The following is a 144179-nucleotide window of genomic DNA, read 5'->3' as shown; positions in this document are numbered from 1 at the left end:
GGGGAGTAGATCACTGTATGGTTGAGTGGTACCACATTCTGTGTAATTCAGATATGATTCACGGTAGAAAAAGGTGTTGATATTTCCAAAGTCATGTGGAAAAATAACCCTTTTGGATTTATAAATTGGTGCTACCCCTGGATCATATGGAGGATTATCTTCACAGGACCACTTACGGAGATCATTCCAGCTATCATCAAGGTAGCGCTGTATGAGGTGGGGAGGAACACTTTCAAAATAGCATGTGAATTGATTAGGATAATCTTTATATGAGACCTTGACATAGCAGTCTCCTTAAATAATTTCAATGCCCATAACTCTTTCTATTTTATGATCTACTCTTTGTAGGCGTTTGGGAAAAAACGGATATGGTTTGACATCTAATTCTATGCATGGTTTGGTGTTGTCTTGCTCGACATTTCCTGACATTGTATTTCCTGACAGAACATTGACTGATTTATTGTCTTGTGCTGATTCCTTTTGGTCGAAAAACTTATGATTCTTCAGTGGACGTTTTCGTCTTTTTCCTGACATACTTCTTTTGAGGTGAAATTCTCTCCGAATGGAGTCTGGAATGCTGCTGCCATACTCCCATGTGTTTCCCCTTTCTGGATCCTTCCATTTTACTCTGTAGTAGATTTTGCCGTTTGCTCTCTTGGAACTTACAATTGAGTAGATGTCTTCCGGATTGAAAACCTGAGGGATATCCTTGGTTTGATTACCTGATGTTGGACTTGGAGGTTGTACCTGGCCGTCGTCAAGTTGTTTTCTGGATTTTGGCTGGTGATGCTTACTATTCACTCCTCTTTTCCCTTTGTTTTTACCTTTTCATTTTCCTTGGTTGGTGCACTAGGACCTGGTGTGGCATGATTTTCCTCCATTGTTGTCGTTCTGGAACCTGCAGGTTTTGCTGTTGTATTTGGAGTAGGGTTTCTCTTCTTTGTTGGGGTCTTTTGCTTCGAACTCTTGTTGCTGGAAGTGCCTGCCTTTGTTTTAGAATTGACCTTCTTACCTTTCTGTTGTGGAGGTGATTGATCAGCGGTTTGGTAAGTTGAACTTGTTGATGGGGAATTGTTGCTGTCAGGCTGTGAATCACTGACTGGTTCCTCATTGTCATCCATGACTCCTGACTCTATGTTACTGGAGTCATTGAGGTATGGTTCTGGAGGATACTGTGGACGATCAGCAGGATCAAATTATGGCTTCAGACGGTTGGCATGGACCAGTGGTTTGTGTATTTTGTCGTCAGAACTTCGGCGTAGGTTGTAGGTATAATTTGGACCTGTATGGATGATATAATAGCTACCATACCACTTTTTGGTTAATTTGTTGGAAAGGCCTTTTTCAACTTTTTGACAATAAAGCCAAACTCTTTGACCTGGGGCGAATTCTGGTTCTTTAGCCTTTCTATTATATTGTTCTGAATACACCTCCTTAGCCCGAGCAGTGTTTTCAGCTGCAATTGTTCTAGTGATTTCCAGCTCCTCAAGTAAATTTAAAAGATGACTTTTGTTATTGTGGCCTAAATTTTCTTTTGGAATAAGTGCTACATCTTGTGGAGCTCTCATTTCTCGGCCAAAAAGCATAACGTATGGGGATTTTTGTGTTGATGAATTTGGGGCCATCCGATAGGCCATCATGATGCCAGGAATAAAACGGGGCCAATCATTTTGAGACTTGTTACAATAGGCTCTTAGTGACTGATTGATATAGGAATTGAGCCTTTCTACACAGCTGTTTGTTTGAGGATGGTATGGGCTGGTATGGGTAAATTTAATTGCCGAAAGCTCACAAATTGCTTTGATGAGTTTGGACATGAAGTTCTGACCTCTGTCTGAAATTAAGGTCCTTGGAGCGCCATACCGACAAAATATTTCTCTAACGAGAACATCTGCTACTTCTTTGGCTTCTTGGGTCCGAAGTGGAAAGGCTTCACACCATCTGGATGATGCATCTGTGATGACCAAAATGTACTTGTACTTGTCTGGTGTTGTTGGCAGGGGACCGAGAATGTCAACGTGCCATCGAGTGAAGACCTCTTCTACAGGTAGTGGACGAAGTGGTGCCTTCTTGCCATGGTAGTGCCTCTTGGTCTGTTGACATACCTCACATGTCTGGACATAAGTAGCAGTATCGCTGTACATTTTGGGCCAGTAGTACTTAGGTCTCATGGTGTTGTGCATCCTTTCTTTCCCATGGTGGCAACCGCCAAACTCTGAGTCATGATAGGATTGCAGGACTTGATTCCTGAGGGTTCTTGGGACTGCCAGCTGTTTGATGAACTTGTCTGCATGGCCTTTCTGTCTTTGTGGAACGAATCTGTATAGGATGCCTTCATCAATTTCAAAAGTATTGGCTTCGATAAGAATCTTTTGATGATCCTTTTCATTTTGTGGAAGGACATCATCCTCTTTGTAGTCAAAGATTTGGATGAAATCTGGACAAATCCTTTGTAGGTGACGTAAATTTGGATGTTCTTTTATACTTACTTCAACTAATGTGTCTTGGGTAACATCAGCATTTGTAGCATGTAATGCTGCGACAACATTAACTGGTACTGACTGATAATCCTCTTCATATTCAAAGGTGACTGACCAATGTGTTGTCTGTGTGTCTGATTCCAAGTGATTGACAATAGGTGTGCAAATATCCTCAGTCTGAGTTGTCTGTGTGACCTGTGTGGATGAATGGGTGTTTGGCAAGATTGTGGTACTGCTAGTTGATTTGATTTGATGAGTTGAAGTTACTGAAAGACTGTTTTCTCAGCATCTTCTTCTGTCTGATCATTACAGTTAATATTTCCTCATATTCCCTACGTGAGAGAGCATCAGCATTCCCATTGGCTTTGCCGCTGCGGTGAACAATGTCAAAAGTGTAGGTAGAAAGTTCCAAAGACCATCGCCCTAACCTACCTGTGGCATCCTTGATGGATTTCAGCCACTTCAATGCTATATGATCAGTGTAGACTGTGAATTTGGAATTTGCAAGGTATGGACGAAAGGATCTAATTGCTTCAACAAGGGCTAAGCCTTCCTTTTCTGTAATGCTCCAGTTCTTTTCGCTGCCATGAAGAGCTCTACCACCAAAAGCTATTGGATGTTCATTATTTTTCTCATCTTTTTGACTCAAAACAAAACCTATGCTCATATCACTGGCATCAGTTGCGAGAAGAAATTCTTTGTCAAAATTTGGATAAGCCAGAACACGTGTATTACTCATAGCATGTTTGAGTGTGTTGAATGCCTGATCACACTCAAGTGACCATTGGAACTTTGGTTTCTTTCCTACTTCTGCCTCTGAATGCTTCTTTAGCAAGGCATTCAGTGGAAGCGCTATGTGAGCATAATTTTTCACATACTTCCTGTAGAAGTTTGTGAGACCTAAGAAGGAGGGAATCTGCTTTTGTGACTTGGGCACTAGAAAGTTTCTAATTGCTTCAATCTTTTTGTCATCAACTTGAACACCTCCACATGAGTGAGTGAGTGAGTATGGTTTTACGCCGCTTTTAGCAATATTCCAGCAGTATCATGGCAGGGGATACCAGAAATGGGCTTCACACATTGTACCCATGTCGGGAATCGAACCCGGGTCTTCGGCGTGACGAGCGAAGGCTTTAACCACTAGGCTACCCGACTGCCCCACCTCCACATGATAAAACATGACCCAGAAAAGAAACTTTGTCCATTGCAAAATTGCATTTGGATGGCTTTAGTGTTAAGTTTGCCTGTTTCAGATAGTAAAATACTTGCACCAAATGTTGGAGATGCTCTTCAAAGTTTTTGTTGTAAATTATCAAGTCATCAATGTAAATCAGCGCAACCTTAAAAAGCAATTTTCTTAGCACTTTGCTCATGAGCTGTTGAAAACAAAGTGGAGAATTTGTCAAACCTTGGGGTAATCATTTGAATTGAAAAAGGCCTTGATGGGTGACGAAAGCAGTTTTATGCTTTGAATCTTCATGTAATGGCACTTGGAAGAAGCCATTAGCAAGGTCTAAAGTTGAGAAGATCTTAGCTTGGGCATTGGCGATGTGATCAACAACATCATCAAAAACAGGAAGAGGCCAAGACATTGGTAAAGTGACAGAATTCAACTTTCTGTAGTCACAAACAAATCTATATGAGCCATCACGTTTCTTGACTAGGATAATGGGAGCTGAATACATAGAAGTAGACTCCTCGATCAAATCATACTTCAGAAAATCATCCATAAGTTCTTCGGTGACTTTTTGGAGATGAGGAGATTGGCGATATGGTCTACTCTTAACGGGTGGGTGGTTGCCAGTGTCAATGATATGTTGGTGCATGTCAGTCTTTCCTAAATCTGCAAGCCTCGTTGAAAACATGTTTCTATTTTGTCCCAAAAATCTAAGTAGTCTGTGTCGTTGGTCTGGAGTCAGTTGTGTATTGGTCAAATCAAATCCTAACTCTTGTGCAATTTTAACATAATCCCTGGTGTCATTGTCTCTCTTCTCATTGTTTGTGTTAACGGTACTGATGAATGGTTGGTCAGAGTCGATTTCAAAAACAGAAGAGTTTTTGTCAATGTAACTAAATTTGCCTACAACTGTACCCTTGTCAAGAACCTTTTCTTCTTGGGAGGGATTCATAAGCCTAAATGTAGCAGTTTTGCTTTTCACTTTGGAAAGAGTTCTACCACCTGCTACTTCAGAATGAGCAGTGAGGGAAGCAATGGGTTCAATGAGGATGAGGGAATCCTCTTTGGTCTCTGATAGTCTAACCTTGAAATGAATTTCACTCTGAGGGGGGATGTAAATCTGATCTATTGTTTTTGCTAATCCACTAATCTCTTGCACTGAATTGGCTATGAAATTGATATATTGCCTATCTGATGTGCTGTTGTTAAGTATCAAGGAATGACAGCTATAATCTAAGACTGCATCATTGTCATTAAGGAAGTTATCACCTAGTATCACTGCCTCTGGAAGTGTAGGCAGAATATGGAATTTTTGAGAAAATTCCTGATCCTCAATGACAAAATCTAACACAACTGAACCTAACACTTTATGCAATTCGCCGCCAACACCTTTAACCTGTGGAAAGGGTGAGTTTCCAAGAGTAAGGTTTTCAAAAGCTGTGCTCAGAAAAGCAGACGAAATACAACAAATGGATGCCCCTGTGTCTACTAAACAATTTGTTGTTGTTGTGCCAAATTTTGCCTGAATTACACTTTTAGCAAGGGGCGTAACTAAAGACACTGTTGGAATTTCACTTTCAAAGTTACTTTCCATTCCAGACTCCATATTTGCCATGACACCTATAAGTATGTACCGTACTAAATTAAAGAAAGACAAATAATCAACAATGTAGTACTTACAATATTTGAAGACTTTTTCTTCCTTTGTTGGTGTCTTTGGAGGAGTTGGTTGTCTTTAATAATCCAGTGTTGAGGTCAGAGGTGGATGCAGATTACTTGTTATTCCATCAGATGATCACGGTTGGACATGTCCTCCAATGGGTTCTTGTAGCTGGTCGTAGTTAGTTCCTGGGCTCCGTGGTTCAGAAAACGATGATTCTCCGCCAAATTATCATGGAACTGTTCTGGGTGAACAATATCTTCCAAATGACGTGCTGGTTTTCTTGGGGAATTAGTCAGCAAAGAGCCGGAGTCACAGGAGACTAATCACAATTTTATTTACAAGAACAATTAACAATTTACAATATACTTAGAAAATAACTGAGGGTGCCACAGAGAGTCGGTACAACACTCTGGGCTGTGGGAGAAAGGCCTGCTTGGTAAGAGGGTCAAACCCCTTCTCTGCTAAAACTTTACTTACTTACTTACTTTGGAGATTTAACGTGCACTTTCCGACTGATGCGTATTTCGCACACGGGCCCGGCCAGGCCATTTAATGTGTTTCCGAAAGGGGCGAAAGTGGTGTGTGCAACCCAAGAGGGGGCTTTAGGGGTTGCTTATATAGAATTTGGGAATTTTGAGATTTGGAATAGATGCCGATGGGGTAGGGGAGGAGAACTAAGGGAGCTGGGTATGGTGGATTTTTGTGTGTTTATGTAATTTTGATTTGGTGGATTATAGTGTTTTTAGATGCGTTTTATTAGTTCCGTTTTGATTAAGAATACGCCTTAGGCCTTGAAGTTTTCTAGTTTATTTTGTGGGTTTAGTATTGCTTCTAGAGTGAGAGCCTGGTTTAGATTGAGGGTGGTTTGTAATGCGGTTCGATGTGTTAGGTAGTGTGTGCAGTAGATGAGTGCGTGTTCTGGGGTTTCTAGTTGTTTGCAGTGTGGGCAGTTACCTGTAGTATGTTTTTTTATTTTTTTTAGGTGGTTATTTAGGTTGGTGTGTCCTGTTTGGAGTTTAGTGATTACTCTGTCGATTTTTTTTGATGGATGGTGAATTTTTGGTTTGGTTAGTGGTTTGCTGAGTACTTTTTTGATTTGGCTATTTGAGTTTAGATATAGGTTATGCCATTTTTTGGTGATTTTTTGCTTATTTACACTTTTAATTTCTGATTTTGAGATGGGTAAGTTTAAGCTTATTTCTGGGATTTTGAGGGATAGTTTAGCTGCTTTATCGGCGTTTTCATTGCCGTATATTCCTACGTGGGCGGGTATCCACAAGAAAGTTATTTGTTTGCCTGCGTTAGTTAGGTCGTTGGAGCTTTTAAGTATTAGATTTATTAATTTAGGTCGGTTTTTGGTATTTTTGTTTTGGAGGGCTTGCAGTCCACTTAGGGAGTCGGTAAGTATTAGGATTTTATTGTGGTTTTTGGATTCTTGACTATGGAGGGCTGAGGCCATGCCCATTAGTTCTGCCGTGAATATTGATTGGTTGTTTGGGAGTCGGAAGGATTGTGTAGTTTTAGTTGGTTGTGTGGTATGGACCCCGAAACCTGTGTGTTTGGGGGTCGGATCTGAAGATCCGTCCGTGTAAATGTGACACCAATTTGGCCAATTTTCGTGTATGTATGTTAGTGTGGTGGTTTTAGCTATGTTTGGGTCGGTTTGTTTATTTATTTGGCTAGCTAGTGTTGTGTCTATTTTGGGTATTTTAAGTTTAGGGGTGAAGATATTTGATTGTTTGCAGTTTTGTTTAAGATTTTTAATTTGGTGTTCATTTAGGTAGTTTGTTATTCTTTGGGATATTGGGGTAAGTAAGGGGTGTTTACGAGCTAGAGCTTGGTTTTTGGGGCTGATATTTTGGTTTATTAGGTTTTGGATCAGAGGGTTTGATTGGGATGCGGCCCAGAAATTTAAGCTTAGCTGTTCCCTGCGTAGACTTAGTGGCATTTCTCCTGTTAAGGCCTGAAGTGAAGTGTAGGAGGTGCCATGTTGGGTGCGTGTAATTAGTTTGAGAGCCTGATATTGTATTGAGTCAAGTTTTTTAGATAGAGAGTTGTTTAGGGTGTTGTATATGGCGCAGCCGTAGTCTAGTTTTGATCTAATTAGTGATATGTAGAGTGAGAGGAGGGTATCTTTGGAGGCTCCCCAGTTTGAGCCAGTGAGGCATCTTAGGGTGTTTAGGTCTTTACTGCATTTAGTTGTTAGGTTTTGGATGTGAGCATCCCAGGTGAGATGTTGATCGAAAATAAGTCCTAAGAATTTGGTTTGTTTTTGAAATTTGATTGTTTGGTTGTTTAGCTGGAGGATTGGGGAGGCGGGTTTCATGTTTTTATGTTTGAATACTATTCCTGTTGTTTTTTCTGAGAAGCCCCATTTGTCAGCCCATTGTTGTATTTTATTAAGAGATTTTTGGAGTAAATTTTGGGCCATATTAATACTTTTTGTGCGGATCCAGAGGGCTCCATCATCCGCGAATTTGGATGTGTTTACTTTAGGGGATAGGCCCTCGAAGAGATCGTTTATCATTATATTAAAGACTGTGGGGCTGAAACTTAGCTACAGTATGTATTTAACAAAAATTTGAACAATAAAAAGGAATAGGATTGGTTGATACAAGATTGGTTGTGCCCTATGCTAAATGGATGGCTAGACAGAGAGGAATACTTAATCCTGTTAATCCTGTTGGACTGGCACTAATCTTGTTGACATATTTACTGGATGCTTTGGAAAGAGATTATGGTGTCACTATAGACGGGGCAGTGTTGGGGCTAATCCTTGATGCACTATAAACAAGCTTGTATGGGGGCTAATCCTTAATGCACTATAGACGAGCTTGTATGGGGGCTAATCCTTAATGCACTATAGACGAGCTTGTATGGGGGCTAATCCTTAATGAGTCTAAATTGCTGAATGTTATTCTAATATAGGTGATGACAGATTTACTTAAATAAAATAGTTCAAGGTAATCTATAAGATTATGTAGACATATCTTTTGTCTGGGAGATGGGATCTTGATACCTTAGGCTAGCATTTATCTAAAAGCTTCAAATCTATTAAACTATGAAGACGTAACTCTTGTCTTATTGAATAGTATGTCTAGATGCGCTCCCATTACCTTAGGCTAGCATCTATCTAAAAAGCTATAACTGAAACTACTGATATTTTATATATACATTTTACCTGATGATAAATATTACTTGCTTAACTATAATTATATGAAATGATGTTTAAATATTACACCATGATAACTCATAAAAGCACTTGATGTGGATCTAATTATTATAGGATAACTTAGTATAAATGTTATACCATGATACAACCAAAAAACAACACATTATAACCTTCTTTAAAGTAAGGGTATACTTTGACTAGTAGCTCAGATACTCAACAGTTTTTATGGGTTTAGGTTCCTGAAGCACATGGCCCAGTCTAGACTAACACCTAGTCTCTTAAATGAACATATTTTACAGATCAAAACAGTTGTTATATTATAGTTATAAAAATATAATAAAATGGAGAGACTCTTTTGGATATAATTGTTATAGGGTCTGTAATCCAAGGCATGCAATTAGCTGTGCAGAGTCAGTTCCCTTATACATGCCAGAATACTATGTTTGTGGGTTCAAGTCACAGAATTGTGCAGGTTATGTTTCTTGGTTTGGCAGCAGAATACCTGTCTTCTTGATTTTCACCAGAGTGGTAAACGCCTTCGACTTGCATCATGTTCGGCATTCATCTCCCATTAATCTGACATGCCATGATATGCCTGAAATACTGTAATGTGTCACTAAACGAAGCAGATTATTTGTTTCTTGTTCGACACTGCACTTGTCAATATTCCAGCTGCATGATTGTGGCCTGTTAATAATGGAGTTTTGACCAGACAATCCAGCGATTCATACATCTGACATATGGTTATAATACAGCTAAGTAAGATATATGAAAACAACAGTGTAACATATTTTTTACCACCTTTTTTTAAAATACTATCATGGGATAACATTTATACTAAGTTATCTTATAATAATTAGATCTACATCAAGTGCTTTTATGAGTTATCATGGCGTAATATTTATACATCCTTTCATATAATTATAGTTTAGCAAGTAATAATTATCATTAGGTAAAATGCATATATAAAATATCAGTAGTTTCAGTTAAAGCTTTTTAGATGGTTGCTAGCCTAAGGTAATGGGAGCGCGTCTTCTAGACATACTATTCAATAAGACAAGAGTTACGTCTACATAGTTTAATTGATTTGAAGCTTTTAGATAAATGCTAGCCAAAGGTATCAAGATCCCATCTCCCAGACAAAGGATATTTATTTAAGTATATCTGTCATCACCTACCGGGGTATATTAGAATAACATTACTTCAATTAAGACTCATTAAGGATTAGCCCCCATACAAGCTCGTCTATAGTGCATTAAGGATTAGCCCCCATACAAGCTCATCTATAGTGACACCCTAATTTCTTTCAAAGCATCCAGTAAATATGTCAACAAGATTAGTGCCAGTCCAACAGGATAAACAGGATTTAGTATTCCCCTCTGTCTAGCCATCCATTTAGCTTAGGACACAACCAATCGTGTATCATCCAATCACATTCCATTTTATTGTTTAAATTTTTGTTAAATACATACTGTAGGCAGGTTTTAGGCAGAGAAGGGGTTTGACTCTCTTACCAAGCAGACCTCTCTCCCACAGCCCAGAGTGTGTACCGACTCTCTGTGGCACCCTCAGTTATTTTCTAAGATATTGTAAATTGTTAATTGTTCTTGTAAATAAAATTGTGATCAGTCTCCTGTGACTCTGGCTCTTTGCTGACTAATTCCCCAAGAAAACCAGCACGTCATTTGGAAGGTATTGTTCACCCAGAACAGTTCCATGATAATTTGGCGGAGAATCATCGTTTTCGGAACCACAGAGTCCAGGAACTAACTACGACCAGCTACAAGAACCCATTGGAGGACATGTCCAACTGTGATCATCTGATGGAATAACAAGCAAGCTGCATCAACCTCTGACCTCAACACTGGATTAAAGACAACCAACTCCTCCAAAGACACCAACAAAGGAAGAAAAAGTCTTCAAATATTGTAAGTAATACATTGTTGATTTCTTGTCATCCTTTAATTTAGTACGGTACATACTAATAGGTGTCATGGCAAATATGGAGTCTGGTATGGAAAGTAACTTTGAAAGTGAAATTCCAACAGTGTCTTTAGTTACGCCCCTTGCCAAAAGTGTAATTCAGGCAAAATTTGGCACAACAACAACAAATTGTTTAGTAGACACAGGGGCATCCATTTGTTGTATTTCGTCTGCTTTTCTGAGCACAGCTTTTGAAAACCTTACTCTTGAAAACTCACCCTTTCCACAGGTAAAAGGTGTTGGCGGCGAATTGCATAAAGTGTTAGGTTCAGTTGTGTTAGATTTTGTCATTGAGGATCAGGAATTTTCTCAAAGATTCTATGTACTGCCTACACTGCCGAAGGCAGTGATACTAGGTGAGAACTTCCTTGATGACAATGATGCAGTCTTAGATTATAGCTGTCATTCCTTGATACTCAACAACAGCACCTCAGATAGGCAATATATCAATTTCATAGCCAATTCAGTGCATGAGATTAGTGGATTAGCAAAAACAATAGATCAGATTTACATCCCCCCTCAGAGTGAAATTCATTTCAAGGTCAGACTATCAGAGACCAAAGAGGATTCCCTCATCCTCATTGAACCCATTGCTTCCCTCACTGCTCATTCTGAAGTAGCAGGCGGTAGAACTCTTTCTAAATCAAAAAGCAAGACTGCTACATTTAGGCTTATGAATCCCTCCCAAGAAGAAAAGGTTCTTGACAAGGGTACAGTTGTAGGCAAATTTAGTTACATTGACAAAGACTCTGTTTTTGAAATCGGCTCTGACCAACCATTCATCAGTACCGTTAACACCGACAATGAGAAGAGAGACAATGACACCAGGGATTATGTCAAAATTGCACAGGAGTTAGGATTTGATTTGACCAATACACAACTGACTCCAGACCAACGACACAGACTACTTAGATTTTTGGGACAAAATAGAAACATGTTTTCAACAAGTCTTGCAGATTTAGGTAAAACTGACCTGCACCAACATATCATTGACACTGGCAACCACCCACCCGTTAAGAGTAGACCATATCGTCAATCTCCTCATCTCCAAAAAGTCACTGAAGAACTTATAGATGATTTTCTGAAGTATGATTTGATCGAGGAATCTACTTCTATGTATTCAGCTCCAATTATCCTAGTCAAGAAACGCGATGGCTCATATAGATTTGTTTGTGACTACAGAAAGTTGAATTCTGTCACATTACCAATGTCTTGGCCTCTTCCTGTTTTTGATGATGTTGTTGATAACATCGCCAATGCACATGCTAAGATCTTCTCAACTTTAGACCTTGCTAATGGCTTCTTCCAAGTGCCATTACATGAAGATTCAAAGCATAAAACTGCTTTCGTCACGCATCAAGGCCTTTATCAATTCAAACGATTGCCCCAAGGTTTGACAAATTCTCCACTTTGTTTTCAACAGCTCATGAGCAAAGTGTTACGAAAATTGCTTTTTAAGGTTGCGCTGATCTACATTGATGATTTGATAATTTACAGCAAAAACTTTGAAGAGCATCTCCAACATTTGGAGCAAGTATTTTACTATCTGAAACAGGCAAAATTAACACTAAAGCCATCCAAATGCAATTTTGCAACGGACAAAGTTTCTTTTCTGGGTCATGTTTTATCATGTGGAGGTGTTCAAGTTGATGACAAAAAGATTGAAGCAATTAGAACCTTTCCAGTGCCCAAGTCACAAAAGCAGATTCGCTCCTTCTTAGGTCTCACAAACTTCTACAGGAAGTATGTGAAAAATTACGCTCACATAGCGCTTCCACTGAATGCCTTGCTAAAGAAGCATTCGGAGGCAGAACTAGGAAAGAAACCAAAGTTCCAATGGTCACTTGAGTGTGATCAGGCATTCAACACACTAAAACATGCTATGAGTAATACACCTGTTCTGGCGTATCCAAATTTTGACAAAGAATTTCTTCTTGCAACTGATGCCAGTGATATGAGCATAGGTTTTGTTTTGAGTCAAAAAGACGAGAAAAATAATGAACATCCAATAGCTTTTGGTGGTAGAGCTCTTCATGGCAGCGAAAAGAACTGGAGCATTACAGAAAAGGAAGGCTTAGCTCTAGTTGAAGCCATTAGATCCTTTCGTCCATACCTTGCAAATTCCAAATTCACAGTCTACACTGATCATATAGCATTGAAGTGGCTGAAATCCATCAAGGATGCCACAGGTAGGTTAGGACGATGGTCTTTGGAACTTTCTACCTACACTTTTGACATTGTTCACCGCAGCGGCAAAGCCAATGGGAATGCCGATGCTCTCTCACGTAGGGAATATGAGGAAAATATTAACTGTAATGATCAGACAGAAGAAGATGCTGAGAAAACAGTCTTCTCAGTAACTTCAACTCAGCTAAGCAAATCAACTAGCAATACAATCTTGCCAAACACCCATTCATCCACACAGGTCACACAGACAACTCAGACTGAGGATATTTGCACACCTATTGTCAATCACTTAGGATCAGACACACAGACAACACATTGGTCAGTCACCTTTGAATATGAAGAGGATTATCAGTCAGTACCAGTTAATGTTGTCGCAGCATTACATGCTACAAATGCTGATGTTACCCAAGACACATTGGTTGAAGTAAGTATAAAAGAACATCCAAATTTACGTCACCTACAAAGGATTTGTCCAGATTTCATCCAAATCTTTGACTACAAAGAGGATGAAGTCCTTCCACAAAATGAAAAGGATCGTCAAAAGATTCTTATTGAAGCCAATACTTTTGAAATTGATGAAGGCATCCTATACCGATTCGTTCCACAAAGACAGAAAGGACACGCAGACAAGTTCATTAAACAGCTGGCAGTCCCAAGAACCCTCAGAAATCAAGTCCTGCAATCCTATCATGACTCAGAGTTTGGCGGTTGCCACCATGGGAAAGAAAGGATGCACAACACCATGAGACCTAAGTACTACTGGCCCAAAATGTACAGCGATATTGCTACTTATGTCCAGACATGTGAGGTATGTCAACAGACCAAGAGGCACTACCATGGCAAGAAGGCACCACTTCGTCCACTACCTGTAGAAGAGGTCTTCACCCGATGGCACGTTGACATTCTCGGTCCCCTGCCAACAACACCAGATAAGTACAAATACATTTTGGTCATCACAGATGCATCATCTAGATGGTGTGAAGCCTTTCCACTTCGGACCCAAGAAGCCAAAGAAGTAGCAGATGTTCTCGTCAGAGAAATATTTTGTCGGTATGGTGCTCCAAGGACCTTAATTTCAGACAGAGGTCAGAACTTCATGTCCAAACTTATCAAAGCAATTTGTGAACTTTTGGCAATTAAATTTACCCATACCAGCCCATACCATCCTCAAACTAACAGCTGTGTAGAAAGGCTCAACTCTTATATCAATCAATCACTAAGAGCCTACTGTAACAAGTCTCAAAATGATTGGCCCCGTTTTATTCCTGGCATCATGATGGCCTATCGGATGGCTCCAAATTCATCAACTCAAAAATCCCCATATGTTATGCTTTTCGGCCGGGAAATGAGAGCTCCACAAGATGTAGCATTAATTCCAAAAGAAAATTTAGGCCACAATAACAAAAGTTATCTTTCCAATTTGCTTGAGGAGCTTGATATCACTAGAACAATCGCAGCTGAAAACACTGCTCGGGCTAAGGAGGTGTATTCAGAACAATATAACAGAAAGGCTAAAGAACCAGAATTCGTCCCAGGTCAAAGAGTTTGGCTTTACTGTCAAAAAGTTGAAAAAGGCCTTTCCAACAAATTAACCAAAAAGTGGTATGGTAGCTATTATATCATCCATACAGGTCCAAATTATACCTACAAACTGCGCCGAAGTTCTGACGACAAAATACACAAACCACTGGTCCATGCCAACCGTCTGAAGCCATATTTTGATCCTGCTGATCGTCCACAGTATCCTCCAGAACCATACCTCAATAACCCCAGTGACATAGATTCAGGAGTCATGGATGACAACGAGGAACCAGTCAATGATACTCAGTTTGACAGCAACAATTCCCCATCAACAAGTTCAACTTACCAGGCTACTGATCAATCACCTCCACAACAGAAAGGTAAGAAGGTCAATTCCAAAACAAAGGCAGGTACTTCCAGCAACAAGAGTCAGAAGCAAAAGACCCCAACAAAGAAGAAAAACCCTGCTTCAAGTACAACAGAAAAACCTACCAGTCCCACGGCAACCATGAAGGAAAATCATACCACACCAGGTCCTAGTGCTCCAACCAAGGTAAATGAAAAGGTAAATAAAGGGAAAAGAGGAGTGAATAGTAAGCATCACCAGCCCAAATCCAGAAAACAACCCGACGACAGCCAGGTACAACCTCCAAGTCCAACATCAGGTTATCAAACCAAGGACATCCCTCAGGTCTTCAATCCAGAGGACATCCACTCAATTGTTAGTTCCAAGAGAGCTAATGGCAAAATCTACTACAGAGTAAAATGGAAGGATCCAGAAAGAGGAAACACATGGGAGTATGGCAGCAGCATTCCAGACTCCATTCGGAGAGAATTTCACCTCAAAAGAAGTATGTCAGGAAAACGACGAAAACGTCCACTGAAGAATCATAAGTTTTTCGACCAAAAGGAATCAGCACTAGACAATAAATCAGTCAATGTTCTGTCAGGGAATACAATGTCAGGAAATGTCAAGCAAGACAACACCAAACCATGCATAGAATTAAATGTCAAACCACATCCGTTTTTTCCCAAACACCTACGAAGAGTAGAACATAAAATAGAAAGAGTTCTGGGCATTGAAATTATTCAAGGAGACTGCTATGTCAAGGTCTCATATAAAGAACATCCTGATACTGTCCACACATGCTATTTTGAAAGTGTTCCTCCCCACCTCATACAGCGCTACCTTGATGATAGCTGGCAGGATCTCCGAAATTGGTCCTGTCTAGAAGATAATCCTCCATACGATCCAGAGGAAGCACCAATTTATAAATCCAAAAGGGGTATTTTTCCACATAAAGACTTTGGAAATATCAACACCTTTTTCTACCGTGAATCATATCTGAATTACACAGAATGTGGTACCACTCAACCATACGGTGATCTACTCCCCATATATTCTGATATCTGCCAATTGCACATATTCTTGATCAAAATACAAAATCTCCTGAATAAACGGTGCAAATCACGAAACAGCTATTAGCTGTATCTTGTTATGTTTTCTTGTGTCCAGTCTTTTCACTATGGGTCGCCAGTTGAGAACAAATGGCATCAGCCTTATCATCTGAGTTATTTGTATCACAACAAATTTTGAGCATTGACCTGATCAACCAATCTCAAAAGCGAAGTGAAATGACACAAACCAAACCATACTGGGAATCGAACCCAAACCGTACCTAAGCGAACCCAAACCGTACCGAAGTGAAATGACACAAACCAAACCATACTGGGAATCGAACCCAAACCGTACCTAAGCGAACCCAAACCGTACCGAAGTGAAATGACACAAACCAAACCATACTGGGAATCGAACCCAAACCGTACCGAAGCGAACCCAAACCGTACCGAAGTGAAATGACACAAACCAAACCATACTGGGAATCGAACCCAAACCGTACCGAAGCGAACCCAAACCGTACCGAAGTGAAATGACACGAACCCAAACCGTACCGAAGCGAACCATACCGAAGCGAACCAAACCATACTGGGAATCGAACCCAAACCGTACCGAAGCGAACCAAACCATACTGGGAATCGAACCCAAACCATACCGAACCAAAATAAACCAAACCCTATCGCATTGAACCGAAGGAAAATCAAAGCGAAACAAACCAAATTCAAATAAAGCAAACTTAACAACCGAAATGAACCAAAACAAAGAAAAGGCAAACCAAATAGTTACGAAAACTAACAATGATATACACCTTTTGTATACCGTATTAATGTAACAAATCAATGCACTTGTTATATGCACATGCACATATAATGTGTCTAATGATTGTATCCAAAAGTAGAAGGATATTACTATTTTTTTCATGATAAACCTTTGTAATTTGCCGCCAATACATTCTTCCTGGTCATGACACCGTTTAGTAATAATTATGCACTGATCTTTTACATCATAATTATCATATTTGTTTTATTTTCTAGTTATTACAGACAAACTGAGGAAGTATTTATATATGACATATTATTTGAACATGCTAACTCTCTTTTCTTTGTTTCCATGTAAAACCTCCATGGACACAGCCTACTACCTTACAACCCCAATCCAGGATGTGGAACTCAAGGCCTCCTACATCACCCATAAAACCACCAGTACAGAGTGCCAAGACAAGCCAGCTCCACATCCAGAACCCCTTATGACAGCATTTTTATATTATGTTTCCTTATATCAAAGAGACTCTATAATAATTATTATTCACTACTACCAGTTTAACTTTATACATTGTCCATCTAAGCCTTAATTATTTTTATTTTTACACGTTTGGGGTCCAAACTTTTTCAGACGGAGGGGAAGTTATCATGGGATAACATTTATACTAAGTTATCTTATAATAATTAGATCTACATCAAGTGCTTTTATGAGTTATCATGGCGTAATATTTATACATCCTTTCATATAATTATAGTTTAGCAAGTAATAATTATCATTAGGTAAAATGCATATATAAAATATCAGTAGTTTCAGTTAAAGCTTTTTAGATGGTTGCTAGCCTAAGGTAATGGGAGCGCGTCTTCTAGACATACTATTCAATAAGACAAGAGTTACGTCTACATAGTTTAATTGATTTGAAGCTTTTAGATAAATGCTAGCCAAAGGTATCAAGATCCCATCTCCCAGACAAAGGATATTTATTTAAGTATATCTGTCATCACCTACCGGGGTATATTAGAATAACATTACTTCAATTAAGACTCATTAAGGATTAGCCCCCATACAAGCTCGTCTATAGTGCATTAAGGATTAGCCCCCATACAAGCTCATCTATAGTGACACCCTAATTTCTTTCAAAGCATCCAGTAAATATGTCAACAAGATTAGTGCCAGTCCAACAGGATAAACAGGATTTAGTATTCCCCTCTGTCTAGCCATCCATTTAGCTTAGGACACAACCAATCGTGTATCATCCAATCACATTCCATTTTATTGTTTAAATTTTTGTTAAATACATACTGTAGGCAGGTTTTAGGCAGAGAAGGGGTTTGACTCTCTTACCAAGCAGACCTCTCTCCCACAGCCCAGAGTGTGTACCGACTCTCTGTGGCACCCTCAGTTATTTTCTAAGATATTGTAAATTGTTAATTGTTCTTGTAAATAAAATTGTGATTAGTCTCCTGTGACTCTGGCTCTTTGCTGACTAATTCCCCAAGAAAACCAGCACGTCATTTGGAAGGTATTGTTCACCCAGAACAGTTCCATGATAATTCCATCCCATCCATAAAGCTTTAATATTATCAAATATATCATTCTGTCAAGAAGTGGCATAACCTTTTTAAAATGTATCAACTGTTGAATTTACTTTTGTTTGAGGATGGTCAGTTCCATTACAATCTTGCTTTCAAGGCAAAAGGACAAGAATTTTTATTTGAGAAGAAATTGACTTCCAGTATATTATTTGCTCACCAAAGGGTCCATGTAAGATGATGGTAGCAATTTGGTATTCTTTCAAAGATAGCAAAAGGGTAAATATGAAATAAGAAATTTCATAATAAGTAGATTGACTTCTATTTGAATTTCCTCCTAAATCTGTTGTGATTGGCTTAACAATTGTTTTTACTGGTTTCAGGATTAGAACTGATAGAGAAACCGGTTATGGGCCGGAAACGCCACATTTGAACAGCAGATAGCCCTGCGAATGCTGAACAGAGTTTTACTGTTGGTACCGCGAGTGCCACATCCATGGATTAGCCATGAATACGTACAGAAAGCGCTTAAGAAGATAAAAACTACTGAAGAGTTCTTGACTGTGTTTACAGATACAATGAGTCTACTCACGAAGCAGATATAGTTTTACAGATAAAGCACTTGTTTTAGAACACATAAAATATTGAAAAGCTTTCATAAGCTGAATCATAATATCGTCAATATGACAGTGAGTAAAAATGCATGCTTAAGAAGTCTTTTCATCCAAAATAATACAACCAAGATGTCAAATGTGCAACTGAGAGTGACTTTTAAAGAGAGTGTGAGAGGCAGACAGCAGGCTGTATGAGACTTTTATGAGTATTTAAAAAAGATATGTATCAAATATAATGAAAGGGTAGACATTGACCAAGAAGTGTTAGTTATAGGCCTTGGACGAGTCCAAATTACTTACCTGGGTACCTTAACCCACTATTACCCGACCCTACTCGGGTACCTGCTGTTGGTCCCAAGAGATAGGTACAAATGTGGAACGGGAATAGTTTGACTGTAGCCCTGGCAAAATGTATGTAGATACTCATAGAAAACGATCTGGTCATGCATACACTGAAGTTGACTGAAGTTTTACCTCTATTCAAACATATAAAATCAGAAGGAATGTGTGCATAGTCAGAAAGAAATGCGAACATTAGACACTTATAGACTAACCATGGAAGTTCTAGATACTTTTTGTCATCAAACAATATATCACGTGACTAACCACGGGTCTAGGTTGTCCTGTGGGTATCCAGTCCTACTCAGTACCCGAGTTCCCTGTCCCAGCCCAAGTTAGCTAGTACAAGTTTACAATCCACCAATTATGTTCTTGATTGTTATATAACCAAAGACGACATACACATACACAGGTCATACACAATCTTAAGACACATAAAGTTACTGGAGTTGATTGCAAATGAGTATTTAAAATTTGCTGAGGGAAAGTTACTACCTGGTATGGAAAAGTTATTAATTTTCAACAGCGGAATAATACTTCAATATTGGCTGAATGGTATTATCTAATCTAATTATGAAAATATTTACAGACAAATGCAGTCAAAAACCATCCTCGGAGTGGCAGGCCACGCGTAACCAATAATCGACAAGACAACTGGATTCGAACAACACACCTACGAAATCGATTCCAGCCAGCAACAGTGACTGCAAGAAGCATCCCTGGCCTTTGACGAATATCTTCACAAACCGCACGTCACCATCTCAGATGTGCAGGGATTGTCGCCAGAAGACCAGCCAGCCGTCCCATTTTGACAGGAAACCACCGTCAAGCATGTCTACACTGGTGTATGCAGCATCTACGCTGGACGGCCATGCAGTGGGGACAAGTTCTATTCACTGACGAGTCTCGTTTTCACCTCAGCCACAGCGATGGACGGATTCGAGTGTACCGACTTAGAGGTGAACGTTACGTCAATCGTTGTGTCATGGAAGAAGATTGGTTCGGGGGCGGCAGCATTATGGCATGGGGTGGGATTACAGCAAGACAAAGGACCTGTTTGATAGTGGTAGAGGGAAATCTCAATGGACAGCGTTACGCGACGAGATCATTGGCCCTGTTGTTCTACCGTTTTTGCATTGTCATGGCCCAGGCATTACCTTTCAACATGACAACACGCGGCCTCATATTGCTGGACTTGTTCAGGATTCTCTTCAACAAAACAATGTGAATGTCATCCCCTGGCCGGCTCGCTCCCCTGATCTCTCACCAATCTCACCAATGGGATGCCAGAATACTATGTTTGTGGGTTCAAGCCTTCGACGTCAACCACGTGTTCCTCAGACACAGCAGGAACTTCAAACATGCTCCAGCAGATGTGGACAGATATCCCAAAGGACTTTGTGCGACGCCTGGTCCATTTCATGAGACGAAGATGTGTTGCTTGCATTGCAGCCAGAGGTGGACACACATACGATTGATTTGTAAATTGACATTTTGGCATGTTCATGTTTTTTATGAAATCACACATTTTCTGAAGTCAGTATGGCAAATTAAACCATTTGAACACTTACAGGAGTCTTTTATCTGTTGCAAACCGAAATTGTTTCAGATTTGGTAAAAAACATAACTTTGCATTAAATCTTATTCAATGTCACAGGAACCTTTGTTGTTCAGTATATATTATTACTTCTATGGCCTCGACCAGAAAAAGGGAGAACACCTGTAAAATCTACACTTAATGGAATCTTAAGATTTTCTTTCAGCTGATAATAGTAAATAACATTTCAAACTTGTGGACAGAATCTGAATGTAATCGGTCAATATTTCTAATTTTATGAGATTCTATACTGTATTATCATATAATGGGTAGGTTCCTCAGCAGAATAAAGCCAATGGATAAAAACGATATCCAGTGGGGTCATATGCGGATAGAGATGCAAATATCAAAGGTCAAGTTGGACTACTTTCACTGTTAATAAACAAACATGGCATCGCCCTTGTCATTCAGCGATCAAGTCAGAATTAACCATCGGGAATCTGGTGAAATATCAATTACTATGTATTCAACAAGCCAAGGCTCTCAAAATACAATGTTTATTCCTAATACAGGATATTTACCATCCCCAAACACACTCGCCTGATAACCTCTATTTATCACTCATATCACCTCAACCATAAATGGGGGCGGCCGGGTAGCCTAGTGGTTAAAGCATTCGCTCGTGACGCCGAAGACCCGGGTTCGATTCCCAATATGGGTTCAATGTGTGAAGCCCATTTCTGGTGTCCCCCAGTGATATTGCTGGAATATTGCTAAAAGCAGCATAAAACCATAGTCACTTACTCACTCAACCATAAATGGAATAACACCTTTAAAATCAGTTAATGGAATCTTAAGATTTGTTCTCGGTTGATGATGATAAATAACATTTCGCACTTGTGAGCAGAATGTGAATGCAATGGGTTAATACTGTTAATTTTACAAGATTTTTGACTATATTATGACTCATATCACCTTGACCAGAAGTGGGATAATGCTTTTAAAATCTACAATAAATGGAATCTAAAGATTTCTTCTTGGCTGCAGATAATAAATAACATTTCGCACTTGTGGACAGAATCCTACTGTAATGGGTCAATGTTTCTAATTTTAAGAGATTTTTGACTATATTGTCATAGCGACTGATTTACGACACCCATTGTCTGAAGAACATTTAATTGCAAAGGCTCATTACCCTGGAGCCATGACATCTTTATGCCTTGAAACACTTAATTGCTGTTATTTATAAGATGCTAATCCTATTTGTTAATCCCCATTTTTGTGTACATCGACCGTCTGCCATCCTGAACGAGATGTGCAAGTATGTCACTGATGATTTACTGTTTACATTTTATATTTATCACTTACTAAATGTCAGGTGACCTTGGCTATATAAGCCTTGGTCCAGAGAGGAGAGAAAGAAAGGTCTTACCCTTAGCCTAGCTAGGGTAAGGCTGGGTGCTCCAGGGTACCAAGACAACAACCACAACCACTATGTGCTGACCTGGCACAAAGTGTCTTTTGTATGTATATATCTACATGTATAAAGTAAAACTGTATATACCGCAAGCCATCGTCTCCGACTTGTCACTTCCTACTGAGAACCATACGTCGCCTCTTGCATATACGAGTATGCAAATTATTCATTAATCAACGTCGGACTGACACGCGTTGTTAATTTGGTGGAGCTATCGGGTATGACAGACTTCTTAGTCTGTCCTTTCCTGTACCTCTTTGGAGCATGGCATATGGTTCACAAAACTGTAGGAAGTGACAGTCTCTTATTAAAAGGATATACTACCTTCCTGAAGGCCAATCACCAAGAACAAAGAAACGGCCTGTAACAAGATTGAAGAAAGAACAAGAACCTCTCCAATCAAGAATAAGCTCTCCGATCCCAAACCTTCCCTGCTCGAATATCTTAGCAACACTGCTAAGTCTTCCCCTTCAAGATGTCGTTCCTGCACATGACCTAAGAAAAGAAGTATACACGCGTATCCCACAGAGACCCGACCACAGCCATCTTCCTGCAGACCCTGCACAATACAGAAACCGCCTTACAGGCACCTACAAGATGGACACTGTGTACAAGATATCTCATTGGGACTTACTAATTTGTGTTTACTTACATGGACTCAATCAAGCATATATATTGTGTGACTGTTGAATAGTGCAAGCTGGTATGTTTAATCAAAGCCAGTATATTAATGCCAAAATGTGTCTTTACAATATTCAGTTTTGTTTATGTGCAATATACTCCAAATTACATCTTTAGTCAAGCTAGATCTTTGAAGTTATTGTGTAGGGAATCTTTGAAATGTCTCCAGGCCACGCCAGACATATAGTTGCAGTTAGGGCCCAGACAAACTTAAGCTGTAGGGTTATCGAGTCACACCTTAAAGCTCGACTCGTAATTTCAAAAATCTAAACGACAAAATTTGTCATTTGTTACAAGTTATTAATGTGCACAGTTTGGTACAAAATTGAATGTATTGTCTAGGACTTTGAATTCAGATTAGGGATATTCTTGGGTGAGCCACCCCCACACATATGTTTATTGTATGTCAGTATTAAGTAATTAACAGCACAGCAGTATTCAGCATTTCAGAGTTTTGATGTCGGAATTAAGGATTTGTTTTCTTGGGCATCGCACCCACAATATCTGGGCAAGCTCCGTCAAAGACACGGGAAGAGCACCCATTGTACTTAAAAGGGCAATAGTACCAACAAGTACCGTTTGAGTCACGCGGTAAAGCTAGACTCCTGGTTTCAAATTTCTTTATGCGAAATATTTGCTGAGATGTTTAATTTGTACTTTTTATGACATTACTCATTATCATTATTCGGTACTGAGTCGCACTGCCAAACTAGACTCCTGAATTCAAAGATACTTCAGTGATATATTTATTGAATCTGTGAAAAGCAGTAATTACCTTGTAGTGAAATTTCACATTACAAAGATCACCTCGTTAGTTTTCAAAATGGCACTAAATAAAAATGGCCAGATGATCACTTTCATACTGTCATTGCATAGATATATTTGTTGCATAAGGATTTCATGTAACTGATTTTGTTCACATTTGCAAGGTTGTTTTCGTTGGTGAAAAAGTTCACACATATCAATTTGGACTCATGTAAGCTTGGGGTCCAAGCTTCACGTAAAGGAGGGAAGTTGTCATAGCGACTGATTTACGACACCCATTGTCTGAAGAACATTTAATTGCAAAGGCTCATTACCCTGGAGCCATGACATCTTTATGCCTTGAAACACTTAATTGCTGTTATTTATAAGATGCTAATCCTATTTGTTAATCCCCATTTTTGTGTACATCGACCGTCTGCCATCCTGAACGAGATGTGCAAGTATGTCACTGATGATTTACTGTTTACATTTTATATGTATCACTTACTAAATGTCAGGTGACCTTGGCTATATAAGCCTCGGTCCAGAGAGGAGAGAAAGAAAGGTCTTACCCTTAGCCTAGCTAGGGTTAGGCTGGGTGCTCCGGTGCACCAAGACAACAACCACAACCACTATGTGCTGACCTGGCACAAAGTGTCTTTTGTATGTATATATCTACATGTATAAAGTAAAACTGTATATACCGCAAGCCATCGTCTCCGACTTGTCACTTCCTACTGAGAACCATACGTCGCCTCTTGCATATACGAGTATGCAAATTATTCATATCAACACGCGTTGTTAATTTGGTGGAGCTATCGGGTATGACAGACTTCTTAGTCTGTCCTTTCCTGTACCTCTTTGCAGCATGGCATATGGTTCACAGAACTGTAGGAAGTTACAGACATTGAATTCCGAACTCAATTAAGTTAAAAGGGGGGACGTGGCAGAGGGTGAAGATCGTTAGTTTCTGGCCAAACTCGATGATCGACGGTACCATACGTTGCCGGATGCAAGTTAGAGGCACTTTCTTTTTGACCGGTAAAATGCATCTGCTCCTCAACTTTTGGGAGAGTGGGATGACCTTGTTAGAACGTGACGGGTAGGAGGTACCGGTCAGTTGATTCTAAAATTCCTTACCCTTCCCTGTTCGTCACATATTGATGACGTCATCAAGAATCGATTATTCATTAAATGCTACATTCGGCACTTAATGTTAGACTGGGTATGCCTGCCATTAATAAGAGTGATTACACGACACAAGTTGCCCCTGCGCACAACAGCCGAGCATCGTTGAACTTTTCTACTATCTGGTTAAGAAACTAACTCTAAAATGCACGTTGACATGGCCATAATCAGGGACTTAGATTATGTCAACAAACAGATGATTAATTTCAGTTCATACATTAACTGGATTGCAGCTGCAATTCTCCACGTCATACCCCGAACAATCAGAACGTAGGCCTACACTTAGACACCCCACGGAGATGACACTACAGCAGACCGGATTCATCCACAGCTCACTGGAACATACTGAAGATTCAGGAAGATCTTCAATGAGCACAAGACTGGATATCAGCACAGTTCCTGCTAAAGATGATCATCCCACTTCGCAGAGGAGGAAGCCGAAGCAGTCCCCGAAGGGGATACCACCGGAAATGCCTTCAGACCCTACCGACATCGCTTGCCCAATGGACAACGATTTAGAACTTCAGAAGATCAAAGATACGACCACATCGAATCCAGTCGAACTAGCCGGTCTCACAGACATCGACCCAAGATTACACAAGTTCAGCAAGGGGCTATCAGCATCTTAAAGGAGTCAGAGACCACTCACGGGTTCTACTCCCCAGTATTCCAGGTACCTACGCTTTGCAGTCAACGGTCAGAGATACCAGTTCAGAGTACTACCATTCGGCATATCCTTAGCCCCATGGTTATTCACCAGGATCACCAATCCCATCATCGGTTATCGCCCATATAAGCTCATAAGGCTTCTCGGATATATAGACGATTTCCTATTGGCCAATCAGGACAATCGCAATTAGTTTAAACACAGTGTGCCTCACTACTAACACTCTTAGATTTCCTGGTTCACCCTCTAAAACAGAGCTAGTACCCACATAGGCGCAAGATTCTTCTCAACAAGGGCATAGCAGCACCCCCAGAGTACAGATATGCAAGAGTAGAGCACATGATAACAAGCCCACTCGATCAGGCCGTCAAGTCGAGACGCTGGTGGATGTCTCGCCTATGCCCGCTCACATCTATCCAAGATTTAACCTACAGAGGCACAAGGTCTCAGCCTTTACTGAAGGAGGTTACATGTTTATATGCCTTGGTAGACTCAGTTAGTTGCAAGATCGAAGCAAGACACATACCGGGCAAGCTATATATCCTAGCAGATTACCTATCCCGGAAGAACAAGATAGTACCCACAGAATGGTCACTACATCCCGAGGTGTTCAAGTGGATAACCCAGCTATGGGACACTCCAAACCTAGATCTATTCGCCACATGTCTCAACAACAAACTACCAGTCTACGTCAGCCCGGTACCAGACCCACTAGCACTCCAAGTCGATGCGCTCGCCATGGAATGGGAGGGAATGTTTGCATACACTTTTCCCTCATGGGCTCTCGTAGACAGAGTACTGAAGAAAATAGAGGAAACAGACTGTGTCATAATCCTCATAGCCCCGGCATGGCCGAAAAGGGCTTGGTTTCCGAGACTTCTACAACTTCTGGTAGAAGTACCTCTGAAACTCCCAGTATGTCTAGACCTATTGAGACAACCAAAGACGGACATATTTTACGGCCGCCTCGACAACCTCCATCTTCACGCTTAGAAGTTATCTCGAATAAGATGCAAGCCGCCGGTTATTCTAAATCAGCTGAACGAAGAGTGGCAAGCTCATGGAGACCAGCATCGTCTGCCCTATACAATAACAGATGGGGCAGGTTTGTCGAGTGGAGAACGAAAAAAGCAAATAACGGGAAATAACGATACCTATAGTGGCTGAATTCTTGTTCTATCTAAAAAACGACAAGAAATTACGACATCAGTATTATAACACGTTGGTCTATATATAGGTACCCACCCAGTACTGAATCGACTCATAAAGTCCTTTGCCCTGGAAAAGACATTAAAGTACCACGTACTTCCCAAATGAGATCTAATTATAGTATTGTCAGCATTGATGAAAACACCATACGAACCCATGAGTAGTGCGACATTGCTATTATCCCCAGGGAAACTGTTGGGTTTTGTTGTTGTTGTTTTTTCTACTAGCCATGGCTACGGCGGCTCGTGTCAGAATTACACGCTATTGACACCTCCACTGTAACTCATACCCAAGAATGAAATCAGAGTCGTTTAGATCGCTCCCAGAATTTATTGCCAAAAACCAGTCGTCAACCCTTGGACACACTCGGACAGGCAATATACAATACCAGCCTTAAGTAAAAGTGTGGACTTCCCGGATAGATTGATCTGTCCCATAAGAGCCTTGAGATACTTCATTACAGCAACTCAACCCCACAGAAAGCAGAGAAAATGCCTCTTTATCTCTTGCAAGCCCTCGTCAGAAAAGGACATCACAGAGAGCACTGTAGCGGGATGGCAAATCAGTTATCATAGATAGCTATAAACTGGCACAAATCTCCACGCCGAGTTTGGGAAACTGCAGGCCTCACGAGATCAGAGCCCTTACAACAAGTCTAGCCACATGGAATACAGTATCCATACATACATACAGACCGATCTAAAGACTATACACTCTGGGGCCCTTGGGGCTGACCCAGGTGATAGTCGCCAAGTAACCTTGTTCCCCTTCCTCTTTCAGAAGTACCTCATGAACTCAGGGTAAGTTGTCTTTGTCACTGGACTGCGCAACTGAGTTAGTAAAGCAGGGCAAATGGCAACACTGAAATCAGAGATCGAAGGATTAAGTGATATACGGTAATCTACATGATAGGAAACATCAATGTACTACCACCGGAAGTGACGTCATAGGAGTCATCACACCGGACTAACGTCAAGATACGTTAAATATCACTACCCAGAAGGGCATAACGGTAAACCACGTCACAGTGATACGAGAATATAGTAGACATATACCACAAGAGGCATGGTATGACACCGGAAGTGACGTCAAAGATGACGTCATCACCGGAAGTGACGTCACATGTGACGTTATCACAGGAAGTGACGTCATACTATGTCTAAATATCACAAGGGAATATACATATACCCCTCATATGACGTTTTGAAAATTCTATACGTCTCAGTCTTGGAAGTAGACTATTAGACACATCCGTTTTAGATCCCCTTTTGGCATATAATCCTTGGTTTTACCACTCCACTAGCCAAATATCTAAGGGATGCTAGATACCAGAACCCGCCGGTCCCTCTGGTGTATACTGGCACTGATGTGATAGAGGTGAGGTATTCACAAGAATTATCAAACAATAGTTATCATTGTGAATAATTCTAAGAATACCACCTCTATCACATCAGGAATTAATCCCTCCCACCTCCCCAAATGTCTGCATCTAGTTGATGAGAGTAATGGGTTGAAAGAAGTGACTAGATTCCCGCCTTGCGCATGCGTGGTGGCGCCCCTGGCAAGGGATAGGGTTTCCCTCACAACTATGGATATGTTGGCAGTGTGGTGGACGTCTGTTGAAAATTTATAAAAAAAATTATAGTGTGGTTCTCAGCATAAACAGGAATTTATATTACATATAACATTTCGCACTTGTGGACAGAATCCTACTGTAATTTTCTAATTTTAAGAGATTTTTGACTATATTATGACTCATATCACCTTGACCAGAAGTGGGATAATGCCTTTAAAATCTACAATAAATGGAATCTTAAGATTTCTTCTTGGCTGCAGATAGTAAAAAACATTTTGCACTTGTGGACAGAATCTTAATGTAATGGGTCAATATTTCTAATTTAAAGAGATTTTTGACTATATTATGACTCATATCACCTTTACCAGAAGTGGAATAATGCCTTTAAAATCTACAATGAATGGAATCTTAAGATTTTCTCTTGGCTGCAGATAGCAATTAACATTTCGCACTTGTGGACAGAATCTTTATGTAATGGGTCAATATTTCTAATTTTAAGAGATTTTTGACTATATTATGACTTATGTCCCTTTGACCAGAAGTGGGATAACGCCTTTAAAATCTACAATAAATGGAATCTTAAGATTTCTTCTTGGCTACAGATAGTAAATAACATTTCGCACTTTCTTGACAGAATCTTAATGTAATGGGTCAATATTTCCAATTTTTAAGAGATCTTTTACTCTATTATCACTTATGTCCCATTGACCAGAAATGGGATAGCCCTTTCACATGTACAATTAATTGTATTGGCTGTTGACAATATAACTTATATGCACATATTGAGGGGGCATAGTCCACGATTGGTATTGATTTTTATTAATTATTGATTAGATATTTACCATTGTATTACCGTAATCAAACCGTGCAGAAGCGGCATAACACCTTGAAAATCTATCAACTTTTGAATATTTATAATTAATTTTAGCTTTTGAAAGTGATTAGGACCACAAACTTAGCAAATATTGAGAGAGGTCATGATTGGTACTTTTATAGCAATTGTGTGTGTGTCACACAAGGAGTGTCAGAATTCAGAAATTCTTGTATTTACCGAGGGAGGGTGAGGGTAAAACATGGATTCGTATATGAGTTTTGTAAAACAGAATATGTACTGTGTACAGTTCTTTTATCCACGTAATGCCAATCTCCAAGCACAGGTACTATCTTATTCCGTTTATTTTACCTTCCGCTGTCAGGGGTGCGATTGGTCAAATCGTTCGCCCGTCTCGTCGATTCCCATCATGTGTTCAATGAGTAAACCCTATTTCTGGTGTCCTGTGCCATGATACTCCAGGAATGCTGCTAAAAGCAGTGTTAATACATATTCACCCACTTACTCACTCCTTCTGCAGACGTCTATCCACTAGACCACTCAGGCAGTTGATTTCGTGTAGAAGTGGTCCCCAGCAACACATTTAATTTTAATTGTCTTACTAGGTGACTTCATGGATCGGAGGTTCAACGTCCTCCGACGTGCTGGATGTTTGCTTATAATATCAATCACTATTTTACTCTCTGCCCACGTGGACCAACATTTTACTGCAAGAACCAGTAACAGCAAAGATGAGCATGCAGGTAATATTCCCTTGATCGGATGGGGATTCCGGCTTAGAATCGTATAATGAGAGGCGACTAAAGAGCCTCGGGGAGTCAGGTTCGTTATTTGGTTGATTGCCAGACATCGTACATGTCGGCGTGGGACGTTGTTCATACTTAAACCAATCGTTTATTTACATGTATTTATATCGGGGTACATGACACACAATTAACGAAGTCACTGTACAAGCATGCCCACCCGGTCCATCGATTGTGGTGCCCGTGAAGATCCGGGGTAGAATAGGTCTTTTCAGCAATCCATGCTTGCCCTAAAAGGCGACTATGCTTGTCGTAAGAGGCGACTAACGGGATCAGGTGGTCAGACTCGCTGACTTGGTTGATGCATGTCATCGTATCCCAATAGCATGGATCGATGCTCGTGGTGTCTATCACTCGATTATTTACAAACCGCCGTCATATAGCTGGAATACTGCTGAGTGCGGCGTTAAACAACAACCAACCAACCAACCAACCAACCAACCATCGATTGTCGCCTCACATGACAAGCGAAGCGGTGGGTATATTTTAAGCAATGCCCAACATAGACATACACAATGCACTGTCCATGGATCATCGTGATTTTAGGCTAAATATATCATTTCGACTTGCTTCAATATATCTTTCTTGTCATTTGGAGATCTTCCTAACGAGACAAACTGCAATTTCAAATTGAAGCTGTCTGGTTCCTTAAACACTATGAAGTAACTATATACTCTTTTCTGTTAGGTCTGGTTTACTGGTGCATGCATGCATGAGCAGTCATATCCGTCTTACCGCTTCTATCTGTTCGTCTTAAATTTGCACACCCAACTTCTGAGCTTGCATTACCTGAATCATGTATATGTGATAGGGTTAAGTTAAGGAGGTATTTGAGGTTACCACTAACTTGTATATGTGGGTAGATTGCCACTCTGAAACAATCGTCAACATCCAGCTTGGATACTTCTTAGCATGTTTCAAAGCTTACATTTGTCTGCATCTACAGCATTCTGAAGTATGTATAATATAATACATCCGATACAAACCCTCTATCGTTATCTATCGTTCTGAGTGATGTATAGTTTATATCCGATATACATACTCCCCTGCGTCTTTCATTTATAATGATGTATATAATATGTCTAATATACAACACCCCGCGTTTCATTCTGAGTAATGTATATGTCCGATGTACCTGTGCACTTACCCGTAACTTTGTAAAAAGAATTATAAAACACTTTCATCTTGCGTAATTTTCGCCTCAATCTTGTGGCAAACCATATACAATTAACCCATCGAACTAAATAAAAGAAGTAGAAAGAGCTTGTCTAAATGCAGAGGCAAGTGAAATAATTGTTTTGAAAAACTATATAAATATGATTTCTCACATCTACTCATGTGTGAATTACAAGGATTCCTTTCTGCACAGTTTACATTAAATAAATTAATGAGGATACATTTTTTGCATTTATATTCACATCGTGGGATTGGAGGAGACCAACGAACAACAGAATACGGAAAACTGTTTACAGTTACAAACAAAACAAAAACTAAATGGAATGCATATTGAGTCGAGGCTCTTTTATTCTACGGCCACAATCCGAAATATTTCAGAAATCTCTCAAGTTACCGCCTTTTCTATTGTAATATGGACGATTGTAAAGGACCATTTTGACTAGCCGGACCAATTTTTCTAATCAATATTAAAAAATCTCGCAACGTTTTCATAAATATTCTATTACATATGCTTTTGTGACCACAGTGTGATATAGAGGATTAACCACTGTGTTCGGTTGTTACCGAAAAATCGACACACTCGTGATTAATCTGCCACGATTAGAACGAGAGTGATTAATCTGTCACGATTAGAACGAGGCTTAACCACTGTGTTCGGTTGTTACCGAAAAATCTACACACGAGTGATTAATCTGTCACGAGTCCTAATTGTGGCAGATTAATCACGAGTGTGTAGATATTTCGGTAACAACCGAACACTGGTTAATCCTTTTTCTCCCATAACAATACGCCATAAAAAGTCGAGCTCGTAGTTGAAGATTTCCCGTGTTTAGTAACCACTCGGGATTCCCCCCAGACTCGTTTTCGAATATGCTCACTAAGACAACTGCACCATAAACAGGTAAAAAGGATCTAGCTAAGACAACTCACACGAGTTTTCGGTGACAGGCAAGCCACTTGTTAGCATTCATGTTATGTTTTTTGTTAACTATTAAAAGCTGATGGGAGTAACGTTTTGAGAATTAGTAATGTGATTTGATATTTGTTAATGGTTTTGGATTACTCGGCCCATATCTTTATTTGCATTCGTCTCGCCGTGACTATATCATTCTCAATGCGCAACACTAAATAGGCCCACTTTTTAGTGTAAGTAAATACGTTATTCATTTATTTGTTCGCTAGAAAAAAAAATTATAAACCCAATTAAGAGGAAATTAAATATTGTCTTATATATTGTGAAATATTGTTAACGAACAACAAGGGCCCAAAGGAACTGTCAGCAGGATTGATCAGGCAAGATTCTATAAATACCAACTCAGGCAACTAATCAGCTGATTACATCTTCTCAAATCCATCAATGGATTGTAATATTATTGGACGAATTTTCCTCTTTAAAACTAATTTTACAGTGAATAATTTAATATGTAAAATGATGATTATTTCATGTAATCTTTTTCTCTTCTTTTTTCTTGTTCCTGAACATGGTGAACACATGTGTTTTTATTATTTAAAAAAAACTTATTCAGTGGACAATTTTTCTTTTGAACATAATATTTAACATCATGACACCAAAAATGTTACTAGATGAGTCATCTAATTTCCACATATTTGTGAATGACAAGAAACAATGTGAATTTGACAAGCACAATACTTTATTGTGTGTGAAACATAAATACATAGGATATATGTAAACAATAAATTACCATTTCAGTAGTTCTACAAATATTTGCAATTTAATACCCTTGTAATGTTACATTGTTATTTTACTGCAACAGTTACCTCCAAACTTTATTCTTTTGTTATTTTATCAGATTAGAAGTTAAGACTTACTGATAATAGGTAATTCAAAATTAACATTTTCTTCTTTTTATCTTCATGAAAACAAGACATAATAATAAATATGTATTTTAGTGACCTGTTCATATGAGATTTTTTTTGTAAAAAGTATTAAAATTAAAATTAGACATTGCTATTGTAAAGAAATGAGGTTTATGGTAAAATGTTATAAGAGGACCTCTTGTTGGTCACTTCATCACCCATAAATTTGAGTTTTTCTTTATTTACCATGTTCTGAAAATTTACACATTAGAATAATTAAGGCCTCTGGTTAAAATAGCGACACAGCTTTCAACTCCAAGGCAGCCAATTAGATTATGTGAACAAAAATAAACCATGGGTTAATAATAAATCAAAATATTTTTTTTTATTTTGTCATATGTCCAGTTTATCATCCCAAGAAATGCTAAATACTTATCATTAAAATTAAGCTAGCTATGCATATTGGGGCTCTTTATCTGCTATGATAATATAACAATTGCATTATTAAAGAAGTGTTTTTTTCAGTAATCATGGTAAATAATACATCTTTGGTTTAAAGAATATACTTGAGACAATCCTAATTCTACATGTCTTAATACCCTGTATTGTCTGTTAATTCTGAAAATGATTAACTGTAATATTGAGTTTCTACCTAAAACTAATAATATGAAATTAATTTTGAGATTATTTTATCCTGTCTAAAATACAAAATATATTTTAAGATGCATACATGTACATCATTGTTGCAACAACAACAACAAAATTTGAAAAAAATACATAATAAGGTTGATTGGTGCCCACCATCTTTATCTTCATCATTTTGTCTGCTCCTATAATAAATCAAAATAGTTACGAAAAAATATAAATACATACTGTATTCGACTTATTAAGCGCCCAGGGAGCTCTCAAAATTAGAAATAGGGGGCTCTAATTAGAATATTATTTTAGTGAAAAAAAAACAGAGTTAAAAGATAAATTTCGTGGTTCATACTGACAGCCTGAAATATTTAGGTACGACAGATATATTTTTCCAGAATTAAATTGCCCATAATTAAGTGTGCATATAATACACGAGTGCGTATTATACGCGAAAATATAAGTCTTGTGTACATTGATCAATCGGAAGGGGTGCTAATTAGGATTGTTCACTGTCCAATATATTAGCAAATATTGCCGTGGGCGCCTATTAGAGCGGGGCGCTTATTACGTCGAATACGGTATATTATCTGCTGGAGTTTATTTTGATTTAGGTATGACTTAATACATTCAAGTTTAAACGGGGTAATGTTGTTTTTTCATAATTTCCTGAGATAGTATGTTTTAATAATTGAAGTCTTCATGTTTAAAAAATACCAAATAATTATAGGCCAAAATACATTAATGGGCGATCTTTTTCAATTTATCTTCCCTTCACTAACCCGCTAGGTGCGCTGACCCGGACGGTCCAACCTTAAACTGACGGCGCATGTGGTATGCGCGATACGAGCACTACATGTTACTATGACGCCTATATACAGTTAACTAGTATAACCTTCACCTCTGTCGGCAACGGTCACGCTTGTGTGTGGACAGCACATCTTTTCGCCTAAACAATGATTTATCTATTGCCATGTCCGGAAATAAATGTTCCTTGATTTAATGATACATCAGGGATGACCACGACTGATTATATTGTATAGTTATCCACTAGATAGGCGTTCGAAGCGATGCGGTGAGATCAGCTGATCGTTCATCCCAGGTCGCTTTGTTGACGTTTTGCAATCGGTACTGAAAGTGTTGCCCTTGATGTATGAATATGAAAATTAAGTAGATTTTGTATACGTTCCTATATCTATGTTGTAGCATCGCCGAGCAGGCTACATCATATACATGCATTTCAGTATGTACAACGGTGAGGCGATACGGTACGCGAAATGTGAAGGTCTTATGCAACGTTGCCCGTAGCCTCAATGTTGTGAATATTGACAGCAACACGTGTAAGTATTTGTCAGATATATAACAGAGAGCAATGAGAAATGTTCTCAAGAAATTGTAAGAGTAACAGGCACTGTACAATTACGTCATCAACTAGATATCATGATACAATGTTCAAAATAAAAGAAATGGAAATCACTGAAATCTGTTTTGATATTTAAGGGTTAATTGGTGCATGTTGTATACAAGGATTTTATGTATATGAATTGTAGCTGTTTGTTGCCAAATACTACCATGATTATTTTTCAATATGATCAATGAAAGATATATATTCTTTTGGCCTTTTTTTAATTTTAGAAAGTAGAAAAAAAATTCAGACACAGAGGACCCTATATATTAGTTAAAATACATATTCAAGAGTATTTGTACCAACTACAATTTATATAAAATAAAACAATATATTCATACTAATTGCCAATCTCTAAAATGTTGATGGTATTAACAATGCAGTGTCTACATCCAGTTTGCATTGACAATAATCATATGATTGTGACACAGATAAAGCTGATTCTTAACTTCATTAGGCCTTGCTTTTTATGTTTCCTTGTTCTAAACTGATGTTTCAAATTCCAACATAAACAAATTATTAATGTTATTCTTTTTTCTCTTCACACCAAAAGATATCTGCCTTGCACAATGACCTGTTGACAATTATTTTATTTAATAACTTGGCGCACTTGTGCATGTGTACTAGTATTTGATTACAGGTGCATGACTTTTTAGCTGTCATCTGTTTCTGAACTGAATATTATGCTAATAATGATAAGTAACATAAAAAAGCGACTCTGGTATTGTTCCAGGTTTGGAGAATCAATCAATTCATTGTGAAAACATATTTAATTTCTTACAAAAGTTACTTTGATCTTGATAAGATCAAAATAGATTCAAATTAAATTGAGGAGATTAAATTATGCAGTCTTATTCATTTCAGCCAGTCTGTCTAAAATCCGGTCCATTTTTTCAGGCAATAATAAATGAATAAAAATTTAAGAAAATATATACCTTACCTGAGTGAATCAGTCAATATGCATATTGACTGAAATTTTCAGTCAAAATACATATGTGGCCTGATTATAGACACTGACTGTAACATATGTAAGTATAATCTGTTATATGCAAAAACAAATAACATAAATAAATCCATTTATCTACATGGAATGAATGGTGTTTAATTTGCATTTATTTAATTAACCATCAGAAGATTTGATGATAAACTTTCATATTCATATTTACATATAAAATTCATATTTGCTATATGATAATAATATCTACAAAATATACTTTATACTACAGGTGTCTTGAAGCACTCTCGAATGAAAATCAGGATACTTAGATACAGCAGGATAGTGTGTGGGTTTGTATGGGAAATAATTTGTCAACATTAAAATAAATATAATGTTACTAAAACAAGAAGATAAAACTATGATTTACATCTATTTATGCATCATGCACATTTTGTGGGCTAGTCAGTATGATTTGTTGTTTGTTCGGACACATCTCGGTAATTAACTACTTTTTTAGGAGCATGAGTATCAGAATTCTGTAAGAAATGATGGATCAATGAATTAACACCTGTGATGACTCAGAGCACTTAATGATGGGACACATGTTATAAGGGGCAGAATAATAAAATCTCTTATTTCAATGTATGATGACTGGTATGTATATTGCAACTGAGTAAGTGAGTGCTTAATAGATGCATGGTAGATGTTCATTTGGCCTATTTCTAAAATAATAATTTAAATTTAAATATCCAGATGCAACTTTAATTTTGATATAAAAAGTAACATTTAAAATCAGTTGTTTTATTATTTTGAACGTTATTTCTTCTTAAACTATTTGTAAAGGCACGGATGTATACTTACTATATAGATCATTGGTAAAGGCCTGTCAAAGATGTCTGTGTGCTGCAAATGTTGGCGTATCACTAATTTTATTAAATTGAAGTCCATGGTAGTATTTGTTGAGATTTGAATGCTTGAATTGTTGTGGGAAATAACACAAAGGCTGATAAATAAAATGAGTTATTATTTCATCGATGCAATATGTTAGCCCAGACTGACAGAATGCCTCGCTGTTTTCTGACGTAGAAAATACCGTGGCAATATACCATTTTTCATGACGTTTTTCCCGCTATATTTCAAAGTGACAATTCGTCTTGCAGTTGAAGAATCAACAAATGTTGATATTATAAACTAATAATCACTACAAAATATGTGCTAGTTAAAAATATTCAGTTGTAAACGACCGTTTTTGAACGAAGGTGCAACAGGATAACTCTTTAGCTTGGCTCCGTCTCTACATGTCAGAAGTTGTCGCAGCGCGCATTGATCCGGGAACCAGACCGGAAGCGACAGTTTGGACCGTCGCTTATATCATTTCAAAAGGAGAGTTATTGCCCTTTGGAACAAAAAGATCGCCCATTATATTGAACTCTATAAACTCCACCCGTTAACGTTGAAAGGGGAAACAACTGCTGTGGTTGCAAAACATCTTGTTCGTGAGGTGTACGGTCCGTCCGGCAAAGGTTGATCGTTTCCTGCATTAAAATTGAGTATTGCTTTAGATCCAAATTATCTGAGTGTTTATTTTCTTAAAATATGAAAGTTAAGTCTCGATTATTTTAATATAACTATGAAATATGTTTTTGATCGATCGGCTCTAGATCAACACTTCGTTATAACGTGACATTTCTTATGTGGTTGACAGTTATTTTTAGAAAAAATACCAAACAATATGGTTTTGTTTCACTATTTCATCGGTATTTTTACATGAATTAATTAACTGTTTCATTAGCTTTGTTATTAGCCTTCAAAACGCCCAGTAAAGAATGTACCGGAGTTGCTCACCTGGTCCCGTAATATCGATGCGGTATCTCGCTTCGGTTACCGTCTTCTCATTCTGCAACTGAATCTGGTATATTGGGAAGCCGAAATTCTCTGATATATCTCCACATATCAAACCCCTTCTTCCCCCACATATTTTCTCTCATTCACCAACTTTCGGCAATGGAAACATTGTCACTACGGTAATGTTTTGCCAGCTGGGGATTTCCTGTACTGGACGACCTCGGGTATCCCCGATCCGAAAATAGTGCCGTCAATTATTTTTAGCCAGCCAATCAAAACGCGATGACACACTCTCCACTCTCGGCCAGCCAATCAGATTGGGTGAAAAAAAATAAACCACTGCGAATAAACCACTGCTGGCGATTGAAGATCAAGCCCTGTTATGGGAGAAGTAGAAACACATCCTTTATTTCAGTTATAGATCTAAATAATTGTGAAAAGCAATACCGTACAGACACAGTGTCATTTGTGCATAAATGTGAATTGCCGCACAGAAAGGCGTGTGAATATTTGACAAGTACAAAATAATAATAATAACTGAAGATGTTTCCAATTTATAGTGAAGAATTGAATGTGGGTTATTTATTTGGAATTAGAACATGGAAATATACAGAAGATCATATTCAATATGGTTCCCCAAAATAATATCATATTCCGCAAATATATCGCCATGCGTTTTAGAGCTAACCGAAAACATTACCGCAGTAAATGGGGTTTTACGAAATTGTGGACTGTTTATCCCAGTTCTGGTCGCTACACATGTCCTCCTTGCTAAGCTCCTTGCACGTATCTTGTTATGGAGCTTAGTCATTGCCCGGCCCACACTCCGTCGCAGTGGTGACTCAGCATAACACCACTGCCACAGGCTAATTTGCATATCACGTGACCGGACTTTTCTCTTGTTTGTAAACAAACGCGCTTTTTCAGAAATCAGTATAGAACGGACTAATGCAAGTATTGGGGGGCGCTTTACATATTGTTTTGCATAACTATATAGATATGCTACTACAACTGCGACAGTGAGTTGCATGACAATATATATTTATGCATCAAAGTGACCGTGTCGCTAGCTCTCCGTTGCGCTTCGATGACAGCACGTGGAGCCGTACAACCAATGTAAACATAGGATAACTACGCAAAAACAAGTAGATTTTTACGTATTTGCATACTTTCTCAATGAAAGTTAACCATTCTATGACATTTGCTTATGAAAATGTGTAGACTTGTCAAACATGAAACGGATGAAAAGCATATGCAATATCTTGAATGGACTGTGAAAGATGTGACGAATCGTCACATGGCGCTGGCCTGTGGCAGAGGTACTATGCTAGCTGGCTGCCGGCCGCATGGAACTCTGGGTAGGAGAGTGTGCCCGGCCTTTCAAGCTCCTCACAGCGATATCCCTTGTCACGCGCAGGGAAGGAGCTTGCTCCTTCAAGCTCCTTCCCAGCGCGTGACACCTTCGTTACACTTTCGGTAACATCACTGCCACCAGTGTGGGCGCGGCCATTACAAGAATCTTGAAATTTGCCCTCTAACCCCATATGTAGTAACGTTTATACTTTTGTTTATGTCTTTGGGAATGCCATCATATTTCATTTTGCCTACCTTTAGAATACAGTACCACAAACTTTTCAAACTCGTGACAATACCCTATGACGTAATTTGTGGTGTTTTGTTGCCATTCGTGACCAACTCGTGTTATTCCGGGACAAGCCGAATAGCGACTCGTGCCCCTCATTCGTCACCACTCGCCCCTTTCCGTAACCTGCAAGAAGATCGCTATTCGGCTTGTCCCGGAATAACACGAGTTGGTCACGAATGTCGTGCCCCTCTCGTGGCCATTTTTGCGACTGGGTTCCGTCTAAGCGCAAACGGGCATAACTAAATAAATTGTCAACTCGTTGCGTAATGATTCACGCAAATTTCCAATATGTCATATATATTCCAGATGCTATTTAAGACACATCAGGACTTAAGGTATTATACGGTATGATTGAACACATTTAACTGTGTCTTGGGTATAATTTTAGATGCAAGACATATGTAAAATCAAAAATCATATCTGAGGGATTCTTTGAAGAAGAACCTGAAATCATACGCGCATTCTGATTGGTTTGTCTTATTTTCGCACATAACATTCGTCCATGTGGGGACGAGTCTTCTTGCAGGTTACGGAAAGGGGCGAGTGGTGACGAATGGTTTTGTTGCCAGTCACACAATGCCCTGAGACGCCAGGGGTCATCGAGTGTGCATATAAGCTCCCCCCAGTGATCGATCATCTCTACACGCAATGTTGTTGAATACGCCCACCGGTGTTGAGAGTTTTGAATATTTGTTTACTAAATATAGTCGTCGGCGGCGCATTTTAGAGCAAGCGCTAGTTTACGAAAGCACTTTTAGTTTTTATCTATTTTTCGTTTTTCTCGTAATTCAAATGGCTAAAATGGTTATAAATGGGAACTAATATACATATATATTTTCGGTTCATTATGTTTTAATATTATGCACAAGAATGCAGTTTATTAGGGATAATTATATTGGCGCTGAACACATCGAAATGTCGCCAGTTTTAGGGTAGGCTACCCCAAACTCTATCCTTATCCCTTGGATCCCCTTTACGATCAATCACTCCTTTACGATCATTAGGGTTAGGTACCCGTTTCGTGGCTTTTATAGATTCTTTTGCGGCTCCTATTATTCTTCACACAAAAACGTCGTGTAAAAAGAATGAAATGGTTTTGTGTCAAATATTTTGGCTACTGGAAACTGTCATGGGACATTCAAACAAGCCACTTTCACCGGCTACATTTTTTCACTACTGATTTTCAGATCTGTTTTCAGTTCGCGCCATATCGGCTCACTCCCACCACTCGTTTTTTTTGTAGATTACGGAATGGGACGAGTGTGCCAAATGGCATCGGGATCATTCGTAAGTGTCCGTAGACTAAAGTCACGAGACACCATGCCTACCCGTAACCTTCGTAAGTGTCCGTCACCTATTCGACCCTTTTCGTTCAGTTCCGTAACGTCATAGGCATGACTAGGTAAATTTGCACTTTCTTTCACAGTATGGACGTAGCTCAGTCGGTTAGCTGTCGGGCTAACAATCTGAAGGTCTCGAGTTAGCGTCCGACGGATTCTCACAAAAACTGGTTGCTTGTCTTTGAGACGTGACCTACGGCAGAGATCATCCTCAAGAGAAATTGTGGTACTGTATTTAGAAGGTGCTCCGTTTTAATGAAATTGAAATTTAAATTGACAAACAAAGAAAGTAATTAATCAGCGGTAAGTGTATTCGGTGTCACGACAGTCGTCACTCGTTTGTAAACAACGGTCATTCGGTTGCGAGTTCAACTCCAAGCATGGTTGAGGCCACCTATCACAGTGGGGAGTTTTGACTGGTGGCAGCGAAGAAAGCTCCGCGAACGGACTATAGCTGTGAGGAGCTTGCCGGCCTTTCAGGCAAGGGAGACTATCCGACTGTTCTGAGAAGCTCCCCACAGAGCCTGCTTCATTTCCATAAGAACGGAGCTCCAATAGTCTACTTGAAGGTCCACCAGCAGCGGAGTGTACATTTCGTTTCGGACGTGAAAGAAGCTGAAACGATACGTTCTGTAGGCCGATGGGATATGGCGATGTACCGTTCAATTTCACATGCGATGTGCTCGCGACATATGAAAGATATTAGCAGTATGTGTGTGTTATGTTTTATTCTTGCTACACTTTTATATAAGCGGCAATATATAACATGTGTTAATATGTCTACGATTTCCAACAAGGTTTGTTTCTACTCACATAGACCACATAATCTGTCCCCCTGGACCATTGACGTGAGTGCAGTTCATGTAGGTTAGATCTCGTCTGCCATCTCGGTAATGAGTCTGAAATAGGCTCAGTATTATCAGTAAGATCACCTCATTTGTAAACTTGACAAGACTGTGCAACGACTTAGGCCCAAATTGCCTAGGTAAACATTCCTACCTTAATGATCATAAATACAAATTCAAGTTGTTTTTCTTTGTGCATTATTATTAGACCTACCTTCAGAATTCAGTAGATCTACCACAAATATTTCAAACAGGTCACCCGCTGTGATATTGCTGGAATATTGCTAAAAGCCGCTCACCCACTCAAACAGGTCACAATTGCACATGAAATAATTATTTAGATTTTGTTGCCAGATACTCAGGTCTGTGACATTAGCCTAGCAACAGGGTTCTTTGTAAACACACAATCTCTTTGAATAAGCCTAGTGATGTAGAGAGTTTTCCATATTTATTTACCAAAATGTAACCTGCAGCGGCACATACCATAACAAGTGCCATTTTATGAGAGAATTTTTATTTTCAATGTAGATTTATTTCTTTTATCTGCCTCACTTACATTAGATGGGGATATACATAATTATTTTTTTTAATTCTTTAGGTTTCATTCTTATGTACATGGATGCGGTTTATTAGGTGTTTATTTATTGATGATTCACACATCCAAACGTCTTGTTCCTCCTTATCATGCAATTTCAAGCATTTTCTTGTTCTGCATATATTCTTCTCATAAAAGCGTTCTCATGGCAAAAATAGTTAGGCCTGATCCTTCATTGTTCCATGCTCGCGACGCCGTGATATAACTGGAATAATGTTAAAAGCGGCGTTAAACCCAACTCACTCACTCACTCACTCCATGCTCGCGAAGTATTCCTTGCTTGGGGACCGCCTCCGTAGCCTAGTGGTAGAGCATCCTCATGGAGAGCGGAAGGTCCGGGCTTCGATCTCCGGCCGTGTCATACCAAAAGATGTTAAAAGATGGTACTTGTTGTTACCCTGTTTGGTGCTCAGCATAAAGGGGCAAAAACAAGGACTGGTCAGCTCGGAATCAGTATACTGTGTCTGAGTGGGATATTCATGTTAAACTGCGGCATAAATAATATGATTTATAGTGAGCTAGAACTATAATCGGCATCAGTCCGGACTAGTAAAAACACACACAAACTAAATGCACGTCGCTATATAAGTGCTATAATCTTGGACACAACGTTAAACCCCATTTCACCTCACCTCACCGCTTTACTTGGTACCTTGTAGATTATGTAACGGAACGAGTGTGCAACATGGCACCATGACCACTTGTAAATGTCTGTCGAAGAAAAGTCATACGATACCATGGCTGACCTAACCTTCATTAGTGTCCATCACCACTGTCATTTTCGTTCATTTTCCTAACATCTTAGGCATAACTTGATAAATATGCACTTAGTTTAACAGTACAGAGTCTGTGGACATAGCTCAGTAGGTTATCTTGTCAAGCTAATGATCCGAAGGTCACAAATTTGAGTCTGACAGATTCTTCCAAAAACTGGTTGCTTGTCTTTTGTCCTCTGTCTGATCAGGGTTCAATTTAACTACTGGCCCGTTGACTCATGGCCAGTTAAGATTACAAAGGGCTTGCTAAAATGAAAAGTATTTGGCCTGTCTGGCTAGTCCATATTTCATTACTTCTCCATGTATGTTTAATTTTTTTAATTGGGCGCTACTCATGAATCATGTTATTTTGATGAGAAAATATTTAAGGGGAATGAGGTCTTGTGAATGGTTAATTCAGTATAAGAAAATGGCGTGGGACACATGGTTACCACATGCACATGTGTTTTTCATAATGGTTTGATTAATGAAATATTTCAATTCTACTAGTGTATACTTTCCTCTTTGGTTGAGTATTTAATTGATGTACATTTACTGATTTATGCTTTATTATCAGTTTATTGTTACGTAAATAATACATACTTCTTGAGTGTACATACACATTTACACACACAGATGAATTTGCAAAGGTGAAGGGTTGTAGTAAGCATCAACCACTCAAATGTAAGGATTCAAGAGTATTATCCCTCGCTGTCAGTGAGGTTTTCCAGTTGGCACCTTGCTGGTCAGAAGCCCAGTTTGTTGGGTCGCTGGCGCTAATTGGCTTCTGATGGTTATACGGGCTAATTAAAGTGGCGCCGGCTAGATGACTGAAAGTTGGAGTGTTCTTTCCCATTAGTAAACTATCTGTTTGTTTGTACACTAATTGGGGGGTGACAAGATGTAGCATTTTTGATTTGATGAAATATTCTAAAGTAGGAAATTATTTTTTATTGTATATTCATATGGAAACAAAATGCTGTTTCTGTTTCTCCCCATTTTGACCTGGTTGAGGGTTATGTCCTACCACACCATATGAAGGAACTGCTGCATATATCTTGTATACTGATGGAACTTTTGTTGTGTATTTAACACATGATGCTGTCCAGGAAACCAACACAGCTGTTACACATACATCTGATAGAACAGCAAACATGTTTTATATATTGATATTAGAAAGAAATCATATATCATTAATCTTATTGATAATGATAGTTTTAAGTTTGTCAATAGATATTAATTGATTTATTAACAATGATGTCTGGTGTAAAATCAGAATCCTAATATGGATGCAGTCACAACATAACATCTTCCTGAGGATAGGGCAAGTCCAATATGCTCCTTCTTTCAGGAGTGTGTGCTTCACACTTGCGGTGTCTCAGCACTTTGGTAGATCTTCCAGAAACTCATGCTCTGTTACGCAAGACCTGTCGAGACTTTGCAGAAAATGAACTTGCACCTATTGCAGGAAAGATTGACAAAGAACACACCTACCCAAAAACACAGGTAAGTTATGAGATGTGTAACTGGTATTTGATGCATTGGTGGATTTAATTAATCCCCTATTTAAGAAAGAGAAAAATTGTTTGGGAGTTGTTCCACAATTGTTTGACTGTTGTTTAGCTGACTCAAGAATCATGAGTTTATGTATTCCATATACATGTATGATACGATATCATTGAACAGAGGATCAAATAAAATCCAATTAAAATTGTAAAAAAAATGCAGTTGGCATCTGTAATGTTTATCTAAGTAATTTGTTATTGAAGTATACAACATGACTAAACATGTCCATGTAAATGTACTACAGGTACTATCTTATTCCAGTGAATACATGCTGAGGGCACTCTTAGAATAAGTGAAGAGGAAAAGATAAGAACAGAACACCTGTCCATGATTTGACCCTAATAATGTCAATCCTCCACAAGCCCTACTATGTGAAGTGGAGTTATCCCATGTATATTACAGTGTATTCAGATTGCCTCATGCATGTTGGCCTTAAACCATATACCCCGTATCAGTTCTAGACTACTGCCTCTGAGTGGACAAACAATACATAATAATGTGCGACATTTTACACAGCAATAATTAATATACTTCATGCACATTGTTATCACAGACTTGTTCCAATCAATGGTAAACACTTGAAGGGTACACATTGTCTAGTTGAGTACTGCAACAGCATGTTGATTAGCACAAGTATGACCGGTGTCTCCACAAATACAAGTGTTTTTAAACTAAAGTGATGGGAAATATTAAGCATGTTAAGAGTAAGATTGCAACATGCAAACGGAGAACTACTATAGGTTAGTTATCAGATGTAAAATTGAAAGTAACATTCAGAATAAGTATGAGATGGTTAAATGTAAAAGGATTTCATGTTCACCTGGCAAGGTATGACTTGAGGACACTTTCAGTTCATTTATTGCTTTGTTTTCTTATTTTCCCTTGGTTACCGCTTCAATATGAGGATTAGTACTTTTCTATAATTATTAGCCTCCACTCTGTTGCTGCAGTTGAATCAGCTGTTTAAATCAGTTGGCTATTATCCTCCTCCACAAAGTGGGGCAGGGGAAATAGGAATGGTGTTCGTCCGTCTGTCTTTCCTTCTTTCCATCCATCTGCTTCTCAGAGGGGCCAAATTTTCTAAAAACTATTTAAGTCAGAGAAATGAAATTTTACACACTGATTTTACTGGTGATGATCACAAATGAATTCGAAAATTGGTGTTGTAACTTCGTCTTTTGCAGAGTTATGGCGCTTGCTCCATGCTTTCAACCTCTTGCATACTATGTGAAATGGGGACCAGTTTTCTAAGGGACTACTGAAGTTCCATGAATGAAAGTTTGCATGCTTATCTAAGAGATACTTGTCAAGACTGAGTTCGAATATTGATCTGTTTTCAGAGTTACAGTCCTTGATCCATGTTATTTTACTTGGTGCATAGTGTCTGCAATGGGGACAAATTTTCAAAGAAACTACTGAAGTTAGCTTATCTAAGAGATACTTAATGAGACTGAGTTATTTTTTTCCAGAGAAGGGGCCTTTTATGTGTACCGGTATTAATTTCACATTTAATCAGTTTTTCTGATGACATAATGTGGCCCAAGTGACTATCTCTTCTTGGGGCTTTAGAGGTCTCTATTTTAAGATTTATAATCACAACTATATGAACAAACAAATTTTTAAACTTATCCTATCTCACATTGTGCATTTCTTCTTATTCTTCGATCTTGGTGTGGAAACGTCCTAGAACAGTTTCCAGCTTCAGAAAACACCACTTACCCAAACACATCCCATACATCACCAAATCACCACTGTGATCATGGTTCACGCACCACTAAAATCCTGTGCGACACGACCCCAGCGACCTGATCACCTGACATATCCAGCACCCTGATTCCCTATTCTATCGCTATGGTGTTCAGACGTTATTCTTGAACATGTTGAACAGAGAATTTTTTAAATTTTGTTTTGTTTATATATATATAAAATTTAAATACACGACATCACGGCTAAGTTTACCATTAACACAAAGAGACAGCGGTATTAAAAACGATGTCTACTGTGTACCACCATGCCAGAATTGGATCTCAACTTACTTAGCTTACTTACTCTCCGGCTTTCTAATGGCGACAGCCCTTCTGCCTGAAAACACTACAATCGTCGGCGAGGAAGTGATAGCCAACTGACGACGGATGTTCACTCACAGGATCGTCATCCTTCGCTGGATCGTAACGCCCGAGTGATCAAGGGATCATAGACGACCGAGGGATCGACCGATCGACAGATCACCTTACTTCACCGTTATCGGCATACTTCACCATTATTGACAAGATGCTGATGTTGGATGGACAGCCCATCAGATCGTACCTGGGAGGATCGACAGTTTCGTCTCATCTACAGATCGATACCGAGGGATCTCCACTCTACGATACACATCGATGCATCAACACATCGATATGTCGACACATGGATAAATTGATACGTCAACACATGGATAAATCGATATGTCGACACATGGATAAATCAATATTTCGACACATGGATAAATCGATATGTCAACACATGGATAAATTGATACATGGATAAATTGATACATCAATACGTCGACACATGGATAAATCGATACGTCGACACATCGTCCGATCAAGAACTCGTCCGCTGGTACGACTTTACCTGCAGGAAGCCTCGGTGGCTGAGTGGGTTAGATTGCTGACTTTGTGTGATGGCGATTAGTTCCTTACTCAGGCAGTGTGGGTTCGAATCCCGGATGGTACTCAACCCCATAAAGTACGAGCGTGTACTTTACTGAGAAGATGTTATGCCAGATATAACTTTGTTATATAATACAGAGGAACGACAGATCGTCCTCAGTCATAAGATCGTCATTCTTCCACGGAATCAATAGACCTCACTCTCATCGTGCATCGGACTTCTATACACGAATTTGGACAAGGCCTTCATTGCATTCCGTTGTCTAGATCGGACAATCCAGTGATTGTTATCACGAGCATCCATCTACGTCTTGGAAACGATGACCTGCACCAACCATATCAGCGAACTTGACCAACCGGTCTCGTTGATCTCTTAATGGCAAGCTTGAGATACTGACGTCTCTTCTCTACCGGGATCTTCATGGATCCGGTCCACGTGCCTGCCAGTCATGAATTGTCTTACGATACTCTCCTATGAGAAAGCACAATTACAAGGTTATGACAGAATTGAATCGTCTCACAATCAACATCATCCTGAAGCTCGATATCATCGCAGCCGACCTTTATCATCAACGCCGTCGCTTTAAGCCTGATATTCCATTACAGATCATGATGCTCAAGGCTACGTGCTCCCCCTATTCAGATTGGAATCGTCAAACAGGCGCCATCATCCTGAGGTTTGATATCATCGCAGCCGATCTTTATCATCGACGCCCTCGTTTCAGCCTGATATTCCATATGAGTTGGCACGCCTTATCCATGGTCAACCTACACCATTCTAACAGACGATTCGACGGGGGAGTTCGTCGGTCTTTCATCGATACAAACGGCAGATGTTCGATGTCTGAAGATGGTTTCAAGCGTCATACAAGGTACTACACCGGTTCATCCCATATTCTACAAGGAACTGACTGCCTATACACTGGAGTTTTTCGTTACTCGGGACACCGCTCGTGTGTTGGGAGCTTTTGACCACGTGATCAGAAAGACTGCTGTATTTCCTGTTTCTGCGCAAGGGTGAATTACACATCATGCCCAGATTGCTGTTTGTAAAAAAGACTACCATGCTGATTTTGGTACAGGCTGATCTCATGCAAGTCGTGCGAAGTATTTACAGTAGTAGTCAACGACTATACGTACGGTCTGTCACATCTTCACAACGCCTTTTAACGTCGCATCGATACTGGGATGCACAGCGCTTTTTCCGGTGCTTAGAATCCATCGTCTCTTCACTAGTTCTACATGTCGCCGATCAACCTGGCAGGACAAGTCGTCCCTCACTTATTCAAGACGAGAGCTGGTGAATATCGACATTTTATTTCGGTATATGATCCTTATGTTCTCCACGTCCATTCAAGGCACGGGTTCTGCTACTACTGCTCTTCAACGTGGTCCCGATTACCCTGCTTCGTACAATCAACCAACTGGTAAACTACATCTTCAGCCTCGTTTTTCTACTAGATACTAGATCACACACACGACCGTCAAGATTTTACCATCGCTTTAGAACACCAGTTTTGTGTTATGTGTGCATGAATGTCGATCTGCAGGCGAACTCATCTCCACATCAACAACTTGGAAGTTCAGTGTTCTATGTATGGTAATAGCTATTACACTACGGATGACCTCTCCGCTACCCCATTCCAACCGTCACCGGTCAACAGACGACAGCTTGGATAAACACAACTGGAAGGAGAACCACCCTTCTTGTCACTGGCAGTACCCTTTGGAATTGCTTTGACCCATGACTATGTACACGAGTGACGAAACCAATTGCTGTTCGTCACACAGGAATCCGTAATACATTTTACCTGGATGAAGGGATTCAAGCCCGGATATCAACAATTACTCAGACCACAATATTTACCCAGAAATTATTAACACAACTACGTTGGTTAATAAATTATCAGAAGTCCGACTTACAACCATTCCAGGATCGCCATTCCTTGGGATCAAGTCTAATGAGCCAGACTAACATCCTAGTACCAGAACACATTGAGGAAACACCTCTTGTGAAGGACAGTGGAATCAATTGTTTGCACAGGAACTTGGTTACACAAGCCGGAAAACAACAACCACCTGTTCATGGATGCCTCACTTCAAGGTAGGGGAGCTCACTTCAACTTGGAAGTAACATCAGGCCTATGGTCAGAAGCAGACAGGTCTGCCACATCAATTATCTGGAATACGAGTCTGTAATCCGGGCAATATTTCTTTGGACCCCACAGACAAGAAACCAATGTCTGATGATCGGGACACTCATTTCAACTGTGGCATGCACCTTCAAGGCACGATGAAATCAGAGACCCTCCTGCAGTTGCCTTTCACCTTTGATAGACAAGCTCAACTTACAGATAAAGGCAAGACATATACTGGGAGCGGCAAGTGGATTAGCAGACCAGCAAGACTATTGCCAACAGAATGGAAGCTACGGCTGAAGCATTCCAACTGGCAATAAAAAAAAAGGTTGTCTACTAATAACCCTTTTTGCATCAGATAACATTGTGGCACCAGCGCCGGACCCACTAGCCTGGTCAGTCGAAACTCGGACAATATCATGGGAGGACCTAAACGCGTATGCGTTTCCCCCACTAGCCTTGATACCAAGGATACTACACACGAGCTACCTACAACTGCTGTTGGTAGCGCCTTCTGACCGACAAGAACTTGGGTTCCAGAGATCGTCGAACTGGCAGAGATTCCACTACTAAGACTTCCAAACTGGTCACATCTACTGCTACATCCTCCATCCAATCAGGTCCATCCAAGACCAGAATTATACAAACTTCACGTATGGAGTACTATAAACCTTGATATAAACGCGAGCGTGAATTAAATGCGAAAAATGCGAGTGGTCTTTGCTCGCATTATTAAATAAGACATTTTGGATAGCAGAAATACCAACTTAGACATACGCTGAAAACAAACAACTATGTATTCCACATCACTGTTTATTGAGCAGCACTTGTTACAAGTATATAAACAATGTCATTCAAACACTAATTACATCCTGTGAATTGTCACTGCTGGGGTCAAGACAAGCATTCTACTCACTCATGTCATCACTGATCACACCTGCAAGTCCAGACAGACGCCACCCAACACGGTGTTTTTGCTCTTTGCGACTGCAATAAAGGCCGATACGAGCCAGCGCGCATGTATTGTTTTAGCGGAAGTACTCTACTCAGCGCTAATAAGCGGTGCTATTTGGTGTGTGATTGGATTAATGTAAGGTTGGATTAAGGTGAGGATTCTCCTGTAAACCTGACAGAGGACCTTTTGTTTAGATATAAATCCACTGATGCTTGAGAGGAGGGGGTGTCGCATTCATATTGAGTCGCATTTTTGGCTAGGGGCCAGCGGTCGCATTCTTTTGGAGACGCATTAATTTCACGTTTTACAGTATATCAAGAGCAGTCTCGTAAGATAATTTCCATTAGAGCAGCTAAGGCAGCCTCCTTAGCACTTCGTAAATCAACGAGAATCTAGGTGACGATAAATGGAAAAGTTTTCACCAGTTTGCAGTTTTCTGCAGCCAAGCTACTATACCACAAGTAGCAGATTACCTATGTCACTTAAGAAGTATCTTATGATTCAACACTTGTCACTTACTGGGCAGCGATCAGTTCTGTACCAACTACTCACTAATGGGATAAAACTTGCTACAGTTCCCGAACCAATAGATCTACTGTCACTGACCTTCGGACATTGATTCTCTCATACCACCTTATGGACCAATCTTCCAGATTTGGCCCTCCAGCATGGGATCTCCCTGTATTCCTCCGTCACTTCTCCTGGCTGACTATAAACCACTTGTGGATAAAACCTCAAACTTTACGTTCATGACAATCTTCCTGCTTGCGTTGGCTCCTGCAGCTCGTGTTAGAGGGACTCGTGCTTAGACGTCGGTTGAGTCAGGTTCCAGCGTCTTCAATAAGGTAAGTATTCAAAGACATTTCGTCATTTCAGCCTCCATCACTCTCATTGATTGAGAGCTGATGTCATGGAAGACGTCTCACTTTGTCCAGCCTGAGCCTACAAGATCTACTTGAAGGCATCTCAGACCATCCGTCGCTGTCGCAAGCATGTTTTCATCCACTTGTCGACAGCTGCAACCTCTGATGTATCTTGAACCACCATCTCCACTGGCTGCGTTCTATCATCCTCAGGGTCTACACCTTTGAGGGACTACCACCCCAGCTGCTTCCAATCCTCATGAGACGAGGGCAGTGACTTCCACCTTGGCGTTGCATAGTATTGCACACTTTCAGCCATCATGGAGGGATGTTGAGGCGTTCTGATATGGTCTTTGCCTCCTACTCCTTTCGGAATCTCAGTTGCCGAAGTCCAAGGTCACAGCATCCACAAAGCGCAGATGAGGAAGCCCAGCGGACTACAAGTCCCAAGTCTGGTTTCCTGTATATACTGCAATATTTTCATTTATTGCTTATGTTAATCGGGTTTCCCAGACAAGCTCCCATTGGGAGGGTATATATGCTTGTCTGTTGGGACTTCGGTCTACGTCAATAGAAGTCACCATCCGGTGCGGCCATGTGTTAAATAGTGTCCCAATCTTCTACCTGCTCACCTCTGTCTTTGCGCATGTGATGTCTCCGTAGTTGATTGACGACCTGTGTGATAAACGGGTCTACACCAACCGAAGTCACCATCCAGTGCGACCAAATGTTTAAATGGTGTCCCGATCTTCTACCTGCTCACCTCTGTCTTTGCGCATGTGATGTCTCCGTAGTTGATTGACGACCTGTGTGATAAACGGGTCTACACCAACAGTAGTCACCATCCGGTGCGGCCATTTGTTTAAATGGTGTCCCGATCTACCTGCTCACCTCTGTCTTTGCGCATGTGATGTCTCCGTAGTTGATTGACGACCTGTGTGATAAACGGGTATCGTCAATGGTTTCCTCTTCTCGTTCTTACCTTATTCAATCTCTACGTGAGTTTGATAGGTTGACGAAGCGAAAAAAGAGATGCCAAGCTGGTCCACCTTACGTCCTTGGGACCGTATGTATGAGGTCTGTCTTGTAGAACCTACGCCGGGGACGTGGTGTTTGAATCAAAACACCTCCTCCTGTCAGGGGTGAGGTTTAAGTCGTGACCGAGTAGGTGTCGCCTGGCTCATGGTTACGCGGTCGTTCTTGGAACAGCGTCCTGTGTGAAACCATGGAACACATGATTCCCTGATGTCATGATGTATATCTCTTGGTAGCACAGAGGGTTTTTTGAAGCAACCCTTACACGAGTTTATCACTAATCCTTCTAAAATCCTTTGCATTTCCTGATTTGTTCCAGCTTCCTCGTGTATGTCTCACGGTTGAGGTCCTTACAGGCTAGGGTATCTGCGCCCCACCATCTACTATGGGATAAATGCATAGTTTGTAAATTTTCTAATAAATTGTATATTTATATACTTATCCTCTCTCACATGCTTAATGCCCACCCAACTATCCCCCCATCACAGTTACACCAGCCTGTATGTTCTAGACTGAGAATGAGGGTGCTGGATATGTCAGGTGATCAGGTCGCTGGGGTCGTGTCGCACGGGATTTTAGTGGTGCGTGAACCATGATCACAGTGGTGATTTGGAGATGTATGGGATGTGTTTGGGTGAGTGGTGTTTTCTGAAGCTGGAAACTTTGTTCTTGGACGTTTCCACACCAAGATCGAAGAATGAGAAGAAATGCATAGTGTGAGATAGGATAAGCATATAAATATACAATTTATTAGAAAATTTACAAAATTCTAATGTGCCAGGGGGATAGTGATAACACTGTTTTATTGTCATATGAAACCTCTGATTGACCAATTGAATCAAGTTTTTTTCAAATTCATGGTGAAATTTGTCTCCTTGTGAAACTGTGTAAGTTCCGTCAATATTACCAGGGAAATAGCATTGATGGCTTCTCAGGGAGTAATCAAACTGTGAGACCTGTAATGAAATGTGTTTGAATAATTCAGTGATCATGACTTTTTTTAGTGTTTCCCCCTCACTAACTGTGAGTAGTTACCTGTCTGGGTTGCCCCTACCTAACAGTAGCATGTGCAGAGACTGCTTGCCTGTGCAGGTGGAGATGATGGGAGAGCTGGGACTGATGTGTGTGTCGGTGCCCGAGGAGGACGGGGGTACAGGCCTGGACTACCTGGCCTATGCTATAGCCATGGAGGAGATCAGTAGGGGTTGTGCTACTGCTGGAGTTATCATGAGTGTCAACAATGTGAGTAATTGTTTTCCTATTTTGTTTGGCTATCCATTTTCTTATTCTGCCATAGCTACATATAGCGCTGACAATGTATAAGGATCATATCTGACCATATCATGATGAAAAAGTAAATCATTTGAAGGAATTAATTGAAGTCATAAGAAATTGTGAAGTGAACCTACTTAATGTTTGCTATCGAGAAGCTTGACTCAAAAATTAATAAATGTAGGATTTTCTCAGCATGCTGATGACATGAGTGAAGATGACTTGCAGATTCGAAAGATCACTTTTATATATGTGAATGTATCTTGAATAAGGGAAAAATTGGGACCAGGGAATGGATTCCAGTTGACGGTACATTAGAAATAACTGATTTTGAGATAATGAAGTTTTGACTCTACTAGCTGCACATGCTTATCTTGTCTCCTGCACAGAATGTACCTTACACATGTGTTACAAGCATAAGGCAAAGTTAACTGTATCCTCTGCCTTACATCTTCAGTTATATTTGTTTGTGTAACCTACTAATGGTTTATGTTTTTTTCAGTCACTTTATTTAGGTCCAGTTCAGAAGTATGCCACCAAAGCCCAAAAGGACCAGTTCATGTCTCCATTCTTATCAGGAAAAAAAGTTGGCTGCTTTGCGCTCAGTGAACCAGGTAGAATATGTTGACAAGATCTGTCTTTAGTTTCATCCCAGCAGTTGCAGTAGAATGTCATGTACCACTGCTTACATAAACCTGTCAACTGTGTCTGTGGTGACGCAGGTAGTGTGTCAGCAGAATAAGCCCTTACTGTCAGCTGTGTCTGTGGTGACGCAGGTAGTGTGTCAACAGAATAAGCCCTTACTGTCAGCTATGTCTGTGGTGTTGCAGGTAATGTGTCAACAGAATAAGGCCTTACTGTCAGCTGTGTCTGTGGTGTTGCAGGAGGTGTGTCAACAGAATAAGCCCTTACTGTCAGCTGTGTCTGTGGTGATGCAGGTAGTGTGTCAACAGAATAAGGCCTTACTGTCAGCTGTGTCTGTGGTGTTGCAGGAGGTGTGTCAACAGAATAAGGCCATACTGTCAACTGTGTCTGTGGTGTTGCAGGTAGTGTGTCAACGGAATAAGCCCTTACTGTCAGCTGTGTCTGTGGTGATGCAGGTAGTGTGTCAACAGAATAAGGCCTTACTGTCAACTGTGTCTGTGGTGTTGCAGGTAGTGTGTCAACAGAATAAGGCCTTACTGTCAGCTGTGTCTGTGGTGTTGCAGGAGGTGTGTCAACAGAATAAGCCCTTACTGTCAGCTGTGTCTGTGGTGATGCAGGTAGTGTGTCAACAGAATAAGGCCTTACTGTCAACTGTGTCTGTGGTGTTGCAGGTAGTGTGTCAACGGAATAAGGCCTTACTGTCAGCTGTGTCTGTGGTGTTGCAGGAGGTGTGTCAACAGAATAAGCCCTTACTGTCAGCTGTGTCTGTGGTGTTGCAGGTAGTGTGTCAACAGAATAAGTCTTTACTGTCAGCTGTGTCTGTGGTGACGCAGGTAGTGTGTCAACAGAATAAGCCCTTACTGTCAGCTGTGTCTGTGGTGATGCAGGTAGTGTGTCAACAGAATAAGCCCTTACTGTCAGCTGTGTCTGTGGTGACGCAGGTAGTGTGTCAACAGAATAAGCCCTTACTGTCAGCTGTGTCTGTGGTGTTGCAGGTAGTGTGTCAACAGAATAAGCCCTTACTGTCAGCTGTGTCTGTGGTGTTGCAGGTAGTGTGTCAACAGAATAAGCCCTTACTGTCAGCTGTGTCTGTGGTGATGCAGGTAGTGTGTCAACAGAATAAGCCCTTACTGTCAGCTGTGTCTGTGGTGATGCAGGTAGGGTGTCAACAGAATAAGCCCTTACTGTCAGCTGTGTCTGTGGTGTTGCAGGTAGTGTGTCAACAGAATAAGCCCTTACTGTCAGCTGTGTCTGTGGTGATGCAGGTAGTGTGTCAACAGAATAAGGCCTTACTGTCAACTGTGTCTGTGGTGTTGCAGGTAATGTGTCAACAGAATAAGGCCTTACTGTCAACTGTGTCTGTGGTGATGCAGGTAGTGTGTCAACAGAATAAGCCCTTACTGTCAGCTGTGTCTGTGATGATGCAGGTAGGGTGTCAACAGAATAAGCCCTTACTGTCAGCTGTGTCTGTGGTGTTGCAGGAGGTGTGTCAACAGAATAAGCCCTTACTGTCAGCTGTGTCTGTGGTGATGCAGGTAGTGTGACAACAGAATAAGCCCTTACTGTCAGCTGTGTCTGTGGTGTTGCAGGTAGTGTGTCAACAGAATAAGGCCTTACTGTCAACTGTGTCTGTGGTGTTGCAGGTAGTGTGTCAACGGAATAAGCCCTTACTGTCAGCTGTGTCTGTGGTGTTGCAGGAGGTGTGTCAACAGAATAAGCCCTTACTGTCAGCAGTGTCTGTGGTGTTGCAGGTAGTGTGTCAACAGAATAAGCCCTTACTGTCAGCAGTGTCTGTAGTGTTGCAGGTAGGGTGTCAACAGAATAAGCCCTTACTGTCAGCTGTGTCTGTGATGACACAGGTAGTGTGTCAACAGAATAAGCCCTTACTGTCAGCTGTGTCTGTGGTGACGCAGGTAGTGTGTCAACAGAATAAGCCCTTACTGTCAGCTGTGTCTGTTGTGTTACAGGTATTGTGTACACAGAAAAAGCCCTTACTGTCAGATGTGTCTGTGGTTTTGCAGGTAGTGTTGCAGGTAGTGTGTCAACAGAAAAAGCCCTTACTGTCAGCTGTGTCTGTGGTGATGCAGGTAGTGTGTCAAAAGAATAAGCCCTTACTGTCAGCTGTGTCTGTGGTGATGCAGGTAGTGTGTCAAAAGAATAAGTCTTTACTGTCAGCTGTGTCTGTGGTGTTGCAGGAAGTGTGTCAGCAGAATAAGTCTTTACTGTCAGCTGTGTCTGTGGTGACGCAGGTAGTGTGTCAACAGAATAAGCCCTTACTGTCAGCTGTGTCTGTGGTGATGCAGGTAGTGTGTCAAAAGAATAAGCCCTTACTGTCAGCTGTGTCTGTGGTGACGCAGGTAGTGTGTCAACAGAATAAGGCCTTACTGTCAGCTGTGTCTGTGGTGTTGCAGGAGGTGTGTCAACAGAATAAGCCCTTACTGTCAGCTGTGTCTGTGGTGACGCAGGTAGTGTGTCAACAGAATAAGCCCTTACTGTCAGCTGTGTCTGTGGTGATGCAGGTAGTGTGTCAACAGAATAAGCCCTTACTGTCAGCTGTGTCTGTGGTGTTGCAGGTAATGTGTCAACAGAATAAGCCCTTACTGTCAGCTGTGTCTGTGGTGACGCAGGTAGTGTGTCAACAGAATAAGCCCTTTCTGTCAGCTGTGTCTGTGGTGACACAGGTAGTGTGTCAACAGAATAAGCCCTTACTTTCAGCTGTGTCTGTGGTGTTGCAGGCAATGGCAGTGATGCAGGGGCGGCCTCAACGACAGCTAGGCTGCAGGGGAACAGCTGGGTGCTCAATGGGACCAAGTCATGGATAACAAATGGCTATGAATCCGCAGCAACTGTGGTATGCTGTGAAATTGATTTTCTTCGTATTATGTTTCTAATTCATTTTACAGTGTGCAGTTGATTTAGCTATTAGAGGTTGATATTAGAGATCATCTGTTAGTGATTTGATGGCTGCATTTATAGGCCACCTGGCCTTGTAATGGCAATCAGGTGGCTCATTGAACTTGATTACCATATTCGACATAATAAGCGCCCATGGTGACTTTTGCTAATATATTGGATCATGAACAATCACAATTAACACCCCTTACGATTGATCAATGTACAGTGATCCCTTGCTACAACGCTACCTTCGGGGTCCAAATAATTGATGAGCGTCATATATGATCAGCGGTTTAACGAAGGTCAGGTCGTAGGTGGTAGATGACCAACAAAACAGTATACATGCTCTGCCTACCTAACATGATCAACATTGCATGTTTCAGAGTTTCGAAAAAGATTGGAATAGGTATAACAAACTTGGTCATTAAAATGTATGAAATTTGATATAAAACATCACTAAACATGATGATTTACCATTTAAAATGTATTTCCTGCTCTCAAAGGCATTGTTTTATATGCAGATATTACGATTACCGTGTGTATTTTCTCGTAAACTAAGTGGGAAATAGCAATCAGCTGTGCACGTGTTTCCTCCCAATCTACCGGGGATACAGTTAAAACGTACCCAGTGATGCCACTTTAAAGTAATTTGATGCAATGGTCGGAAGAAATTGTGTCTGAAATTATTATATTATCAGGAATAATATATTCCAAAATCGTGTTATTTTAGTTGCAGCTTCCACCATATATACTTAAAATTAAAAGAACCATAAGCGTAGCACTTTGGTACAAATTGTATGCAGGATATTTTTTGACGTATGGAACGATTTTGACCAGTCACCGTAGGGACTTCCCGTGCTACATGTATTTGGATTGCGGAAACATTATGTTGACATTTAATAGTCAAATTGCCTCAAATGTAACTTTTAGTGAGTCATGGTACTGCATTTATGATATGTGTATCCATTCTCTTGCCAGTAAAGTTCATTTCAAGGCGTCAATAGCGGTATTCTGACCGTGGTTGCTGTTAATAACGGTGAGTTGTGCGATCTACCGATCACTTCGCATACGATTTCCTCGAAATTATTGTAAACATTATTATAATTATTGAATGAAATTTTGAATATAATTAAAATATATTGCAAACATTACTCCAGATAAACAATGATTTTTTTATGTTATTATTACCAGAAATTATAATGATAGGATTAAATTGCGTACTACAGTTCGGATTTGTTGACAGGTATTTCCAGTGTTACGTGATCTGAGATGGGGGAAAACATCTTGTTTTCTCACTCAAATTATGTTCCAATAAGAGCCCCCTATTTCTAGTTTTGAGAGCGCCCTGGGCGCTTATTATGTTGAATACGGTAATAGTGTTTCTAACTGATTCAAGCCATCTTGACTGGAAAATAAATTTGAACCCTGATTAATTATTTGACAGTTATGTACGTGGTCACTGGTCATTGTCGCATATGAGCAGATACTAGTACCTGGTATGACTTGTTATTGTATTTGTGAATAAATATTCTTATTCTTTACCCTGTGTTCGTGAACAGTTTTCACCTCAGAGTATTCGTTGCAGCCCTACTGATTTTAGGGCCCCCAAATGAGCTGACTGAAATAGGGATCCAGGTCATTACAATGGCCTGTCACTAATGCTGTGGCATGCTGTTTTGTTTGGTCAGGGTTTGTTTTCTTTTAGTCAGCACAAAAGTATGAGTGTCTCAGTGGTGTTAGGCTAGGCAAATTTCCTGTCCAGAGTTGCATCCCCTAGTCATGCCAGGATCCATTTGTTTTGGGTTTTAATCCCAGATTTGCATTGTATGTGATCCTTGGATTGTCCATTTTGTGGGTAAACTTCCAGGACTTAAAGCACTTTAAGGTTTCATCCCATATTAAGGTAACATGCTGAGATATAACTGAAATACTGTTCAAAGCACAGGCACAGGAACATGGCAAGTCACCCTTTAAAAATTAAATAGTTTATTCTCTTTCAGATTAAATCCTCCTTGGGGCACTTATTGCATTTTCCTGGCTCAAGAAAATCTACATGACATAGTTGTAACCATTTTCCTTAATAAAAATGTTACCACACAAAAACTTCGTTTTTGTATGATATACGACCACCCTTACGGTGCCTCACCTTCCACGGCGCGTCACGCCAAGGGAAGCAACCCTCACCCAAATCACTTTCCTTTATGTCATTCATTCTGACAAGACGTGTGGCAACTCTGAGAAAAGTTTCTAAGTACGAAAGATCGTGACCTTAGACAGCATGGCTGACCAAACTGTATGTATGGTACATTTATTACCTTGCAAAGGCGTAATACCTCGCATTGTAAAATTATAACGTTGTAATTCTCTTAGAAGAAACGCCACGTGTACGGCGCATGTGAATTCAAATGTCCGTAATGGCGTCCATTGTGCGGTTCCACTGTCTGACACATGTAAACCCAAAGCCAACAAAATGGCTTGGGGTTTGGTTAATCATACAGATTACAACTGCACGTTTTTTCCTTTACAAAACCCAAGGTGCTGTACTAGATTATAACTACACATACCTTTTTTAAAAGGGTTTTTACACCTTAGTGCGTAACACGCCCACTTGGTGTATTTAAAAAAATTATCCAACGAACAATGGCTATTAGTATCGCGCTACAATCCCATTACACATTACGCCTTTGCTTCTGTTTTCACAATTTATTAAAAGCACGTATCTTGCCGATCTTTAATCGCACTGATACACTTTTCCCACCCAACCCAACACAATATTTATGGTCAAACTTCAAACTTTGTACGGGATGCGGGCTAAACATTCCGCCCCAAGACCAGCATGCGTGCTGCCTAAAGTGCTTGGTTGAGAACGGGCATGATGACCAGACATGCTCCACATGCATGGCTTTCACGCCCAAAACAATGAAAAGGCGACATGCCAACCTGATACACTATAAAAGTCTACTCGAGGCGGGGGTGGATATTCACTCTAAGAAGGTCTTTCCCCCCAGTCTAAAAAGGGTAAAAGTAAACCTAGGGCTAATACGCCTTCCGCCACGGTCTCCTCCGCTCCCTCTCCGAGGGCCGGGGATGAAGGCTCTAGGGTTCCCGAGGTCCCCTTAACTGCACCCTCTTCTGCACCTTCGTTAGCAGATATATCTGCTCTGTTTAAGTCGCAGATGGCGTCGATGATGGAGGAGGTCAAGTCCCAGCTCCGAGAGGAGATGCGGGCTGGGCCTTTCCCGTCGTCGGCGCCGGGCGCGGTTTCGAGGTCTTGTGGAATGTCCGGCGTCGGCCGAGGCAGGCCACTTGACCTCGGGGACGACCCGAGACCGGGCTTCGGCTCCGGCTCGAGGTCGCTCCCCAGCGGAGGGGTGGCGAGCGCTGGCTCGTTCACTACCTCCGCACCTTTCTCCCTAGCGGAGTCAGACGCCTTCTCCGAGGCCGAGGCTCCCGCTAGCGGAATTATGGCCCAGAGCCAGGTGGGTTCTCTTGAACAGCAATACTGTAATGCAGGCCAACAACTTCGCATATCCGTACACTCCGCGTATCTGTCCGCTGTACAGAGGGAGCTAGTGGGAGAGGGGCCGGCCGACTCTTCGGAGTTGGTGGTGCAACTGACGGAGGTACATAGTCACCATGCGAGGGACGCTATTCGTAGCTGTGCCTCGCAGATGATGTGCGCAGTCATGGGCATGCGCAGGCTGTGGATGTCAGTATCTAAGTACTCGACGTCCACACGCCAGGATCTCCTAGCTTTGCCTTATAAGATGGGTTCGACCCTCTTCCCTGGGGCTCAGCAGGTGGTCAGAGAGGCCGCTCAAATGTATGCTTCTATCAAGGACTCTAAGGCCTTGTTGGAGATACCTAGCGTCAAACCGCGTAAGCGGGCCTCTCCGCTTGACTTCTCCCACGCTGATGCGCCGGCTCAGAAGTCCGCACCTGCTTGGAAGCAGCCGCTTCCTTCAGGTAAGGGCGCCAGGAAGAGCAAGCGAGGCAGGGGCCGGGGCAAGGCAGCTGGTCGAGGCCAGCAGCCTTTTCGCGGGGCCGGGAACCCGATGGGTTCCCATTAGCGCCCGAAGCGCCCCGGGCGGACCCACAGTCGCAAGTTATCGAACTGCACACAGTAGGGGTCCACTGCCTAAAACCGGATGTCCCCGTAGGCGGCCGACTGACTCTATTCCTGAGGGAATGGGAGAAAGTCACCTCAAATCCCTGGACACTGTCCACTCTAAGGGATGGCCACTTGCCTCGGTGGAAACATCATCCGCCCACCTTCTCCGGGATAAAGCACACTCCAGTGCCTGCTACCCGAGAGAAGGCGGAATTTCTCCGTGCCGAGGTCGACGCACTTCTAATGAAGGCGGCGATCGAACCGGTTCCCGTGGGACAGGAAAGCGAGGGATTCTACTCGACATATTTCCTAGTCACCAAAAAAGACGGAGGGTTCAGACCTATTCTCAATCTGAGAAGGTTGAACAATCTTATAGAGGTACCGTCCTTCCGGATGGAGACACTGCGCTCAGTGATCTCAGCGGTCGAGACAGGAGAATGGCTAACGTCAATAGACCTAAAAGACGCATATCTCCACGTACCCATACACCCCGAGTTCAAGAAATACCTCAGGTTTTCTTTCGACGGGAGGTGTTATCAGTTCAGGGTTCTATCATGGGATAACATTTATACTAAGTTATCCTATAATAATTAGACCTACATCAAGTGCTTTTATGAGTTATCGTGGTGTAATTTTTATACATCATTTCATATAATTATAGTTTAGCAAGTAATAATTATCATTAGGTAAAATGCATATATAAAATATCAGTAGTTTCAGTTAAAGCTTTTTTGGATGGTTGCTAGCCTAAGGTAATGGGAGCGCGTCTTCTAGACATGCTATTCAATAAGACGAGAGTTACGTCTACATAGTTTAATTGATTTGAAGCTTTTAGATAAATGCTAGCCTAAGGTATCAAGATCCCATCTCCCAGACAAAGGATATTTATTTAAGTATATCTGTCATCAACTACCGGGGTATATTAGAATAACATTACTTCAATTAAGACTCATTAAGGATTAGCCCCAATACAAGCTCGTCTATAGTGCATTAAGGATTAGCCCCCATACAAGCTCGTCTATAGGGCATTAAGGATTAGCCCCCACACAAGCTCATCTATAGTGACACCCTAATCTCTTTCAAAGCATCCAGTAAATATGTCAACAAGATTAGTGCCAGTCCAACAGGATAAACAGGATTTAGTATTCCCCTCTGTCTAGCCATCCATTTAGCTTAGGACACAACCAATCGTGTATCAACCAATCACATCCCTTTTATTGTTCAAATTTTTGTTAAATACATACTGTAGGCAGGTTTTAAGCAGAGAAGGGGTTTGACTCTCTTACCAAGCAGACCTCTCTCCCACAGCCCAGAGTGTGTACCGACTCTCTGTGGCACCCTCAGTTATTTTCTAAGATATTGTAAATTGTTAATTGTTCATGTAAATAAAATTGTGATTAGTCTCCTGTGACTCTGGCTCTTTGCTGACTAGTTCCCCAAGAAAACCAGCACGTCATTTGGAAGGTATTGTTCACCCAGAACAGTTCCATGATAGTTCTACCATTTGGGATCGCTACGGCCCCGAGGGTGTTCACCAAGCTGATGTTGATTACTGCCCAAGTAGCCAGGTCGAAGGGTCGGCAACGACTGGTTACTAAGAGCTCTATCGCAATCCCTCAGTCAGATAGCTACACTAGCTGTGATAGACATTCTGATCACACTAGGGTGGATAGTCAATCTCAAGAAGTCAGAGCTGAGCCCTACTCAGAATCTTGTCTTCTTAGGGGCGAACTTCAACACAGTGAGCGGACTTGTATCTCTATCACAAGACCGCATACTCAAGGTCAGAAGGGTTACTTCCCAGTTTCTTCTGGCCATGAGACACACTGCTCGTACATGGCTCCAATTACTCGGCAACATGGCGGCGACAGTGGATGTTGTTTGGCGGGCGAGCTTGAGAATGAGACCCATTCAACAAGCACTACGTCAACTTTGGGTGAACTCGGAAGATCTTGAGACTGTTCTCGAGACCCCGCAGTGGCTCATTACACACCTTCAGTGGTGGACCGAGGTCGGGAATCTGTCCCGGGGGCTCCCCCTCGACACTCCCATTCCGTCTCTCACAGTTCAAACAGACGCGTCACTCTCCAGCTGGGGAGGCGTTCTGAACGATCACACAGCCTCGGGACTATGGTCCCAGCAGGAGATCAAACTGCATATCAATATGCTAGAACTGAGAGCCGTCAGGTTGGTGTTCCAACGCTTCCTGGATCTGCTTCGTGGCCAAGTTGTCCGTCTAGAGATGGACAACCAAACGGCAATGACTTACATCCGGAAGCAGGGCGGAACGGTGTCACCGTCGCTTCTCCGAGAGGCGTGGCAGTTCCTCCTATGGTGCGACTCACACGATATCAGGGTGATACCTGTTTATCTCCCGGGGGTGGACAACGTCCGTGCGGACGCTCTGTCTCGCCGGATCCTCGCTCCTCACGAGTGGAGGCTAGACCCGGGGATATTCCGGTCGTTCCAGGTGGATCTGTTTGTGTCTGGGGTGAATCACCAGACACCAACGTTCTGTTCCCGAGTCCCTGACCCGAGGTCGGTGGCAGCGGACGCCTTCCAGCTAGATTGGACGGACAGAATCCTATGGGCATTCCCCCCAGTACCTCTGATCCCCAAGGTCCTATCTCAGCTAGCCACTCAGCCTGCGCGACTACTTGTGCTCCTGGCACCTCTTTGGCCGGCGCAGAGCTGGTTTCCAGTAATACTCAGGTTTCTGGCTCAGCCTCCTGTTCTATTACCTTTACGACCGGACCTTCTATCCCAGAACGAGGCCCTCCACCCGAATCCCAGGATTCAGTGGGTGGCTTGGCCACTGTCCGGAATCGCCTCCAGAAGAGCGGTATTCCTGCACGAGTTGCAGACACAATACTGGCTTCGCGGAGGGATTCGACAAACGTTCAGTACGAGGATAGATGGGCCTGCTATGCGCGCTGGTGTGTCGATAGAGGGATTGCAGATCCCTTTTCTGCAGATCTCGTAGCAGTGCTTGAGTTCCTCCAGTCGCGCCCAGATGAGGGCCTGGCCGCATCAACAGTCCGGGGGGTACTCTACAGCTATTGCAGCTTTTCACGTCCCTGTTGACGGGGCACTTCTGGGTGCGCACCCATTAGTACAGCGTTTTTTAGCAGGTGTGGACAGGATCCGACCGCCTGTACGGCGGATCAGTCCCCCTTGGGACTTGTCAATCGTTCTTGATTGGCTGTCCGGTCCTTCCTTTCGGGATCTGTCGTCTCTCTCTCTTCAGCTGTTGAGCTGAAAGACGGCGTTCCTTGTGGCGGTAACGTCCGGCAGATGGGTAGGCGACATTCACACAATGTCAGCCGATCCAGAGCTAACTGTCTTTCACCGGGACAGGGTTAGTATTCGCCTGCCGGACTCTTACCGTCCTAAGGTCGCACACGCCTTCCTCGTGACGGCTTCTATTGAGCTACCTGCTCTTTCACAGCCTTCCTCGTCGGGGACCACTGCAAGACATGCTCATGTCTTGGATGTCCGCAGGACTCTCAAGGCCTATATCAGCAGAACTAAGGGTATCCGTAAGGATAACCAATTATTTTGCTGTTATGGCGCTAGGAAGGCTGGCTCACCTGCGAGCAAACAAACTATCTCCAGGTGGATAGTCTCTACTATCTGTACGTCGTACACACTTCAAGGCAGGGACCCCCCTACCAGGTTGAAGGCTCATTCGGTTAGAGCGGTAGCTACGTCACAAGCGTACGCTGCGGCTCTGCCCATTGAGGAGATCTGCTCTTTGGAGCCAGCCGAGCACGTTCATAAAACACTACCAACTCGACAAGCACTCAAGCGAGCGTGCTCGGTTTGGTCAGTCAGTTCTCCGAACTGGGCAAAGTTCAAATCACTAGCCGATTGAGCCTTCGAGATTTTAGTTCGCCCGGACCGGTTATACAACTGCTCAGTAACGGTCCGGATTCTATCCTCTACGGTCGATAAATTATCCGTCCATACTAATCGATAATACTCGTATTGCACAGCACTCCTCAGATCCTCGGAGACTCTCTGGCCTAGCTCAGCACGGTTATATGTTTCTCGTGATCTACGCCCCTATATCACTCGCTAAAAAAAGTGTGGGGGGGTGGGGGGTGGCGTGTTTTGAGTTCTCAAAATATGATCAGCCACGAAGGCTTATATCATAGTATATGGTCGACCACGCCTGTCTCCAGCCCCCGCCTCTCGACGGTGGTGCCTCACGATCAAGGTTGGTTCCATTTTATTGAACTCTTAGTCTATTCACTGAATATTCAAAATACGATGTATTTATTACGCTTGCTGCTGACGGATGCCACTTCCTAGATTATCTTTAGGAGTCTGTCTGGATGCAATAAGTGCCCCAAGGAGGATTTAATCTGAAAGAGAATTTTACAAACCTGTAGAGGTTATGAATTCTCTGATGAAATCCTCCTTGGGGCACGGCCACCCACCTCCCCTCATTCCATCAGCATTAGACATATGGAAAGTGATTTGGGTGAGGGTTGCTTCCCTTGGCGTGACGCGCCGTGGAGGGTGAGGCACCATAAGGGTGGTCGTATATCATACAAAAACGAAGTTTTTGTGTGGTAACATTTTTATTAAGGAAAATGGTTACAACTATGTCATGTAGATTTTCTTGAGCCAGGAAAATGCAATAAGTGCCCCAAGGAGGATTTCATCAGAGAATTCTTAACCTCTACAGGTTTGTAATTTTTTTTTGTAAATTTCACAGAGGAGAGAGAGACAGGAAGGAAGGGAAAGTAGAGATTTCTTGACAAATCCCACCATATCCCATGTCAGTTGTTAAATGTTTTTGTTTGTTTAAAACTGCACCCAGCAATATTCCAGCTATATGACTGCAGTCTGTAAATAATCATGTCAAGACCAGACAATCCAGTGAATGATATCATGAGCATTGATCCACGCAATTGGGATATGATTACATACATCAACCAAGTCAGCGAGCCTGACCACCCAATCCCATTAGTCGCCTCTTACGACAAGCATGGGTTTCTGAAGACCTATTCTAATCCTGATCTTCACAGGTGAATTATGCAGTTTAGTTGGCTCATACTCTTTTCTTAGATATGTTGTAAAGCTTGGAACTAATACTAAATTCTATGCATTAATAAATGAGAAATGATAATTGCATGATCAGTTTCTCAATGAGTTTATTAATTTGAAGGATATATTTCTAAGTATCCAAAATGTATCCATGGACGAGAAATATTGCAATATTATTTGGAGTGTGACAAGGATATGTTGTCAGCTTTTGTATTATGTACTGTGTCAGACTGACATGTTGTGTTATCTTGCAGGTGTTCGCTACCACTGATAAACAGCTGAAACACAAGGTAAATCTTGACAAGACTAAGGTGGTATCAGATGCTGTAAATCATGAACTTATCCTGCATTACTCCATATTGCATTTACTGCTGTCTTTTGACAGAGAGACGAACTATGTGAGATCCAGCTGCTGAAGAAAGTTGTCCCAACAAGTACGGGAAGCAGCGCCCTCTCACAGTCGGCACGTGACCCTGAAGTCATGATGTCACATCAAAACACATTACTGCTTTGTGACCTCCACAGACAGACGTACTTTGTATCCCTTGTGGAAATAAAAGCTTATTGTTTCTATATTTTGCGTGTTTCTCCATTCATCGTGGCTGCTACATCGTTACCTGGTTATGGGCTGTTACCTTTAGGGTCTTCCCATTTGTAAATTGTAACGTTTATCGCTCGTTTGTGGCTCTAGTCACAGTAATTTACGGGCGCAATGTTGTTCCCGCCATTTTTGCCATTCACCACGTTGCCACGTAATTTCGTGTTCTGCATTTTGAATTCTTTCTTTGCCTTGGGTAATACATTAAATTTATGTATAATGTTTATGCTTAAAGCTTTGCCTTTCCGCTACCTTTTGAAGCGCCATGCTTTCGGAGAGATGACCTGCGGGTTTCCATTGAAACAGAGCTTCTGGTGTACAGCCTCTGTATGAGAACTGGTAGATCTTCACTGTTCAGGCTCATCAAGCCTGTTTGACCTCTTCATCATAGACTACCGGGTACCCACTTCTCGGGATCATGGTTGACTGGTCTCGCATATCACGGTGGATCATATCGCTCTGCACCGGCCCTGCCTCAGCACCAGCGTTCCTCAAAGAGACTCTTCCTCGGCGCTCCCCGTGTTTTCAACGGCGCCCCCGGTGCTCCTGCATTTTTTTTCGCAAAACTCAACTAGTACACAACTAGTTTGTCTACGACACAGTTTATTGGGGATTGTCTGTGTGTGGAGATTGCAAATCATTTCCAGCTCCAATGCGGCTTTCTCGGCTACTGCACAGGGTGATTTACATGTCACATGTCAAGTACTCCGACTGTCAACAACTCAGACCGGAATTAGGTCAACTGACCATGGTGAGTGGTGCAATGTATTTCTACAGATTGGTTTGCATACTTACATGTATGCATGGTGCAACCACTCAACCAGATGCCTGTCGCAGTCCATCCATGCACAGATGATGGAAACGATAGACTACCGCTGCCACCACGGCTGTCGCGAGGCATCTCGTTTCATCGCCCCCTCACTATTAGAACATACGGCATTCAAGGGATGAAAATGATCGCCTTCCTTCATACGGTTTGATCTTTTAGACTATGACATCTTCATATCATCAGCCTTGGCTACCAGATACAGCGTCAATTTTCTACTTCGTTCCATGACCGTTCCATCGACCCCTGTTGACTACTTTCCTAGTATCGTGTTGTCGTCCTTCATCGCCACCTCAATATAAAAACAGGAGCGCTAATACGACGCTCAGGGGATGGAAACTATCACATTACTATGTGCAGTACGGTGCGATCTACCCGAACCACAGTTTTCCAGATTTCCTCATTCTCTTATGGACACATTGCCTGGACTTCAGACGACCCGGTTATGTCGATGCCTTGGCTGTCGATTGTGGAGCTGATATTTAGTCTACATGGGGTTTGGTTCTCAGGCGACCACACCTCTCCATGTATCGCCTCGACGGTACATGATCAGAGACCCCTGTTGCTGACTTTGCAGTCTTGTAGACGACCTCATTTACCATGACTTCCCGCTCTTCCACTGCCACTTCCACCTTGTCAGTGGCAAGTGTTCAGTGACTGCCCAAACCAGCCCACATTGTGACCAACTGTGATCTGGATATCAACACCATTGGCACAGCAACAACCTCGAGATAAAAGCGCTTGTCCAGGACGTCACTTGCTGGCAGATAATTCTCGGTTACGCCCTGTTGACCATGTCCATTGACAACATCGCCGATGGTGTGGTGTTTTAGGAACCAGGGTACTCTCCACTCTCCATCCCTGCTAAACCAGACTTTCCGCTTCCTCGACATGGTGGTCAGCCTGGATCTGTACGTTAAGCAAAAGGAGCTCATCTTGCATTCACCAGGTTGAGGGCAATTTCTGGCACAGGCTCTGTCCAGGCCTAACTAGGTGGCTCCCACCGAATGGAAGCTCCACGCAGAGGTCTCGCCAGACTATGTCAATCGATCGACACACCAAACATCGATCTGTTCGCCACATCTCTGAACTGCCAGCTGTTGCCTTACATTTCACCGGTGCTGGATCTGGCCGCTGTGGCAGTCGACGCCTTCAGTTTTTCCTGGGAAGGATTACACGCATACACTTTTCCGCCTCCGGTGCCCTCTCCCGCGGTTCTCCAAGCCACTCGGCATCTGACACTGATTTTGGTGTGTTGGTCAGACCTCCAAAACATCGCCAGAGACAACCTCTGGAACTTCCAGTGTGGTCCAACCTTCTGCTCCATCCACACAGTCGGTTGACACACCCTAAAACGGTTTCGTCTGCTCGCCTGACACATCTGCAGGAAGCCCCATGAGCCAAGGGCTATTCGGCTAGAGCGGCCAAGGCTATTGCTTCAGCCCACCGTCCATCTACCGCTCATCTACAGTTCCAGGCTCAGTTCCTTCTGTACTTGTGCAGCACCCATCGGTTGAAGGGCTCTACCATCTCCACATACCTGGTCGCCATCAACTCCGTTCTTGCCATCCTGGACAATCGGAGAATGACGAAAATTCCTGAACTACAGGCCTGGCTGTGCTCGTTCAGTCTTGAAGACCAGAAGGCCAAGTTCAGACCGCCTGCGTTGGCTCCCTTCAAACCACTCAACACGTATTCCTTTTACAACCTAAGGAGGAAGACGGTGTTTGTACTGGTTTCGGCTACTGCCGCTCAGGTCAATGAGCACCCTGCCCTCGACGTCCTCCGTGTCTGGTTCGAACGCGGTACTCATCATGGACCCTGCTGGGACTTCATCGTAAAGAATCAACTCCCAGGAGAGCCTGATAGTTCATTCATTATCCCCTACCCCCTCGTCCATTGTGGGTGCCAAGGATGAGGAGGAGCGTTGTTATGCCCAGTAAGGGCACTGAAGATTTTCTACAATGATCTAAAGCCTGACGCAAGTCTAGGAAACACCTTTTTTCTGCCGGTCTGCCCTTCGTCGCAGTCGTTACTTTTCCCTGTGACCCGGGCGGTCATCCTCCAAACTTATAAAGCCACTGGATTGGACCCTCCCCACAAAGCTATCAACCCACAAGAAATCAGGGCGATCGCATTTACCATGGCTCTTTACAGTATAACTCTTCTATCCAGTCGCTCATGGAAGCCTGTTCTTAGCGATCAGACACCGCCTTCGCCAACCACTACCTCTGTGATGTAGCCTTGGAAGATGTCGCTGGCGTTCACAGTTTTGGTCCCTGGTTGTAGCCCAACAGGTCACTATTACTGACGCCTCTGATTCTCCAAAACCCTGAGCAGGGCCCGTCAACCTCTCTGGTGTTTATCACCCCAGACAAGACGGCTCTCTTGCGTTCCGCATTCGCTCTTAGGTCAGTTTTAGTTTTTGGCTAACCGCCTCATTCTATTTCTGTCACCTATCTGGGTTTACTTTTTGCATCAACTCTCGTTAGTATAGTAGATGTTGACACTCATGCCAATGCCGACACCCACGCCAACGCCGCTGATTCTCCAATACCCCGAGCGGTGCCCATCGACCTCTCCTGTGTTCCTCACCTCCAGGCAAGAGAGCTCTCCTGCGTTTCGCATTCACTCTTGGGAATGGTCGTAGATATTGCCGCCGATGTCGCTGATTCTTCGATACCCCGAGCGGGGCCTGTCAAACTCTCTGGTGTTTATCACCTCAGATTAGAGGGCTCTACTGCGTTTCGCTTTCACTCTTACGTAAGTTCTAATTTGGGGCTACCCGCCTCATTCTATTTCGGTTACCTATTCAGGTGTTTCCTTTTTGCATCGACTCTTGATTCCTGAAGACAGGAATTGTCGTAGATGTTCCGGTTATCACTTCTATTTGGTGCGGATTCATTGGACCTTGATGTGGGTTTATTATGGATCACATCTGAAGGTATGCCCACCGGCCATGCCGTCTGATAAAGATGCAATACGGAGTAATGCAGGATAAGTTAAAAAAAATGTAAAATCTAAATAATTTTTACATTTGTATATTTTTCCTGCATTACGAAGTCTAAGTGCCCTCCCCTCGCTATGCTGCCTTGTCAGGAAGTTTCAGATGTTATGTTTTAAGCAGTTATGTGTTTTGATGTGACGTCATGACTTCCGGTTCACGTGCCGACTGTGAGAGGGCACTGCTTCCTGTACTGGTTGGGACAACTTTCTTCAGCAGCTGGATCTCACACAGTTTGTCTTTCTGTCAAAAGACATCAGTAAATGCAATAAGGAGTAATGCAGGATAAGTATACAAATGTAAAAAATATTTAGATTTACTAAATTCACCAAAGGGCCTAAAATGAGTAGCCCTGCCCTTGAAATTTAAAAACTCATGAGCAAATGACAACACCAAGATTGTAGACTTTCCAATTTCCTGATGTTATATTGTGTGATAGCAGTTTGTTTGTATAATATCATGAGCAGTTTTATGTATTCACCGCCAGTCAACATAAACAAACTGCAGAAAACATTTCCCCATTTATAATGTCAATAACAACACGACAACATATAAAAGAACAACATTTATTAAATTTTTGGCATATGGGGATTCTCGGTATATACATATATACATGACACATAAACATAGTACATGGAAGACTAACTTCAGCCAAGTCTCTAATATCGGAGTAGCGCACTCCATACTGTTTGAGCGTACTGAGACTTGGCTGAGTATACGAACAATGGACGGTGAAGAAATATACCCGATCGGCGGGCTGTACCTCTGCCAAGTAATACAAGTAGGAGTCGCGCACCCCAAGACTTGCTCCCGAGCGCCAGGAGTACCTGGCAGAGTAGACGAATGATGAAAAAACAAAAAAGAGATGAATGTTAAATTACTTGCAGGGGGAATAGTATCCGCCTGAATTGCCCTCTGATAGAGCGGATAGATTGCCCATATTATTATTAATGATAATTGTGAAATTGAGTTGATGAGAATCCCCAAAAGTAATTAGGCCGTAAGACATAAACAAGAGAACATGATAAAAAGTTACAGAGTTCCAGTTTGTTTAATCCTATTGAAGCTGGTCACTTCTGTGCCATCGCTATCTGAGCTTCACGTATGGAGACTTGGGACGTCCTGATATAACGAGTGTAACACGTTGAGGTCCATCTACCCAATGTCTGAATCATGTGATCTGGCACGCCTTTACTTGCAGCTGATGTTGCTGCTCCTATTCTGAATGAATGTCCGTTGTAGGCTTTGTCATCGTATCCAGCCATACTTAATAAGGTTTTGAGGCACTGAATAAAGAACTTCCTGGATAAGGCACTACCACTGGGTGACACAAACAAAGGGTCATGAGGGGAAGTTCCAGATTGTTTCCTGTGATACATGTAGGTCAGCATATTGTGTACTGGACAGATGGCAGTATTCATCCGATGCAGCACAATGTTCACACCTTTGCGAAATGGATCAGTTTTCGAAGATTGTAAGGTGAGTATAAGGGATGACAAATTGCTGGCAAACACCACTGAATTGAAACACAAATTGACATGCGGGCTGAATCTATCACATGTAAATTCCCCGCATCTGAGGAATGCGAAAAAGGCCAGGCAACACACTGCTTTCAGCATAATATTGAGTGAGGAGGTGAAGACACCTTGGTCTAAAAGGTGACACAACTTGGTAAGTATAGAGCTTGTTATGGGCAACCGAACATATACTGTACAGCCTTGCTGTCTCTTCACAGCACCTACTATGGTATGCAGCCTTGTCAGGTTGCCCAGAGTCCAAGGGTTCGGCACTCCCGCTTTGAGATACATAAACCTCACACCGCATAGGTATGTCTTTATTGTTGCATACCTGAGGTTTTGATGTTTATGACAGTGTGCCACGAATCTGAGTAGCAATTCTTCCGATATGGGAGGAAGTGATGAACTCCATATACTGCTACATGTTGCGATGAAGAGGGCATAGGCCTTGAACCCTGCTTGGTAGACTTCATATGTACGATGGGAGACTGCTGATGCCCACAGGTTGTCTAACTCGTTGTCTGCCATGCTGTAGTTGGTAGTGTTCTCGGAAACATCAGTTCTTCCATAGGAGGACACGCAGTTGGGTGGCGACAGGCTTGAGGAGCTAGGCGTCTGAATCTGGCTATCTGTAATCGAGACAAAGCATCACTGATATGGTTGTGTTTCCCTGGGACATGCCTCGCGCTGCACATGAAATTGAATTTAGCTGAGGTGAGCGTTAACTTCCTCAGGAACCTCATGATACCCGGAGATTTGGATCTGCCCTTATTGATGATGTCCACTGTGGCTTTGTTATCACAATAAAATCTAACTGATTTCTTAGCCCATTCTTTTCCCCAGACCTCTGCTGCCATAACAATCGGGTATAACTCCATCAGGGCTATAGACATGTCGTCTGCTACCAGTGTGAACAGACGCCCAGGCCACTTAGAGGCAAACCACTGATAATATGCGCCATAACCTATGGCTCCTGCTGCGTCTGTGTATAGCAGGAAGTCTGGAGCATCGATCCTGTCAGCTGTGAAAAGGGACACTCCATTCCATTGTTCGAGGAAACAAATCCACATGGTGAAGTCGAGTCGACATTCTTGATTTAACTGTACCCTGTTCTTTAGGTCTGGAACTGAATGTGCCAATTGCAGAAGGTAGCCGATAAAGGTACGTCCTGGTTTCACCACTTGCATTGCGAAGTTCATGTGTCCCAGTACTACCAGCAAGTCTCGTTTGGTGACTTCACTCTGTTGTAGTAAGGAGTGGATGATGGTCGTCAATCTGTCTATCTTCTCCATGGGCAGTCTAGCTTCCATCTTGATGGAGTCTAGGGTGATACCGAGGTACACCAAGCAAGTCGTGGGGCCAACTGTTTTTGGTTGAGAGAGAGGGATGCCTAGGTCACCAAACATTTTCAACAGAGACGACATGGTTCTCTGTCCTTGTTCCAAAGTCTTATTGAAGCAGATAAAGTCATCTAGCAGGTGTAATATATAGTCGATATGATAACACTGTTTGGCTATCCAACACACTGCTGCAGCGAGGGTATCAAAGATTTTTGGACTGGATCTGCAGCCAAACACCAATCGTGTGTAGTAAAAATATTCTCCTTGCCATTTGATACCGTGCAGATGCCACAATGAGGGGTGAATTGGGATAAGTTTGAAGGCATCTGTAACATCCGTTTTGCACATGAATGTTCCTCTACCTAGCTGTCTAATGCATGATATGGCATCATCGACTTTAACGTACTTCAAGGAATATTCTTCTTTATCAATCAAAGAGTTGAGACTTGGATTATCTTGGTCTTCATGTGGAGCTGACATATCTACTATAAGTCGTAATTTTTTTGAATATTTGCCCTCAACAAATCCTATGGGACTAACTCGCTGCAGAGGAAAGGGACTTGTGTGGAATGGACCCATAAGGTAACCTTTGTCCTTCTCTTCATGTATCAGTTTCGTCACCATATTTACGTTGAGGGGTCCTCGGGTTGATAGCAAGTTTCGACATACTCGTGTGACGGTTGGTGGGTTCTTAATTCCTGTGTAGAAACCTTCTTGGAAGCCGAGGATGAGATATGCTGTCATGTTTTGGTCTGGATGCTTGGCTAAAGTAGCTCTAAGTGTCTCAATATTAACAGGAGATGGTCTGGCTTCAAGTCATTTGTCCGACTTCTTGGACGTCTTGTCTGTGCGACATTGAAATTTCGGATGAGTCCTCTTGCATATTAAGCACACGTGCATGAACCTGCAATGTTGATGGCTGCATCCTCTGTCATTGTAATTATTGCAGATGGATTGTCCCTGATGGAAGATGATGGCTCGTCCATGGGCGTCTGTACCGTCGAAATTGTTCGTCCATATCTGCTGCGGCTTCCTGGGTACCAGGGATGATTTCATTTGGTCATTAAGTGACAACGGGCAGAATTCTGATGTGTGACTTAATTCGCCGCACCACTGGCATGCATTGGCTTTCCTGGATGTAAAAATCTTTATATAGAGTTCTCGGTCCAGTCTGCCCCAGTATACTGGTCGATTTAATAGTTCAATGGCTGCTGCCGCTTGTGCAGAGAACATCTTGTGGTAAGTGTAGAACGCATTGTCGTCCGTCTCGTTACTTAGTCCAATAATAATGCCTTGATATTCGTCCAACTCTGCTGACCTGTTGGGGAATTTCTCCATCATTATCTTTTTGAACCTTTCAAATGCTTTGAGGAAGTCTCTGATACCCAACACTTTCTGAAGTCTCTTGTCATTGGGAGTTTTGAGATGTAATTGACCATCGCCTATCTGAATGCTACGTGGGCCACAATGAACATCATCCGGAATTAGTAACAGAGCCAAATTAATGTCCCTACCCTCGTGAATCTGTTGCCTGAGATGTGCAGACGCTGTCTCCAGTCTTGGCAGTGTGTTGGGGTCCAGTGGTTGCGTAGCGGTGGCGGCATGGTTGGCAATTGCAGTTGACAGGGTGAATTTCCCGTTTATTCTAATTTCTTCTCTGGCGGTTGATTGCTGCGGCAGAATGGAGGGACTTGTCGTTGTGTCGGTGGCGGAAGGTGACGACTGAGTATGGTAAGGCAGCAAAACTCTTGTGATAGTTTCCACTGACTGTTGAAGCGCTTGAACAGTCGCGACTAAACTCTGCAAGTCAGGCTGTGTGGGCGCAGCCATGACACTTGGTGACGTCGTTTGGAATTTCGTTAGGTTCTCCGACATCGCGAATATCCACTGAATTAGGAATGTTTCGAAACTCTTGTCTGACTTGGCTTGTAGCTGAAGTCCGGGAGGCAGGTAGTGGCCGTATGTTCGCTGGCACATTCTTTGAGTAGAACTGAATGAGTTGACCTCGTGACATAGAATTTGGCAGGTGTAAAATTCCGATGTCCCTGGCGATGCGCTCTCGGAGTTCTGCAACGTACCAGTTGGAAGGGTCGTGAGAATGTTCGGTAGCCGCCGAGTCTGGATTAATTGACTGGTATCTCCTGCGGACGTTCGAAGAATTAGACCGAAGTCGTGTTGATACGGCCGGTCGGCCATCTTGGTTGTTTACATCGATGGCAGCTTCGCAAGTCGAAATACGTTTTCGACGAGGGGCCATAGTACTGTTACGAGACGTTACTGTATGTGACGGTTACTTCGTTACTACGTAGGTACTTCGTTGAGAAACCGGAAATATGGCATAAAGTTCAGTCAAGATCCGACCATTACGAAACGCGCTTGATTGAACCATGTGTTGTGAGCTGAACAAAGGAATTGCTGACAGCTGACTGCGCATGCGCTAGGCATGATTAAGTTTGGGCGTGTGAGAGAAACGGAATATGATTGTGAATTGCTCGGGTTCCCAAGCCGACTTAACTACAAATAAACACCTATTGGAGTATATTACCTGATGACTAACAGTCACATCTGTATAGCACAGGTTAGCTTATTGAATTAAACATTCGTAATGGACAATAAAAATTATAGAAAAATATCATATGGTATGGTGCATGTAATGCATAACATTCGATGACGTAACCCTTGCTATTGCCATTATAAACTCAACTCAATATCTAAGTAATAAACAATAGATGGCTAAAATACAACATGATCCCATTAAGATGTAGAGGGCACCCTCCACTACACTGATTTCAAAACAAAATCCTACACAACATCCTACCTACTTTTTGTTGAAAAATTGGGTTATGTCAACAATGTAAAATTCTTCCACTTTGGACATACTTGGGAATTTGGTTTCTTGATTAAACAGAATTAAAAATTGTTCTTATTTAGAAGAATAAACTTCTACGTTTCCCGGAAAGAATAACGACTATTTAAATGTAATAGCTTTATTTGTTACAAAACTCATTTACAAAAATAAACAGCAAAGACTGCCAACTTTCCAAAATATTCAACTTAAACTGTCAGACTACAATAATGTAACAAAACATGCAGCTGCTAAGATCAGCAACATCGATAAATTAAATAAAATAAATAAATAAATAAATAAAATGTTTCATGCAAAAAAAGTGATCTACATGCAATAAAGATGTAAAGGAGAAAAAAATGACCTATGTTCGGTAGAGACACCCTATATGCCAATACAGGACAAGAATTCTAAAACTTTTTTTAGTCAGATCAATCCTTCCTGGAGTTCCTTTGGTCTGTTATCCAACCTCTTAGCTTCATGCGATCACAGTGGAAACCTTGGAAGAAAAGAAATCCATGCAACTAACTCGTATTGTTTTTTCGTGCTGGCCACCATTTTCCTTGTGCTGATCCTATATATCCTATATATTATCAAGTAATCAAACTGACTTGCTTTATGAAATGTGTTTTTATTCATTCATAAGTGTTTCACTGTGACATCATATCACAGTACAAATAATTATATATCACAGCATGCTACATTGCCCAGACTGTCATCCCAAGCTAGTTCCCTCACTTTGGTGTGACACTAGTGTAGCGGCCATAAAATTTCCAAGTCCCGTGATGGGTTTTGAACCCTTGACCTTCTGATCCAAGGTCGGACGCCTTGTCCACATGACCAAAGAGGTTAACCCTGTCAGCAAGCTGACAAGGTAAGGATGTCATTTGTGGGATGACTCCACGCCCTGCTACATACTCCCCGTCAACAGAAGGCACGTCCCGGACCGCATAGTTGGGTACTGAGCCTTTTTTGCTCAAATTTAATATGAACATGCTCAGCCACATGTTGGGCGCCGTATTTGTAGCCAGGATGGTGTTTATGATCTGCCTGGGGTCGTTGGGAAACATAGACACAGGCAGATGATGATAATGTGTTTATTATAATGGGGGTGTTTGCTGTTGCGGAAATATCTGAAGAAAAGAAAATATCCTTCCTCCTCAACAGCAGCACATGAAGTGATATATTTGCAGATTTACAGGTATTTATCTATTTATATGGAAGTACAAAAACCATTTTATAACCATAATAAAACTAATAGCAATTTAACATTAAAGTTATATGACACTTGGAAAAGCAAATGTGGTTAATTATTTTACAAACTAGTTTAATAATATTAATATTCCATTTGCTAATTTAATATTACTTTAAATTATATTATATATGTTATTTAATTAGTTCAGCACCCTAATATAGATATCAATTTCTGACAGAAGCAGATGAAAACAGATTGAAAAGTGGCCATTCCATACCTGAAGAAAAGAAAATATCCTTCCTCCCCAACAGCAGCACAAGAAGTGAGGAGGAAGTCAGGTATGGAAGGAAGCTACCTGTAGAGGACCAGGCTGGCCAATTAGAAGACAGATTGCATTAAGCATCAAAGGAAGTGATTAATGCGAGATAAAAAGAGACTGAGGGAAACCCTGCAGGTGTGAAAAAAATGTCTAAAGATAGACAGAAGGTTGAAGGTGGAGATATGGTGAGAGATTCCCAGAGACTGAAAATAAGAGTGTTGAGTACTTTAAAGAGTTATTTACTGACATTCAAATGTAGACAAGACATTCAAATGTAGACTTCGTCCCAACCTACATGTGCGCCTGTGCTTCCAATAGTGGCACCTTCTCCATCTAAGTGGTGCCTGCGCCTTTTGCCTCATATGACAATTCCCCACTCTCTCTACAGAAGTAGTACCGCACAGGAATGCCAGACACAGCCACTCACCTGTCAGGCATTCACCTGTCTCATCCTTCATTGCCAAGCAGCACCTCAACCTCTAGACATCAGTCCAAGCGTCTCCCAACCATGGTGCAGGTACGTCACATGGGCCAAGGACAGCTTGAGTCTAGAGAACCACACTACTTCCTTCAAACCTAAGCATTTGAAGAAGCAACCAGTGCAGAGGAAAGCTTACACTGAGAAAGTTCCTTCCCTTGACAAAGATTTGTCATGTATGACAGGCTCCACCAGGTTGGGCAGTTTCAAGATCACTGACTCTGAATGTCGATCTGTTCACCTCAAGACACAACAAGCGGCATTTAACAGGTCTGAGTTCTTGACAGACAGTGCCAGAAGAACCAGAAACATGTTCGTGGTTGTTGAGATGTTTTTGATCACCTTGTGCAGGAGCACAGATGGTAGGAACGTGCAGGCTGCTGTGGCCCAAATATGTTATATTGCAAAGGAGAGATATCCAGGAACACCATCTCCTTTTGGCTGAGATCCACAATCCTACTCCCTAGTGTATTCCACATCAATTCTTTTTTAAAATTCTGTGCTAAATTTGTGTAAATCCTGCAACCACTTTTTGATAATTCTGCACACGATTCTGCAAACTTTTGAGCTCAGTTTTCCTGCATTTCTTATTTTTGCACCTGTTTGACTTGTGGCAAGCATGTTTCTTGTAAACTTATCCATTGCTAGAATAGCTTACTGAAGTGAATCTGGAGATCACTAGTTTAAACATACAGACATGCTCTTTTGGCATCCAACTGGTTGTGTGGCTTTTCCCATCACACAGCTACCACGTGACCCTAGAAATGATGACGTCACTTATCCCCACATTACTACTCAGAGAGAACCGTCATCTGTTTTGAGCTCTCAGCTTTTTCCATTAAAATCATTTGCATGTTCTTATATTGACAGTAGCGGGTGACCTCGCCTAGGTGAACACTACCAAGCTGACTCGTTCATATCCCGATGAACGTCAGTATCTCACATGATTACGTTGTCAATCGAGCGGAAACATACAATTCCTCAATGTCTAAAAATAACATTAAAAATCATTTCGGAAAACTGATGACATCGATTCAGGCTGTGAATGATGCAGGCTTTGAAGCCAGACAGATCATGTATATGTCGGGTCACTGAAATGAAGCATCCATGTCCTTTCGAAGCTATAACAGAGAATGCTCGACTTACCAAAAGAAATCACTGAGCTCCACACTGTCGTGTATTGCTTTGGGAAATCCAAACGTGCTGCCTCAAGCGGTAATCCCCATCATCAGCAGCCGTACTATGAGACAAACACATACCCAAAGTTCACAGAACATAAATAGCAATCCATTTTCAGCATCATTTCTTCCCAACTCTAATTTTACTGAGTTCAACCTTTATTTCTAGTGAATGACATTTCCGTAGCCGCCATTTTCTGCCGTTTGTAAAAACAAGGGATGTCACTTCCTTTTGTTTCTTGCCTACTTCTGCCCCTGAATGCGTCTTGAGCAAAGCATTCAGTGGAAGCGCAATTTTAGCGTAATTTTTCACACACTTTCTGTAGAAGTTTGAGAGGCCTAAGAAAGAGAGGATCTGTTTTTGTGATTTGGGCACTAGGAAGTTTTTAATTGCTTCAATCTTTTTGTCATCAACTTGAACACCTCAACATGAGAAACTTTGTCTGTTGCAAAGTTGCATTTGGATGGCTTTATATTGTTGGTGGATGGTGTTAATTTTGCCTGTTTCAGATAATAAAATACTTGCTCCAAATGTTGGAGATTGTCTTCAAAGTTTTGCTGTAAATTATCAAATCATCAAATCAGTGCAACCTTTAAAAGCAACTTTCTTAGCACTTTGCTCATGAGCTGCTGAAAACAAAGAGGAGAATTTGTCAAACCTTGGGGCAAACGTTTAAACTGATAAAGGTCTTGATGCGTGCCACTTGGAAAAAGCCATTAGAAAGGTCTAATGTTGAGAAGATCTTAGCTTGGGCATTGGCAATGTGATCGACAACATCATCAAAAACAGGAAGAGGCCATGACATTGGTAGAGTGTCAGAATTCAACTTTCTGTAGTCACCATCAAATCTTTATGAGCCATCACGTTTCTTGACTAGGATCATGGGAGTTGAATACATAGAAGTGGACTCCCCAGACTTCAGAAAATCATCCATAAGTTCTTCAGTGACTTTTTGGAGATGAGGAGATTGGCGATATGGTCTACACTTAATGGGTGGATGGTTGCCAGTGTCAGTGATAGGTTGGTGTATGTCAGTCTTTCCTAAATCTGCAAGACTCGTTGAGAACATGTCTCTATTTTGTCAAAAAAATTTAAGTGGTCTGTGTCGTTGGTCTGAAGTCAGTTGTGTATTTGTCAAATCAAATCCTAATTCTTGTGCAAGTTTGACAAAGTCCATGGTGTCATTGTCTATCTTCTCATTGTCAGTGTTAATGGTATTCATCAATGGTTGGTCAGAGTCTATTTAAAAAATAGACTCTTTGTCAGTGTAACTAAATTTGCCTACAACTGTACCCTTGTCTAGAATCTTTTCTTCTTGTGAAGGATTTATATGCCTAAATGTAGCAGTTTTGCTGTTTGCTTCAGAAAGAGTTCTACCACCTGCTACTTCAGAATGAGCAGTGAGGGAAGCAATGGGTTCAATGAGGATGAGGGAATCCTCTTTGGCCTCTGATAGTCTAACCTTGAAATGAATTTCACTCTGAGGGGGGATGTAAATCTGATCTATTGTTTTTGCTAATCCACAAATCTCTTGCACCGAATTGGCTATGAAATTAATATATTGCCTATCTGAGGTGCTGTTGCGAAGTATCAAGGAATGACAGCTATAATCTATGACTGCATCATTGTCATTAGGGAAGTTCTCACCTAGTATCACTGCCTTTGGTAGTGTAGGCAGAACATAAAATCTTTGAGAAAATTCCTGATTCTCAATAACAAAATCGAACACATTCAATTCGCCGCCAACACCATTAACTTGTGGAAAGGATGAGTTTCCAAGTGCAAGGTTTTCAAAAGCTATGTTCAGAAAAGCAGACGAAATGCAACAAATGGATGCCCCTGTATCAACTAAACAATTTGTTGTTTTTGTCAACTAAACAATTTGTTGTTTTTGTGCCAAATTTTGCCTGAATTACACTTTTGGCAAGGGGCGTAACTAAAGACACAGTCGGAATTTCACTTTCAAAGTTACTTTCCATACAATACTAAATATTTGCCATTACACCTTATAGTATGTACCGTACAAAAATAAAGAAATACAAGAAACCAACAATGTAATGAAGTACTTACAATATCTGAATACTTGGTAGGTGTCTTTAGAGGAGTTGGTTGTCTTTAATCCAGTGTTGAGGTAAGAGGTGGAAGCAGATTGCTTGTTATTCCATTAGATGATCACGGTTGTACATGTCCTCCAATGGGTTCTTGTAGCTGGTCAAATTAGTTTCTGGGCTCCGTGGTTCCGAAATCGATGATTCTCCGCAAAATTATTATGGTTCTGTTCTGAGGAACAAAACCTTCCAAATGGCATGCTGGTTTTCTTGGGGGAATTAGTCAGCAAAGAGCCGGAGTCACAGGAGACAAATTAAAATTTTATTTACAAGAACAATTAACAATGAACAATTTACAATATCTTAGAATATAGCTGAGGGTGCCACAGAGAGTCGGTAGAACCCTCTGGGCTGTGAGTGAGAGGTCTGCTTGGTATGAGCGTCAAACCCCTTCTGCCTAACATTTTGCTTCTGTATGTATTTAACAAAAATTAGAACAATAAAAAGGAATATGATTGGTAGATACACAAAGGGGTGTGCTCTACAGTTAATGAATGGCTAGACAGAGGGGAATACTTAATCCTGTTTGACTGGCACTAATCGTGTTGACATATTGACTGGGTGCTTGGAAAGAGATTATGGTATCACTATAGACGAGCTTGTATGGGGCTAATCCATAATGATTCTTTATTGAAGTAATTACTGAATGTTTTTCTTATGTAGGTAATGACAGATTTACATAAATAAAATATACTAGCCACATAAAGAAACTGTGCACGGAGAAAATATATTCTGGATTGAAATACAACACAGCAAGAACAAAATGATGCAGACGCTGTAGCAGCTGAATGATGGGACCATAAGAAAATGTCACCAGAACCTGAACAACATCTGTTACGATGACGTCAGAAGATCAAAATGGAATAGGGGGTCAAACGACAAAGTCACAAAGTCAATAACGGGTATGACCACCCTGTGCGTGAATCACAGCAGTGCATCGGCGACGCATTGAGTCCACCAAATGGGCATGGAACACCTGGGGAATTGCCTGCCATATCCTCCTCAAATCCTGTGCCAAGTCACGGACGTTATCTGGAGGATGTGGAAGACGATGCAGAGGGCGCTCCATTTCATCCCACACATGCTCTATTGGGGAGAGATCTGGAGAAATTGCAGGCCATGGCAGTAACATGACATTGTTATGGTGAAGGAAATCCATTGCGACCCTAGCCATGTGAGGACGAGCGTTGTCCTGTTGAAATGTCAATCCCGGGCCATGACGTTGAAGGAAAGGAATGACCACAGGCCTCAGAATCCGATCTCTGTAGCCAACACCGGTGAGATTGCCCTGAACAACCACCAAAGGGGTTCGGTGCCGTGCTGTTATCCCACCCTAAATCATCACAGAGCCACCTCCAAAACGATTCCTCTCCACAATACAGTTGCGTGCATAACGTTCTCCCAAACGCCGGTAGACACGTTGGCGCCCTTAACTGTGGGAAATGTTGAACCTCGATTCATCTGTAAAGACAACATTTCTCCACCATATTCAAGGTTGGCGAACATGATTTAGACACCATCTTAGACGGTTGACTCGATGACGGTGTGTCAGGATGGGACGTATGGCAGGGCGTCGTGGTCGAATCCCGTACTGACGTAAACGATTCCTGACAGTGTTGGGATGGATACGGCGCAGTCCAGGAATTGTCTGGGACGTCGTTACTGCTGTTTGGAACCTGTGTCGGAGATGTGTAACTCGAATCCATCTGTCCTGTCTTGGCGTCGCTACTCGGGGACGTCCTGAACGTGGGTGGTCGGCAACGTCATTTGTGTTCTGATAACGCCTCACCAATGCCGATATCGTGTTACGATGGCATTGGAAATGTGTTGCCACCTGTTGTTGCCTCATTCCCGCTCGGATCGTTCCAATGGCTTCATGACGCTGTGCAGCTGTCAATCTTGGCATGATTTGCTTGTGATATGCTTGTGTCTGCGCCTGAGAAGTTTTGAATTTTTGAATGACCACAGAATATGCTTTCCAAAGTGACAGGGAATTTTGAGTTGCACATGCTGTGTACAGCTGCACAGGATGCACGTGCAGTAACACATTGCACGTCCATAGGCCCCCATCAATGACGTCATATCGCATGGCACGTGCATGAGCGTTTGAATGTCTCCAATAATTGCTGTGTTCAAACCTATCTTTCATATATGGACGGTGTGCCCTTATATCTATATTTTCTCCGTGCACAGTTTCTTTATGTGGCTAGTATAGTTCAAGGCAATCTATAAAACTATGTAGACATAACTTTTGTCTTATTGATTTGTATGTCTGGGAGATGGGATCTTGTTACGGTACCTTAGGCTAGTATTTATCTAAAAGCTTTAAATCTGTTAAACTATGTAGACATAACTTTTGTCTTATTGAATAGTATGTCTGGGATATTAGTTCCCGTTACCTTAGGCTACCATCTATCTAAAAAGCAATAACTGAAACTACTAATATTTTGTATCTGCATTTTTCCTGATTCCTAATATGTATTACTTGCTGTTCTAAAATTATATGAAATTTTGTGTAAATGTTACACCAAGATAACTTATGAACTTATGATCCACTGCTGTGGATCTAATTATTAAATGAAAACTTAGTTTAAATGTTATATCCTGATAGTATAGTCAAGAAATAATTAACCCAATAAGAAGAGAATTAACTAAAGGTATTAGTCACTCTCTATAGAATGAGTTACAGTTACAACAAAATTACAATTTACGAATACTAATATCATGTACATGTATCCATGAAATATTTATTCATGATAAAATGACAGTTCTCTTTATTCCGTAAATGACCTCTCTTTATGAGAGTATTTCTGTGTTCTAATAGCAACAAGGCAAACAATTGAACAAGACATTATAAAAAGTACTTATGGTGAGAATTTGGGAATTATTTAACCAAGGATCACCAGAAATACAAAAAAAACTGGTACTTGTTTGAAACTATGAGAACTGGGCAACCTTTGTTACTGTTTGATTGACATTGTAGAAGTTGGTGAGTAAATAAGAAAATGTACGGCTTTATAGATAACAACTTCTAGTTTACCATGTTAACTGCATGTATGGATGTTTTGATGTAGATTCTTACACTGTTACCTGCTACCTAATCCGTGAGTTCTTCCTCAGTCTTCCCCTTTGGCGTTGAAATCCTCAAGAAAAACAATGGCCAAACAATAGGTTACACGGAGAAATAATGTGTGATTAACATAATGCTGAAACTTGATACAACTAAACCTTTAATGTACCCCAGTATACTAACAGTAAGTTAACTGCTGAGTAACACTGACAACACTACCTAACAGTAGCTAAACAATATACTCTTTCATGGTATGTGCCAATATAAGTAATAACACTCTATTTTTATGTTTTTGCAAAATAATAGATAATAAACAAAGTAAAGATTTACTAAATTACACAAATCTATTTTAACAAAGTAGACTCGTTTAGAACTAACTGAACTTAACTAACAAACTGAACTAAACTAAGGGCCCACTATGTACAACAACAGCAGCAGATCACACTATTGCAGTGATAAGCATATCCCGTCTCAAACTGACCTAAGCAACATGGGTGATGAAATATGTGTCTATTAAACAATATTCGTTCCCATGTGTAATCCTTCTATCTCCAATGAAGTTGAAACTGAGATAAACTAAAAATGCTTTCCCAAAGTGTCACTTGGTATAACAGCAACAGCTACATTTAGTAAACTTAAATTGAAAACTCTCAACATCACTGGGCATATTCAAAGAGATTGCCTGGAGAGATAATAGATCACAAAGAGAAGCTAATGTGCTTTCTCGATGACCTCAGCAACTCTCTTGTTATGCTGATGTCACAGTGCATTATTTCGCATGTGTATCTGGCTACAAAATCTCATAAATTACGGGATAGCGTATAGTCACTCTTATGACCTGTTTTAAAAGTTTGTGGTACTCCATTCTAAAGGTAGGCCACACTGTAAATGCAGGAGTAGATTGCTTTACATTTAAGATATGTTTGCTCAATTTAAGATGCATGCATTCTAATATGCTAATATTCCCAAACAGCTGAAACTTAGTGAAAAACAGGCTGGATAAGTTGTTGAAATAATTTTGATTGACAGTCAACCGGCATGTTTAACTGGTGAAAACTCTTACATACTGCAAACACAGCTGGTCTCTCAACACCACTACAAAGTCTCCCAGTCCCACTGAACAACACACCAAGATAATCAAGTTACTTTACAATAGCAATTGGAAAACCATGTAAAGAGAAATTAAACTTTTTCAGTATGTAGTTGTGTGTAGTTGTTGAGTGTATGAAAACAGTATGACTGAATGAAGAGAAGACCATAACTTCTTTGTGTGGAGACATTTTGGACAGGTAAAATTCTAAAGGTGTATAGATGGGAACACATCACACATGCTTGTATAAATTGTTAGAAAGTTGATTCTTTGTGATACTTGCAGGGTATCAGTGCCTTCCTCCTGCCCAAACCAGTGGAAGGGTTGTCTCTGGGCAAGAAAGAGGACAAGCTGGGCATACGGGCATCATCGACATGCAACCTCATCTTTGATGACTGTCACATCCCTAAAGAAAACCTTCTTGGTGAACCAGGCTTTGGATTTAAGATTGCCATGGTAAGTGCTGGGGGCATGTATATATAACGTTTTGTATTTATCAGCTGTGACAGATCTTGGTTTTTGTAGCTTATTTGCATTTTTTATATCAATATGACAGTTGATGTTTATTGTTATTCCATGGATGATAGACATGGAGTACAGAGTTTCAGTCTGCTGAAACATTTTGGCATGTGGACATGGTTATTCCAGAGCACTCATGGATGCATCAGGAAGTTACTCGTTTGCAACTGAGGTAGTTTGTTGCTTGAGGAGAGTATTATCTGCTCTGTGGCTAATTAGTAGTAAGAAATATGTATCATGTTGTACATGCAATTGTTTGTAAAACCCAAGGACTGAAGGATAAAGATCAAAGATGTGATGGACAAATAACAATTAGTGTACACTTTATAATAAATTTAACAAACACATGATAACTGACAAATTTATTAGAATAACATTATACCATAGCATATGTATACAAGGCTAGTTTCTTTGGCATTCTCATGTTAATACTAACTACCACAATAACTATAACATTGAAACCTGTGGTTGAGCATCAACCTTAACCAGCACAAATTACACGCCCAAGCATTGGGAGCAACTACCCGCATATAGTGCCGCATGAACAGTGAGTGAGCATCACAAGAATGAGAAGCTGCTTGACTGAGCATCAGTCATTACTGACCCCAGCATGGGGTGCATTCAAGGATATGACTTACACTTCTGAGCATCAGAAACAGTATTTGGCAGCATGCCATTAACACATAAATATGTTCAGCAATGAATGATGGGGGGGAAAATATCCCCAGAAACATTATGGATATTTAACTGCCACAATGATCAGAAATAACTGCGAAATAACTGAGAATACCCCCAACATGAAGTAGATGGTTACAAAATTACAATGAGCATGAATAATGACTTGCAGTGTATCTGCTAACATATATGACTATCTACTCTGCACGCTACACATGGCATTTTGAGCGTGAGCTATGGTATTCTGGGAGGTACGAATGTACCGCACATAACAGTCTGAGGACCCCCGTCCCATGGTTTTGATAAGGTGGTCGGGTACATGAGCTGCTGCTGTTGAGGTGGCAGCCCCAATCCGGAACGAGTGGCTGTTGAGCTGTTGTTGATCTAGTCCGGCTGTGGTAAGTGTGAACTTAAGGCGGTTAACAAATACAAGTTGAGTAAAAGCTGTACCATCTAACAAGTAATGGGTCCTGAGGATGAGCACCGCTCGCTAACCGTTGAGATACATGACTGCGCATAGCACAAACAGGGCAACACCCGTTTTACTGCATGCACACTGAGGGTCACACCCCTTCGGAAGTTGTCTGTTTTTGAGGTTTTTAGTGTTAGTTGGAACTCGGAATAGTCAACCACAAATTTAACAGAAGCGACAGACAGATTCACTCTAGGATCAAACTGATTCTATGTCAACTCCCCCCATGTAAAAAGGCAAAGAAAGCTGTACAAAAGGCTGCCTTAAGCATGATGTCAATGAATGGCGAAAACATGCGGTGGTTCAAGGTCAGTACTAATTGTTGTAGCACCATAATTGTAACCGGAAGGGGTATTTGTTTTTTGGCACCGGATGTCTTCTTTACAGACGGCATGATGGTCTCTAAACGCAACAAGGTACCACGACACCAAGGATTGTCTACCCCATGACGTAGATAGGCAAACCTGACCCCGCTCAGATATTCCCTGATTGTAGAATATGTCAGTCCAAGTTTGTAATGGCAGTGAGACACAAAATTTAACAATATTTGTTCTGTGAGCATGAGGAAACCACACCACACCGGACATACTCATAAATAACTCTTAACCCAGAGGCGTACACAGTTCTTGTATGCTTGGAGATCGCTTGTGACCAGAGGCGATCTAAGTCGAGATCGGGGGCATCGTTAGGTCTTTGAGTTGCAGGCAGGGAGTGGGGTGTGGTTGAGCCCTGGGAGCTTCCTGCATCTGGAAACGGGACAAAGCATCTGCTATAAGATTGTCACGACCTGGCATATGGACGGCGTTGAACACAAAGTTGTACGTTGCTGCAGTAAGCACTAATTTCCAAATGAAGAGCATGATAACCGGAATCTTTGATCTACCCTTATTGAGAATTGATACCGTTGCAGCATTATCACACACAAAACAGATGCTCCTTGAAACCCACAGGTGACCCCACAATGATGATGCCATGACAATGGGGTAGAGTTCCAATAAAGCTATTGACATGTCTTCTCCTGCTACATCGAACAGCTGTTGTGGCCACTTGTCTGCGCACCATTTCCCTTGAAAGTAGGCAGCAAAGCCGACAGAGGCAGCAGCATCCATGAACAGGTGAAACTAAGGGGCAGTAATCCTGTCTTTCAAGAAAAAGGATTTATAATTCCATTGGCTGAGAAAAGTTCTCCACATGTTTAGGTCAACACGACATTCCTTGATCAGAGAGATATGATGTTGTAGTTCGGGCACGGAATAGGCTAGTTTGAGTAGGTAACTGACAAAGGAGCGGCCTGGGCGAATTATTTGCATTGCAAAGTTTAGGTGTCCAAGAACACTGAGGAGCTTTCGTTTAGTGATTTTCTTTTTTGCATCAATCGATTCCATTATTTGCAGAATTCTGACAACTTTAGCTTCTGGGAGATGGGCTTCCATGTTCTCTGAGTCTAGCACAATGCCCAAATACTCTAAACACTGAGTGGGGCCGATTGTCTTATGTAAGGACAATGGAATATTTAAGTCTGCGAATAAGTTCACCATTTCCTGCATTGTGCCTGCTCCGGAGTTAAAAGATTCATCAATTGTGAGAAAGTCGTCCAACAGGTGGAGTATATGGGTTACATTGTACACATGCTCAGCAATCCAGCAAATTGATTCGGACAGTTGATCAAACAGTTTTGGGCTGGATCGAGATCCAAAGACTAACCTTGTGTAATAATAGAAGTGTTCGTCCCATTGAATTCCATGAAGATGCCACATAGAAGGGTGTATGGGAATGAGTTTAAAAGCATCTGCAATATCAAACTTGCACATGTGCGCCCTTGGTCCAGTAGTCTTGATGATCTCAATAGCATCATCTACCTTCATATAGGTCAGTGACTGGTCTTCCTTGCTGATTAATGAGCTAAGACTAGGGTGTTGGTCATCATTGTGAGGTGATGATAGGTCCACGATCAACCGCTTCTTTCCTGAATATTTTCCTTCCACCATGCCAATTGGGTTGACTCTGTGGGAAGGAAAAGGCGTCTGCTGAAAAGGACCTATCAGAAAACGCTTGTCTAGTTCTTGCTGCAAAGGGTAACGACCACCTCTGGATTGTTACAAGCTGACAGTAAATTACAACAAATCTTGGAGTGTGTTGGTGGATTTACAATACCCGTTAGAAAACCATGAGTCAGTCCATGAATGAGCATGTTGACAGCTTGAACGTTGTCACAGGTACTCAGTTTCTCAGCTAATACCCCGACATTGATTGGGGATGGAGTGCATTGCAGTCATTGGTTACACTTGGCTATCTGACGATGGTCCTGAGTTCCATTGTGTTCTGAACCACTGTGCTGGTAACACTTGAACTGGGGGTGTGACTTGTAATTGTAATTGTTACATACGGGTACTCCCTGGTGGATGACTATGGGACGTCGACATCGATCGACAGTGCGGCGTTCCGCTGGCCCTGTCATCTGCTCTTGTGTGTCACGCGCCGGCAGTTGTTGGTTGGTGGTGTACCTGTTGGCATGGTTGGTAACCACAAGGGAGCAAAATTCTGTCATGTGACCTATATCCTGGCACAGTTGACAAGCCTTGACACGCTAGCCTGTGAATATCACCCTGTAAAGGTCTGTGTCAACCTTACTCCAATCCACTTTCCAGTTCTGTTGCTCGAGTAGGGCTGCTGCTTTAGCCGAAAACTTGCGATGATACTGGTAGAGCAGTTGGTTGCCATACTGGGCATGCATCTCCAGGATGCAACGCTCATACTTGTCTAACTCCTTGTCTCGATGTGGCCACCTGATGCACATAATACTTTTATATCTGCAGAATGCCATGACGAACATATTAATTGTCAATGGCATGGTCATCCTAGTGTCGACCTGAGGTTTCAGGAGCATCTGTGTATTGTCGACCGCGAATGACCTTGCTGATGTAGACATTTCGCCTGGGATCATAAGTAATGTCAGATTTATATGCTTACCCTCCCAGATCTGTTTGCGGAGAGTAGGTGAGACGATCTCCACATCCGGTATGCTTGTGAGTGTGGAGTTGATGTACAAGCAGCTGTCATAAAGCATAACTGGAATTTTGCTTAGTGAAGCATTAAACAACAAACAAACAAACTTCAATATTCAAAGGTCATTCAAATTTGAGATATAAACAATAGGAAATATTAAGATCTCATCAACTAATAATGTAAGGACAGAAATGTGCTGCATATAAGTACAACAGCTTTGGTATACAAAATGTGTATGTCACCCATGAAGGCCATTTAAAACCCCTAATATTTACTACATTAACTTGATGATATCCATTGAACAATTTATGTAAGTATAAAATGCTGATCTTTAAACAATAGCCTCCTCTTAATGTTATAAAGGTTATGTTGAGTTTTCTTTTACATATTTTGAAATGATTCATTTGAATCTCATATATCTTTGTGTTTATGTGGTTTAACAACCGTCATGTAGTTGTGAATGTTTATTGAGGAATCAGGTGTTTTTTTCAAACAACTGTCTTTTTTTTGTACAGTCATCTCTTATTATGAATGTTATGGTATGTGACACCGATCTGGCAAAACACAGAGGTGTGTATGTAGGGGTAACTTAGAGAACTAGATAATCTACCCAATATGGGATGTAATTATATCCCATTTTAATATAGCTTTCTTACCACTGTCATCATTTGGATATTAATAATCCATCCATACAAATTTACCTGTTTGAATGATATGCTAATAAGGCATCAGTTGAGCATCACTGTTGAACCGCTAGTTATGGAAAAGTGGATTGTCTCTATGTCAGTGCTCGCTGTGGTGACAGATAGCAGAATTTATCTCAATACCACAGAGTCTTATCTGAAAACAGCTATTGTTTTGTGCATATGTTTAAAGTCAGATGCACCATACTTTGATATGATCCACAAATACCATGAAAAAGTATAAATGACATGAGAAAATTGCTCCATTTCTTTAACATATCCACTTTGCAAATTCCTCCATCTCTTCTGTCCACTTAACAAATTCCTCCATCTCTTCTGTCCACTTTACAAATTCCCCTATCTCTTCTTTCAATTGTAATATGTCCACTTAACAAATTCCTTCATCTCTTCATTTAAAAATAACATGTCCACTTAACAAATACCTCCATCTCTTCTGTCCACTTAACAAATACCTCCATCTCTTCTGTCCACTTAACAAATACCTCCATCTCTTCTGTCCACTTAACAAATTCCCTCATCTCTTCCTTCAATAGTAACATGTCCTCTTTACAAATTCCCTTATCTCTTCTTTCAATAGTTACATGTCCACTTTACAAATTCCCTCATCTCTTCTTTCAATAGTAACATGTCCTCTTTACAAATTCCCTCATCTCTTCTTTCAATAGTAACATGTCCTCTTTACAAATTTCCCTAATCTCTTCTTTCAATAGTTACATGTCCACTTAATATTTTGGTACAAAATATATTAATCTAAAGTATGGAAAGTATCTTATTCATTTTCTTTACTGAAGCTTTACAAATGTTTCTTTGAAAATAACACAAAATGTCTGCGATACAATATCATATAGTAAGTTCAACAGGTATGTAAATCATTTGTTTTGAAATTGGAGATTAATTCCTTACTTTGATATTGTTTTCAACTCTTGGAATATTATCAAAATGGATATTTAAATCTAGTTATATAAAATTGAAAGGATGTAGCGGTCAAGTGAACTGTTTTCTGAATGTACATTTGAATCTATCATTCAACATGGTCCGACAAGTAACAACATATGTTGGGGGCATTCAGGGAAAGCTGGTGATGGGTCTGCGTCTGTGTTTGCATGTAATACAAACACCTTTCTTGTTTTAGAATGCTTTTGCTTCAATCAGAGGTTACTTTCAGGAAACATTGGATGCGGGAAGAATTGGTATAGCTGGACAAGCTCTAGGTATTGGCCAGGTACTGTTTTTTCAATGTTTGCCATAATGGTACTACTTTGGTACTTGATCCATGAAGATCCTGGGTAGAATAGGTCTTCAGCAACCCATGCTTGCTGTAAAAGGCAACTATGCTTGTCGTAAGTGGCGACTAACAGGATCAAGCTCGCTGACTTGGTTGATGCATGTCATTGCATCCCAATTGCGTGGATCGATGTTCATGATGTCAATCACTGGATTGTCGGGTCAAGACTCGATTATTTACAGACTGCCGTCATATAGCTGGAATATTGCTGAGTTCAGCATTAAACAAACAAACACACAAACTTTGGTACTTATGGTATATTGGTGATTTGTTGCCGACCTGAATGATCAAGCACTTTACCTCCAACAATGTAATGATGAAAATGACATTTTTTATTTTGTTTGATGTCTGTGCAACTTATGCAGATGTAGTAATAATGCAGACTGTTTGACACATGTAGTTATTTAAACAAAGAAGAGGATATTCATTCAGGGCATTGTATTGAGTTATGAAACTGAGCAATTGTGAAAGTTACACCAGTGCAATTATCAAACAAATTTGGCCTACTTCTCACTGTCTTGATAATGTCCATAGCCAATATGTTATGCTTGGCAATATGACCCAGGGAGCATTGCATTTCCTTGTAAGATAGTTGGAATTCTGCATTCGATAGAACCTACTTTTAATGTTCTACATAATGTTTATGTTCTTTTCACTGTAAGGCTGCCCTGGATTGTGCCATTGATTACTCAACAAAGAGACTGGCGTTTGGACAACCAATAGTAAAGCTTCAAGCGATCCAGGTAAGCCCAATCCTGTCTTTCTGTTTCCATTAGACCTACTATATGGTTTTTTTCTGACCATGTTTAAAAGATTCTTTTCCACTATGTCATTTTTTTCATTTTGAAAATAATCAGTTTGTCAATCATTGTTATCCCCCGGCATATAATACAGGGTGGATATAGTCAACTGTCCATCCGCAATCATTTCCAGGGTGTAACTGGAAACTTTTTCAATATTTTCCACAAAAATTGGCAGATATAACAAACAGAACCTAAAGTGGTGAGTTTTGCTATTTGCGGCTTAGAGTCATTTTGTTGTGTCTCAATTTACATGAAAACAATTTGGACTTATTTTGGAATTTTTCAAAATTTGATTTTTCCCTGTTTCCATGGTACCGGTGACAAGTTAGACTTGGCTGAAATGGAGTGAGGTGTCGTTTCCGGAGCAGAACTAAAACACTATTCAACATTTTCATCCGAACTTGGTACTTGTATTAATCAAAGGCAGAAGTGGTGCCTTTTGCTATTTAGGAATTTACAAAAAGTTACGTTTTTCCTGTTTCCAAGACAACAAGTTTGAATGTGACTCTGTTCATAGTTGTGTGTTTGTGCGGACCATATCTCTTAAAGTAATAGGTACTCTTTCTTGAAACTGTGCACACAAAGACCAAGTTGTCAACTGGTACCTTTTGCTATTTAGGGATGTTTAGAATTTATATTTTTCCTGTTTCCATGGCAACAAGTTTGATTTTGATTCATAGTGGTGTATAACTGACATAGAAATACAAAGTTCTGAATGCCAATTCCATGATATAGTTTAGATAGCTCAATAACTATAACTATAACTCTTATATACAGACAGATAGATATGATAAAACTTCTCTCATCAAGTTGGACTTAAAGTAAAAGTCTGATGATTTGTTCTTTCAAATTTGTGGGGACCAGTGGGATTTGTCAACTTCTGATGACTCTTGTTTTATGATGAATGAATCACTCATGATATATAAAAATATCCAGCAGCAACATCATGGTTTTGGGTTTGTGGATTAGTCAAACCACATGCTCACTGTTCACTTGTAGATGTCATGCACATCTGATGGGCACCCTATTGCCCCATGTTCTGCAGGTAGCCCTTTTTGCTACTGAACATGGAGACACAAGGAGTTTTCATGGGTCTTCCAAGAACAATTAGCAGCTCTGTGAAATGGGACTGCGTAAAGATGTTGTTGGGGTTTGACCACTGCCACCAGTGATATTTCTTATATCTACATTTTTTGGTCTAAATATCTTTGAAAAATGTCATGATAAGGTCAAACATCAAGGTCATTGTTTTCTGGTTATACTGATTTATAGCTTTGAGCAGGTCTTTGCCAAGTTTAGCTAAAGGTCAAGGTCAGCATTCAGGTTCTTTTAAAACATGATCATGTCATTGTCAGTTTGTGAGGCATGGTTACCTCTGTAGACAAACCACAATGCCCTGTTTTTTAGGTCAAAGGTGACAATCTGATGTCAAAACATTGGGTTGGCTGAGTCAAAATCTCTCTCTGGGATTGACAAATCATATCTTTTACTGCATTACTCTTTAATGCATTTACTGCTTACCTTATGATAATAATGACCTTGATGGAATATCAGCTATCACATTACTGCCTGTCGTGTAGCAACTAGGACGTGTCTCAGCTGGGCTCCTCAACTTTTGGAATTGTTTTTAGATGGTTAGCTTTTGGCTACTACACTAAATTATACCTGGGATGGGTATTGTATTCCTTTCATATTACTCTCACTGTCTTGTGTATTAATATGTTGGTGATATTACATGTGAAAAGATATTGTCTTTTTTCCTTCAAAGGTAGTCAAATTGTTTGCGATTTGTAGCTAGGTATTTTTTAACATGCTTATTTTTATTTAAAATACCTGAAGCTTTTTTCATTATATTTTCATATTATGCACTATTTAAACTTGTAAATTTCTTGCCGATCGATACATGGAAATTTTCATTGGCAATCTCTCAAATTTGCTCTCTCTCTATTTGCATAACATATGCTTGCACAGTGTACAAATTGTCGTGGTAAAAATCTTCCAAAGATCCACGTTGTATGGATTGCACTCAGGTTTGCACTCCAATGTTCAAATGCTGTTTTTGTTCACTTTTCTCTCCATCAAGTTTTCCTTTTTTCATAGACAGGTCACTCACAAACATATTTTGCAGCATTCCCATCGTGTTGTGAGGAAGATGTCTTGGTCGCAGGACGCGACCGACTTGCAATCTTTGGTTATTTCCACCCAACTGGGTGGAGCTATGTCCTCCGTGATAGTGACTGCCGACATTCACTCTCCTCCAGTTTCTACAATTAGGGCTCTATTGTGAGCATTTCACCTTCTTCAAATTTTCATATTTGGCTACACCTGTGACGGTTCCATTGAAGCTGGCACATGAGTTTTCAGCACTTCTACTGGGGAGCATAGACTCAAGCCACGATCTAGCCGACAACTACAGGCGTCTATTCACCAGGGCTCGTGCCAAGAGCTGCACCTGCTTAACCCCCCCCCCCCCCCAGCCGCTTCTATGATTACATCTGCTTCAGGGATTCAAGTGTACCCCATTGTGTCAGCGATGCATGATCAATTTAACGCTATACCACCTGCCTTCCCGGCAGCACAGCAGGTGTACACTCAACCATCAGCACCGTACCAGAACAACAATTGGATGAAAATTTTTATGCCATCCATGTGGCAGCAGTCTATGGCACAATTGTACCCAGCACCTTCACCTATATACCAGACTCCAGTGACAGCAACAACACATACACAGCAGACTACTCATACATCAGCGTCTACACTCGTGATCTGTCACAATGAGTCACCTTCGGTCGACACCAGTTCCACAGCTCATACATGGACATTGTCGCACATGTCTTTTTCACCGGGCGTCTCTTCGAAGCCTTCTGTTAGAGAAACGGCACCATCGCAGGAGTCATTCACCTTCAAGGAGAGCACGTCACTATCATTCCTATTCTTCGGACTTGTCAATTGGCAAGGATGAAAATTCTTCAGTTTAATGGAATACTCATCTTAGCTTAGCACAAATGCCTAAGTGGGTAGCAGACCGTCTCATGTCAGTAGCGCCCTCCCTTGGTAACGGGGATGATAAGAAAAATACCATATGGCCACATCCCACATCGATTCTGGTGGATCCTATGTTGAAGGATATGGTTAGGGGCATTGGATGAAGACTTTTCAAAACTTACGCTTGCGCCATCATTCAAGCCAACAAAATTCAGGAATGATGATTTTCCTAGACATGCCTTCGCTAAAGCAGATCTGGCACACTTTACAGAGGATGACTGGTTCTTCCAGACTAGCCACGCTCAAAGTCCAAGACGCCAGATTTGCGTATCAGGCACGTATTAAAACCAGGCATCTTTAACCCGTGTTTTTTCTACCTATCAGTTTACGCAGGTCTCCACTGTGTGTATATTTTCATTTCCATGCTCTCTGATGCTACCTTATCCCAGTCCACAGGTATAGCGTAACTACCTTGTGTCCAGCACTGCTTTTTAACGGGGTCCGTTCTCATATATTATTCATTTTGCATAACAGTCGTACTAATATTATTATATAAGTCGTAGGAAATAATTAACAGTATAAATTAGGGAAGTTAACAAACATGGGAGTAATCGTACCGGACAATCTACAAAAGAAACTTTTTGTGCAGATATATCTGTTGAATACGAAAGACCAGAGAACAGACATTTCCCGCCAGACATCTAGTCACTGCCAGCCGTCTACTACGGTCACTCTAGCAGAAGAGGAGAGACAACGGGAACCAGAACAAGTCATGCCGCCACCCGTACAACATCCACCAACAGAAGCCACATTGAAGGAACCGACCCTCAGCAGTATTCTGGCAGAATGCCAAGAATTACGGAGGAAAGTAGAGAAGATCGAGAACAGACAAGCCCAGCGATAAAATGGTATATTCTACCAATTTTCATGAGCCAGAGCTACCAACTTTACTGCACACACCAGTTGCTAGTGCCCACGATATGTCATGCATGCAGGTCAAACCTGTACCCTCAGATTCACTTCCCCACTTTGACCTAATGAAGAGCGAACACTGAAAGGAAATAATTGAGGACAGAAAGTATTGCAATTTGGCTAAAATGCTATCAGCTAGTATTGAAGCTGGTAACTACAGAATGTCTGAGTTTTCAGCAGAAGGCGAACAGATACCCATGAACGAGGACATCAGACTAAAGCGCCCCCTTACCTTAGGGGAATTTATCAAGGCTTTCGGATTTCACAAATCTGTGTTCTGCGAAGCATTTCCAAACCGCAGAGAAGAAATGGACAGATATCAGCGACTTTCTCTGTTTTACGAATACCACCGCATGTTTACAACCTGGGCCGCATCTTTTGCTGCAAAAGGCATTATCATTGACTGGAGTATCCTTGATACAAGGATTTACACTACTGTCACATCATGAAGACACCCGGGCGTGTAGTATAAGCCACAGCCTCACGCACACGTCAGAATTCTGCTTTTTGACAAGCAAGAGGGACACCACATTCGACCCCTATAACCATAATCATGACTCTCACGTGAGCCCACACAATATCATTGGGGAGACAGATTTTGTAATAACTTCAACTACAGAGGATGCAAAAGGGAAACCGGCATCTTTGCCCACAAATGTATCAACTCCCGTCAAGCAGGGCATGGCCAAATGAATTGTCTTAAAACAAATTTCCGGAAAGAAAAGAGGAAGTGTCTTGTAGCTTCCACATCAATATATAAGAGGCACTTACAGACAGAATTATATGGACAACCTGACCAAATGTTTGTGGACACTTTTATTAATGGACTTCAAGACAGTTTCCATCCACTCATCGAGCCAGTCCCACTGACCAACATACACCAGACGCCTGTGGCTGTACATCAATGACTCAATCCCGAGTCTCGGCCTTCGAGAGAGACAGCTCTCAAAACCCTAGCTAGGGTGTCACAGCCAGCCTATGCTGAGGCATCCAAGTCTGGCTTATACCAGCCGCGACGCAACACCCTCCAGCCCCAGTGGCACGTCATCGGGCACATACCAGTCCCACCGCGGCCACTCCAAAGGAGGTAACGCTGACCGTAAGGACTTCAAGTGAATAGCCAGACAAGCACAACTAGGACTTCCACCCCAAGCCGTCCAAGTTGTCAACACTCCAGTAGGTGGGAGACTGGGTCGTTTCTGGCAGAATTGTGAGATCCTTGGGGACCCATTTGTCACCAACATCATCTGGCGCTTATAGATGACCCGCCACTCACATCGCCATAGCCACCTACCCCCCTACTCAACTGCAGCTACCAAGCCAGAATTAAGCCAGTACGTCGCAGCGCTGCTGGACAAGAAAGTGATAGAGGTTATACACGCCACAGCCGTAACACCGGGCTTCTATTCACCTGTCTCCCTAGTCCCCAAGAAGGACTCAAACACAGGGTGATCCACAACCTCGCCGCTTTCAACAAACGCTACCTGGCGCGTCCACCTTATTTCAGAATGACTACGCTCAGGCTGCTGCGATCCCGGATCCAGGCACAGGATGTATTCATCAGCCTGGATATCGAGGACGCCTATGGATATGTCCCTATACATCCCGACGTCCGGGTCCATTACCAATGGGCGGTTCCCCCATTTGGATTTTCTTCGGCACCGTAGCAACACACACAGCTTACCAAGCCGATAGCCTCGTACCTCCATCTCCGGGACATTCAGTTTGAGGCATACATAGACGATTGTCTCCTGAGTCATTGGAACACCGTCACTCTATTTCGCCACAGGGACTTCACCCCCTGGCTCCTGTACTTATTGGGGTGGAAGATCAACCTCAGGAAGTAAGAGTTGACACCCTCAAATCGCCTTCAGTTCATCGGGGGCCTCTTCCAGATGGACCTCGATCTCTTCTCTGTTCCCAAAGACTGGTGGGAGCGCATGCAGGCGCACCTGACTTCAGCTCTCCACCTGCCACGCACTCGGCGACAATGGCAAGTCCTCCTGGGCCTGCTAACCTTAGCGCAGGACTTGACCTGCAGAGGAAGGCTCCAACTGTGCCCAGTTCAGATGTTCCTGGCTCCCTACTTCAGGCGCGAGGACCCCTCAGTATCCATCGTCCTCCTGGATCATCTCGAGCAGCATCTCAAGTGGTGGACGGTGGAATCGAATGTCTTAGGCGGCGTCTCCTTGACAGGGCCTACGACCTCTCTGCACCTATTCATAGACGCGCCCCTGCAGTGATGAGGCGCACACCTAGAGGGAGGCCGTGGGATTGGGCGATTGCCTCCACCATGGCGCTACACAGCAACTGAACTCTACTTGCCATCTTGGAGGGGTGTTCTGGCGATCAAACACTTTCATCGCCAGTCACCATATGCGAGATGTCGCATTGGAGGATGTGCTAGGCACGCACAACTTGGTCCTCTACTACACATCACTGACCTCGCCTCCAAGTCCAGAGGCGGCCTTTCGACCTCCCCTGGCATAAGCCCTGGACTAGAAGGTTCATGCCCCACTTGTATACGTCTCGGTAACCCAGACTCGACCTAACCAAGAGTTATTGTCAGGCTACGCAGTACCAGGACACAACACATACCTCTTCCCTTCCATGTAATGGTCATCCAGGCCGACCATACAACCGCAGACAGGCTGAGGGAAACGGAGTTTCCCATACATGGAGTGGTCTCCTGATGCTTACCACACAGCCGAGGAGGGGCTGAGGGAATTGGAGGTTCCCATACATGGAGTGGTCACCCGAAACCGACCACACAGCCAAGGATCGGCTAGGGAAGAGAGTCTGGAAATAAAAGATGAAAGTCCACATCTGAAGGTATGCCTGCCTCCAGTTCCGTCCGATAAAGATGCATTAAGGAGTAATGCAGGATAAGTATACAAATATAAAAAATATCTAGGATTTTACTAGGTTATATATGTGTATATGTCCACAGGATTTTACTAGTCTGTGCGGGCTGTCAAGACTATTGCATAAGCGCATTGTCCCTCTACTAGGTGTTTATACGATGACAAGTTGGGATCATTTGAAACCTTTAGCAAGGCAAAAAAATCAAGATTCCCCGACAGCATCACCACAACTTAGTGCCGAATGCCTCCTACACTTGCGGACCAAAAGACACTTGAAGGGTAGCACCATTACTACATATTTTCGTAGTGCTCAATTCAGTGTTGGCCGTTACCCACCCCCCACCCCCTCCCTTCGAGTCACTCAATGCATCCTCATTTTATGACCTCACCAAGAAAACAATTTTTCTCTTGGCTTTAGCCTAGGTGGCACAGGTGAGAGATTTACATGCACTTGACATCACTTGTGTCCCGTTTGAGCATAGCACACAGGGAGCAGTTCATCTAGGGTTGTGATGGGATTTTATCGCAAAAAATCAACTTCCAGGCCAACCCAATCATTCCTTCACTATTCAACCAATTTTAACGATTGTGGGAGTTGAAGATAAGGGTGAAATCGTTTTGAGCCCTGTGTGTGCACTACAAGTTTTCATCCGCCGCTCCAAAACTAGGCTTGCGGAAAATGTCATTATCTTCACAAGGTGGCTTTTGGAGACATCAAAGGCATGCACAGTTTTGGCCCTCTGGTAGTAGCCCAGTAGGTAACCAACCCCAGAAGCAAATAATGAACTCATCCTATCTGGAAGCAGTTTCCCTCCTACGCAGTTTTGTCTAAGACTACCTGGTGCAAGGAATTGCTTCAAGCTTCTATCAGCTGTAGCTCAGTAACACAGTAGATAAAGATTTTAGCTTTCACTATCATCCGTTATTACCATGTGTCTGCTTGGGGGTGTGAGTTATTTAGGTGTTTTTTGTACATCTGAAGGTATGCCCTCCTTCATTCCGTCTGATACAGATGCATTAAGGAGTAAAGCAGGATAAGTAAAAAATTAACTAAAATCTAAATATTTTTTTACATCTGTATACTTATCCTGCATTACTATGTCTTAGGGGACACCCGTTGCAGACTTGCCCACTTTGGCTTCAGAAACCTCTTTTTTTTAAGCTTGGGCAATTGTCAGTAATGTGATTGCTGATATTCCATCAAGGTCACATGACAGCAGCGATGGTCCATATAAAAAGTTGGATCTGAGAGCGAAACAATTTTCTCTTCACCCAAGACCATCGGTAGGCACTCTCCTTTATTGTCGTAAGGTAAGCAGTAAATGCATTAAGAAGTAGTGCAGGATAAGTATACAAATGTAAAATATATTAAGATTTTTCTAATTTTCTTTCAGAAGAAGACAAAAGGTAATATTTTTATGGCTTAACCAACCTTCAACACAGTCATAGATCATCAGTCCCTCATGAATTAAAGGCTTGGGATTCACAAAATATGTGTTTTGTTTGTACAGATAATTCCTCGGGTAATTTGGTCAGCTTGGCATGTCAACACGTCTCTTTAACATATCTTGGTTTGTTGAGTTTTTGGATATGTAAAATATGCACTCAAAAATAAACACAAATATCGCATACTGCATCAGACAGTAACTTGATATTAATACTTCAAGATCTGAGTAAGACATTGTTGAAACCTGAAGGCTGATATAATCTAATGAAATTTGAACTAATTTCAGATGAAGCTGGCTGACATGCAAGTGAGACTAGAGAGTGCAAGACTCCTCACATGGAAAGCTGCTATGCTGAAAGATTCAGGAAAGCAGTTTACCATGGTAATGCTCTATAGTTTACTGTGGCTGTTTATCAAATTTCAATTGACCCCATTGATTAACTCCTTAATTCTAAATTCTAAATATATCACATAATAGATATACAGACGTATCTACTAAACAAATGTCAAGTCAGTCATTATGTACGAAAGTAGCAAATCTTTAAGGCTTTGAGTGTTGATGTATGTGATCATAAACGACGCAACATTCTATTTTTTGGATAATGTTCATACCCTTGACCATTTTGCAGTCAGTTTACATTTTCTGTTTAAAAAACATTTCAAACAAAAAGATTTACCTGAGGAAAACAATGCAAGTACAATTGAGAACCTATCAAGGTTCAGCTGACACTGATGGTTTCACACTCAGTCGTCATATATACAAGCAGTCAATATGGTGGGCCCATTTATATCTTTCACTACCACTAAACTTTTCTTTGAAATACAAGTACTTATCTGGTTGTGAAGTTTGATTGTATATACTATTTGACACAAAGCAAAGCAAAGGATTCCAGCCTTGACCTGACACTGGCACACCAAAGTGTGTGATGAAGTGATCCCAGCCTTGACCTGACACTGGCACACCAAAGTGTGTGATTAAGTGATCCCAGCCTTGACCTGACACTGGCACACCAAGGGGTGTGATGAAGTGATCCCAGCCTTGACCTGACACTGGCACACCCAGGGAGAGTGAAGAAGTGATCCCAGCCTTGACCTGACGCTGGCACACCAAGGGAGAGTGAAGAAGTGATCCCAGCCTTGACCTGACACTGGCACACCAAAGTGTGTGATGAAGTGATCCAAGCCTGGACCTGACACTGGCACACCAAAGTGTGTGATGAAGTGATCCCAGCCTTGATCTGACACTGGCACACCAAAGTGTGTGATGAAGTGATCCCAGCCTTGACCTGACACTGGCACACCAAGGGAGAGTGAAGAAGTGATCCCAGCCTTGACCTGACACTGGCACACCAAAGTGTGTGATGAAGTGATCCCAGTCTTGACCTGACACTGGCACACCAAAGGGTGTGATGAAGTGATCCCAGCCTTGACCTGACACTGGCACACCAAGGGAGAGTGAAGAAGTGATCCCAGCCTTGACCTGACACTGGTACACCAAGGGAGAGTGAAGAAATGATTCCAGCCTTGACCTGACACTGGCACACCAAGGGAGAGTGAAGAAGTGATCCCAGCCTTGACCTGACACTGGCACACCAAAGTGTGTGATGAAGTGATCCCAGTCTTGACCTGACACTGGCACACCAAGGGGTGTGATGAAGTGATCCTAGCCTTGACCTAACACTGGCACACCAAGGTGTGTGATGAAGTGATCCCAGCCGTGACCTGACACTGGCACACCCAAAGTGTGTGATGAAGTGATCCCAGCCTTGACCTGACACTGGCACACCAAGGGAGAGTGAAGAAATGATTCCAGTCTTGACCTGACACTGGCACACCAAGGGCTGTGATGAAGTGATCCCAGCCTTGACCTGACGCTGGCACACCAAGGTGTGTGATGAAGTGATCCCAGCCTTGACCTGACACTGGCACACCAAAGGGTGTGATGAAGTGATCCCAGCCTTGACCTGACACTGGCACACCAAGGGAGAGTGAAGAAATGATTCCAGTCTTGACCTGACACTGGCACACCAAGGTGTGTGATGAAGTGATCCCAGCCTTGACCTGACACTGGCACACCAAGGTGTGTGATGGAGTGATCCCAGCCTTGACCTGACATTGGCACACCAAGGTGTGTGATGAAGTGATCCCAGCCTTGACCTGACACTGGCACACCAAAGGAGAGTGAAGAAATGATTCCAGTCTTGACCTGACACTGGCACACCAAGGGGTGTGATGAAGTGATCCCAGCCTTGACCTGACACTGGCACACCAAGGGGTGTGATGAAGTGATCCCAGCCTTGACCTGACACTGGCACACCAAAGTGTGTGATGAAGTGATCCCAGCCTTGACCTGACACTGGCACACCAAGGGCTGTGATGAAGTGATCCCAGCCTTGACCTGACACTGGCACACCAAGGGAGAGTGAAGAAGTGATCCCAGCCTTGACCTGACACTGGCACACCAAAGTGTGTGATGAAGTGATCCCAGTCTTGACCTGACACTGGCACACCAAGGGGTGTGATGAAGTGATCCTAGCCTTGACCTAACACTGGCACACCAAGGTGTGTGATGAAGTGATCCCAGCCGTGACCTGACACTGGCACACCAAAGTGTGTGATGAAGTGATCCCAGCCTTGACCTGACACTGGCACACCAAGGGAGAGTGAAGAAATGATTCCAGTCTTGACCTGACACTGGCACACCAAGGGCTGTGATGAAGTGATCCCAGCCTTGACCTGACGCTGGCACACCAAGGTGTGTGATGAAGTGATCCCAGCCTTGACCTGACACTGGCACACCAAAGGGTGTGATGAAGTGATCCCAGCCTTGACCTGACACTGGCACACCAAGGGAGAGTGAAGAAATGATTCCAGTCTTGACCTGACACTGGCACACCAAGGTGTGTGATGAAGTGATCCCAGCCTTGACCTGACACTGGCACACCAAGGTGTGTGATGGAGTGATCCCAGCCTTGACCTGACATTGGCACACCAAGGTGTGTGATGAAGTGATCCCAGCCTTGACCTGACACTGGCACACCAAAGGAGAGTGAAGAAATGATTCCAGTCTTGACCTGACACTGGCACACCAAGGGGTGTGATGAAGTGATCCCAGCCTTGACCTGACACTGGCACACCAAGGTGTGTGATGAAGTGATCCCAGCCTTGACCTGACACTGGCACACCAAAGTGTGTGATGAAGTGATCCCAGCCTTGACCTGACACTGGCACACCAAGGGCTGTGATGAAGTGATCCCAGCCTTGACCTGACACTGGCACACCAAGGGGTTTGATGAAGTGATCCCAGCCTTGACCTGACACTGGCATACCAAAGTGTGTGATGAAGTGATTCCAGCCTTGACCTGACACTGGCACACCAAAGTGTTTGATGAAGTGATCCCAGCCTTGACCTTACACTGGCACACCAAAGTGTGTGATGAAGTGATCCCAGCCTTGACCTGACACTGGCACACCAAAGTGTGTGATGAAGTGATCCCAGCCTTGACCTGACACTGGCACACCAAAGTGTGTGATGAAGTGATCCCAGCCTTGACCTGACACTGGCACACCAAGGGAGAGAGATGAAGTGACCCCAGCCTTGACCTGACACTGGCACACCAAGGGGTGTGATGAAGTGATCCCAGCCTTGATCTGAAACTGGCACACCAAGGGAGAGTGATGAAGTGATCCCAGCCTTGACCTGACACTGGCAAACCAAGGTGTGTGATGAAGTGATCCCAGCCTTGACCTGACACTGGCACACCAAGGGTTGTGATGAAGTGATCCCAGCCTTGATCTGAAACTGGCACACCAAAGTGTGTGATGAAGTGATCCCAGCCTTGACCTGACACTGGCACACCAAGGGAGAGTGATGAAGTGATTCCAACCTTGACCTGACACTGGCACACCAAGGGCTGTGATGAAGTGATCCCAGCCTTGACCTGACACTGGCACACCAAGTGAGTGTGAGGAAATAACCCCAGCCTTGACCTGACACTGGCACACCAAGGGCTGTGATGAAGTGATCCCAGCCTTGACCTGACACTGGCACACCAAGGGCTGTGATGAAGTGATCCCACCCTTCACCTGACACTGGCACACCAAGTTAGTGTGAGGAAATGATCCCAGCCTATACCTGACACTGGCACACCAAGGGCTGTGATGAAGTGATCCCAGCCTTGACCTGACACTGGCACACCAAGTGAGTGTGAGGAAATGATTCCAGCCTTCACCTTACACTGGCACACCAAGGGAGCGTGAGGAAATGATTCCAGCCTTCACCTTACACTGGAAACTATCTGTTGATGCCTGGTTGGTGGTGCACATACTTTGCAAAACCTGTAATCAATCGGATGTTGGTTTTGATTGGACTATGCAAAGGCTCGTTAGTCCACCCAATATATAGCTCCATAATTCCAGCCTAGTTCGGCAAGTATGGAAACTGCACTTTTATAGGAAGATGGTTAGCTACTTGATCTGGCAGCTGTCACTTGTACATACTTCATATGATGTTATCTCTTGTGCGCTCTCCAACACATTAAGTAGCCAGGATGGATGACGTAAGATACCAAATCTTTTCATGATGAAGTAGATGTCTGCAGTTCTGCAGATTTTGTGTCCTCATTTTTCTTCAGCTCTATGCTAATTCTGTATTTGAATAAGTCCTACTATGTCCTTGTCTGTATGGATCGGGTGGTCAGACTCTGTGACTTGGTAGATTGATTGCGTATCATCATATCCCGACAGTGTGAAATGTTGCTCATAATATCAGTCACTATATTTTGTCGGGTGCAGACTGGATAATCTACAGGCCTCTGTCACATGGCTGGAATACTGTGGTGTCAAACAACACACAAGCAAATACTCCTACTGCTTCATTAGATAGGTGATGAATGCTTTTGAACATGAGATGAAATTATTCAGATTCAAATAAAATGTTCTCAAAGCCCTCGCCTTTCATGTTATTCAGCGTTTTGTTGTGGACTTCCCCGGTATGCATACTATATTTTGTCAAAGGGTTTGTTGTTGGAACTGTTATACGCTGTGTTCAGTCCTGACTTTGACTAGATTAGTAGCTGGCAAATGCTTTATGCTCAAATGTTTAGACCAAATAATCAGCAATATTATCAGCACAGATGTAGGTGATTTTTTTTAAGAATTCTCACTGAGTTGTTGAATTGTTTTCATTGTTTGCCAAGAGGCCCATAGCAATGTGACATCATTGTCAACAACAGGTGTGGTCCATGCCAATTTGCTTGCTGCTGACTGCTCATTATTCCTGTGAATATCCTACCTCCATAAATCTTGTGCAAGAAATAGTATCTTGCTTCCCAAAGGCTCTTGCTCATGTGCAAGGCAGGAAACCTGTGTGTGCTAGCAACAACATCTGAAACTTTTTCTGAGTTTTATCTTGCACATTTTGGTAGTTTGTCACACTGTTGTTAATCTATGTCCTCAGTTAACGTTTAATAGTCATTATTAGTATATTATTTACAGTTGAATAGTTCCGTTATCTGGTCATGTAAATAGTTAGAGGTGTATTGTGGGACAGACATAGTGTTTCCTTCACCATTGAATGTGGGAAGTACATGATAGCTGGGGATTCACACACCACCTGCTGGAAGTACAGAGAGTAATTCCCACCCACCTCCCCAATATCTGCATCTTGGGTGCTGATTGTTGGACAGAGTTGGTGAGGATTCCCACCTTACGCATGCTAGAGCCTTTGGGCAGCAACATACTATTTCTTGGGCAACTGATTACGGATAATTGACAGTAAAGAGGACTTCTGTTGAAAAGCTGAAGATTTTATAGTGTGAGGACAGCCAAAATACAGGATTAATAGCAGTGATATAATAGACCTGTAGTATTTGTAGAATTATTAACAATGATAGTTATTGTTTGATATTTGCATGTTTCACACTTTGTACCATAAACATAAACTTTTTGATACATGCACAAACGAGATATGAAGTGATGACGATATCAGTTGCTTTACCTTGATCATACTTAAGTACTAAAAGTTGATGTTATGAATTAAGCATCTTCAAATAATAATAGAAATTATTGATTATATAATAATTTTAAAGTGTTGAAGCTGTAACAAGGTGTGATGATGTATCTGATTTGTGTTCCAAATGAACACTGTGTGTTTAGTATGTTTGACAGACATGAAGACAGCACATCATCAGATTTTTGGCATAACTTTGAGCAAGTGAATGAGAGTTCTTAACCTTGTTACATCCTTATGATGTATTTCAGGAAGCAGCCATGGCTAAGTTGGCAGCATCAGAAGCTGCTACATTTGCTGCCCATCAGGTATGTTGTGTTACTGGCTCTTATTCACGTTATCACTGTCACTCACTGCACACATTGCATTTCACCTTTGTCACTGTTTGATCAATGGCCCAGGTAAAATGTTAGATGCTTGCCCATTTTTGCTCAGAAATACGTCAAGTGTTCAAGGTATTTTATAGTATGGTAGTTCTTACTTTAACTGCGATGTACCATAATGACAAAAGAAAGAATCAGAGATTGGCGCACAGAATGCAAAGCAGTGGGAGAAACAGCAACTATAGGTCATGGCTAAGATTGCCTGACAATCCAAAATATATATGCATAATAATGTATTCAAAAATAATTCTACTTTGACATTGAAAAGTGACATTAAATGAGGTATCAAATTTCCATTTGATGCCTCTAAGTTAATCCTTTTCACACTCTAAAGTCTGCTAACACGAGGAATGTATTCCCGAAAACAAAACCTGCTTGTCTATGGCATCCCCGACAGTAAACAACAAGGTATAGCGTGTCACAAACTTTCTCGGACATAGGGTTTACTTCCGCCTTGGATGTTGTAAACATTCACCGGCTGCCACACCACACCAGAAATGAACATACATAAAACTCTCCTAAGCCTATAGTTGTGAAATTTGTCAATATGGCTGATAGACAGGATGTGTGGCAAGCTAGTTTCTCAAACTCGGCAATGTTGAGAGATAGAAAAATGTCGATCCGTACAGATCTACCTGTTGTTTTGAAAAAGTACAGAGGTAAGTTGTCGGCAAAGGCGTATACTCTCCGCACAGAACATAAAGTGCAGACCAGAATCTTCAAGAAAGGAATCGATGTGATCCTGGAGTACAGGAAGAACACTATATCCCCGTGGAAAGCCATTGGACTTGATGAAAATATCTATCTGACATGAACGTGATATCTATGATCAGCTGACAGTCTCAGACAAGAATGATTTGGTCCTGCTTCCTTGTGTGTGTATATATGTATCTGTTTTCATGAACGATTGAAGTTGTATTTCAACTTCAATCCTTATATTGTATATTTTTTACTTATCCTGCATTACTCCTTAATGCATTTTACTGCTTGTTCTTGAGAGAGAAAAGCTGTGTGAGGGTCTTTGCTTGAAGTTGTTCCAACTAGCTGAGAGGCCAACACTATCACGCAGCACCCACGTGACCAAAGAAGTGACGTCACAGATCCTCACATTACTCTTGTCACTTGCTGAGTGAAGACCTGTTTTTTTCTGCAGCATAAACTTATTCAAACCCTCACGTGTTTGCTCTTTGAGTTAATGTTTTTTGTCTTTGTGTTGTGCCTACTGTTTGTTTTTTGTAAATTCTATGTTTGATAAACTTGTTCATAAAGTTATTAGACACTTACTGGCGTTTTCTCAAAAGAAAACATAATGCCAGGTTTCTTGTTGTTTCAAGTAGCCATCTTGAATATTTTACGTGGCCAGCAGTTAATGAACTGGTTTGCGTTCTATATTCTTTTTTACTTGTTGCCCGGGGATTGGCCTATCCTCGTAAGTTTGTTTGTTTTCATTGTATGTTGTCTTACGTTTGTCATAATAATTGTTTCATAAACCCACACAGTGGGATAAACAAATTATAGCATACATAATCGGGCGGGGATGCATTGTGATTTTACACTGCAGATATCATGCCCTCCTGCTCAAAGTGCTGGCGTAATATATCAACGTGGGATGCCTCCAGGGTCACCGATGTAAAGACTCTACTGCTTACACCCACAGCTTTCAGTCAGTATCTCCGTGTTTCCTAGAAACGCAGAACACAGCAGACCAGGAAACACCGGCGCAGGATGTCAGACCACTCCAAGGTTTCGCCTTCCAGATCGGCCATCTCGGATGAATCCCCCCCCCCCCCCCCCGGACCTCAACTGCTACCTTGATGTCAGACCCCACGGTTGCAGCCTCGACTCAGAGCACTCTGACGACCATTACAGTGTCTATCTTTACGGCTGCGGACACCTTGACACCCGACGTGGCGCTAACTTACCAAACGGCCTCTATACTATCTTCCGGACAGAGTCTCTGCAGACACTTCAAGCGCCCTTACAGACGACACGTATCTATCCAATAGCGCCTGTACAGAAGCCCGCGCCTCTGCCACTGCCTAGTCGGTCGACTATACAGACACCATCTACCTCTCGTTACTCCGTGGACTCGGTTTCCCCAAGTACATCTTCACGTCGGAGTGACAGCAGATCTTATCTTCAGGGTCATCAATCTTGGAGCCGCTCCCCAGTTCGCAGACGCTCCGGTGGCTATCGGTCTGACTCCTCGGAGGGCACCTTCATCCACTTTTATGACGACACCCCCATGGATGGCGAGTCCCACCTGGGTTTAGACCAAGTCGCAGACTGGCTGGTAGACAGATTGGAGGCAAGACGAGATGACTACCCAGTCCACTCTCTTCAAGTTGCGGACCGCACTCATACCCTAGATGAGGATCTGCACCACATGACGGAATCGATCTGCTCCATCTCAGTTCGAGTTTCAGACAGTAAACTCGCCTTTGTGGAAACCGAGATTTGCCACACGCTCAAACCTCTCTCACTGATGGCGTTGTCCTCCAGGGCTATACTGCAGGACTTATTGGAGGATAAACCCCATAGGATTGACAAACCTAACAACTGTCGTATCCTACCTCCAACAACAAGTGGGACATGTGCTCTCATATGCGCGCCGCTCTGATGGAGCTCGCAGCCACTAGACGCCTAGGGTACCTGATTTTAACCAGATTTTAAGAGAAACCTTCTGCGTCAACCTTGGTCAGCCTCTGACCTCTTTAATGGACAGATATCCAAGACACACACCCGGGTCTCAGCCTTCGCCCTAGATGAGACGGCTCTCAAGGCCCTGGCCAGGGCATCACAGCCAGCCTTTGCTAAGGCGTCCCAGTCTGGTTCTTACCAGCCACAACGCAACACCCTCCAGACTCGGGGGCGGGGCTCCACCTCAACCTCTCGGGGCAGAGGCAGAGGAAAAAGAAAGTCCTCGGGCACATACCAGTCCAAGGGAGGTAACGCCGACTGCAGGAACCTCAAGTGAATCGCCAGACAGGCACGACTGGGACCTCCCACCTCCAGCCGTCCAACTTGTCGACACTCCAGTAGGTGGGAGACTGGAGCGATTCTGTCAGAATTGGGAGATCCTGGGGGACCCATATGTCACCAACGTCATCCAACAAGGGTACAAGCTGAAGCTTATGGACAACCCACTACTCACGTCGTCCCCCATATTGGATACATACTCAACAGCAGCTACTGAGCCGGAACATCACGGCACTGGTAGACAAGAAAGCCATAGAGGTTATACACGCCCCAGCCATAACACCGAGCTTCTATTCACCTGTCTTCCAGGTCCCCAAGAAGGACTCGGACAAACAGGATGATCCACAACCTCGCCGCTTTCAACAAAGGCTACCTGGCGCATCAACCTTATTTCAGAATGACCACGCTCAGGCCACTGCGATCCCAGATACAGGCACAGGATGTACTCATCAGCCTGGATATCGAGGACGCCTATCTACATGTCCCTAGACATCCCCACGACCGGAAATTCCTCCGCTTTTTCTTCAAGGGAGTCCATTATCAATGGGCGGTCCTCTGATTTGGAATTTCTTCGTCCCCGACCTCCATCACTGGGATATTCAGCTGAGGCGTACATAGACGACTGCCTACTGAATCATCGGGACACTGTCACTCTACTCTGCCACAGGGACTTCGCCCTCTAGCTCCTGTGGAAGACTCAAAGTCAGAGTTGACATCCTCAAATCGCCTTCAGTTCATTGGGGGCCTCTTCCAGATGCACCTCGACCTCCTCTCTGTACCCAGAGACTGGTGGGAGTGCATGCAGGCGCCCCTGACTCCAGCCCTCCCCCTACCACGAACTCGGTGCTAATGGCAAGTCCTCCTGGGCCTGCTAACCTCAGCGCAGGACTTGACCTACAGAGGAAGGCTCCAACTGTGACAGTTCAGATGTTCCTGACTCCCTACTTCCGGCGCCAGGGCCCCTCAGTGTCCATCGTCCTCCTGGATCATCTCAAGCAGCATCTCCAGTGGTGGACAATGGAATCGAATGTCTAAGGCGAGACAGGTTGCCTCCAGGCTGTGGTCCGCTGATCAGCACCTATGGCACATCAAAAACCTCGAACTGGAGGCGCTTATCTTGGCCATCGCTCATTGGAAGCAGGCCCTCAGACATGCCCGGCTCTCCATCTCGACGGACAACATAACCGCCGTATGGTGTCTACGGAACCAGGGAACGACTCATTTGACCTCGCTCCTGCAGCAGACATTCTGATTGTTTCATCTGGCAGAACATCTGGGGATTCAGTTCAAGGTCAAACACATTCTGGGCTGCCGAAACATCCTAGCGATGCACTATCTCAGCCAGGCAAAGTCGCTCCCACAGAATGGAAGCTTTACCCAGACGCCTTTGCTCTTGTTTGTCGAAACCATGGTCTCCCCAACATAGACCTATTCTCCACCAGCCAGAACTACCAGATCCTGACCAGCGTCCCAAAGTCGTCCAGAAGATCAGATTGACACAGAACTTCGATCTGACTTTGGTCTCGCCCTGGTGGCCAGAGAGGGCTTGGTTCATCGACCTCTGAGATCTATCCGACGCCAACCCACTGCCACTCCCAGATTGGCCAAATCTGCTGATCTGCCCTCACAGCAGACAGCCACACCCAGGACCAGACAAGCTATGTCTTCATGTCTGGTCCATTTACAGAGAGCACTGAACGCCAAAGGCGCATCGCCCAACCACCATGAGCCTCTATGACGACAAGTGGCAATCCTTCAAGAGCTTTTGCAGGGGCAAACAAGACCCCACTTCTGCATCGCCTCAATTCCTAGCCGAGTTCATGCTCCATCTGCACCACAAGCGTAAGCTCAAGGGCAGTATCATCATGACCTACCTTGTGGCACTCAACTCCGTCCTGGCAGTTCCGAAGGATCGGCGCATGACAAAAATCCTGGAACTCCAGGCTGCTACGCTCATTCAAGCTGAAAGACCAAAAGGCGAAATTCCGTCCACCAGTTTGGGACTTGAACGTCATTCTCACATCGCTGAGAGACGCACCTTTCGAGCCACTCGAAACTACGTCATTCTATAATCTGATGAAACGACGGTCTTCCTACTGGCGCTGTGCCTGTTTTGGGACTTCTTTGCAAAGAATCAGTGCCCAGGACAGGCCGATAGATCATTCCTCATCCCTCCCCTATCATCGAATGTCGACGCGGAAGACAAACAAGAGCTCTGTCTATGTCCGGTTAGAGCGCTCCGTTGCTACATCAGACGATCCAAGGAACAGCTTTTTGTACCGGTAGTTTTCCCATACATGGAGAGGTCACCTGGCGCCGACCACACAGCCAAGGATGGGCTGAGGGAATTGGAGGTTCCCATACATGGAGTGGTCACCTGATGCCGACCACATAGCCAAAGACTGGCTAGGGAACAGAGTCTGGAAAGAAAAGATGAAAGCCCACATCTGAAGGTATGCCCTCATACGGATTCCGTCTGATAAAGATGCACTAAGGAGAAATGCAGGATAAGTAACAAATCTCGTAAAATCTTTGATAATTTTTATATTTGTATACTTATCCTGCATCACTGCGTCTAAAGGGACCCACCCATTGCAGATGTACTTCCCCACGATGCCTTCCGATGTTTCGGACTCCAGAGTAATATGAGGATCCATGATGTCACTTCCCTTGGTCATGTGGGAGCTGCGTGATGGCCTGGCCTCTCAGCTAGTTGGAACAACCTCTTCAAGCAAAGACCCTCACACAGCTCTATTCTTTGACAAGAACAATATGCATTAAGGAATAATGCAGCATAAGTATATAAATATAAAAAATATCTAGGATTTTACTAGGTTATATATGTGTATATGTCCACCCATACACAGTAGCATGTTGTATATGCCTACAGTCAGACCAACACATACACAGTAGCATGTTGTATATGTCCACACATACACAGTAGCATGTTGTATAAGTCCACACATACACAGCAGCATGTTGTATATATGTCCACAGTGAAATCAACACCGAACAGAAGCATGTTGTATATGTCCACACATACACAGTAGCATGTTGTATATGTCCACACATACACAGTAGCATGTTGTATATGTCCACACATACACAATAGCATGTTGTATATGTCCACACATACACAGCAGCATGTTGTATATATGTCCACAGTGAAATCAACACACACAGAAGCATGTTGTAGATATGTCCACACATACACAGTAGCATGTTGTATATGTCCACACATACACAGTAGCATGTTGTATATGTCAACACATACACGATAGCATGTTGTATATGTCCACACATACACAGTAGCATGTTGTATATGTCCACACATACACAGTAGCATGTTGTATATGTCCACACATACACAGTAGCATGTTGTATATGTCCACACATACACAATAGCATGTTGTATATGTCCACGGTCAGACCAACACATACACAGTAGCATGTTGTATATGTCCACACATACACAGTAGCATTTTTTATATGTCCACACATACACAGTAGCATGTTGTATATATCCACACATACACAGTAGCATGTTGTTTATGTCCAACGTCTGACCAACACATACACAGTAGCATGTTGTATATATCCACAATCTGACCAACACATACACAGTAGCATGTTGTGTATATCCACACATACACAGTAGCATTTTTTATATGTCCACACATACACTGTAGCATGTTGTTTGTGTCCAAAGTCTGACCAACACATACACAGAAGCATGTTGTATATGTCCACACATACACAGTAGCATGTTGTGTATGTCCACAGTCAGACCAACACATACACACTAGCATGTTGTATATGTCCACACATACACAGCAGCATGTTGTGTATGTCCACAGTCTGACCAACACATACACAGTAGCATGTTGTATATGTCCACAGTCTGACCAACACATACACAGTAGCATGTTGTGTATGTCCAGTCTGACCAACACATACACAGTAGCATGTTGTATATGTCTACAGTCTCACCAACACAAACACAGTAGCATGTTGTGTATGTCCACAGTCTGACCAACACATACACAGTAGCATGTTGTATATGTCAACACATACACAGTAGCATGTTGTATATGTCCACAGTCTGACCAACACATACACAGTAGCATGTTGTATATATCCACACATACACAGTAGCATGTTGTATATATGTCCACAGTGAAATCAACACACACACAGAAGCATGTTGTATATGTCCACACATACACAGCAGCATGTTGTACTTGTCCACACATACACAATAGCATGTTGTATATGTCCACACATACACAGTAGCATGTTGTATATGTCCACACATACACAGTAGCATGTTGTATATGTCCACACATACACAATAGCATGTTGTATATGTCCACAGTCAGACCAACACATACACAGTAGCATGTTGTATATATCCACACATACACAGTAGCATTTTTTATATGTCCACAGTCTGACCAACACATACACAGTAGCATGTTGTATATGTCCACAGTCTGACCAACACATACACAGTAGCATGTTGTATATGTCCACAGTCTGACCAACACATACACAGCAGCATGTTGTATATGTCTACAGTTTGACCAACACATACACAGTAGCATGTTGTATATGTCCACAGTCTGACCAACACATACATAGTAGCATGTTGTATATGACTACAGTCTGACCAACACATACATAGTAGCATGTTGCACATGTACCTCTTGGTTAATATATTTGATTTTAAAATCTGAAATTAGATTTGAGTATAAATTCTGGAGGAAGTGATCAGACAATTTACGATTATCTCCCTTTCACTGATTTTTTAGAGACCCAACACCAATAACCAGTCTTGTCAAATGTTTTCTGCATCATGTATACTACCCTTGAAGATCAGGGTTAGAGTTGGTCTTCAGCAACCCATGCTTGTCTTAAGAGTTGAATATGCTTGTCATGAGAGGCGCTTAACACGTTTCGGTGGTCAGGCTAGCTGACTTGGTTCGTCATTTCCCAACAGCCAATTGCTACGGTACCTTACTTTTCATGGCGTTGTTAAAAGCAAACCATTTAAGAATTTAAACATGGTTGCAGTCAGAAATGGGTTTAGAAGACCCTTTGACACTCTGGCACACTCCAAATTATAGCGGCGATGTGACTAAGTGACTATGTTTTGACGGAGTTGGTACAAGCAAACCATTTGAGAAATCGAACATGGTTGAAGTTGGAAATGGGTTAAGAAAATCTTATTTGAGGATTTTAGCCATGCATTTTACTATTTTTCTCATTGCTTGTATGCCAAACTCTGATCAAACTCTTTCAAACTTTCCTTGCATTGTGCCGCAAAGTGTGTCAGAGCTCACGTCATTTTTGCCAGCTATTGTCCATCATAAAAGATGTTTGTGGTTTTGTTGTATGGAAACATTTATTTATGTTTGCATGTTTTGATTACCCTAGTAGTATAGATGATGGGGGTTCTGGCTCACTTCCACTAGAGCCAGATTCATATACCTATACCACCAATACAGAGGGAATTTTTTATGTCAAAATAATGATGTGATTTAACAATCGTCATGATATCGTATTAAATGAATCATCAATATTTTTACTAATGTCAGCATTCATTTAAATATGATCCAACGATAGGAAGCAATCTATTTTTAATCTCCAACTAGTTCTTTGGTTTTGGCACGGAATAATTGATGCGCTAGTTGTCTCCCTTGTTCTATGAACTTTTTTTTCTCATCTTCGCTAATACCACTGGTCTGGATCGAATCTCCTGCTTCATTGCGTTGTATTTGGTGAGTTCTGACAGCACTAAACGAAACTCATCCTCGGATATCTTACAATCAGCTAATGCTGTTGAAATATGGTCCTCAATGCTGTTCAACTTTGCTTCAGTGAGTGTCCGAATATTATCATGTTTTAATGCTTTCTTTTGCAACTTATGAGAAATGAATTTTATCGCTATTACAACTTCCCGAAAGTTTGGAAGTTGCCACGACTAGAGCCATTATTGCTATAAATTATCAATAAAGTTATTATTATACACCAATGTTGTCATTATTAAAAAAATGTTATGCATGTTACTACTTCCGATAATAAGTTTTCAATTGAATGTTCAAAGTTTATCGTTCTTCATAAACTTCACAATCTTTACATGTAGATATCTAACAATATATGTAATTCACAGCTATAATATATAATCCCCAGATGAAAGCGCCAATAGCTATTACGTACGTTTTGCAAAGTTCATAAATTGATAGTGAACAATTGTCTACCTTTATTGAAAGAGGCAAATAAACAACTGTATTGGCGAGTTATTCCGTTCGCCATTTGCAAAAACATGTGATCAGCTGTTTCCTGTGATGTCACAAACGGTGACCACTGTGATTGCTTCCTGTTGTTTAAAAAGCAAAACGGTACACAAGGAAATTAGCACTGATAATAACGGTCCGATTGGTATTGTCATGTTGTTTACACAAACATTTTCAAGTTGTGGGTGCTTAGCGATCGTGTTGGGAGTAGGGGCTTAATTCCTTTGTTTTCGAGAGATTAGTTTAATAAACTGGAGAAGCCTGTGAGTAAGTGATGGCAGAGACCATATAATAGAGGGACGGCCCTCACCAACAGTTTATCACTAACCATCAGCGCTACGGTCTGGCATGTAACTGATACACCCCGACACCCTGCTGTTAACCTCCCTGTACCGCTGCAGATGCGCAATAGATGCGCAGACATTCACGACTGACCATTCTGGTAACCACGTAAACAATATTACATAATATCCGGGGTAAGAGTTAATTCCCTTATCCGAGATTTCTCCGACTACGACCAGCGACAATCCAATAAAAGGACGTCTCTTAGCGGATTACAAAGATTTTTGTATGATATCTTTCATAAGCACATGTCAGTTGGCTGCAAATTATTTGCTGAACATGTGTGTCTTCCGGGACATTTATTTCAATTTACATATCTCATTTTATGCTGCAATTGTTAACTATTATAAATAAACAAATATACCAAATCTACTACGAACGCCACAGAAAACTACGATCCGGTAAATTGCACAGGAACTCAGGAAGTGTAAATAAAACTCATTCAGAAGCAGGGAAGACACTTGTAACATATCACCATATTCCCGATGTTCACAAAATATATCTCCAGATGAACTTCATTTCTTATAATAAGTCCAGACTAGATTTACTTGCAAAAATGCATGATCACCGACTGGTGTAAATGCTTTACTATTAGCCAGAAAAAAAATGACGCCATATTAATGTTTTTATTTCATGTAAATTCGCTACTATTTTATAATGCTAATAGTTCCAATGAATTAAAAATACACATTAAACTACGAGCGTTGTTAAATGAATTTACGATGTGTCTGACAATGGGCTTCGAAAGAATCAAATGTTATTGGTTAATGCCAGTTTGGGGCTAGCAGTGATAACAGGGTTTGCCGGAGAGAGATAAGTTTGACACCTTCGACCTTGTTGTCTGGAACTTCTCTCCCGACGACTGCCGATATAATCCTTCTTTTTTCTTGGCATTTACAAAGCAAATGATAATTTTATAATACAAATATTTCATGTAACGGATTTTTATTTTTGTATGATGTTTTCATTGTTGTGTAAATACACAAAGTAAGTAGTACCTTCATCATATTTACATTATTATGATTGGGTTTAGGCCAAGATCATTTTGCTCATAATCAATATTTACACGGCATAAAATAAATAATTGATTAAATGTAATCATGATTAATACAGACAAAATCTTCAGAAGATAACAAATATGTAGTATTGTAGTATGTAGTTTATGCGCGATATGTGATAGAAGCCTAACTGAAACAAAGTTAAACTTACGAAAAAATGGCGAAACCAATGGTAAAAAAAATATGCGTCTTACAAAAACAATTCTAATATCATACAATATAAGTCACTTTGTATAATGTTTCAAAAGATATATGCGGATGATAATCACAGACAAAATGCATGTTATTTCGTCTGCTATATGGTAAGTTAATTTAAAATATGTGACGTAAAATATGGCCTTGCGCCAAAAATCATACAAAAAAAACTACAGATCGTACCTAAATAACTTTGGTACCAAGCCAAAGGGGAAATCGTGATGATTGTAAAACTATTTAATTGAGGACCGATGATAGGAACACATTCGTCTGAAAGCATGCGAAAATTAAGAGTTGTGGTGTAATTATTTTGGGAAAAGTCAGATTTGGTCCCATTTCTGGAGTCAAAATCTGAAATATCGCATCCGCCCTAAATTTGTAAATGGCACTAAGCCAATTTTTAACATATTTCCTTTTTATATACCTTGGTAACCAAGGACTTTCATTGCGAATTAGAGGCCGTTATTGAAAATCATAATCTGCGCCATTACATGTGCGGACAAAGACAAAGCGTGATCACAGTCATCAAATACAGTGACAACGACATGCTTTAGGGCACCAACAAATCTCAGTTGTAATGTTAACAATGTTAAGAAATACATGAGTGTAATTTTGTATTGTAAAATATATCTTTTGCATGGGAAAAAAAGGCGACAACGATGACTGCAGTGAATGCGTTTCTGCTCGCTTCTGGACAGGCTGTGCAGTACAAGCCGTAGCACTGATGGTTTCGCGCATAGGCTAGAGGGCCGTCCCTCTATTATATGGTCTCTGGTGATGGTCATTCAATGTGTTTAGTTTATTTAAATCAATTGGATTAACATACAATAGTGGTATAAAGGGGGGTATAAAAGTTGGTATATTTACTGACTGATATTCTCATCATGAGTATGAAACGAAAACGCCATGCTTACGATGCTGAATTCAAACTGCGAGTCTTCGCTCTAGCTGATATAATTTCTCACGGGTTCATAATTCTATACACACCGATTCACAAAATGGCGCTTCGTTGTTGATGGCAACATATAACGATCATTATGAGATTAAAAAAAACAAGAGAAACAGCTTCCCACATCATGAAAGTGGATGACTGGTTTGTTAAATCTTTATTAGAAATAATAATGACTTTTTCAATATAATTACAACGTTTTCCATCTTATATTTTTGAATATCTGCGAGTACCAGCACATATCTTGCAGTCCGACTTCGCGGTGTTTTTTGCCTTTCACTTCCTGGTTCGGCTTATCTGCGGGTCATATCATTTTCTTTCGTATTTCAATGGTCAAGTTAACACCTTGGCTTATCTATGGGGTCGGCTTATCCGCGGTCATATACAGTAATCGAAATCCATCAACAGTATCCAACTTTTCAGATGCCTCATCGAGCGCCAGATATAAACCCATGGTGTATATTATTATATTATATAATAGTCTTTAATTGGTCTTGCTTAAATGTTTTGAGAGTATACATCAACCTTATCAAATGTATATTATGCGGCATGAATATCTTAGTAAGAGAAATGCTGTCACTTTTAATAATTTGGACCCCCTCAAGGGTTGCAACGGGTGATGCTCCAATATCAATAATACTACGTTGGTGTTTGTGTTTCTTAACCCTCATGGTGCCTGGACGTCAGTCAGCCTGCAAACCGCTCAGTGCTGCAATGTGCTGACGTCGCAGTTACAAAAACGTATACCGGTACATTGTATCAAAAGTGTTGCAACGTCTTCATTTCTTCACACAGGGTAACCAAATTGTATAACATGCAACTCGAGTTGATTGTCTTTCCAACAGTATCTAAAGTCACCAAATCCAAAAGATCTATGCACTGCCCAGCCATCGATAAATGTGCTGGTATTATAAGTTTCCTACTTTTCCACATTAATCGTAATATGGACGCACCCGAATATGGCAAGCAAAGTCAAGTAAGCGCCCTTGTTTGAAATCTAAATGACCAATAATTCATATCATTGGCAAGTACATGTCCTAACAGTGATAGACATATGATATTTATGTTGAAGTACACATTCACTGAGAATTTTCCGTGAGTTATATTTACCGATAAAAAATCCCGATGAAATTGTGCGTGTTTTTGACGTCCAAACAAAATTGACGGAAGTGGTCGTGATTAATTCATACGCAGACTGTTTCAAAGATTATGTCACAAAACGAATGACAGTTTGGAATGTATATCGTGAAGAAATCCCGGTTACGTCCATGCATGTTTCAGTGACCGTGCTCTTTTATTAGTGATAAAAACAACTTCCGGGTAATTGACATCGTTACATTTTCAAAGGACAGAATGTGAAAGATCGCTAAACAGCTCTAACAATACTCAAATTGACATTGCTCAATATCGGGCATCATTGCTATTTCTTAATAATTAACAAGATTATACTAACGTAATACCACCCAAGAGTAAGTACATGTAGATTCAATCAAAATTGTTGAAACGTTTTCATGCAAATCTATTCAACAAACCTATTTTTGATCACTCGCAACTCGGGCGCCATATGTCATTGTTTCACTTTGACCACCAGAAAACATACATCCTCGTATCAGCTCATATTTCGCACTTGGCTGCCTAACTTAGACCTTTGCTCAAAATATACTTGTATGGCCAATCCAGGAAAAAACACTTTTTCTTTCATTTATTCATTTGATTTATAAATACAACTTTAGAAGTGTATTTACACCTAGCTAGGTATGTACATGTACATTTAAGGACATACGTGATAGTTTATTTCCACTAGTTTCCCATTCCATCCCATTCTACTGAAGGAAAAGTTTGAAATAGATAATGATCGTTGGTCAGTGAAAGTAATGGAATTATTTGTCATAAAAGGGAAAATATATTCTTGGTATTGAATTCCGAAAATTTAACCAGCAAAATCTTACATAAAAATGGTTTATTATGTCTTTCCTTTTTTCTTAATTTTGGCCTAGCTAAACTACAACTTGGAGGGAAGATATACAAATTAAAATGGTGGAGAAAAAACCCACAAGAATGCATTGATTTTGCTCTTAGACAAATATTTATTTAAAAAAAAATCTATTTCATACTTAGGATACAAAACAAAGTAGAATCTAATTACTACTATATCACTGGTCGAAGTATTTGGTAATTTAGATAATGCAGAGTGAAAAAAAGACATAAATATAATATAAATATAAAACATCAAAACGAAATCACATTTACACTGAAAACGTTTTGTCTTTCAGAAATTGTTTATCTATATATTGTGAGTAGATCTAATTACTTTTACTGTTTATGTTATAAATTGAACCATTCGAGATTCCAAATGGATGAAGCTAAAATATTAAAAAATCTAGGTTGTTTTAATATTGGATCCATTTTGACAGCTTTCTCACTGAACTCAACTAAATGCACATTATTTTTTTGGAATATCAAGCCTTCAAACAAATATGAAAAGCACATGTCAACATACCAAAATTAGAAAACTGCGCCAAATATTCTAACACTGTTAGTCAAATGATAAGCGGTCTCATTCACTCGTCGGTCGCCTTAGACATTTTCCGATTGTGATGTACAAGATATGCTTATTGTTATTGGGAAAATGAAACCACGTGTATCCATTATACTACCACAACATTAGATCAGCTGTTTCATGTGACGTCATCCACGTCACAATGCAACACGCGAGGTCAAATCACGCGCACACGTGTCCAGACGACAAATTCACAGCGGCAGGAAATCACGGACCGTCTATTAGCCTATTTGAATAGAATTGCAGATTGTAACGAAATAAAATTAATTTTACTCATTGCTGACATTTCATATGACATATCAAATAAGAGTTGAAGACTTGCAATAGATTATCATACGTTAATCGAGAGTACAGTGTACATAAATAATTTGTAAATCTAATATTAATTTTTGATCTAATATCCATGGCAGAATGTTTGAAAACGAGCTATAATATATTCCATTTTCTGAAGAGATTAGTAATGTGTATTTGATGATATATATGCATACACAATTGGTTATCAATTATCTTCTACAATCACAGCACGTACCATGTACATGAGACTCATGGAAAATACTATTTCAGCAAACCAATCACAGCGCCATTATCACAGTTTCTATGAAAGGAAAAACAAATCGAAATCGAACTTAACAGCACAGCGTATCCATAAGCGGTTAATCCAAATACAAAAAAAGGTATTGATGTCATCATTGTACAAGTTATGTTGATGTTTTAAGTAGTTGCATTATGTTTGTATCGCGTGTACCATCGACAGAAACGGGGGCCGAGCTACCACATGTGGAACCGACCTTGACACAATTTGTTTACAATATGGCGTCGACTCACATTAGATGTCGTGGCCACACTTTTGAAATCTCCATTTGCGACAAAATGTGAAACAGTTAGGGCAAGTCACTCACACGGTCAGGTAGTTTGAGCAATCACACATGACTCTTAGTCATTTTATATGAAAAAAGTAGCAGTTATTTGTCTGAACGGGCGAGTATGTAGGACAACCGGTAAACAAGAAATCGTGGCACAGATATGATGCGAACGTGCCCTGTCGATCACTTCGGGCTTGGCCATTCAATGTTTAGGTTTTGATCATGAACCCTGCCCATAAATATACACTATACCAACTTAATATTAACGATTATAGCTATCTTTCCATATCTTTGATTTGAATATTTTCTGTAAATCAGCATCATAAACAAAAAGACAATCTGCACTGTCGGTTGGTATGTAGCGCCGTGCTAAATCGCCATGACACACAGTCGATAAACATATGCAATACTTGAACAAAAAACTTTCGTGGCTGACTAAACGTTAGTACTCTTACGCCAATAACTGTAAAGTGGGGTCTAGTAAATCTTTCTGACCAGTCCGATCAGATGTCTATTTCAAATTGGCTGTCTGATATAATAATAGTTACGTGTATGTGACATGGGTGCATAATAAAAATTGCCTTCATTCCCATGAAGTTCAACTGGCAGAAAAAGATCGAGAAGCGCGGTAACCACATTACTAATGTCGCCATATTTCGCACTCCGTAGCACTGCATAAAATATGAGTTACACGATATTAACGTTTAGATGATTAGGGTGATGATGGTTATAAATATTTTTCTCATGTGTACCGACCGTTCCGCCATTACCGATAGTCGATAAAATATACAAAACGTGTAAATAAACTTGTTCATAAAGGAGTGAACAGAATTGTATTTACGTGAATAAGTATACAGCTGGGAAAATATGTCTTTCTGACCACTCAGGTCATATTTTTTCTTATGAACAAGGATTTTGTCTGAAAATATTTACGTGTTTGTGACATGGGTGCATAATCAAAATTCGCCGTCATTCGCTTGGTGTTCAAACATGGCAGAAAAAGGCCGAGAAGAGCGGTAGCCACTTTACTAATCTCGCCATATTTCGCATTGTATGAAGTATGAGTTACACGATGTTAAAGCTAAGATGATTGGGGTGATGATGGTTATAGTTTTCACTTTGCGCACTCAGTGTTAAATATCAAAATTCACAGTTTAAAAAGGGCATTTTCTCAGGACCATATATGGTCCCTTGGCACTATGCGGGTGTGAAAAGTGAGGGACCATATATGGTCCTGTGGCACCAAGAGGGTTAAGCCATTTAATCGATAGACCTGGTAATATTTCGAAGGCATCTTCCGGTGCATCTCCAAACAAGACTTCAATGATAAGCTTAGAAAGATTAGGTATTGCACTCAAGTTATCTTTTATATCATTGAATTCAGTCACCAAATTTAAACTAACATTTTTTACTGCCGGACGACTATATAACATATGACCTGGGTTTCTTGGTAGGGGAAAGACTAACACACTTTTTCGTTTTGATGGGATATAAGCCCCGAGTACGATTCCACTATTCATTATCTTAGTTAATTGATGTGCCTTACCCATCATCACATATGGTGGGGTAATTGCGATATTCAGTAGCCACTCGATGTTTGCTTCAACCATAGTCCATTTATTATCATCGTTGTGAGTAATATTGTACGAAGTGTTTTTATGGAGTCTACTAACGTCGACATCGCTTAAATTAGATTACCTGTGAATGCAACTTCTTTCTGCTTGTATACATTATCTTGTAAGTGTAAAGCGTATAACTTGCCATTGGTGCCGGGTTTACCGAATCATTCTGTGTCTCCTAAATCTTAAAGCGCAATTGTATTACATTGTCTAAGGTTATGCGTTCCTGGGCCTGATGAATCAACCATTATTTATAATATGGAGTGTTACACTCAAGTATCCTATATGCAAAGGTTGATGTTTTACATCTAATACAGAAATTTTAAGATTTGAAATAATACCCTGCTTTAAATTTTTATATTGTAATGTTGAGAAAGATTCCGTTCTACCACTATTATATTTTTCATCTTTGACTGGAATAGCTCTCAACAGAGTAGAAGGACTTTCGAGTTGAATATTATCCGTCGTGCTTATGTCATGGTGACTGATTTACGACACCCATTGTCTAAAGAACATTTAATTGCAAAGGCTCATTACCCTGGAGCCATGACATCTATATGCCTTGAAACATTTAATTGCTGTTATTTATTAGATGCTAATCCTATTTGTTAACCCCCTTTTTTGTGTACATCGACCGTCTGCCATCCTGAACAGGATGTGCAAGTATGTCACTGATGATTTACTGTTTACATTTATATTTATTACTTACTAAATGTCAGGTGACATTGGCTATATAAGCCTTGGTCCAGAGAGATTGAGAGAAGAGAGAAGGGGTTTGACTCTCTTACCAAGCAGACCTCTCTCCCACAGCCCAGAGTGTGTACCGACTCTCTGTGGCACCCTCAGTTATTTTCTAAGATATTGTAAATTGTTAATTGTTCTTGTAAATAAAATTGTGATTAGTCTCCTGTGACTCTGGCTCTTTGCTGACTAATTCCCCAAGAAAACCAGCACGTCATTTGGAAGGTATTGTTCACCCAGAACATGGAAAAATTAACAACGCGTGGCGGTCCGACGTTGATTAATGAACGATTTGCATACTCGTATATGCAAGAGGCCGACGTATGGTTCTCAGTAGGAAGTGACAACTTGGAGACGGTGGCTTGCGGTATATACAGTTTTACTTCATACATGTAGATATATACATACAAATGACACTATGTGCAAGGTCAGCACATAGTGGTAGTGGTTGTTGTCTTGGTGCCCCGGAGCACCCAGCCTAACCCTAGCTAGGCTAAGGGTAAGACCTTTTTTTTCCTCTCTCTTTTCTTTCTTCTGTCCTTCTTCCTTTTTTTTCTCCTCTTCTCCCTCTCTGGACCAAGGCTTATATAGCCAAGGTCACCTGACATTTAGTAAGTAATAAATATAAATGTAAACAGTAAATCATCAGTGACATACTTGCACATCCTGTTCAGGATGGCAGATGTACACAAAACTGGGGATTAACAATTAGGATTAGCATCTTATAAATAACAGCAATTAAATGTTTCAAGGCATATAGATGTCATGGCTCCAGGGTAATGAGCCTTTGCAATCAAATGTTCTTCAGACAATGGGTGTCGTAAATCAGTCACCATGACACTTATCTGATCAAGATGGATGCACAACTCTTTATAGGGAACTAAATTGGGTAATTTAACTCCCTGCAATGTTTCGTTGGGTTGTATTAACATTCTTACTTCTCCATTGATAAATCCAAGTGTGCTCGCTATGCCTGGGAAAAGAAATATTTCCCTTTCTCCAGCGCTTATAATCAGCATCCCATTCGACTCATTTTGTGTGAGACTAATTCCATTAGGCTTAAAAATTTCATCATTGAGGGAGCTGCGCTGTATTACCCATCAGGTATAATAATGGGAGTGATGTCCACCATGTAGTACTACATCACTATTTTCACAGCACTTATATTGGTCCACTGTGGGTAATACGTTACATCACAGAGAGCAACTTCAAGTTGTCCATCTGAGTTATCGATAGTATGAAGCAGTTCAATAGACTGACCATTTGTTATTCCTGGGAGTGTAACATACATATTGAATATACAAAGATACTATATCACAACTTAAATATGAAATCAACTTACATTACTAATCAGTCGATTTTAGTAAGTGCCTCTGGTGCTATTTTTTTTGTTAAATTCCCTGATATCTTTGAAAAATACAGGTTCACGGCAACTAGTGATAAAATGGTGCACGATTGGTTTCACAATCCAATGCAATTTTGGCAGAACCAGTTAAACTTTGCCGTATGGTGTGCCACAACAGGATGTGGTGTATCTCTTTATGCCCCAGGATTTGAACTAAATAAGTCTGTTTTATCATTTCATGTGTACTATCAGATAAGATGTATACTTAAAGAAATAAGTGCTCCATTACCGCAGGATCGAGCATGGAATTCCACAAATAATCCGTACGATAAGAGGGCCTTCGAACGTATTTGTAATGAATATAATGTTTCTATGAGTAAAGATTGGCGTATTAAAGGAAATAACCATGGTTTAGGCGTTCCTTACACAGGGAAAATAACTGTCAAAGAAGAAAGCAATGATTTATTTAAAGAAGTTAACAAAGGTCCATTTAATGCGTTTAAGTTGTTGCATACCAGCAAACTTTACATAAGAATGTATGATTATTTTCTTAAAGCCATCATTGGTATACAGACTGGGAACTTTGGAGTAATGATTGGCAAGGAGATATTATGAGTTTTAAGAGTGGTTTAATTTATATTGTTACAAAATTTGTACAACTGATCGATGCCGCAAACGCTTGGAATGAATTTCTTAATGATAAAACAGAAAATAATTTTACTAACCCAGGAGTTGTAAGAGTTAATGAATCAATAAGAACTTATGTATTGGCAATTCTTGGTGCACAATCGCAAACACAACTGGGAATAATCGGTTCTGGGACGGCTCTCGATGCGCAAAAACAGTTTGTTGCAAACGTGGAGGATGCTATTAATTCACCAGTTGACATACCATCTTCTATAAAACGTTATCAAGATGTTTTACAGTACGCTCAATCCAAAGTAGACTACGTTTATGCGCCGGGACTATACATCTCTCCGAGTAATATGGAACTTAAGATCGGTCAAATGATCGGTTATAATAATAAAATTGTTATTGCTCCCGATCAACAAAAACCAGTTATAAATTCAAATATTAACACCGAATTAATAACGCAAACAAACACAGGCGAAAGGGGAATAGTCAAGCCACAGACACCACAACAGCCATCTACTGACTCACAACCACAAGTGCCACCACATATTGCAGCTATAAATCAACAACATATCGATGAAAAAACAGCGCTTATAGTAGGTGGAGTCTTGTTTACTCATGATTTAGTTAATGAACTGATTTAGTTAAATAGTCTTTAGCGGATACGTACAACAACCTGGCAATTGCTATGATCAGTGCCCACAAGTTTTGACTAAGCCAAGTGGTGGTCTTAGCTAATAAATTCAAGAGCCAGGAAACTATACTCCCTATTATACCTGGAAGTGCAGACGCAGCTTTCCCAGCGAGCTTTCCCAGTGCTTCTCCGAATGCTTTTAATAGCTTTTTTATCCCCTCTTTTACACCATTTTTATCACTAGGGGGTGTGCCACCTCATGTGCCACCGGTTAATGTGAGAGTCAAAGTTGATATAATAAATCCCAATGTGGTTAAAATACTGGCAATGGTTATCCCCTGTTCTCTGAACAATGTTTTAATTTTATCGACTAGTGTAGTATCATCGTTGAAGACTTGATCGATAGTTTCTCGAATTCGACTGATTTGTGAACGAAGGGCCTCTCTATTACTGGAAGCAGCCTTGAGGCAGGCCGATCTTTCATCTTCTAAGCTACGTAATCTTTCTGCAACGCGGTGTCTACTGAATTCATCACCCGCCTGTTCAAGTTTTGTTTTTTCATAAGCTATATGCTTGTCGAGTTCGGATAGCTTGGCTATATTATTGATGAGTTCTCCCCGCATTGTTTGCATTGCCTTGTCAAGACCTCGTAATTCCCTAATACTGAACTCTGAAGGTTGGTACACTGACCGTGGAATTATCGTAGTAGGTATCCAAGATTTCTCCGAGTCCGTCCGAGGCCACCTTCAAGCTTTCTTCCAAATTATCTATGTTACCGAGTTCAGTACGCACAGTCCGAAGAACCTTAGTAGTCTTCGCGGAAAGTTTTTCTTGTGAGTAGTCTACAAAACCTAATTCATCACGAACAGTGCTGATACAGTGTTTAGCGGCTATCGTAGACAAGGCTAGGGTCTTACGAGTACGAGAATTTATAAGATCAATATCTGGAGCGCCACGCAGTCGCAATGTTCCTTTACCATCTAATTCAAACTTTGAATAAGCACGACCAATTGGGCTAACATCTTTAAAGGTATCGTAATAATCATTAACGGTTGATTGTAAAAGTTCATCGCTAAGATTCATGCCACCAAAGCTGGTTTCATCAGTACCCTCTTCGATTGTACTAGTATCAGTTATGTTATCTAGATTAAAATCATCCATTTTTATATTAAACATAAGTAAACATAATTTTAATATAACAATGTCTTCGCAATACGGACGCAAGTTAAATCCACAACGTAGACTGCAGGATCCATTAGGGGTCAAAGCAATTCGCCAGTCTGTAACTATAACTAATAACCCGAGTACCATTGATCAGAATCAAACACTTCTGGTTCGCTTTCCCAATCTAGGTCCTCATGATGTGTTAGTTCTGGGAACTGTCTGACTAGCATTTAGGATTAATTTGAATTCTACAGATGCTAGCAGGGAGCCTGTTCAGAACATAGGTTGTGCTAAAGTTAAGAAAATCGCTATTAAAATTAGCAGTAATGAAGTTTTGAGTATTGACGATAGCGATGTATATTTCTGTTACATGGATCTCTGGAGAACGGATAAAGAGCGGAAAAACTTACAGTACCAGGGTATTAGTAATCAGAACACATTGAGACTGCGTGTGGGTGCTGATAATGGTGATAATACCATCGTAAAAGAACTCGCTGTTGCTGATGCAATAGGTAACCAATTCTATATTCCGCTCGACTTTGAATTACTAGATTCCCACATGCCCTTCTATCAAGCTCACTTTTAATGACTATGGTAGAGTAATTAGAGCTGCTGAAGATGCTAGCTATTCCATTGACAATATCTCACTGGAGTATGATATGATCACAGATCCTGAACTAGCCAGACAAATTTGTAACCAGTATACCGGAAGTTTAGCTATTTTGTACGATCGCGTGCTGTGACATCGAAAGATCACAAGGAGCAAAAAAGATACGATGTGGAATATCAATCTAAACATCCCCACGAGATCGTTGAAGGGTATTTTAATGTTGTTTGAGGACCCTTCTGAAGCATTTAAAAGAAATACTGAGAAGTTCTACAATCCCAAGATTACAAAAGTAGAATTGACTATCGAGGGCGTGCCTAATCAACTATATAGTCAAAGAATGCTAGCGTATCAACAATGGGATGAGATTAAAAAACTCCCTTCTATAAAACAAAGCCCAGAAGTTAACTGGTCGCGAAAGATCTGTCTCTCGGGGATGTATCGATGGGTGAATACCTCACCACAAAGTATGCGCTTTGGCTCGACATGAGAACCACAGACGATGACCAGCTACATGGTAGTGGGCGGAGAATAGAAAATGCTAGCGAGGGTGTTACTATGCAGATAACGAAGCTACAGGAATCCAATGGTAAATTAAATATATATTTGTATGTTATTATGGACGCGCAACTTAATATACAGAATGGAAGATTCGTGCAAGCGATCTATTAATAATCCTTTACCTAAAGAACCGCACTGCGCTATCATCTGTGGGCAAACAGGTTGTGGAAAAACAGCTTTTATTCTAAATATTTTACAAAGTCATTATCGGGATGTTTTCGATCATATTATTATTTTGTGTCCGACGATAAATGTCAATAAAACATACCTATCGAGAGATTGGGTAATGAATGACAATGGGGTACACAGAGTTGATCCGGGCGATCGTTTACAAGACTGTTTATGAGTATGTCATGAAAAATACAAAGGAGAATCAACCCTTTTCATAATAGACGACTGCAGTGTGAGTAAAGAACTTACCAAAAAGAAAGATATGCTTTCATATTTAGCATTCTCCGGTCGGCATACTCTACATAGCGTTTGCGTACTTACTCAAAAATACAACTCTGTCCTGAAAGATCTCAGAGAGCAGACCAAATGGGTAGCCCTGTTTCATTGCAAAGACCGAGATTCATTTGAGGAATGTCTACGCAAAAATGATGTTATTTATACCAAGTCCGAACGAGATAAAGTCAGAAAACTGTTAGCTTCAACGAAGCATTGTAAACTCGTATTAAAAATTGATCAACCAGTTGCTTATGCAATTGCTTAGCAAAATGTAGCAACTGCTTAGTAAATATAGCAACTGCTTAGCAAAATATACCAAAAATATAGTAAATATAGCAAAAATATAGTAAATTGAACATTAGCGGCTGTTATGTAATAATGTGGTTTGAAATCCTCATTCTTTGTCAACAGTTTATTATTTCTGGCTGTATTGGATATGTTATTTTCCATTATGTTAGACTTAAATATCTCCTTAGGTATTACATTATGGAATGCGACGAACTCATCGAACAAATGCTCAAAGATGAGCCAGATCAAGATGTCGATAAATCTTCGGATAAACATAGAGAAAGACTCGCCGCTTTGGTAGCCGGTGGAAAATGTTCCTAATATTTTGGGGAAAATTATACCATCTAAAAAATTTATCACATGACCGACGAAGAATATACAGTCTAGACTGGGAGCTACCATGACTAAAACAATAGGGTCGGCTATGTTACAACTATACACAGTCGTAGCTAGTACGTTTCTTCCTATCCCAGCAGAACATCACATGTATTTATGCGAATCTCTCGAGAAAGACCCATTCATCGAACACGCTATCAGCTCAGTAAGCTGTGAGTTTTATCATAGATACGGAATGTTCTTAGCTCCACTCACCACAGCTTTAATAACGGCTAGGTATTGTCAATTTAAACATATGTGCCCACTTAATAATAATGGAGATGGAAAAACAACAAGTACAAACCCCGATTGTATCACAACAAGTGAATGAGAAGATACCAGCGATTGCACAATCACAACAACAAGTCAGAGTGACTAAGAATCCTTGAAAAGTTGCAGCTGGTAGGAAGGGTGGGTTGGCGAGGAAGGGGAAACTAATGCATAATACTGAACATAGTCGTCTGATTAAAACTTGGGCCCCCTACGTACTAGGGGTTGTTGCTATAACGGCGGTATGGTTATTTTATAAGACTGGAGAAGAGAAAACGTCACAAGTTCAAAAATTAGATGAGGTTCAATTAGAGTTAAGCCCTCATGTAATGTTATAAAAAGCATGACTACTCCAGTTACAGACGGTAAAATGTTGGTAAACGCAACGTATCATTCAGCGGTGGTCAGCGGCTTGGCCATTGACTATGCCCGTATAGCTAAAGTGATTACTAAAGGCACACCACCAAAGCTAGATTTTAATGGTTACAATATCGGTATGATGATTCTTGATATAGGATTAGCAATGGCAACAAAGGATATGCTCATCAAACAAGGGCTAATCCCAGAAGACATAATGAAGTAATTAAACATTTGAATATTTTATAAACATAGTATTGTTGACCACATCATGTCAACAATTGTGATGATGGTCGGTGGAGCTATTGTTAATGCTCTAGCTTTTTCAGGGAGTAATTATTTATTTTCTACTCTGAGGGAATCAAACGCTAAAGAAGTTGAAGAGGAGCGTAAACATTAGAACAACTCGAAGCAGTGGGCCAGGCAAACAAGTACATTCAATTCAAACGTTTAAGGATGTTGAATCTACTATACACGAATACTTCCTCGTTTATGGAAAGACACTTGACCCAATGCCGAGGCCAACACTCTCTCAGTTTTATACACCATCAGAGGCTCAGAAAGACAGTAAGATAGCTTTTAAAGTGTTTGGGTTGTCTGCAGTTGCTATTTATAGCTACACAATTATGCATAAGCCATGACCTTTCAACACACTATGTCAGGCTGAGTTATATAAGCTAGTCATGTCGCGCTGACTGGCCAAGCTATAAATAGATCTGGTTGGTTGAGAGACTCGATATGTGCTTTTCATTTAGACAGATGATATGATAGGTGTATAATCATGAATCTGTGCAGATATACACTCATGGGGAAGCCAATTCAATGTCAGAAACCATGCGTTGGTGTATATTGCGGTACTCACGCTTTTTACATCAGACAAGGAAATGTAAATTATACGTGTTCTGTATGTGGGATAGGTGTCAGATGTCATTATTGTTTATGTAAGAAACATGGCGCTGATAGGGTTAGGAAGCAGATTATTTACGCTAGGTAGAAAGATTACATCAACGAGAGGAATAGGTTGGGGAGAATAAGATATATGGAAATATAACCATTTAGACAAATGTTTTATTTTGTATATATACCACAATGGTTTTAGTCAGAGAGTTGAAAGCTTTAGCAAAACAACGTGGTCTACATGGCTATTCTCGAATGAGAAAAGCTGAATTGATCGATCTACTCGGTTTGGAATACAACAAACCCCAGACTGTTAGAGAACTCAAAGCTCGAGCGAAAAAAAGTGGGCTGAGAGGTTATTCTCGAATGAGAAAAGCTGAATTGATCGCTTTACTAGATAAAAATCAACAAGATGATAAAAATCAACCAGTTGATGAGTTAAAATTTGTACCCACAGATGGTGTGGGTAAATATCTAAGAGGTTGGAAGATGGATATTAATTACAACGTGGATGTTAATGATGTTAAGCCCATCGTAACAAGCAAAATTAACGAGGAGTTAGATGATTTAAATAGTATAAAATACCAGCTGACGGTTAAAATGTCATTGAGTAAAAGTAGCGCAGACGATAGCACTGAATATACCGAACCATATTTCCGTAGCAATCAAGAAGTTATAACCGAATCCGATACTATAAACGCATCATTAGATACATCAATTCAGAGGATACAAGAAACTTTAGAACGCTGGACTAATAGAAGTTCGGGTTGGGGTGTGGATAAAATCGATAGTTTATATTTAGATATAGCAAATTATATGCCTTTCAAAGGTGGATCTTATATAGATTTACCCCCGTATTATAAGAAGAAAAAAGCCATAATTAATGTAAAAAATAAATCCGATTGTTGCCCGTAGACAAAAATCCAGATAGACCTTCAAGCTATCCCCAAAACGATGGACTAAACCTCGATGGTATAGACAAACCTACACCAATCTCACAAATTGATAAGGTGGAAAAGCAAAATAATTTAGCTATAAATGTTTTCGGACATTCTTCTGAATGAATTGTACACAGGATAAGCTCCGCTCTGGAACATATTCCCAGAATCAATTCATTTCTAATCGAAAAAGATGGTAAATATCATTATACATGGATAAAGAGTTTAAGCAGACTATTATACGATCAAACAACCCATAAGGAAAAGAAATATTTCTGTGAAAGATGCCTACATAGGTACAGCAGACAAGATCTATTAGAAGCGCATAAAGAAGACTGCAGAGGTGTTGGACAGAATGCTATCAGGATCGATATGCCTAAAGAGGGAAAAAATATATTAAAATTTGAACATTATTGTAATCAAATGCCAGTACCATATGTAATTTACGCCGACTTCGAAGCACTTATCAAGCCTATAGAAAATACCGAACGCAATAATCAAGATAGTAGTTTTACATACAAAACTCAAGAACATATTCCTTGTGGGTTTGGATATATAGTTGTAAGGCATGATGGGAAAACAAACCCGCCCGTGATTTACAGAGGTCCCGATGCAGCGGGAAAGTTCCTAGATAATCTACAAAATGAAGAGAGAATAATCAGGGAAAAATTATCTTGTAAAAAACCCATGTGTATGAGGAGGGATGATTGGAGGGCCTATAAGAAGTCAACAAGTTGTCATGTTTGTAACAAACCCCTGAATGGGGATTCTGTAAGAGATCATTGCCACGTCACAGGTAATTATCGGGGAGCCGCTCATAACGAGTGTAACTTGAAACTAAAAATGAATTCTCAAACAATACCCATCCCCATTGTGTTTCATAACCTTAGGGGATATGATTCACATCTCATGCAAGCTATCTCAAAGACCGACGGCGGTTTAACATGCATTCCTAATAATATGGAAAAATATATATCGTTCTCGTTGACTATAACTATACATTATAGGGACAAGGATGGGAAAGCCAGAATAAAGCAAAGTAATGGACTTAGATTCATAGACTCTGTACAGTTTCTGTTATCTTCCTGGACAATTTAGCTAATGCGAACAATCCCGATGACTTTGCAATAATAAATCAATATACCGATCGGTGTCGTCATTTGTTGCTGAGAAAAGGTGTATATCCTTACGAATATATGGATGATTGGTCAAGATTCAACGAAACTAAATTACCACCTCTTGAAGTAACTTAACAGCATCTAAAATAACAGATGCTGATTATGAACACGCTCTGACGGTGTGGGATAAATTAGGTTGTAAGAATTTAGGTGATTATCAAGATCTGTACTTAAAAACCGATGTACTGTTACTCGCCGATATATTGGAGATATTTAGAAAGACATGTTTAAAACAATACGGCTTGGACCTGGCATGGTACTATTCCAGCCCCGGACTCTCGTGGGATGCATTGTTGAAGAAGACCGGCATAGAACTAAAACTACTCACAGATTACGATATGCACTTGTTTATTGAGAAAGGATTAAGAGGTGGTATATGGATGGTAGCGAAAAGGTATTCTTAGGCTAATAATAACTTAGTGGAAGGATATGATCCGAGGAAATCCGACACGCACATATTATATCTCGACGCCAACAATTTATACGGATGGGCTATGAGTCAACCTTTGCCCCGGGGGGTTTTGAGTGGGTCGATGTGAATGATATCAAAGTGGATGATATTCCCTCAGATTCCGATAAAGGGTACATACTAGAAGTTGACTTTGAATATCCAAATTCGTTATATAAAGATCATAACAGTTAACCGCTAGCTCCCGAAAGATTAATGGTGAATAAAGATTGGATGTCGGAATATCAACACTCCTCGATGGGTAATACTAGGTTAGCTAACGTAGAAAAACTCGTACCAAATTTGATGGATAAGACAAAATCTATAGTTCACAACAGAAATCTCCAGTTATATCTATCGTTAAGTATGCAACTAAAGAAAATACACAGGGTTCTAAAGTTTGATCAAAGCCCTTGGATGGAGCCCTATATAAGGCTGAACACAGATTTAAGAAAGATAGCTACCAGCGATTTCGAAAAGAATCTATATAAGCTCATGAATAACTCAGTATTTGGTAAAACTATGGAGAATCTGAGGAAGCATGTTGATGTTAAATTAGTTAGGTCTAATGAGGAAGAAAGACTCAGGAAACTTATAGCCAGTCCGGCTTTTAACAGAAGCAAGATATTCGATAACGACTTAGCCGCGTTGCATATGCAGAAGAGTAATATAAAATTCAATAGACCGGTGTACGTTGGTATGAATATTCTTGACTTGTCAAAACACTTAATGTATGACTTTTATTACAACAAACTTAAGAAGCAATACGGCGATAGATGCGAGGTGTTATATACCGACACAGATTCTTTGTTGATGGAAATACAAACCGAGGATGTGTATAAAGATATGGCAGAAAAAAAAGATATGTACGACACGAGCGATTACCCAAAAGATAATCCACTGCACAGCGTAGTAAATAAAAAGGTGTTAGGTAAGATGAAGGATGAATGTGCTGGGACTCCTATAGTGGAGTATGTCGGATTAAGACCTAAGATGTATTCTATAAAGAAGTCCGATAATGGAGAGATAAGAAAAACTAAGGGTGTTAAGAAGTATGTGGTAAAAAAGCATTATTCAACGGTAGAACATTCAAACATGAGATGAACTCTTTAAGAAGTTACAATCATAGGATATATGGATTAAGAATGAACAAGACATCATTATCCCCCTTAGATACAAAGAGATGGATTGATAAGGATGGTGTAACTACCTATGCTTATGGTTACTGAGGGCGGTAATACTGTATCGTTGGGAACTATGAGCAACTCTTCCCGTACAAATGCCCTACCCGGTCCATCTTTAAGATAATAAAGAATAGGCTCTCCTTCTTTTGTAACCAATCGACTAATGTTATATATCTTAACTCTTTCATCACTGGCTGCCCCAGAGTTATGTCCCTTGAAACCCTGCAGTCCCTGACACTGACCCTATCATTTTTTATGCACTTTTTCTACCAGAAACTTGCTTTTAATATACATTTATCATATACCATTGTAAAGAGGATTAAGTATACTTTAATATTCTTTGTTGTTATTGTCTCTAACCTTTGTTATTTTCTAATTACAGGTGTTTACAAGTGAAATAAAACTTGAAAACACTGAAAAAATGAAAACAGACAATGAATTTTGGCTCAAATTGTATTACAAATCACAAAAATAAATCACAGATACAAGGTAAACATAACACAGTGGTCTTGTCATCTTGGACGGCACAGGTAATCCCAGGTGTTACAGGTAAATTCTCTTCATGCACATCTGTAAACAAATAAACAAGTTTACAACTCTTGGTACTGACTTTGTTTTTTATACTGATGTCACATATTACTTATGATACACTTACAGCCTCTTAGGTAAACTCGTTCACACAGGTAAACTTGTTAACGCAGGTAAACTCGTTAACACAGGTAAAAACACAAATATTTGATTTATTTTGTTCTTTTTCAGGATTTGAAACAAAAATTAAGTATTTAAGTTTTTAAAAAGTTATTTATCACATTATCTGAACATTGAACCACAGCTACTATAAGAATGACATCACAGGGAAGATAACACAGATTGATCTGAAGAGGGAAAGATTGTAAAAGGACGGAAAGATCGTAAATTCAAGTTCTGCAAATATACAAGTTGTGATAACATATTTACAATACACTGCTATTTACAATTGCATAATAAATTAAATCAGTACTTTATTAAATCAATTAATAAATAAATAATCATTACAGTTACTAAAATTTAAATTAAGATGTAAAAAACAAGAAAACAAACATGAATATGGAAATAAATTTTATTCAAATTGAGCGAAATATAAGGACATACGACAAACCGGCAAACTACAATTCGGATTGCGATCAGAAAAATAAATTAAAAAAAAAATAACAGATACGTCATGCCACTCACCTTTGTTGTTGTTGTGATCGCTCGTTCACGTGTCGGTGGCTAGATTCTCATTCGTCGCACTGATAATATGTTCAAACACAGAATCATTGTAAAACAGTTGGAAAAAAATCAATAGCACGACTCTTCACTCACCGTGTCAATATATATTCTTGAGTCCTCTTCAAAATCTTCAAAATCCCTCATGTCTCCACTATTGTGGTCCCTCTGCCACTCCCATTCTTGAAAGTTGGCGGGGGGGGACACCTCGTCGAAACCGTCAAAATCTTCACCAAAATATTCGCGAAATTCCCTCTCCCCTTCTCGTAAATTATTCAATTCAACCACATTATTATTCCCGATAGAGTCGTTGTTAATCATCTGATCGCTATCCGAATCGTAGTTGGCCGCCATTACGCTTGATTTACGATTCAAGCGAGAAAAATACCTGTCGCGAAAACAGGTGACATACCCGCGATTTTCGCGCCAAAAAGACGGGGAAATTCCATCGAATGACGTGTCAATAGTGTAGATCTCGTTTCCATATTTAGAACGAGATTACACACGAGAAAGGAAGTAGAAAGAGCGATTTTGTAAACACGCTTGCGCCGCCCGATTTATCAGGCAGCCGGGTTCTGGGCCACGGCTTATGCTGCCCGATTTTTCGGGCAGCCGGGTTCTGGGACACGGTTTATCGTGCCCGATAAATCGGGCAGTCGGGGCGAAAGGGTTAAGGGACCAAATCGGATCGGTTGCGCGACGTAGGCCTCCTTCCAGTTCACCGGGCTGGTATAAATATCTTACGCTTACTCTATCTGGAAGTTTTTGTTCTTTGCCTCTCCTCGGTGCTGAAGATTCGGAATTCACAGATTTCATTTTAATCGTATTGGATGGTTTCTTCCCGATTAATCTCGTTACTTCATTATTCAGCACTGATACAACAGCTGATAATCGTGTCACCCATTTGGTTGATTTTAATCGCTCAGATTTCTTTTGAACCCCATACTGATAGCCAAACAAACGTTCCGCTAATGTCTGGTTAAATCTTTCAATGATAGCTTGACTAATGTGGGCCTCTTTTTCACCACGCCTGATTTCAACATTGTGCTTTGTTAATAGTTTAGTTACCGATCCCATCAACTCGCAACCAGGATCTACTTGAAATAGCTTAGGCCATTTTAGTGGTCTGCGTTTATATATGAGGGTCAGTGCATTAGCTTCTTCTGTTGAATCTTTCAAGGTTAAGGGCTCAGCCTCTTTGTATCGACTAGCCACATCCACTACGGTTAAAGCGTATTTATATGTTTTGCGTCTTACCTTATCATGGGGAAGAATCAAGAGATCAGCCTGGTGAACTTCATTCGTTGTAAAAATATCAAACTTCTTCCTCGGTATATAACGTGGTGCTGGTAAGTATATTTGCCACATCGCTTGTTTCTTTAACCAATCCTTGGCCACATCTTTAGATACCTTAGCCGCGGTGGCTAATTTTTGTATTGCTCCTAAACCTTTCCGATATCCTCGTGGGCTATAATAAATTTGATTCATTATTAATTAATATTGATGATTCTTTTAATATGATATCATGACGATTGTTAAATCACATTGTCATTTTGACATAAAAAATTCCCTCTGTAGTGGTGGTATAGGTATATAAATCTGGCTCTAGTGGAAGTGAGCCAGAACCCCCATCATCTATACTACTACCCTTTTTTCACAGCCTTTAGTATATTTTCAAGAATGGCTCTATTTTGGGTTATGTTATTGTTTACCCTTGTAGTATGAACTTTATAATCAAATGTACACTGTACAAGGGCAGAATAGGTTTCAGGCGGCAACCCATGCAAGACCTGGCTGGTTATGATAACATGTCAGTCCTAACTACATTGTGTGGTATATTTACATTCGAGTGTACTGGAAGTGACCTCTGAACTTGACTACGAGTGCACATGCGTGAGCGGAAGCTCAGGTGTTAGATGGGAAAATACAATAGGAAGTAGCGTGGCGGGGATTTGACATGAATTGTCAGTGGTGTGTTGAGTGAGAGAAGGACTAACAGTGGAAAGGGCCAAAAAGGACATTTAACAGGTTAGGCTTCGCGACCAGGTTCATTGCATGTCATCGTACCCTGATGGAATTAGGCATTGCTCAGAATATCAATCACTGGTTTGTCTCGTCTAGAGTTGATTATTTACTGGCCACCGTCATAAAGCTACAAAATTGCTGAATGTGGAGTTATACTACAAACAAACCCTTCCTACTGAGATTTTTTTATATTTTATTTTTTATATTGTCCCCAGAGTTGGAGATTAATACAATATTCCATTTAAAAACATATTTCGGATAGCATAGAATGGCACAATACACAATTAAAGGGTTAGAAACAAACATTGTCCCATTTCAAACCCAAAACGGTTACAACACACAGACTCAAACATGGCATGTATCAACAGAGAGCTAAGAATCAAATACTGAGAATAAAGGTGACCATTTTTTTTGTTAAAGTTATTTTTGTCATCCTATTTTATAGCAATAAATTTCTCGATTGAGTATACGTTTTTAAATAGTTTTAAAAGTATATCTAATTTCGGTTTAGTTTCATTAGATTCCCAAAAGACATGGCTGATGTCCTCATTGACAACATTACAAAAGCTACAAACACTGTTTCCTTCTTTGTGTAGATAATTCCATGTAGAAATCTGTACTGAAAATCTAAGAGTTTTACATCCTTCAGTTTACATCTATAAACCGTAAATATCGTTTTCCAATTAAAATCACAGTGAAAAATTGATTGCCATTTATCACAAACTTCAAGATTATTTTCATTTGATATTAATTTATCATCAAAGTTTCTAGCGCCTTTAACAGGCTTCATCAGATCACTTAAGCAACTGTATATATACAAATTCTGTTATTTTTCTAGATTTCTGGATTGTTGTTTTCCAGAATTCTGGTATATTGAAGATTACATATCTATAGTCTAATATTGTACCTTTCCTGCTGTGATTGATCAAAACTCAGTTGAATCACTCCCTCTGTCCTATGTGCTGTGTTACAGAGCATCCAGGTGCTAGGAGGTATGGGGTATGTGACCGATATGCCAGCTGAGCGACACTATCGAGATGCAAGGATTACAGAGATATATGAAGGCACCAGTGAAATACAGCGCCTTGTCATAGCAGGCAGTCTTGTGAAACAACATGGATCTTAAACTAACATGCAACTCCAGGAAATAGGAACATCATTCACACACAACTTCTTAAATCTTAAGGTCAAAATAATAAGATTAACATCAATCTTTATATTATTGATAGAGACGATATCCTGCAATTACAGCCAATGAAACTCATCAAGTTGCTGCCACTTTCAAAATATGCAGGTTCTCTATTTTGTCATTTTACAAACAATCAATGTGTGTTGACTTTATCAATCAGTATTAGTTGAAAAGAAATTATTGCAATTGTGTTGATACAACAGAATCTCAAATCTAAGTCATCAGTTGTGACAAATTCTTGGTCACATGACAGTGGCTTAAGTCAGTAACAGACTTGCCATGTAATAGTGTATATTATTGTATGTATCCGGAATCATTGAAAGAAAGATTTCAGAAGGAGTGATGTTGACTATGAGTGTGCGTATTTGAAATAAATGGAATGATTTTGAAACCCATTTGTGTCATTTCATTCTGCCAAGTATTCATTGTATTTGAGTTTTGATCTTCTTCCCTGTTGAAAAACGTCTAAACGTCTCCTACAGTTTGCATGACTCAAATTCAATGAACTGAAAAATAGTAACAGTTTATCTTTAGCACCCTTGAAGATCCGGTGTAGAATAGGTCTCCAGCAACCCATGCTTGTCGTAAGAGGCGACTTATGGGATCAGGTGGTCAGGCTCACTGACTTGGTTGATGCATGTCATTGATCTCAATTGTGTGGATCGATGCTTATGATATCAATCACTGGATTGTCTTGTCCAGACTTGATTATTTACAGATCACCATCATATGGCTGGAATATTGCTGAGGGTGGCGTTAAAATTACTAAAGATTAACTTTGTTTGTTGTTTGAGTAAGCAGCCATTTTTGCTAAGTTGGGGTGTCTGTTCATCCATCATTAACACCATTGGGTCACAATAATATATGTAGTCAGCCAAGTCACAGACCAACTTCATAAGTCTAAATTATTTGCCACGATAGCCACAAAATTAAGATAACTTACTGGTATTATCATGAGTGTATCTTATTAGGGAAATACCACTTTCCATGGATTCTGTGTTAGAAAAGGTCCCCCAACCTTTGCTGGCTGTAAGTGGTGACCGAGTGTTTAACCATGATGGCTTGGTTAATTGCCTCTCATCATGCCCCCAATGCCGTGATATAACTGGAATACTGTTAAAAGCGGCGTTAAACCCAACTCACTAACTCACTCATCATGCCCCTGGTCCAGATGCTGATTATTTTCAGGCTGCCATCATATGGCTGAGTGTGGCGTTAAACATGTGTGTACTTTCTAGTCTGGGCTGCGCACACCGGAGAGGTCGATTGGCTCTTGACATGTGGAACTGTCAGTGGCATCTTGGTATCCTGTTGGCCTACCACCAAAGGGCTGAAACTAGGGACACCTTCCACATCTTCAAAAGCGACATCTCACATCTAGTGATTGGCAAAGATGGTGTCTGAGCGCCAGAAACAGCCTTCCATAATGGCGCGTATGGAGCATTTGCTATGTAGTGCCATGGTGGAGGCAACTGCCCGGATCTCGTGATGGTTGTTGGCCCTCGTCCTCGTTAGCCAGAAGGATGAGGGCACAAAGCCACAGGGTGATTGTATTTCAGCTGACTTCCTCCTGCGATGTCGGAGCTATCGGTATGACGAGGCAACGGTGTTTTCCTCGATGATCCTTGGAACGTCAGATGAAACAGTGCAGTGCCCGTACCAGACCTAGGAGCATTTTTCAACCTCAATTCCAACTATCAAAGATAGAGGCAGAATGGCAAAGGATCCATCTGTCTGTCCTGGAGTTGATTCTTAGCAATGATGCCCAGGATGAACAGCTCCATACACTCGGCATTCAAATCTGACATGAGTGATGTCAGTGCATGTAGCTCACTCACTCGTGCCGCTGTTTTGATGTCTTTTGGTGAGGTAGTATCTTTGGTTGTAGTGAAGAGGTTCAACAGCACACCCATCAGCAAAGTCAGGACCACGTTTAGATCACAGGCGCCTGTAGCTCCGAATCCTTGGTCATTTTCCGATCTTCCGCAACTGCCAGGAGGGAGTTCAGGGCCACAAGGTAAGTCGTCAGAGTACTACACTTCAGATGGCATTTGTGGCGTAGGAATAGTAGATATTCTGCCAAGAATTGGGGTGATGCTGTGTCAGCATGCTGGTGTTTTCCTTGCATATTTCTCGAATAGTCGTCATAAAGGCCCCTGGAGGACGGTCTGTGCGCAAGGGTTATTGCTTTCGCAGCCCACACAGAGTAGCCCTTGGCATTTAAAGCTCTTTGGAAAGTTTGAGAGGTTGGTGGAGGAAATTTCTCCACAAACCACAGGTCCATAAACCGGCAACCAAGGCGCTGGGATTGCTGAGATGACCACAGACAAGGCGTCAGACCGAGGGCATCCGGATGGAGTTTTCACTCTGTGGGGGCTACCTTGTCTGGTCTGGAGAGGGTGTCTGCAAGAATGTTGCAGCAACCTGGAATGTGTTGCATCTGAAAGGGAGGTCCAGTTTATCGATCAGATGAAATAACATGAATGTCTGCCATAACAGGGAGGAGGAGTGAGTCATTTCCCGGTTGCGGAGACACCATTCCACGGTGATAATGTCTATGGATATGGTGATCGATAGACTGGTCCTTGTGCCTGACGTAGAGAACACTTGGATGGGGTGGAGATGGAGCCATCCTCTGAATGGCAAGTTCTGCGGTTGACGCGAGGAGACCCAGGAGCGCCTGCCGTCGGCAGAGAGTGTGGGGTTGTTGTAGCACAGGGAGTAGATGGCGTTGGATTCGATGCCACCTGTCCCTGGGTAAGGAGAGGAGGTCGCGATCAGTCTGAAAGTGGCCTCCGATATATTGGAGATCGTATGAAGGTGTGAGCTCCGATTTCCAGACATTGATAATCCAGTCCAACTGACAGAGGAGATGCTGAGTAGAAGCCTGGCATTAGTGCAGGCAGCTAGTGCATGTGTGTGATCTCTAGGGTCTCTTTGCCTAGCAGTGTGTTGATGTTTGAACGCAGTAGCTACTGTAGTGTAGTGTTAGTGTCTGAGAATGAGATTGTTTAGCAGTAGAGATTGCTATTGGTGACACCCAAAGATCTGAGGACATTCCATTACATCCCTTTCGCGAATTTTGACCGACCAATGAAATGACAGACAAGAAATCGACATTAGTCAATCAGAAGGCAGCTTTCTCGAGCTTTACGACACTAGTTTCAAACTGGCGACTACACTTCGAAACATATTTTGATCATTCTCGATTAAAAAAATTAAAGCTGATAAGAAGAACATTCTGGAATGGCTTATAGATGGCCTAAATTGTAATGGATATAATCATAAAACCCGAAACTGTTGTTCGGAATACCCTCTGTTAAATATTTCGTGGTTGCATGATTTGAAAACACATTCTGACTGTCACTTTCA

At 41.2% G+C, this 144179-nt stretch overlaps 1 protein-coding gene across 1 annotated transcript; it reads left to right on the top strand.

Annotated features, from left to right (window-relative positions):
- The first annotated feature begins 40794 nt into the window (after positions 1-40794).
- Positions 40795-141202, top strand: LOC124124730 (short-chain specific acyl-CoA dehydrogenase, mitochondrial-like). The gene is made up of 12 exons (XM_046487977.2): positions 40795-41050; positions 43889-44043; positions 52838-52987; positions 53520-53631; positions 56398-56513; positions 65978-66013; positions 85578-85748; positions 91834-91890; positions 92616-92696; positions 101311-101406; positions 107286-107342; positions 140592-141202. Exons 1-12 carry the CDS (start codon positions 40990-40992, stop codon positions 140742-140744), a joined length of 1245 nt encoding a protein of 414 aa, XP_046343933.1. The 5' UTR covers positions 40795-40989; the 3' UTR covers positions 140745-141202.
- The last annotated feature ends 2977 nt before the right edge of the window (positions 141203-144179 follow it).

Source organism: Haliotis rufescens, unplaced genomic scaffold, assembly GCF_023055435.1.
Source record: "Haliotis rufescens isolate VD_foot unplaced genomic scaffold, xgHalRufe1.0.p SCAF_36, whole genome shotgun sequence".
In the NCBI taxonomy this organism is placed as follows: domain Eukaryota; kingdom Metazoa; phylum Mollusca; class Gastropoda; order Lepetellida; family Haliotidae; genus Haliotis; species Haliotis rufescens.
Note: the sequence above shows the minus strand (reverse complement) of the source record. Positions and strands in the feature narration are given on the sequence as shown.

Coding starts and splice junctions, on each gene's coding strand:
- LOC124124730 (XM_046487977.2), top strand. CDS start 40,990: ATGGCGATGTACCGTTCAATTTCACATGCGATGTGCTCGCGACATATG. Junction 53,632..56,397: donor CTTTGCGCTCAGTGAACCAG/GTAGAATATGTT, acceptor GTGGTGTTGCAG/GCAATGGCAGTGATGCAGGG. Junction 66,014..85,577: donor ATAAACAGCTGAAACACAAG/GTAAATCTTGAC, acceptor TGATACTTGCAG/GGTATCAGTGCCTTCCTCCT.